Source organism: Poecilia latipinna, unplaced genomic scaffold (genome assembly GCF_001443285.1).
Source record: "Poecilia latipinna isolate Pla-1442-1.1 unplaced genomic scaffold, P_latipinna-1.0 Scaffold1325, whole genome shotgun sequence".
Lineage (NCBI taxonomy): Eukaryota > Metazoa > Chordata > Actinopteri > Cyprinodontiformes > Poeciliidae > Poecilia > Poecilia latipinna.
The window spans coordinates 1-142,405 of NW_015113941.1; the positions used below are offsets into that span (position 1 = coordinate 1).

Genomic DNA, 142,405 nt, shown 5'->3' on the forward strand with positions numbered 1-142,405 from the left:
AAGTCCTGGGGTAGAATCAAGTTCTTGTTGGCTTACTGAAGATTGCACAGGAATAAACAATATGCCTGATTGGAGACTATTGAAAAGCATGTCAGTTTACAGTCATACATGTGGTGCTTTTAGAATAAAAATGCACTATATAGTTACATTGAAAGGGCCAATGACAGCTGTGAATCATGTCTGAATCTAAAATATTATTTAATTTGACGCAAAGGCAAATCCATCTTTTAATGCATAATTGAAAAATACACTTTAGATTTAATCACATTTTGACAAAAATTAAAAGCTGCTGCTTCATAGTCATTTCCAAGGTTAGAAGTTAAACTCAAACCATGCTGCTCTGTAGGAAGTATCCTCAACGAAGCCCATATTTTGGAAGAGTTTATAGGACACCATGTTGTCTTCCTCTATGAAACAATAAACCTGGTAGCCATCTGCATGGAGCTTTTTGGCCATGGTGCTGATCAAAACTTTGGCATAACCTTTTTCTCTGTGCTCGGGAAGCGTGTACAACATTCCCAAAGCGCAGTATTCATACACCAGGATCCAGGCCACAGGTACACCATAAGTGTCCAATATGCAGCAGGTTGGAAAGTTGCTAATAATGTTTTTAAAGTGCCTGTAACCCTTCTCATCCCCACCAAACTTCCAGGTTTTATTCACCATGTCAATGTGGGAGAGGCTGAGAGATGAAATCCTTGATTCAAGTTGACTGTTTGGGAAAAAAGAGAAAACAAAGTTAAAGTTTTCTTATTTTATTATATTGAGCTGTGATGAACTGGCGACCTGTCCAGGGTGCACCCTTCCTCTCACCTGAAACGTTCACTAAAGATAGGCAACAGCACCCCTCCTGACCCCACTATGGATGAGGGTGTAAGAAAATGCATGGATGGATAATACTGAGTTAATTGTATTTTGAAGCATACCTGTCAACATCTGGTGCACGTAGATGGCTGATGTCTGGAAGATACATAAGATGCACCAAGGTGAAGCTCCTGTTGTTCACTCTTTTTTCTGAAGAAACTTCTTTGAGTGTGGGCACATGGGAAATATCAAATCCTAAGGGGAAAAAAAATCTTTAAATATTCTCTTCTTATCTTGCTGCTTCAGTTCAAAATAGCAAAAAAGCACAGAGAAAATGAATAAGAGCGGTTTGATAAGTTCCTTCTTTAGCTAGTAAAATTATGCTACTGAAGTTATGTATAGTATACTGAAAGTTCATCAAACTGTATGCTGCACTCTGCAGGATTTTATCTGAAATAATGACAACAGCTGTTGATTTTCAGCATAACTGACCTCCAATTAGGAAATAAGTGCTCCAGTCAACTTCTTCGCTCAACAGTTTCCTTAAAACTTCCTCATCTGTGCTAAAGAACGACACCCTCTTCATGAAGTCCTCGGATCGCTTGTTCTATTTTAACAACCAAAAGTGCAACATTCCATTAATAATAAATCATTTAAAAATATTTAGAAATATGTGATAAATATAATACAGTAAGACATGTACATTGAATGAATAAACAAATGTATCTATGATTATATGATATTTAGTGTTTTAATAAATTATACTTAAATAATAAAATGCAGAAATTAACATTTTAGCTTTAAATATTCATGTTGTAATAATAATAATAATAATAATAATAATAATAATAATAGGCAAATAGTAATAACACATAATTTCAGATTATTATGATTTTATTTACATTATTACATATATGAATATTTCTTTGTGGCTCTTTTGATCCACGATAATAATGTTAATGTAAAATTATGCAAATCAGTGATACCACTTTTTACAGCGTTTCCACATTCGCGCTGGCCGTGAACTCACCTTAGGATCCGGGCGCAAAAGGATCACTTTAAATTCTGGCCACGAATCAACAACAACTTCCGCAGTGCTCGTTTTGTTCCTATTACAAGTGTAGAGGGAACCGTAAACCTGAAAACAATCAAAACAGCGGTGATGTTTTTCTTTTTTTCTTTTTTTAAAGCAGAAAAGTACCACTAATAAAGGGTACCTTATAACTCCTCGGGAAATGTTTAAGCAAAACTCCCTCAGCGATCTGAAGCTCGTCTTTATTTAGCACCTTCATGTCTGGTTTACGTGTAGCTTGTTTTTCAATTTCTATGGCGAGTCTCAGGTTGAAAACCCTTGATGAACTCGATGCTTCAGCTTTTTATATGCGTATATAAACAAATGATTAACAACCGGTTCATGTTTTTTTCAAGTTGTGGAGTTTAAACAACTTCCTGTTTTAAGTTTTGTAAAATAAAAGCCTTTTGAATTTTTTTTTTGTTTTGTTTTGTTTGTTTGTTTAGCGTTAGTCTGGCATAAAATGCCTTCCTTCTTGCCACTTGCTCATAAATGTAGCATGCATGACTCATTTGTAGAGTGAATGAGTCATGCTACATTTGATCTGTTTTGAAGCCGTTTTGAGTACTAAACTCAAACGAGTTTAGTACTCTCTACCAGCAGAAAATAATGAGATTAACTGTTTGCCATGAACAATACAAGCCCAATCACAATGTATTACTCTCTGTTAGAAGTTTTCAAACACAAAAAGAAAATGTTCACGAATAGATATTTAACAGTATGTGTGCGATTGGGTTAATAAGATGCAAACTGTCAGAAGTAAAGGCTTATAACATATATATGAGTCAGCCATATTGGGTATAAAACTCGTGACTGCTGGCAAACTCTAGTTTTACCAAACAGAATTCCAACTTCAAGGAAATTGTTATGGTTTTTCCATCTGGTAACACTGAAAATGCACCATAAAAAGTGTCAGCCAGGCAGATTTTTGAGTCATGGATTTGTCCATATCTTAATTTTTCCACAACTTTATCTCTGACCTACCCAGAGCGTTTCTTGGTCTTCATGATACTGTTTGTTCAATCTCTTTCCTTCCACTTATCACACTGTCTAATTTGCTGGTCTATCACACGAAATCCAAATAAACACATTGGAGTTTATGGTTGTAATGTTACCAAATGTGAAAAGAAGTCTGATGAATACTTTCGTAAGACTGCGTACTGAATTGTTTACTCCCCAGGCAGTTTCACAATCATTTACACCACAAAAAACACCTTATGTATTTGTTTGTTAAGAATAACTGCACAGCAACCCAAATGACTCACAGAATGAACAGCTGGGTCAGAGGATCATGCGACCTTAATCATGCTATTAGTGAGATTGTTCTAAACAAATAACTCCCAGTGCATGATGAGAACTGAAGAAACATTTTGGATAAGAGGTCAAATGTCCTAAAAAAAAAAACCAAGAGTTCCAGGTGACTTTATACTTAGAACTTGACATCTACACAATGAATGGTTCTCTTTATAAAAATGTAACCTTACAAAGAAAGCCTTTTTATTAAAAAGATAGACACTAATCTACTGCACTAAAACTTAAGCTTGTGAAGAATTGTTTTCTCAGCAGTTGGCAAACAAACAAAAATGGTTCTGCTGTCCTTTTACAACATATTCAGCTTAGCTCTGGCAGATCAATAAAGTTAAAACCAAAAGCACTGTCCAATCGCCTCCGACTAATTGTACTAATGAAGTGCCTGGTAAGTGTATGCCTTTACTGGATTTTGTAAGTAACGGTAGACCACATTTTCCATTCTTAATAATTAACTGCAGCCCTTTTGCGATGACATTGCCATTTAACATGCAGAAAGTCTGACAGATACCTAATAATAAACTAATTTGTGAAGCAAAAGAGGAAGATGTATTTTCATGGAGACTTTCAAAAACAATCCAAGAGGAACTTTATTTCAAAAGAATTTGATGATGTTTTCCATGCCGCATTACTGTGCAACGTTATGTGTACAGTGCAAATAAAGAATATATTTATAATAATTACATTTAGACATTTATAAAAGTTCCAAAGCAACTTTATAACTGTGTGGGGTTTACAAGTTAATCAAACAATTTAATGCTTTATTTAATTCTTCATGTTGGTTCTATAGTAAGTTTTTTAAAAACAGAAATTCAATGAGGTGAGAAACAGAAAGTAATATAGGAAAGATTTCCTGCGATGGGTATGTTAATTAATCTAAAAGAAATGTGTTAGATGAAGTTTGCTCAACAAACAGTGCTGAGAAGTTTCCTTTCTAGCATTTCTCTTCCACCATCTCGATGTCATTGAGCCATGGGCGGCTCCACACGGTGAATTTGCACTGGTAAGTCTAAAAAAAACACACAAAAAAACAAAGCCCAGAATGAGAATGAGTAATACAATCATTTTAGCTTAGTGACATCATTTGTACACTTCCCAATGCAGACAAAGGGAGTGGCCTTGCAGGCTCATCAGCAAGATTTACCGGAGCATCAGCTGGCAGGCTTTTGACGTCGCACACTTGATTAAAAGTGTTCTTTCTGCAGGAGGTCTTTACCATCTTCACAGTTAGGATGTACTTCAAGCCTGCGACCACCTTAAAAGAGAAGTAAAAATAAAGTCGGCAGACAAAAAAACAAAGCTATATAGCTCAGACGCTTTACTACTGTTTTAGAGACCCAATTTTCAAGCAGTTAAAAGGCATTGTTTACGGGTGCTATGTTAGTGGTATCCTGTAATAATCTTCTTATCGGATTTGAATAAAATAAATACAAACATTTCAAAGTATTAAAAGATAACATACCTGAACCTGAGCCTTGACCACTTCAGCTGCTTGACGGAGGAACATGTCGTTGTTTCTTCTGTTGTGTTGGACAACAGCGAAGTTCAGCGCATTTTGGACACCGTCATTGTGGATGTCTATATCTGTCGCGCCACCAACCAAAGACCCCTCCACAGCTGCAAGAGCTGAAAGTAAAACAAAAGCAATCTTCCACATCGTTGTTATGCGTGCCGTGCGGTAGAAGGGAAATAGGAAAGCACTGGCGGAAAGTCTTTACTGTTATGTAAACAAGACCCGCCCTGAACATGAATTATAGGCAGAGGACGCAGCCAATCAACAGTCTCTCTGCGACACAAATCCCGCCTCCCTATCACATCCTGGTTATTACATTGTTTTGATTTTGCATTTTCCGCTTCCGCTTTCGCAGCGCTAAAGTGTATTAAACCATGATAAAAAATTAAAAAAAAACCCGACCAGAGTCGACTGAATCTGTATTACAAATAATAATAATAATAATAATAATAATAATAATAATAATAATAATAATAATAATGATAATAATAATTAAAATGCATACAATTATTATCAATATAATATAATAAACATATACAATATGATTTTTAATATTGTATGGTTCGTTCTTTGTTTTGTTTTGTTTTTTTCATTTCAAAATAAAATTGCAAAAACAAAACAAGCATGTGTTTTTTTTTTGTTTGTTTTTAAAACGAAATTAGAAAAACGGCAATTGCAAAAATAATAAAGAAAACAAGCTGTTAATTTCGATTTTCATTATTTCATTATTGACGAGCGGTCTGACCCGGAAGTTCTCTCTGTCCGGCTTACACAGGGGCCGTATCATCGCGTATCATAACGAAGCTGAAGTTGGTTTCCAATTCTAGCTTCCATCGTTAAAGGGCGATTTCACCTAATTTGTCACTACCTTCCACATCTTTAATCGACTCTAGTTTAAAAACTACTGCACCGAGACACTTGAAACTTGGACTGGATTATTCTCCTCTTCAAGCTGAATATTTAAAACCTTGTTTGGGATTTGTGAAACATTTTTCTGATTTGTGAAAACTCAATAAAGTTCGATTTTCACCATATTTTTGTATCTCTTTCATACCAGAACTGCTCTCATTAAAAAAATTACTACACACAGGCACTTCAAATCTGGACTAGATTATTCTCCTCTTCAAGAAGAATCTTTATAACCATGTTTGGGATTTGTGAAACCTTTTCCTGATTTGTGGAAACTTGATAAAGTTTGATTTTCACCATTTTTGTGCACCTGGATCACCATAGACCTGCTCCAATTAAAAAACTACAACTCCTAGACACTTCAAACCTGGACTAGATAATTCTCCTCTTCAAGAAATTCTGTGGTTTAACGCCTCACAATATCTTTTCACATTTTTATAAGTGACGCATGGCTGTCCAATTAGAAATGAAAATCTTTGTCCCCTTAATGAGACTATTTATCCATCCATCCATTTTCTTCCGCTTATCCGGGGTCGGGTAGCGTAGACAGCAGCTTCTGAAGGGAGGCCCAGACTTCCCTCTCCCCAGCCACTTGTTCCAGCTCCTCTGGGGGAAACCCAAGGCGTTCCCAGGCCAGCCGAGAAACATAGTCCCTCCAGCGTGTCCTATTTATTATAACTTATTAGAGTCAACTCATCAATAATGAAATAATGAAATGTTTAAAGTAATTTTGATCAATTTGATCAACATGTTTTTTGAATGGTAAGTAATTGAGAAGCGGAGATAATAATAATAACATTAAATCCATAAGTTGTTTAGATGTAATGTTTTACTGCAATTATGTGTAGTATTGTAAATTATATATTAAAACTGTTACAGTGAAGAAAACTCAAACAAATGTATCATGGACCCCGGAAGTAAAACATTTTTTGTTTGATTTTTCATAGTGAAAGCTCAGCCACAAGAGGTAGCAAAATGATCATGATAGTCGCGAAATTAACTAGATGTACTAAAGAAAGTTGTAAGCCCCTCTAACATATTCTAATGTCTGTGGTGAAACCTTTAAGCTTTTCCAACCTATGAAAAACAAAAACTGTTGTTCAGTTGTGGTTGAATATTTCACAGCTCTCTCTAATTGCCTGTTTAAAATTGCTAACTTTTAAGCTTATTCCACAAATTTAGAATAGTTGAGCTTTATCTTTGTCCATCTACTTTGTCTTAGATCACTTTCTGTTGAAACACCCAGCTGTGTCAAAACTTCAACTGTCGAGCTGTTTTATCCATAGTGCACTGTGCAAGTTTGAACATAAAACCAGTTTTAGGAGAAAATTTCAAGCAAGCTTGAATATGTTCTTTTTGGTGGGTTTGCATAGTCCATAGAAATGTAAAACTGGCTTACTGTGGAAAGCAGGATTCAAGGATTTCTTAAAAGTGTCTGTTTTTGTTACACTTTCCAGTTCATGGCTACAGAGTAAGATTACAGGACACTAAATAACAAAAAAACTAGAAAATTCCTTGAGAAATTTAACCGGGGCATGCCAAAGTGTGCCCGTCGGCTTGGACCCAGCGTTCTGATGCTAAAAATTAGCATTGATGCTAAAGAAAGCTGCAATGTAGTCAATAACCTGTGGAGAGGCAGAAGCATGTTGACAAAGCTGTACTTGTACCATTCATTATGTTAAAATGAATACATAATCTAAAATTAGCCAAAGTGCTAATATTAGCATGAAGGCTATCAGTATCATGTGGAGCATCACTAGCATGTTGTCTGTTATTGACTTACTTCATTCAGTATACTAAACTAATATGCTAATATGCTAATATGTTACTTTAGGTAAAAGGCTTTATATTTTAGGTAAAAGGATAATGCTAATGCCCTTGCATTAGTTAAGGGCAGTGAAATGCTAACGTTTGTGCTAATGTTAATGAACTGCCTTGCTGTTCACTATCCTGAGACAAAAAACGTAAAAAAAAGCCTAATATTTTTGCACCACCTATGGCGGTGCACTGATGTGAGAGGGATGTGCAGGTTTTTTTTTTTTTTTTCACTTTCAGTAAGATTCATTTTAATAACCACACTAATTCAATGTGTAACAGTGGTTTGTTTAAACCAGTCACATAGAGACCAAAGGAGCAATTACCTGATGTAAAAATTGTCAGGGCTTTTATTTTGAAATTTCAGTAAACTTCATTTTAAATGGCCACACTAATCCAATGTGTAACAGTTGTTTGGTTAATCCAGCTATATAATGCTCAAAACAGCAAGTAGTTCTAAATCCCAGCTCAGCCCTCCTCTGTAATAATTGAGTGTTCCACCATGTTGTAGTTCTGACCTTCTGCTCTGCCCTCTGTATTAAAGTGTTCCGCCATGTTTAGAACTACAGAGTCTTTGTAGTCCAAACCAGCCGTTCTGCCTTTCTCTGTATTCTGTTGCTATAGTGATTAAGCCTCTGCTAACTGTCGTGTGTGTGAGACAGAAAGGTGGAGAAGGATTTCTATCTTTATGAGACACCCAGTCAGTTTTGATGAAAAAAGCAGTCCGAACAACTGCTTCCCCTTCAGGATCCGTAAGGCCGATCCAAAAACAGTTTGAAGCATATGAGAGGGCTATTTGTTGTCTCCAATAGTCCCGCGATTCATATCTATGTGTCACTCACAGAAATAGCAGCAATGAGAGAAAAATGGTGTGCGCTGAGCTCAGAAATTTTTCAGAAAAGTCTGAAAATTAATGGCTGAGTGCCTGAGGTTACCCTGTCACATGATTTCACTCTGAAGCACCTTGACAGAAAACCGTAAGCCCTAGGGAAATTTTGAAAACATTTTACCGGAGCAGGCATTCGTATCAATGTCATGACCGACTTTCATACCAATAGAGCATTTTTTGTAGGCATGAGCGCGATTTCAAAATTGTTTTGGGGTCAAAAATCCACTAATTTTCTCACTCTAAAAAAGCGGCAGTTGGTGTCAGTTACAGTCTGCGTTTCGGCAGTTGGAAATTTAGCTCGTTTTTCGCTTTTTACGTCGCCATCGTAACTCCGATCCCCAATAAAAATAAAAGCCCGGATGCCGAGATTGAGGCGCACGTTTTGATACCTTTTTTTGTGGGTGGGCACGCAGCGGTACGAGCCGCATTAAAGGTGACGGAAGAATAATAAATAGACATTCTATTGGGCGTAGAACAATAGGTGCCTGCTATGCATTACATGGAAGGCAGTGACTGCCTTCAACTAACAGTGACTGCCTTCGCAAGGTAGTCACTGCTCTTCCCTATGTAATGCTAATGGTATGCCCCAATGAGACTTTTCACCCCTCATTCTGATTTCTTATTTTATTGCAGGTTTAATCATTTCAAATGTGTCAGTGTTAAATTGCACATTTAATAACAGGAGCATTTCACAGCCAAACTGTGCCCTTTAGAGGCTGAAAAGCATTTTATGCTCTGGCCTCACTGCTAACATTCTGGAACGTCCATTTATGAAAAGACTGACAGGTGACTTGGAATTTTCTGTGAGTGAATACTCTTTCTTACAACAGCAAAATAAGTGTGGACAGAGAAATGTGTCTTAAAACACTGCATCTATGAGGTGGAAAAGAGCTGTTAAAGACACAGTAAACAGTAATGTCTCCATCCTTTGCAGTGGACTAACATAGTTAGTTGTCCACATGGAGTTGTTTACTTTTGAGGTGAGCACATGGTCAGGTAATCACATGCATTATGGTTGTACGATTCCTGCACACTTTGTTATGCATTATGTAACTGTGATTATTTACCAAACTGTTTCCCGTAAGAGGTTTATCAAGTTCAAACAATGAACTGAGTTACACAAATAGCACAAAAGGGAAAACGTTAAATATTCGTTCAATTTGTGCAACCTCAAAGTAAACAGTGAAACATCAAAGGTTTCTAAAAAAAGTTGGTGAAATAGCAAAATTTGAAGTTTGAAGTTGTTCAGATATTCATCACTGTTGAGTGAGAGACATAACTACAAACTGAATTAAACATTTTAGGAGTAAGATGCCATCCTATGTCTCTATATATGCTGGATTACAGAAAAATGATTGATGAATAATCCCACATGCTTCTGGAATAAATTCACGGTGACTGCTTTCATTTGAAGTTCTCTCTTGCGAAAAAAAAAACGAAAACCAAACAAAACGTTTCAAAAGGTGTACATCTCAGGACGTGCTTCATTATTATATGCAACCTGGATCAGAAAGCTTTTCCTGCCTTGTCTCATTAGTTGTAAAATATTTTTTGACTTAGAGCTGCTCAATGGAATTATGTTTGAGGTCTCTACTTCAACAGTTCTTTCACTTAAAACTGCTGTTGAAGTAGAGATATTCAACTCAGAATTTGATATTCTGAGAATTTAATATTCTCAGAATATCAAATCAGAAACCGATAACACACATATAGCTATGACCAAATTTGTTTTACTTTGGCTGGTGGAGACATGTAAAATACTGGTCAGCAGTTATTAAATACTGTAATGCCAATAGAGATGTTTCATGTGCAAATAATTGCTGACATGTCCTCATTTAAAATAAAATGTATTTACAGTGTTTCTACAATCTATTGACTTAAAAATGCACAGCACACTTTCCAGATTTTCATTTCTGAAGAATCAGAAAATTATTTATTTTCTTTCCACTTCTGCACTATTTTGTCGATTGACCCAGACGGACTTGGCTGACGGACTTGGCCGAACTAGAGAGCTCTCAGACTGTTGGTGTGGACAGAGAAATGTATCTTAAAGCACTACATCTATGAGGTGGAAAAGAGCTGTTAAAGACACAGTAAACAGTAATGTCTTCATCCTTTGCAGTGGACTAACACACAGTAAGTTGTCCACATGGATGGAGTTGTTTACTTTTGAGGTGATCACATGGTCAGGTAATCACATGCACCTTACACTCTCTTTCCTTGGCTGCACGATTCCTGCACACTTTTTTTAATGCAATATTTATGTAACTGTGATTATTTACCAGCCTTTTTCCCGTAAGAGGTTTATCAAGTTTAAACACTGAGCTGGGTCACACAAATAGCACATTTTTTTGGGAAAAGGGAAAACTTTAGGTATATCAAAGGTTTTCAAGCAAGTTTTCAGCAAATTTTTGAAGTTTGAGGTCGTTCAGCTATTCAGCACTGTTGAGTGAGAGACATAATTACAATCTGAATAAAACCTTTTAGGAGGTAGAGTCCATCCTACATCTCTATGTATGGATTACAGAAAAATAATTCCACATGCTTCTGGAATAAATTCATGGTGACTGCTTTCATTTGAAGTTTTCTCTTGCAAAAAAAACAAACAAAACATTTCTAAAGGTGTACGTCTCAGGACGTGCTTCATTATTATGCAACCTGGATCAGAAAGATTTTCCTGCCTTGTCTTATTAGTTGTAAAATATTTTTTGACTTAGAGCTGCTCAATGGAATTATGTTTGAGGTCTCTACTTCAACAGTTCTTTCATTTAAAACTGCTGTTGCTCTCAGAGTATCAAATCAGAAACCGATATCACATGGTCAGGTAATCACATGAACCTTACATTCTCTTTCCTTGGCTGCACGATTCCTGCACACTTTTTTATGCATTATTTATGTAATTGTGATTATTTACCAGCATGCAGGCAGGTAGTCCTAAAACAATAACTCATACTGAAAAAAGTTTGGCTGTCATTTCCTATTAATCAGGAGGTGCCCAACTTTGTAATTTTAACCTGAAATACTCATTCTCTTAAAGACTGCCATGGCATTTATTAAATTAAATTGTCTTTTTAATACAAAGAAAGTCATTTCATTTTATCTTGCTGTTTATTTTCCTAGTGTACATTGGAAAGATCTATGTTGTTCAGTGGAGGAAGTGGAAAAATCTAGTATATTGAAGAAGTCAGGGAAATCTTTATGATCACCTCTAGTTGGTGTGTGCAAAATAAAGTACAACCACAGCCTAACACTATTCTAAATAATTTTGTATTTATTGTTTTTTTTTGTTGTTGTTAGTATTTTACAAGAGAGTAGGATGAAATGAAAGAAAATATTGCTTATTAACTGTGTACAATTGTTGTGATTCACGCTATCTCATAATCAGCCATTCCTCATAGGAATTGGTTGAAAAGCTGCTGCAGGTCTTTAACAGGAACACATTATCCCTGTCCTGGATTTCCTCCACTAGCTGCTTGGGTATTTAATGTTCCCTTTAAAGTTCTTTTGTTTATTTTTGCAATTCTAAACAGCCTCATCACACTTGTTTTCCATCAGAGCTTCTTCTCTATTACGCTCTCACTTCATTACTCTGGCCTGTCCAGTTTGTCCCAGTCCTAACCAGTCCTAAGCAGAAACGTAGGACACAAGGAGTCAATGTCCTTCAGCTTTACTTTGTTCAGCTGTTGGTTCTCATTTTATATGTGTGGTCCTTTACTAGGATTAGTATGAAATGATGATAATGAAGTTTTGAATATTTGTTTTATTCCTAAAGTGAAATGAATTAGAATCCACTACAGTACCTTCTCAGGAGCCTTATTGGATATACAATTATAATTCTTCCTCAAAAGTGTTAAATAACCAAAGGACCTCTCACTCCAAACATTGCTGTGTCATCGATTTGCTGGTGACCTCCCGAGGGGTCTGTGCTGATTTTTGGTTTGTGCAAATGAAACAAAGGTCTACAGTGTTTCATTATCCTCAAATATGTGTGTAATCCAATCCCTATCAGAACTTGGTGACACACTTACAGGAAAATGAGCCGATGAATAATCAGAAATATATGAACAGTGAATTAAAAAAGTACACAGGAGTGGATTTGATTACCTGATTATGCAAGCACAATAACAGTAACATGGTCTATATATGTGGTGTGTTAATGAAATGCCGTGTACTGAGACATTAACTTGGAGAAATGGCTTTTATTCAATCTGTTCCTATCTTACCCTACAGTGCTCTTTAACCTTTCCTTCCCTCTCTTGTTCTACATCTATTTACTTTTCATTGTTTTTTTTATTGCCATGTTTTATCCAAATCTGTGTCTCTTTCCAGGATGCCATTTTATTTATTTTCTTCTGTTAATGTTTGTGGTTTCTGTGTTTTGAGGATTTCATTAATTCATGATTTTAGAACGTGGGATAATTTATTTGCAAAAATCCCTATTTGTTCAAAGCTAGTGTGTGATATTTATTTTTATGAGGTCATATTAACCCCTAAAACTTAAATTGCACAGAAACATAGGAACTAAACAAACTGGTTACATCCATTGGTTGGATGAGCTACTTCAAAAACCCTCGTGCTTTTGGAGGTTCTCTCTGGGCACTCAAACTTTATAGAAACATGTACTTTTGTATTATCTTCACTGGTCACTCCAGATTGCCTCTGGATTTGTGTCTCTCTGTGTGTGGATGACTCTGAATACATAGTTGTGTGTGCGTGTTTGTGCTTCTCTGTGATGGACTGTTGACCTCTCCAAGGTGGATTTCCACTCTCGCTTGTTGACCGTTGGAGATAAGTACAAGCCCACTAGTTTGAGAGCTATTTGATTGTTGATTGGATGTCTGACAGGCGTGTCATACCTGTTAATCACTAAACAATAACACCATTTATGACCTAAAAGAGAACGCAGAGGGATTCAGAGGTTCATTCCTACTTCAACACTTTTGTAGTTTCACTTCTGAAGCAAAGATGTGGAAGGCAATTTTTCCTTTCCTGGCCACTCTTTTTGTCGGGTTCTTTTGTGTTCCTGGGGGCATAAATAAGATAGAAGATGCAGAAAACGATGCAATGTTTCAGACAGCGTTGAAGTTTGCTGTCGTCCAACACAACAACGGCACCAATGACACTGTCCTCTACCAGGTTGTCAAGGTGGTTTCGGCTGAGGTTCAGGTCAGTATGCTGCAGATATTTCTTTGTTCAGTGTTGAATCAAGACCTACTATTAGAAATAAATGTAAACATTTGACACATTTGGCCAGACGTCACATATTAAAAGATTTCATTCGAACCCAAGTCTTTGTGAATAACTATCTCGTCTGTCTCTCCTGAAAGGTGGTATCGGGGCTCAAACACATCATGACTGTGATTTTGGGAAGAACCAACTGTGAGAAGGAGGCACCAGCAGACAACTGTGGCATCCACAAAGAGCCAGGACTCGCTCGGGTAATTAGACCAGATCATGAAAACCTGATATTAAACTATGAGATTTAAAGATAGAAATCTCAAACATCAATTATAAGTTAACATTGTAAAATATGTCATTGTAGGCACTCGTTAAGAGCAGTAACAATTAACATTTGTCTGGATGAATGTACATGTTTTCTCTGTTTTATTTAAATTATGCACGCTTTCTTTTTCAGCATCACCGGTGCAAATTTGAAGTGTGGAGTCGCCCATGGCTTAATGATACCCAGCTAATAACAAATGAATGTGACAGTGTTGAACGTACTACAGAGTGAAAATCCCTTTCCTCTGGAATATTTGCAAATGGTTACTACCTTTACACCCTCTCAAGGTCACTTCTGTCAATGCTGCCAAACAACTGTCAAACATTTGAACCTCAACAAAGTTCTGTATTGTGCAATGCAAAATCTAAATTGTTTTCAATAAAGTAACATTTGAACTTCTTTGAATGGTTTTTTGTGGTTTATATATGTGTATAAACCACACACACACATATATATATGTGTGTGTGTGTGTATATATATGATTTTGAATAAAGTTTCATTTGTGTAACTTCTTTTATTCTTCCAATGTTGTCAATTCAGAAATTTTAAGTTGTGAGATACAGATTTGCGTGTTTTTGATTTGACAACCCCTGCTCGTTTTTAAGGTGGCACTCTGCTCAAACATAGCCAAAATCGGGGTACGATACTGGTGGGTCAAATGGAGTCAGACTAGTCTGAGCAAACCCGAGTGCAAATAGGCCCTAAAAGGAGGCAAAACGGGGAGGAGGATGTGCAGGATTCATTTTACTTCACAAATTATGTTTTGACATTTTGGAAATAGAATTTTATTTAGGCAAATCAGAGTAAAGAGGGGAGAATTATCAGTTTTGTTCTACAACATAAAATACTGATGATCAATTAAAGTTAGCCACAAAATGTAAAACTGGCCAGCAATATGAAAACTATTGCAAGGCACTGCAACCAATTAGAGATTTCACATTCTTTCATGAACAAAACTTGTTCAGTGCTGCATTGGTAACTCTTTCATTATCCAGTTAAAGAGCATTCAGATAAAACTCCACAACATATCTGGGAAGTTTAAAAGTTACTTTATTTGAAACAGTGTAGGTCTTTTGTTTCTTTCTTTCTTGAATACTTTCATGGTGATATTTTGGTTTTGAATTGCAGGATACAAATAGTTGTAGATGTTCTTGAAAATTTCAGTACAGTTAGAAAGTTGTGAAGTAGCTTTTACTGAAGTGACCTGAAGGCAGTGACACTGCAGACCTTCCAGGGGAAACTGTTTTTCACTCTGAAATATGTTCAATACTGCTGCTCTCCTCTTAGGTCAGCTGGTTGCCATTGGGCCACACTTCCAATTTGCACCATTTATCCAAACATGTTGTTTGGATAAATGAGTGTAAGCACACTCAGTCATTGGAGTGCTTACAATAACAAGTAGGCACTCCTTGCTATTGTATGCACTCATTAACAATGAAAAGCTACCTTTGTTGCTGTGAAAAGCTACATTGTCGGCTACAATGCCAGCTGTGGTTTGATGTAGTTGTGATTTCTCTTTAAATTACAAAGCTTTAATGTTTTCATGATTTAGCGAATTGACCTGAGCAAATCATTGAACTTTGCAGACAGCACCATTATAGTCTAGAGCTGAATAGCTAATTTCCCTTTTATGTGAATAAGGGACAGATATGTTTATACAGCCTTCTGCTCGTTTTTGTTCATGATTTCCTTTAGTTGTTTCATGAACTATTCATGTTTGAGTAAATGAAATAAAACTAAAACTAAATGTAAAAAAAAATAATGAAAGCTTAAAACATTGTATATAATATAGACAAAACACTTTCAGAGAAGTTAGAAAGTTCCTTTATTTAAAAGTTGTGCTTTTTTGTTTGTTAATGAATCCATAGTGAAACTTTGATTTTGCATTGCAGAATACAGATCTTTATTGAGGTTAATGACAAATTCAGTAAAGTTTGAAAGTTGCATTTACTGACATGACATTGATGGGGTGTAAAGGCATTAACCTTTGCAAATCTTCAAGAGGAAAAAGTTTTTCACTCTGAAGTACGCTCAACACTGTCACACTCTTCTTTGGTCAGCTGGGTATCATTGAGCCATGGGCGACTCCACACCTCAAATATGCACCGGCGAGGCTGAAAAAGAAAGCCCATAAAATATTTCAATATTTGGACAATCATTTAGACAAACATTAATTACCGGTGGTTCTAATTCAACATTACTCAATGTTAGCTTATGATAGTTGCAGTTTAAAGTGTTTGAGTTTTCTTGCTGTAAAGCCCAAAGTTTAATGTCAGGTTTTCATTATCTACTCTAATTACCCGAGCAAATCCTGGCAATTTTTGGACAGCACAGCCATCTGCTGGTGCCTCCTTCTCACAGTTGGTTCTTCGCAAAATCACAGTCATGGTGTATAAGGAGCCCTCTACCACCTTCAAGGAAAAGCAGTCATGACAAAGAAAATCCAGATTATTGTAACATAATAAAGATCTCTTTTCAGTAGTGAACAATCAAAAACTGATAAACAGCAGTTCAACAAAGTTCTCAAACTAGGGCTTGATGTAACAGTGAAAACATAAATATTTACAACATTACCAACCTGATGCTCAGCCGAGTCCACCTTGAGGACCTGGTAGAGGACCGTGTCATTGGTCCTGTTGTTGTGTTGGACAACAGCAAACTGCAAAGCTCTCTGGAAGCCCTCATCGTTATCTGCATCCTCTATCTTCTTTTTGCCTCCGACTATCACCTGACACAACCCAAAGGCTAAAAGAGCGGCAACAAAAGGAAAGATAACCTTCCACATATTTGTTCTGCAGGTGAAACTGCCTAAAACCTCTGAAGAAGAATTAAACCTTGGGTGCTTGCTGCCTGCTCTTTTAAAGAAGTTGTCCGACCATTTACACATTAACAGAGGAATCATCCAATCAAAAATCAATTAGCTGTCTAGCTGGGCGGGTGGAGTTTATCTCCAGCAGTCAATGGTCCATCTCTGAGACAAGTAAACATGCACACACACTCACAGGACTATCAGGCAGTCTGGACTTTGCAGTCGATTAACATACATGTTCGTATAACATAACTTAATGTCTCTGTTTTTGTTGCCTTTATGGATGTTCACCTCTCTCACCTTTCTAGTTGAGGACTGCAGAAAACACAGAAACATTGTACTAGGACTACTTTCATTGTAAAGCTAAAAGTAAATAGGTACTACCTTCTTTTGTGGAGCCAGTTGTAAAATTTGTAGGATGAAAATAAATAAACCGAATTTGAAACACCAAGCCAGAGAAAAGAAAAAAAAAGGGGGGAACACAAAGTTAATGACAGTAATAATGGGAGCTGGTTCCACAAGAGAGGAGCCTGATAACTAAACGATTTGCCTCCCATTCTACTTTTAGTAACTCTAAGAAGTGAACTACTCATAACCCTTAACTGTGAGAGCAAAATGTCCTGTTAGGAACAGCTGTAACAATTAGATTTCTGACGTATGATGAAGCTTGATTGTGCAGGGTTTCATGAGAATGAGAATTTCAATTCTAAATATTCCCCCTTTTAAATCAGTTGGAAAAAGCTGAGTTTTGGAAGAAACAATATATTTTAACTGCATTTTTAGACATCCTGTCAACAAAGAAATGGAATTATCTAGTTATGAAGCAACAAATGCGTGAAATGTTTTTCTGGATCTGCAACAAGATATTTCTAAATTAGGCATTATTGCAGATTTGAAAGGAGGAATTCTAATTGTGGGAATTAAAGGATATTTCCAACAATTTTTACTTTATTAGTCAATCAGGATTTACTCTCCCAATGATTGACTGAGAAGCCTCTTTTTTAATGCTCTGTTGTTTTAATGATAAAACAACAGATAATGCCATTTTTTAAAACATGTAGCATTAATGAATTAGCCTTAAACTGAGTGTCTGTGAGGTTTTTGGGGTTTGTTTTTGTATCTTTTGGTTCATGAACTCATCTGTCTTCTCTCAATTTTGTATGCAGAAAATTAGATATCACTCTGGCTTTTATTTCTTTTAGACATGCCTGTGATCTACATAATGTATTTGATTAATTGGAATTGATAAATGTAGCTAACCTGTTGCACGTTTTGCAAAATTTGACACCAGGGTAAAATTTCAACTTAAAAGACAAAGACCCTGAGCAACCAATAGATGCTACAGTGGAATGATTTAAGTCACACATATTCATTTGGCAGAGCAACCTAAATATAAGGAGGATAAATCAATAGATGACTACCGGTAAATATAGATGCATGCCCACTGTAGCTGCAGTGACTTAGAGCAGCTGAATCCATATGCATGCCACAATTAGCTGCTTTTTTGTGAAACCATTTGAGCAATGTGTGTTTTTACTTCAACTTTGCATTGTTGCAACAGTTTCCTTTGGTCTGTCACATAAAACACTGCTTTATATATGCTCACATGATCAGGTAAACAAATGATCGCTTGGATACTTTTTTATGCACTCTTTATGTAATTCTGATTGTTTATCAACCCCTTTCCTGTAACTGTTTTATCAAATTCTTAGGAGCTGGTGTACACAAATATCCAAATATCTGTGGAGAATGCAACACTTTAGACTTTTGTTTCATTTGCATGGATCTAAAGTCAACAGTGAACCCTCAAGAGGTCACCATAAATCAAATGAATCAGTGAATTTTGATGTTGCCTTTCATACTACAAAGTACTGACCAAAGAATTCAAAATTTTTTCTAAGGCGATCACACAAAATCCTATACTACAAGGCATGTTTCGGGACACAGAATACACAGAGCACATCTGCAGCAAAGTTTAAAATAAATATCAGACACACAAACATATTCAGGGGAGTTTAAAAGTTGCTTTATTTAAAGCTTTAGTGAAGTGATTTTGAGAGGGTGTCAAGATAGTATCACTTTGTAGAGCTTCAAAAGAAAAATGTTTTTCATTGTGACTCAGGTTCAATATTGCCACATTCCTCTTTGGTCAGCCGGGTATCATTGAGCCATGGGCGACTCCACACATTGAATTTGCACTGGTAAGGCTGAAAGAGAAAACCCACAAAATATGTCAATAAAACTGAGAATACATGTTCATTTATTCAAACATTACTTATTAGTAGTTTATGTGTGAGATTCTTTTTCTTAAATACTAAAGTCAGCTTTGTATTATCTAGTGAATTTACCCGAGCGAATCCTGGCTGCTTGTGGATAGCACAGCCATCTACTGGTGCCTCCTTCTCACAGTTGGTTCTTCCCAAAATCACAGTGATTACATAATTGGTCCCAGCTACCACCTTTAGAAGAGGCAGCCACGACAAAGAAAATCCAGATTATTGTGACACAGTGAAAAAAACTCTTATCAGAAGTGAAGCATCAAAGACAGACAAAAAAAACAGTGTTAACATATCTTTTTTTTATATTTGTTATTCACAAAAACTTTATGTAGTTAATGAGTTCAAATTAAATTAAATCTTTTAATATGTGACATCTGGCCCCCTAACTGTGTCAAGTATCTACGTTTGATGCTAACAGTAAGTCTTGTACCGTGGCCGACAGGTGCAAATGCGCAGCAACAGAGAAAACATGCAAACAAAAAAAGAGACGCAAACAAAAAAGAGATGCAAACAAAAAGCAAATAAAATTCAGCAAACATGCATTTTATTTGCTTTTTGTTTGCGTCATCTCTGCTTGTTTGTTGCATTTAATTTGTTTGCGTCTTTTTTTGTTTGCATGTTTTCTCTGTTGCTGCGCATTTGCACCTGTCGGCCACCGTAGTCTTGAGTGAATAGTGAACATTTAAATCTGTATAACATTACCGACCTGACGCTCAGCCGAGACCACCTTGAGGACCTGGTAGAGGACCGTGTCATTGGTCCCGTTGTTGTGTTGGACAACAGCAAACTGCAGAGCTCTCTGGAAGCCCTCATCGTTATCTGCATCTTCTATCTTGTGTAAGCCTCCAGCCATCATCTGACAAAAGCCAAAGGCTAAAAGAGCAGCAAAAAAAGGAACAATAACCTTCCACATCGTTGTTTCGTAGGTCAAACTGCCAAAAGGCTCAGAACAAGAAGCTTTGATGCTTTCTGCCTGCTCTCTGAAAGCAGAAGAGATGGAACTATTTATATTTTACCAGAGGACTCATCCGATCGATAATCAATCAGCTGTCGAGCACTGAGGCCAGAGCTTATCTCCAGAGGTCAAAAGTCTCTAAGGACTAACAGACAGTCTGGACTTTGTAATCAGCTAACATGTTTTTGAGATTTGAAAGTACGCAGAGAGAAGTCTCTGTCCTGCGTGTACCTGCTAACATTGTTGCTATTATATTTATATTGTCTCCATTTTAGTTCCCTTTATTCAAGTTACATTGGGCCTGGCAAAACTGTTACGGTTTCTTACCTTCCTGGAGGTGACCACAAATGGGAATGAATGCATTTTCTTCATGGAACGTTTAACTTTACTTTATTAGTCACTTACTCTGTTACGACTGGTTCACTGAGCATCTTGTCTTTTTTTTCTTAATGCTCTGGTCCAAAAATGACCACTCTTTTCTGAATGTAAAAACAGAAAATTAAATTTTATCCAGGGTTTTATTTCTTCAAGGCATGCCTGTAGGCTTGAATACAGTATTCATCAGAACTAAAGGGTTTCACAAGACTTGCGACCGGGTCCAGGTTTAAACTTATAGCAGGACAAATACCCTGATTTGATCAGGCAACCGTAGCTACATGGACTCACTTAAATCAAAGCATTTTCATTGATAGAGAGCCCCAAACACAAGGACATGAATTAATAGGAAATTTAGTAGAAGCACGCCACCTACTGACTTAGAGATGTAATTGCAGTTAAAGGTCGTTCTACAAAGAATGACTATGGGGCCTGAAATCATGCCACAATTATTATCATTAACATATTGAGCACCATGCAGTTTTACTTCAAATTATGATTAAATCAGTGTTGCCCAAGAGACATCTGTTCACTCAGAAAGTGCAAACTCTGTGCGGAAAGATCGCAGACCAGGATTTGAATGCAGAACCTTCTTGCTGCAAGGCAACAGTGCTCCAACAAGCATCCACACTTCAAAAAATTAAATAGGACACCTAGCTGGACCAATTACCACAACTTGCTTCATGCTGATGAATAATCAGCCAAAAATATGTTCTATATCTTGCTCACCTAACAGAGGGAGACAAAAAAAAAAGATTATTAATCACAAGGACAGATTCTGATAAGTCAAATTTACTTTATTGTTTTTTTTAATTTGTAGGTTTTACCAAGTAATTAAACAATTGATCAACTTTATTTTGCATTACAGCATTCATAGTTGTGAAAACAGTGGACTTCATCACACAGAGGATGGTAAGATGTTTACACTGTTAAAAGTAGCGTATATTTCAAGGTGAGTTGAGTTAAGGGTTCAAGCACTGCTTTTCCGTGACCTGAATGTCATTGAGCCACGGGCAGCTCCACACTATGAATGTGCACTGGTAAATCTGAAAAAGAAAGACCAGAAAACAATTACAATAGCATACCATTATATAATAATTTATGCAGACAAACCTGAGATGCTTTTGGTTCCAAAGAACCAAGCTGTGTTATTTTTTAACACAATCAAATGATAATCATGTCACAGTTTTACAGTACTTCATTGTATTTGTTATGTCTGAGAGGAAAATGGGAATATAATTAACATTTTCATCCCTAAAGTTTACAACATCTTTTTAATAATGTAATATAATTACCTGAGCCTTAGCTGGGTCCACGTAGACAGTACATTCTGTGTTTGCTTCGCCTTTCTTGCAGTTGGTCCGTCCCAGTTTCACAGTAATCTTGTAGTTAGCTCCTGCGACCACCTATTATGGAGAAGATGAACCATGGTGATCCAGTTTGTTAAAAACATATATATGGTTGCAGTCATACAGTACACATACATAATGTACTTGAAAAGCTAAATATTAAAGTTATCAAGAAATGTCCATTTCTTAAATCCTATTTCCATTTAATTCTAGCATAAAATTAACCATTGTGCACTTTTTATTGTCAGAAAATTATTTACATGGAGTGTGAATACAGGTCACCAAAATGCTTAAACCTAAAGTTACATTAAAATATTAAATAAATATATTAAAATATATTAAAATATGCTCTTTAGTCAGATTAGAACTAAAACGTGCACGCACACCAAGGGAGAATTTAGAGAGGCCAATTTACTTGACAGTCATGTTTTTGGTTTGGTTTCCCGGTGAGAACCTACGAATGCAAGGTCAATGCAGAGGGACCCCGGGCAGAGATTTGAACCCAGGACCTTCTTGCTCCAAGGTAACTGCTACCACCTGCGTCGCTGTGCAGCCCCACAAGTAACCATGTCAACAGAATGTTACAGTTTACGGCACTCACCTGAAACTGTGCGGAGACGATTTCAACCACCTTGTGGAGGAACATATCAGCTTCGTTGCCTCTGTTGTGTTGGGCGACGGCGTAATTCAGCGCATTTTGGAAATCCTCACCCTGGATGTCGGCGTTTTGCCATCCCCCTGGTATGCCACACTGCCCAACGGCGAAAATAGTCGCAAAAATTGGAACAACAATCTTCCACATCTTCCTTCTGTAAGTTTAAACTGCTTACTCGGAGGGAGAAAAGTCCAACTTGGACGCTGTTTGATTGTGTATAGCGGTCTGCTCTTTATAAAGCAAAAGTGACACTATCGCTCACAGATTAGTAGAGGAGTGACGCACCACGCTATCAATAAACAATCTCCGTAGGACCAACCCGCCTTGTGTTTTCTTCTTTCCTTCCAGGAGAAGTCTAACCGCATTTGGATAAACGGATAATCTCCCAAGGTTTGTTTTGGCTTTTTCTGACGTTAGAAGCGTGAACCCCATCTTCATCAGGAGGTGTAAAAAACGCGATAAATAAGGTTTTCCAAAGCAAGGTCTAAACTTTTAAAGCTGTTGCACTGGAAATCAAACTTTCTCGACCTTTATCCCATTAGCATAAAGCAACCTGTGCGAGTGGTCACGTTTTGAGCTACACAATGCAGAGACTTCAACTTTTGAAGTAAGCGCTCTAAAATCACAAATTGACAAAGTGTAAGTGTGCTTACTTTTACCTGCATTTCAACCATTTTTCTCTCAAACTTTGCAGGGACACGTTTTTTGGGCTGGATGTTGCACAACAGCAGCTTCTTATTGGGTGTGCTGTGGCAGCAGCTGCGGCAGGTGGAATCCTGACCTATGCAATGCAGAGAAGAAGCAAAATGAGAACTATCCCTGTTGGTGAGGGATGGTGGGGAGCAGGAGAAAAACCACTCTTAGAGGATCAAAAAATATACCCCTTTACAGTGGAAACGTCAGATGAAGAGATTGAGGTAGTTTGGCTCACACCAACTTTTAGAAAACGTGTAATACTTTCCTTCCTCACAATTTTACACTACTATCCATCACAAAATCCTAATAAAATGTGGCGATAAAATGAGAGGATGGGAGAAAGTTCATGGGGTGAGAACACTTTTGCAAGGCATTGTTTTGTGTAAAGGGCTTGGTTATGATTTTGTTTACCAGGATCTCTATGAACGCATTGACAAAACCCGGTTCACTGACCCTTTGGAGGACAGTGGCTTCCAGTATGGCTTCAATTCCACTTATCTTAAGAAGGTGGTTTCTTATTGGAGGAATACGTTTGACTGGAAAAAGCAAGTGGCCATGCTGAACAAGTATCCACACTTCAAAACCAAAATAGAAGGTACACACCTTCTATTTGAACAGCAGCTGGCTTAACTTTTTATCTGGTAAAACCTGTTTTATGTCTTTTGTTGCGGTGCAGGACTGGACGTGCACTTCATCCATGTGCGCCCACTACAGAATGGGGACCAGAGGGCTCTGCCGCTCATGCTTGTTCACGGCTGGCCTGGCTCCTTCTATGAGTTCTACAAGATTCTTCCACTTCTCACGCAGAACCAAAACAGAATTGCGTTTGAGGTTGTGATCCCCTCCATACCTGGCTACGGCTTCTCAGAAGCCCCTCATAAGAAAGGTAGATCATTTTAGGAAAAGCGCGTTTATTTGTGTTCCATCAGTCATGCACAGGCCAATTCAATTACTTTAGAAAAAGCAAAAAGAAAGCTACCACAAATGCAATCTATACAAATGAACTGCGAATTGCAATTTGGAATAAATAAATAGTGATAACATGCTATAGTAGAACTGCTTTAATATTACCAGTAGTTTTTGCACATTTCAGATTTTAAGGGCGTTTGTTCTGGTGCGGAGGAGCATAGAAACTAAATTTAGGATCTCTTTAGCTCTGGTCCCTTGAGTTTGCTGGTTTCTGGTGAGATAAGGGCTTTCGGCATTCCTGACGAGCAACTCTGAGACTAATTCAGGACTTTATACTCATATCAGGAGTAAGGAGATGTATTGTACTGGTGTTTGTCTGGTATCTGGTACCAGCGTTTTTCGACGAGCTGCAAAGCCAATTAGAATAATCTAGTCTAATAAAAATAAAGCATGCCCCAGTTTTTCGGTGCCCTATTTTATCCAGACTCCCAAACTACATTTGGCTAGTAGTGCCAACCGTAGTTGGACTCTTACAGATAGGGTGAGCATCTCCATCATCCAGGGGGAGCTGACAGTAGAGTCATTGTTCCTTCTAATCAAAATGAGTCAGTTTAGTTGGCTTAGTTGGAAGTATTTACTGTCTGCAATATGTTAGGTGTAACACAACTAAAATCCTTTATAAAAACCTGTGGGCCAACATTAAGGTTGTGGATTTCAGGTTATGAGTAGTTTCTGTCCGCTATATAATTCATGCTGTCTCAGCCTTCCCAAGTTTCAATTAATTGTAGAAAATGAAGATTGCGCTTAAGAGTAAAATTACTGGGTAAGAAGTATTTTTTCTTTCCTTTATTTACTAGGTTGACTTTGTCTTTTTACATGAAATGGCACTGAAGTGTAACATTAAATTGTGTTTATCTAGATATTCTTTCTCTTCTGGTAGTCATGACCTGAATCGAAGGGCATTCCTGTAAACTGGGCCTCAGCCGTTTCTCAGGACAGATAAAACTGACATCCTGGACTCAGAACACACCAGTTGAAGATATGAATGATTGAGGTATCCGAGTCCCTGTCTGAGAGCACAGGATGAGGACAGCTGTAAGGCCTTAGTGGATGTTTGTATGTCCTATGTAGTGGTGGAAACTGAGGTGCTGGGGTTTTCGGTTTAGTTGGATTTCTGGGTATTCGAGAGGGTGGGAATGGTGGATACTTGCAGGTAGTCAGTGATGTTTGGGGAAGCTAACCTCTTTGTCTCTTTGTGTTGTACTCAACTTTATCTTTAGTATGACTTTGTTTCCTGTTTTTGGATTCTGCCTTTGTTTTGGAGTTGTAGCTAACCTTATCTTCCTTTATATGGTTTATTTCCTGTCTTTGGATTCTTCTTGCCTTATGAACTCGACAGGAGTTTTTCTCTTTAGTTTTTAATAAATTAAAGACGAAAAGTTGTTTGAGCAACTGTTGCAGGTTTTGTTCCAATATTGCCTTATATTTAGTTCCATCCATCTGCCCTTTAACTTCAATAAGCTTGCCTGTTTTCTCTCCTCACAGCATAATGGTTTTCTTCTCACAGCGTTTTGAAACAAACAAACAAAAAACAAACAGTTTTTAGGTCTGACATGACAAAATGTGACGAACCTTAAAAGGTTGAATAATGTTGTGCTGTACTTGTTAAAGGTTTTAACAGTTTGGCTGCTGCTCGGATTTTCCTCACACTCATGGAGCGCCTGGGCTTCTCCCAGTTCTACCTACACGGAGGAGACTGGGGCTCGCTCATCACCACCAACATGGCTCAGATGAGGCCGGAGTAAGTGTGTGGTGGAAAATTACTACAAGTTAACATCTGCTGATCATGTTATATGAAATGCTTGTGAACTCTCACCAGAAGAACTATTTGGGTTACATGTACAAGGTTGGAAGTTGTTTTCTACAGCTGCACCAGAACCAGACTGTCTCGCCCCTTGTTTTGACTTCCTTATCCTTGTCATAAAACTCATGTGTTGTCTCTGCCTGGCAGAGCTTTTCACCCAGACCTGCTTCATTATTGATTGTCCTACAAGCTCTCTGTGTTGTGCACAATATATGAATAAACCCGATTGAGTGATTTCACCTGACGGTGCTTGGTAAAATAGTTTTGTTTTTTTTTCGCAACAAAGTGAAAAACAGTTTATCGGAAAAAGCACATCATCATTTTAGTGGAATTTCCAAAGCAGACATTGTATCATTATTAGGCTGTGAAATGAAGCTTGTCCTCTACACACAGATTTTTCCCAGGACGTTGGGGACAATAGGCATGATTGTTTTGAGGTGAACTAACTTGTATTTCTTTTTTCTGTTCCAGCTGTGTCAAAGGGCTCCACCTAAACATGTGCATGTCAAATAGGGGTTTCAAAGTGTTACTCTCCATAATCATTGGGCCTTACTTTCCCTTCCTGGTCGGCTTGAGCCAGGAAGACGTTCGCAGGATGTTCCCTTTCTTTCAGAAGAATGTGTGGGAGATACTGCAGGAATCTGGCTACCTTCACATTCAGGCAACTAAACCTGACACAGCCGGTGAGAACGTACAAAAAAAATCTAGCTTAATACTGTAAAGACAGGCTAAAGCTACTGGAGAGTGCAGCCTGCTGTAGTTTTTCCCCATTACCTCTTATTACAATCGTATGCTTGTGCAGGACGTGGACTGAATGACTCGCCTGTGGCCTTGGCGGCCTACATTCTGGAAAAGTTCTCCACCTGGACTCACCTAAAGAACAGAGATCTGGAGGACGGTGGGCTGGAGAGGTAAAACAGCGAAATGTGTTTTATTTTGAATGCCACTCATTCCTTGACTCCATTTTCCTTCGAGTTTACTAAAAAAAGTTACTGACGTTCCCAACCACTTCAATAAAATTATGGACCTCTGATAACTAAACGTGTAATGAGCTGGGTTTTTACTAAAGCTAATTTTTCCACAAATTAGCTTTTATTGACAGTGTGGCAAAAGGGTAATTGGTTCCATTTCAATAAGAGCAGTTTCAAAATCTAATACAGTCATATGTATTATTTGCTGATTTTTATTAAACTTTCTGTGCATTGCAATGCCTGGCAACAATATTCATACCCCATCAACGTTTGCCATGTTAGAATCATAAATTATAATAAAAATCTATTATAATTGTTTTTATAATAGACCAACACAAATCTATAATAAGCATTATCAAGCAGGCTGATTATACATGTATTTTTAAACCATTTAAAAATGACTAGTCAAAACCCAGAGCTAAAGGCATCTGAGAATCTGTGGTAAACTTTCTGTGCAGAGATGCTTTCAATCCAATCTGCCTGAACTTGAGCCATTTTCAAACAGAATGTGACAAAAGTGTCATTATAGAAGTGGTTTTACAGCATATTTAATAGGATGGAACTGATTGCATGTGTATTCCACACTTCAGATTTTTAATCCCCTGCATCATCTCAGTGTCTAGCTAATCAGAGTTTGTGGCTTTTGAACAGAAAATTCAGCCTGGATGATCTTTTGACGAACGTCATGATCTACTGGACCACAGGCTCAATCATCTCCTCCATGCGGTTCTACAAAGAGAACTTTAGCAGCAACCTCTATGACAGGATTGACACTAGGTAAGAGTGTAAGAGGTTTTTTTTTGTTGGTTTTTTTGCCATTATCCAAATGTGACCAGAATTATCTCCAATACGTGTGTTTATAATCTCATGTTTTAGGACGGGGATATTTGTGCCCACTGGAGTGGCTGCTTTCCCCCAGGAGCTCATGCATTGCCCCAAATCCTGGGCACAGATCCGGTACCAGCACATCGTCTCCTACACCTTCATGCCCCGAGGCGGACACTTCCCCGCCTTGGAGGAGCCCCGGCTCCTGGCCAACGACGTCATCCAGTTTGCCAAAACAGTAGAAAATCTCTGAAAGTCTTCTGACTAAAACAGTTGTATGGATTTTATTACAATCAACATATTAAGTTCCACAAATACAGAAAACTGATTTTTTTTTCTTCTTCCATGCAACATTTTGTTTTTTGTCATGAGTAAAATTAATGGTCCAGTACATGTAAACATGCTTGCACATTCAGATTTCCCTCAGAATGTAAAGAAAGCAATAAACCTTTCAAGTTATGTTCAGTAAAAGTATATTGCACTAATGAGTCGAGTGTGTCGCTGTGCTTAATGTGTATGAAAGAAAATGCTTTATAAATATAGACAATAATTCAGGTGCTCTCAAAACTGCAATAATGTCTCTTGATGAAATATTAACTAAATTAAAGACTTTACTTTAAAAAGATCCCTTTAGACTTTTGAGCAAGTCAAAACATTTAAATTCACATGTTTTAAAACAGAAAACTTTAAAATTTGTAAAATTCTAAATTTGGCGAATGACCTGGGTCAGTTGGTGAAGCCCTTGATGGCCGTGGGTGCCTGAAACCACACATAATCCTGCCAGTCTTCCCCCTCTGCTCCATGCCCCTCCGTAGACAGAGTAATGATTTTATTTTTCACTCGAGTCGGGACTTTAAACTGTAGTTTAGGTCGGAACCAACCGACGCCACATTCCCTGTGAGCCATCGCTAGGACCGTGGTGGGCATCAGGCGAACAGGATTGTTGTCGGACAACAGGTCGGCAACGAAGAGAGTGCGGAAGATCTGCCTCGAGCAGGAGGAGGCTCTGAGAGACTGATCCCCGGCAGCCAGGGCCAGGGCCTCCATGTTGACCTCATACATTTCTTTAGGTAGAATGAGTGAGCCGCCCATCAGCAGTAAAACTCTGGGTACTCTGCTCAAAGAAAACAGCATCTCCAGCTGCTGCAGAAGCTCCTCCAGCTCCTGAAGAGTCTGGTGACATTTGCGCAGATCCAGATCCGCAGAATGCAATGGCCTTCGAGTCACTGCGCCTCTTTCCTGAAAAGCAAAATGTTTCCAAGCAGCGGGTTACTTTAAAATCAACAACACTTTGAAAGGAAAATGGCTCCAAGACGGCTTCCTTCAAACCTGCTTTGAAGTTTGCAGCTTTTTCTGGGAGTAAACCAGCTGGTCGTACGTCATGGGCAGCTGCTGTCTCTGATAGAGGATGCACTTGAGGATCTCGCTGACGAAACGGTAGCAGCCGTCGTGGGTCACGGCGCCGGGGAAGACCACGTCCACGCAGCCTTCTTCCTGAGCTTTTCTCACCACCTCAGCGTCTTGTTCCTCAGTGTTGGTGTCCTTTCTGTCATCTGGACCAGAAGTCTCTTCTGTTTCTGTTTGGTCTGAGCAGAACCACAATCAGCATTTTTTTGTAACTTCACATTTTAAGCGTCTCTGCCTCGAAATATTAATGAGTTTCTGTCAGTTCTTGTTAGCCTATATCACAACACAAAAGTCCCCTTAGTGGTCACCACTCTTCAAAATGGGAAAGACAATGGAGAATGACATTCAAATAGTCCTACTGTATGTGTTGATCACTTAAGCTCATAAAATGGCTCCAGAGAAACCTCAACCTGCCCATAATATCTTCAGCCTTAAACAAATATACAGTAAGGTTGGGTATCTAGGACAATAAAGGGAATTTAACAGGCTATTTATATAACTGGCCTGAAGAATTTGCAAGCGAATTAAATATCAAAATGCCAGCCTGTGATATTGCAAAGAAATTATACTGCAATTCAACATATTGTGCAGCTTCACCATAAAAATACTGTATAAGCAGTGTAGAAACCCTAGAAGTAGGGGATGTTTAAGAAAAAAATAGTTTAGAATAGTTTGATCAACAAATTGATATAAATTAATTTCTGTTTCCTTACAGAAACAAATAGGCCTGCAGTGCTTAGTTATTTACTTTTCTAAATACTGAATCACCCTGTATTTAGCTGGTAACTGAAGAAAATTCTAAAATTAACAGAATGCAGGATAGACAGAGTTTAAAGGCATACCTTGAATAATATCTGAAGGCTCAGAAGAGTTTTCCTTTTCTTCTGTATTAGGCACACCCTTAACATCAGTGCCATTATTTGATTCTACATTTATTTTGATCGAGTCTGTTCGGCGTTCTTCATCTATTTCCGAATTTGAATCGTCGGACACACTCTGTAAGCTAAGTAGTGTACATGTCATACTGGGCTCCTCGGCGGTCTTGCTGTTCCTCTCTGAGGAACAGGAGAGTCTCCGCTTTATTCTGCCGTCTCCGCTGTGGACAATGGACGAACCTTCTGTCTCATCTGAGTTCGGTATTGGTTGTAAAGTGTCACACTGGTCTGCCATTATTTTTGAACGTCCGCGCCTGGTTTGTTCTTGCCGCTTGGAATCATGGGAAATCCACCGAATGTTGCGTTCACGTTAAGCGGAAACATTGGGAAAATAGCATTCTTCGCAATAATGCAATTTTTGAGATATTTTAAAAAAAATTCACATATTTTGTGGAATTGACTAGATTTAATAGTGTTCATTAAATCTACCTCATGTTTTGTTTAATTTAACTGAATAATTAATCTAATATATTCTGAAACATTTTGAAATTAGGTAATTTTACAGAAAAAAAATACAGATGTTCAAATTCTAGTGTTTTATAGACTAAAATAAAAATGTTCTGAAAAAGAAAATAGTACCAAAATAAATTCAGGCAGGAGAAACCCTTTTCTAAGTCTAACGTCAAACGTTTGAACATAATACTTGCTAATAGTGGGCTACCTTTTATTAGAACAGTACAAAGTACTTCCAAGTGAAAATATATTTTTACTGTACATCCACTTGACCTCGAAATGGCACAAGAACCTCAGCAGGTTAAAATAACGTTAAAACAACAAAGCTTGTGTAAAAACAGGAAGTCTCACTTCAACATAAACTTTCGGCGTGTCTCTGGTGCATTTTTGGGTAAACGCCTGTTTTTTTCAATCAGTAAAGTTACTGACTTTGTCGGACAACATGTCGGCAAGTACCGAAGTAAGCGTAGCGATACTTCATAAAAGTAAGGTGTAGTAAAACTCCTAAAAATGTGTATACTTTTTCTCTAGGAAAGGAAATTATGCCGTGGACATAAAAATTAGGACGTGCTTTGCCGCCCCCTCTAGTGGCTAATTTCTAGATCACATGGGGGAATAAAGAAAGCCCAGGTGTGAATAATTAGGAAAGACAAACGTTTTACCAAAGAAGAAAGGAAGACGAGGCATTTGTTTGGTTGATAATGTCTTCGGTGAGAGTAGCGGTCCGAGTCCGTCCTTTGAATAAAAGGTGGGTCCAATGGAATTTCTTCTTTTATTTTTATCTTAACTTTTTAAAATTGAACGTCACATAACTCCCATTTATTTTCGACAGAGAAAAGCGGTTATCTTCGAAGGTGATAATTCACATGAGGGGGAACACAACATCTATTCATAAGGTACGTTATTAAAAAAAAATGAGCGAGACTTAGAATGGGTTTAATTAAGTTATTACCTAAAGTGGACTATTCACTTTACATTCCAGCCTTCAGCTGTTCGAGGGGAGAAACTGAAGGACAGAGGGAAAATGTTTTCATACGACTACTGCTTTGACTCAGTCGATGTAGACAGTCCCACATTTTCATCGCAGGAGAAGGTGAATTTTATTATTAAAGTTATTATTTTGCGTTGTACAGAAGTGAAATATTTATTTATTTATTTATTTTAAATAAACTTTTCATCTCTCTCAGATTTTCAAGGACTTGGGGTCAGACGTTTTGAAAGCAGCATTTGACGGTTACAATGCTTGTGTGTTTGCATATGGCCAAACGGGCTCAGGGAAATCTTACACCATGATGGGAAATAAAGTAAGAATAATTTCTAAAAATATTTAGATCCCTTTTTAACTCTCGCATTGTATCACATTAAAACTTTAAATTTACATTATTTATTTTTTTGTAGATTGGAAGTTTGTATTGGGTTGACACCAGACAGCGCATTAATGTGAACTGGAAGGGAACAAAAGTATAGTTTTAGTCTTGGTTCTTTAAATATGCGTTTTTTTTTACTCTTATTTATATTGAGAGTAAAAAACAAAGAGTTGACCACTTTTCTTTGCAATTACTGTTGCAAATTTATCACCATCTGTCTGCCATCTTTGCACATCTAGTGTCATTTTTGTAAGTTTTTCATGATTATTCAAACTTGTTTTCTTGCAGGATTTCTCCTTATTTGAATGCATTCATCTGTCAATCTACTCCAGCCAGCTTCCTTTTCCCTACAGCATGATGTTGCCACCACCATGTTTCACAATGATAGTGTTGGAACTTTTTTTTCAAACAGAAAATGGCTTCTGTCCATAAAGATTATTTAGCTGGTGACAGTTGTCATGAGTTTTCACCATAACTGTGAAATGCTGCAGCTCATTCAGAGTTGCTAATAAAAGCTTTGCTCCTTAATTCTCTTTGTTCAGCTTTTCAGTTTTGGTAAATGGCCATCCCTTGATAGATTTGTAGTTGTACCATTTTTTTATTTTCCTTTTCTGTGACAGTTTTAGTGTTTTACACTGATGCGTTTAAACTGGAGTTATTGTTTTGTAGCCTATCCCTAATTTGTCCACAATGTTATCCTTGAACTGTCAGTCGTTTCATGATGCGGTTTGTTCACTAAAGTGGTCTAACCAACGTCTGAAGTGTTCACAGAACACCAGTTCTTATACCGAGATCAAATTAAACACAAGTAACATTTATTACGTTTTGAAAGCAATGCATTGCTCTGGATTTAATTTAGAGAATTTGCAATAAAGAAGCTTAAATGCTAGTGCATTATGAACGTTTCAAACTTTTACTTGTAAGAAAAAAAAGAGAAAATGAATACTGTGTAAAAGTTTCCCAGAGCTATGCACTACTTTGTTGCTCTCACATAAAGTCCCTCATTTGATTTCAGTCCAATTTATAGGGCCAATTCACAACATGTTCAAGGCACTTCACAAAAAAAGTACTCTGAAGAGTTAAAAGCACTGCTGGCTGAAAGATAGTTGTCATATGTTCATTCAGATATCACAGCTGGTTGTGTTGGCACCAACTTCCAATAAAAGTGAATTAATTTGGCACTAGTTTATAGCTACAATTCTTAGTCACACAGGAGGCCAGGAAAATGCATCTTTAAATACAGCAGCTTAACGCAGCTGGGTTTGCATGCATTGACCTCTTGCCTGCCAAACTGACAGTCTGCAGCCTCATTATACTGACTTCTCACTTTGCACTAATCAGAAAATGTGATGAGTGTAGTAAAACCTCCATTCCTTTTACCACAATGAGATTCTTGCATTATGATGGAGGATTCTACTCGCCTGCTGAAGGGACTCGTGCAAGGTCATCAGCAGAGTTGCTGTCAACGTCAGATAATTATATATGGCTCTTGATGCCTACTGTCTGTTACTTTGTAATTAAAAACAAGAGGGCAAGCAGCTCAGACTGAAATTGCTTTTATGCATCAATGACTCCATATCAGATGCGGTGATTGTGTTGTTCAGCAGTCTTTGCATGTGCCGAGTTGTGGTTGCAGCAAAGTGTAAACATTTGGATTATGTCATAGGATCAAGATGTAGCTAATTTTAATGTGAGATTAAAATTGGTGTTTTGATTCTGTCAACATTTTCTCAATTAAAGGTGGATAAAGGTTTAATCCCACGGATCTGCGAGGGATTGTTCTTGGAGATATCCAACAGAAGCGGGAGCAATGGCATGTCATTTCATATGGAGGTCAGGTAAGCATCTATACAGTTGAACTTCTTGTTAAATGCAACGAGTCTTCGTGGACACTGCTGCTTACAGTTCCAGGCAGATGTCGACATATGAGTTATGAACATCATTAATTTTGTCTTTAATTTATTTAAAGTTTTTCCCTGGATAAAATAATCATGCAACATGCTACTTCAGTCTGAGTGTCACTGTCCTTCAATTTTTGGATGCATCACTCTTTTAACACACTGAATTAAATGAATTTGCAATGACCAGGGCTTTGCAAAATTTACCAACATGCCGATGAGTTAATACATACAGTAGAAACTGTCTTGGCACTACCACAAAAGCTAATATCCACAGTCTGATCTCTGCTGTCGGGGGTACAGCCAATCAGCAGCAAGGAAAATGGATTGGCTTCTCTGCAAACACAGGCCAACGGTAACATAAAAAGCTAAAATACCTTTAGCTTTATGAAATATTTTTTAAAACACTTTAAAAAATACATTTCATTGAATAAATCTGAATGGTGAACAATTTGGTGAACGGCATGTTTTGTGGAATGTTACCTAATTGGTAAATCCTCAGAGTGATTTGCAGGGAAGGGCTCATTGTAGTCTGATTTGCAGGTAAATGATTTATTTTGACTGAAATTTGCAATACAATTTTTTAGCACTTCTGTCGGTCTGCCCCTAAAGGACAGTTTGTTCTGTAAATGTTAAATCAGTTATTTGACTTCAACCAAATTAAAAACTAAGTTCTGTGGCAGAAAACAAATTAAATGAGCTTCTGGCAATGAAAGCAGTCAAATATCTAACTAGAATTATCCCATAAGTCATATGATGGTTACAAAAGAGCTGGAGGTGACTAACCTTTAACCAAATATTGATGTCTATGCATGTTGACCTTGTATGTAATGGAGAAAAAGCCTGGATTCTTACTTAAAAATAAAGTTGTATAACTTCACTGCAAAAATAAAAAAACAAAAATGAACCTGACCTTTAAACTTCTTACCACAACAGTTTACAAACTAGAATTGATTTGTAACCTGATCTTGGAACAAAATTTATTTAAAATCCTTCAATATTTTGCATGTAGGGAAGAGACTCCCCAATTGTTTCTCATATTGAAGGAAGCAGAAAATTGATAACTAGGCATTTTTACTGAGCAATGACAGAACTTGATAAGAGCCCAGAAAATATTAAATAATCATGGTTTATTGGATAAGGCCTATTATATGAATGAACTGATTAAAACTGGATGTAAAGGGGGGAAATGAATAACGGCTTCTTAGCAATTAACATGCCAAGAATGTTTGGAACAAGGACTCTCCAGGGGTCTGCATGTTGAGAATCCATTTAGACTGAAATGATTGCAGTGGACTCAAATACAAACGGTCTAATTTTATAATGTTTAATTCATCCTGTGCTGCATTGGATGGTGGTTAAATATTTAGCCTGTGAAAAGATGTAAAATCAGCAAAGAGAGGGTGATAATTTTACACTTTTAACTTGAGTGTAGCTTGAGCTAATTTCTTTTCCTGGTTTGTAAAAATATGTAAACTCATCTGGTGGGAGATTTTCATGCTGATCATTGCTTCATTCTGTTGTACACAAAGAATCGCCATTTCCTTTGTCTTGTAAATGTAATTTTATTTATATAGCACATTTTCAGCAGCAAGGCATTACAAAGTGCTTTACAGGAATTAAAGGGAAATGCAAACAAAATAACAAACCGAAGGAAAGACCAAAAGAAGAAAAAGCTAATGTTGATCCAAAGTAAATAAACTAGATACTCATATTTGGGGTTGGTAGATGAGTTTAAGTAAGTATCCTCTGGTCTAATTCATTTTCTGGTTTGGAAGAATAGGAATTTAAGAAGTAGTTTTTCTGGGTTCCAAATTCTAATCCCTGTTCTGGGTTGCTAAATAAGTGTGGACCTCTGGGATGCTAGGTAAGTATAAGCATCCTCTGGACTTTCTAAGTGTGCTCTAAATTTGTAAAAGTAATGAGTACTCCACAGTTTCTAAGTAATAAACAAATAAATGTTCCTGTTTTTCTGGATTCTATGTTTGTTTTAATTCCTTTTCTGGGTTGCAATAATAGGAGTCTCTCTGCATCTAAATAGTGAGTACTCTACAGTTTCTAAAATATAAGCTAAAGAGTGACTAAACTAACTAGAGTCTCTGGATTCCAAGTTTGTTCTAATTCCTTTTCTGGGGTAAAAGTGAGTACTCCGCAGTTTCTAATAAAATAAAGAGGAAAGGACACATTAGGACAAATGGCAACATTCAGACAAAACAAAGACTTGAGTGACATCACAGGGCCATGAAACCATGTTGCTCAGCCTTCCCTGAGAAGTCCGATAAAGGTGTTATCGAGAAATGTCCTTGGGAATGCTCAGCTCCACAGCTGCATGGATAACAGAAAAGGGTGAGGTGGGAGGAGTGTTATGTTTTTTCTTTTTTTTTTCCTCACCAGTTATCTTGAGATTTACAATGAGCGTGTACAGGACCTCCTAAAGAAGAGGCTGCCATACTCAGAAGGAGGGGCCTTGAAAGTGAGGGAACACCCTACGGATGGACCTTATGTTGAGAGTAATGCACAATTTTATTGTTAATCTGAGTGTTATTGATGGTGTCTCAAATGTCATTCAGAATTTCCATCTCTCTAATACCTGTGTAGATCTATCAAAGCATGTGGTGCTCAGTCAGAGTAACGTGGAGAGCCTCATCACGCTTGGGAATGCCACCCGCACCATCGCCAGCACCGGCATGAATGACTTCAGCAGCCGTTCACACACAATCTTCACCATCATCTTTACCCAGGTGTGACATGTGAGCAAGGGCCATGATTTCTAGAAACATTTATTTGAAAACTGTTTAAAGTCATACTTCAACCCATATCACTGCTTATTAAACACTTATTACATCTTTACTTTTTTTCCCTAAAATTCTAAAGCAATATTTTTGTTCATTTTAAAGTGTATGCATAGCTGTATGAAATGCTCTTTGATCCTCATTTTTCAGGGATGGTTTGATGGCGAGTTGCCCCATGAGAGGCACAGTAAGATCCAACTGGTGGACCTGGCTGCCAGTGAGAGAGCTGATGGCACGCAGGCCGTGGGCACCAGGTTGAAGGAAAGTGCAAACGTCAACAAATCCCTGGTCACCTTGAACAGTGTGATCTCAGCTCTCGGTAAATTCAGCTTGACTAATAAATTAGCTTTATCTTGTGCTGGTTAGCAATACATTATTATTATTGGTTCATTTTGAACAAAGTTAAGTATTTTAGCATGCAATAATACTGCATGCAATTCTTTGCTGTTCTTTTGTTTTATAATGTAAGGTAATTGTATTTATATAGCACATTTTCAGCAACAAGACGATTCAAAGTGCTTTACATGAGTTAATGTAACCCTCTAAACATCTCCACAACTTTCTCTTGTCTGGCCTTCAGAGAACTGAATTTTTACTGACAAGATTATTTACAGATGATTTGATGATGACTGTGCAATTGAGTTTAGGGGTGTAGGAATGAAGCAGGGTGAATAAAAATGCTAGACTTATTTTATTTATGTGCTACATGGTGGTTGCCACACAATCTTCTGTGAAAAACATTGAAGTTTGTGGTTGTAGCATGACAAATTGTAGATGGTTTTAATGTTATGGATACAATTGAAAAGCAGTGATGGTATTTTATTTTTATTGTAAATGACCAAAAGCAGAACAAAACTTTGACCAGACTGGTCAATAGAAAAATTAATTGCTAACGACCTTTTGGTTCCTAAAATTGATCTCTAGAGCCAAAAGATGAAACTTTTCTTGCCTTTGCGTCTTTGTATAATTTTTTTTCCTCCAATTTGACCTGTAGCTGACCTTGCAGTGAATGGACAGTCAGCAAAAAAGAAGCAGATCTTCATTCCTTACAGAAACTCTGTGCTGACATGGCTACTGAAAGACAGTCTTGGTGGAAACACCAGAACTACAATTATAGCAAGTATGTGTTATGAAGACATTTCCCCTGTATTTATTTTTATCCTTTTTTTAAAAAAAAAAAAATCTTATTGGAAATGCAGTAATCTTTATTCACCACCTTTAATCTGACTGACTAATCGTCATTCTTACATGGTGACCTCTCTTGGCAGCCATTTCTCCTGCTGATGTAAACTACGAGGAGACCTTAACCACTCTGCGCTTCGCCAGGCGGGCTAAAAACATAATTAACACCCCAACAGTGAATGAAGACGGCAGCACCAAGGTGGTCAGAGAGCTGAAGGCAGAGGTCACTAGGCTTCGATCACTTCTAGCTGAAGCCGCTCAGGTTCTGCAATCTGTCAGGAATACAAAACGCCATCCAAAATGCCAAAAGTGTGCTGATTCTTTTGATTTCCTCCAACTTTGCAGGTTTTTGATGTGCATTGGGCTACTTCTGTGAAGCAAAAGGAGAAGTTGCAATACAATCAAGAGAAGGTGAGTCAAATATTAGAGACGCACTCAAGATTTCTTTTTAGATATCATGCAGATTATTTTTGCTTTTTCCATCAGGTCAAAACACTTGCCAAACAGTGGATCACTAAGTGGAGGGGTGCTCAGAGCATTCTGGAGGTACAAAGATTACTTGATTCTTGTTTTAAATTTGTCCATTTGGTTGCAATATTTATAAGGTGCAATTTTGACCTTGCCTTGATTAAATTTGGATGGAATTTAACAGAGAAGAGGGTCTCTTTAAGTCAAATGTTATAAAAGATGTCAAACAGGCATTCAAATGTAAGACCAGGATGAAATGCTCCAAAATAAAGAACAGAAGAAAAATTGCATTACTTTTTTTTTTTAAAAAATTGAAACAAAACGTACACAAAATATTGTGTAAGCATCTCTGTATGTTTTGTATGAATGTTCTTAGACTTTTGCATTCTTGAGCCATCCTCAGACCTACAGGGGACTGCTGATACAACGGTGCAGCTCATTTTAACAGCAGAAAAAAATAACATCCATAAAAATAAAGCATAGAATCATATCCATCTTGTATCCAAACTAACTAGATTAATAAAATGACTAATTAGAAATTAAAAGAAAGTTAAAACATTTTGAAAACAAGGATACATATAAAATGGGTGAAATATTTTGAATTTTGTCATGCCAAGTTAAAGATTTGTATTTTGGTTCTGGAAACGGCTCTACTCTGCTTCCCTCAGCTGTTCGGGAAGGATCTGAAATGCATAAATGATGCCTCAGATCCCTCTTTCTGCTTTAATATTGATGCTTGTAGTAACCAGCTCCTGCCAGCTGGTGTCACTGTGAGCCTTGTGAATATCTTCCTTTATAGAGGGGTCAGCTGAGCATCCAGCCTGATTTTTCTAACTATCTGGATTTAAACGGCATCCAAAAGCAAACTTTTTGAGTCGGTTGTTGGAGATGGTGTGTTTGGGAAGCTTGTATGAAGATTTTTAAGCAAACTGCATGTCTTTTCTTGAGGCAGGGACAGAATGGTATCGTCCTCAAAACAGCACAAGGTTTCAACAGAGCCACTGCTGCCAGCCCTGAGTTTACACTGAACTTCCCCTTTCTTCAGCTAAATTTGTGCCCAACTCTTGAACTAACACAAACTGTCACTTTTTGGAACTTGCTGTATTCAGCCGTGTTGCCTCTTGAATTATTTATCGAATTAAGTGTGCCAGTAACTCTGTGAAAAATGTAGAGGGATTTTCCATCATACATGCTTCACTGTAAATTCTTTATCAGATTTCAAACTATTGTGAAAGTCCTGTAGCTAAAGTTGAAATTGTCTTTGAAAAGTGTTCAGCAACAGATTTTAGAGCCCTGCTACTTTTTAGGATCACTTTTGGGGGTTGAAAGGGGAATATTTTGTGTGCCAAGGTCTGCACGTGGATGTTGGATAATTAGCAGGTGACTTTTAGTAGCTTGACAGGCCTGGACTCATTAGCTGCTGTCACTGCACCTAATTAAGAGATCTTGAATATTGACACATGGCACTTTGGTCACTGAATGTCTTGCATATAAATTAAAGCTCTGTAAATGTCTTTGCGTGATCTTGCAGTTTCTTTTTGCTCAGAGGGAAGGCTGGTCCATTTCGACTCAGAGCTTGACAGATGTGTTGTATTTGAATCTATCCATTCATGCATCTGCATCTTTTGTTATACATGATTCAATTTAACATCCAGGCGAAAATGCCACTGTGCTGATGACTGGTGAGCCCACTGATGTTGCAGGATCTCTAAGTGTTTAATGAATGACTTTATGGATTTGACATTTGTCTTCAGGTGGATTTGCATTCTGCCAAGGAGAAAATGAATAAATGGCATTGCTGACGTAGAATCCTTCTACAGAGATGCATACAAGCTTAAAACGTGCTATTGAAATGACTACTTTTAAGTGTTATGTGGACATTGGCTGATATTTTTTTACTCTACGTTAGCCATGAGTAAAAGTGCCACTGTTTTATGGCATTCCTTGGGAAGAAAGCAGGTCTGGAGTAGGTGTCTTAATAGACGTGGTGTTTGTCAAATTTTACTGGGACTTTTATTTGAATTGTTTTGGTCTGAGAATTGGATCAAGTTTTTTAGTAAAAAGATCTCCAGATGTTTTTGGTGTGAAAAACGTAAATGTATGGAAAAGCATTTTGTTTCTAATCTTAATTTTGGATACGAGATGCTGGCGGATCTGTGATGCTCTGTGCCCCTTTCTTCCAAAAGTCCAGGGGTCTTTAGAGTGCATAGCATTTTAGGTCACAACCTGTGACTTGGGTTTTGCAGCATTGGATCCAAAGCTTAAGGCCAGGTCAACACAAACTTTTATCCACTAAAAGAATCCTCTTGCTTCCACAGAGCAGCATGCGTCGGTTCAGTTTTCTATTTTTGTGATCTGATGTATTTAGAGTTTTTCCACTGCCAATTGGTCTCTCTGGGCAGACAGGGTTCCCAAATGTTACTTCATAATAGTGTGACAAACTTGATTCACTAGCAAGTCGCTTGTTGTGTTCCCCCCGAACTGGTTTGTGCCAGTAGCTCAACTCTTCTTGTACCATTGTCCTGTGGACGTATAACTGAAGGGGATCCAGGTATGGTGCAGTAAAGGTTGGTTGTATGGTCCGATTTTACAGTGTAAACACAAAATGGCATACCTAAATATTGCAATCCATACCACACCGCTCTGTGGAAACAAGGTGCAAATCCTGCTAAAAATTTACAGGGGGTGCTGAAGAGAAGAGCATAAATGAGGACCAGGACTCTGGACAATCTAGAGGGATTGAGTTAAAAAAAGCCAAAGTTCTTGGTTTTCAGCAACATTTTACAAGGTTAGAACACAAAGTAGCATCTTCTTAGCTAAAATGGACTGTACTGCGATTAAATTTTTTTTGAGGCTTTTTATATACCTTTACCTGGAGCTCTTGTCTAAACTCAAAGATGGCCTTTGATACGTTTTAAAATATTCCAGTCCAGCCTGCATGTTTGTCTTATCTTATGCAAAGTTTATGTTCTCCATATGACATGTACATCCTAGTTTCTAGCTATTTCGTGTTTAATTCAGGTGATACTCTTGGCAAAAGCAAAATGAAAATTTCTGAGCACTTGCACAAGAAAAGTTGACCGAGAGCGTTGTAAACTGGGTTTTAGATTCTATATTCAAAGCAGATTTAGAATGCAAAGTTATGCAGTGCTAGCTTCCAAAGATTGGTTACAGGGCATGTGGCAAAGAGAAAGTAATTAATATGAGAGATTTCAGAGCAGCCTCTTACAAGTCAGAGGCAGTAACAGATTGGGAGAATAAAAAAGGAACAGGATAAAGTGAAATCATGTTCTACTGCAGGCTTATATATTTGTAATATAGAGATACACATTCCTACACTGAGGCAGTTTTATGTTGAGTGGAGTTGCATCCAGTTCTCCAAGCGATACTTTCAGGTCCCCTTGCGACGCAGTGTGGGAGGATTCTCCATTTCTGTGAGATAAATGAACCAAAACCTTTCTTTGATCCTGATGTTCGTTGCATTTTCAAAACATGCTATAATCAGCACGACTTAAACTGTGCATGCTCTGAGCCTTGCTCTGGTTTGTCAGTTTGAACCACATAGTCAGCAAATTTACGTCATGGTCTTTATAGCATTTTATAACCTTTGCATATTCTCACATTTTATAAAGACTAGTGTTTCCTCTTTATGGGAGGTTAGTCTAGCCAAAAATTGAATCAGCTCTTTTAATTAGATCAAAGAGAATTGGTTGCCTATAAAACATATTAAGCACTTGAAATATAATGTTGCTGGACCTCAAAGTTCAACAAAACTTTGCATTTCAGTCATTCTTTAAATTATTGAACAGTTTTAATATTGAAACTGTTAGAATTTCATTTGATACTATCCATGTATACTGACAACTATAACATTATACACGAAACTGCAATATTGAGGAAATGAAGGATCTGAAAAATGATCAGATGGAAAATCTACATGTTGAACTCTTCTGCCCATCTTCCCATTAATTGGGAGATACAAAAATGTTTAACTTGCTTAAAATAAATCTTTTGATTATGCAGTTTGACAGGCTGTCAAAATTCCCACTTGTAATTCAAAAGGTACATGTAATGGCTAGCTTTATATCTTAAATTTTGTTTTATCTGATCAGCTTACAGATTGTATAAAACTGAAGTGTAATCTATTCTCCAGCTGCTAAAATCTCAGTGCTTTGTAAAAGGCAGTTTGCTAAACTGAATTTACAAGTACAAAATGATTTGTGCCAATAATGTTGGCCGTGCAGCAGAAAGATTTGGGCCAACCAAAATAATCCCAGAAATGTGCTCCTAGATTTAGTCCAAGTTTAATTGCATTCTGGTGGCTGGAATGAATTTTCAGGCTAATTTGACGACAGTTTATTTTACTATCAAATGGGTTTCTGGTTAAAATTCTGCTCTTGCATGTAACAAACTAATGAAAAGAAGCATGAAAAAGGAATGGCTGTTAACAAGGTGACAGTTCTTTAACAGAAGTATATAATCAATCACTCCAAGCAAAAGGCCGAGTCACTTTGAAAGCTGGTCACGTAATTGCTCTCCCCTTTATGTAGAAGCTGTTTTAACTTCTTTAAAGACAAGCAATCTGGGATATTAATGCAATTCGTTTAGGGAAATTTACCATTTAATGTGGCACAGCAATTTAAGCATGAAGGTGTTTCCATTGTTCTGAATTCTTTATTATTCTGTTCTCTTGGCAGATTGTTCTACTTGACAAAGTTGATAGTCGGGAGATTTAGCCAGCTTAGTGCAGTGCCGTTTTGAAATGCATGCTGCAGCTCCAAAAGGTTAAAAAAGAAATTAATTAAAATTCTAGCCAACTACAAAATGATGGCTTTTAATGGAAGCCTAAGCACTTCCTGAGCTTGGCTGCTGGTCTAGGCCACATTTAATTACAGTATGCTCACCAGCTGCTTCAGTCTGAAAGCAAACATTTTTTTTTGCCTGTTTTTGATAATACTGTGTTTGCTATATTGGGTAAACTTTTATAGCATTTGGGAATGAATATAAGTAGATCTCATCTGTTGCTAGGGTCTAAAGGAAAGTGACATACTGCATTAAACTGCCTGGCTGCTCCTCACCTCTAATGAAGTTGGTGAAAAATCCCTTTTAATTAAGTACAGGGGGCTCTGGTCGATGCCTTTCCCTCTTCATTAGAAAAAAGGATTTCTCCCATCTCGCAACTGCCAATGAATGAGGTGCTAGTGGTGGACACGTCTCTCTTTACAGTCCAATCTATATAACAGAGCTGGTGGAAGGGTTAAAAGCAGGGGCAATCAGTTTATGCAAAACATATTTTCTGTATTCACCATGAGATTTTTCTGCTGTTGAAGTGCCTCTTTAAAATCCATATTGATGCGAGGCATTACTCCATCAGCTTAACGGAGGGATACGTCTGGTAGCAGCACATTGCAAGACTTTCGATTATTGAACAGCAGCAGCACATATTTTGTGTAAAGGTTATCAGTGCCTAAACACTTGCTTGGAGACTTCTCATGGTTTATATTGTTTGAACCTGCAGGTCACCTCTGGGTTATGTATTTTGTCTTAATTCCAAATTAGCAATCAAAAATGTTTCAGTGTGGAGCCCATTTGGTCTTTTGATTATTACAAATGTATTTAAACATGATTTGAAAATTAATGCTGTCCTTTCTCAACCACATGCTTTGTGACTTATGCCATCAGATTTCCACAGCAACCATTGCTAGAGGGAGTGAAATGGTCTAAGAAGCAGATCAGTCGTTTTAAATATGGCTTTCCAGTTCTTTACAAAAGACTTTCAGGGATTAAATCAGTCTATGCCATCACTTCTGTCTGGTGTGGGAATGTAACACCATCAAATACAAGTTTAGAAGGGATTTCAAGCAAATATGGGTCTATTTCAACTAATTTTCAAGTTGCTTTGCTACAAAATTGATGAGAATTTTCAAATATTTCAATGCTTCCCCCAGAAAACTTGCTAAGCCCGGTGGTTGCCCACCATGTTTTTGAGTTAAATGTTTAAAGTTGACAGGAAATTTTAAAATATCACTTGATGATTATGCGTTATTGGAAGATTATCTGAACACCAACTATAAAGTATTAAAAAATGCAAACATAAAAAAAAAAAAATCTTAAATCTTAAGCAATGTTAAGCCTCGCGGCCTGTCAGGCTTATAATGCACTGTATTTGTACCCTGTATGTTACAAATACTTTGTATTTGTAACATTTTGAATGTCTAATGTTCAATTTACAGGCTTTAGAATACATTTCTGCCATGAAGGTACAAATAAAAGCCCAACAATAAGACTATGAATTTTGCATAAAATTTGTTCAATGATGTCTACTTGCTTTTAAATCCATGTGAAGTCTCAAATTTTGTTTAAACTAATGTACTCTTGTACCAAATCAGATTCCAGAATGCACAGTAGGCTCAAATGACAGTGGATTTATCTGGAAAAAGCTAATATAATTACAACTTTTATTTAATTAATATGACTAATGGTTGTACTTGTAACTTTCTGCTGGGCTTTTTATTCCTTTCTTTTTTCTTTTTTTTTTGTTACAGCAATGGGTGTTTGTAAAAAAAAAAAAAAATCCATTTCCTTTTTATTTATTTTTGATTTACACTTGTAAATGATTTTAAGTAGTCTCCTGTTTTGTATATTTTTGTACAATTACAAATGTAGTTGAACTAACATTGCATGTCCCTCAAGGCTCTATTCTTGGCATACTTTAAATTCTGCCTTCCCTCCATCTTTGATTCTAGTGTTGCAGCATCTCACCAATTAAGCTATGTTGGCAATCCAGTAATCAAACTTTTCCTATAATTATACTTGTTCTGCATGTTTCCATTGGTAGTTTGATCTTTAGTGAAGAGCCCAAAGTCTTTGGAATTGTAAGGGCTCTTTGCCATCTCTCTATTCTTTGCCTCCTTGTATGGATTTTTCTATCAAATGTAAGTCAGGATTCTGGCTGGACCACTCCAAAACACTGTTTGTTGAAATTGAAAGACAAAATCTGCCTGAGGGAATTGAATACTTTCAGGCTGAATTGTAAATTTATTTTTTTATATACCAGTACAACCATTTGAAATACTTTGGGTGATGGATGCTGCACAGGTAAACATGCCTCATTTGGCATTGAAAGTGGGATCATTTAAAATATATTTGGCTTTCCGTCTCACTTACTAGAACATAAATTCTATTCACTTTGACCTTCAATATGACGCTCTTCACTGCATAACTAATGAATCTAAAGTTTGCTGTAGTTTGCATGTTATTAAAATACCATGGTTTCAAAAGTAAGTCAACTTCAATATACCAATAAAGGCAATGGTGCATGGTGTGTGAGAACAGTCGGTGGAAATGCGTCGGTCTCACTCACTGAACACAAATTACAGTTTGACTTTCGCCACCATAATCTGAATGATTTATGTTGTCTCTTTTGCCGTTGGCCTCTCTGCTGTTTCATGGTGACACATGGCTGGAACCATGATATTCTTTGTGGCCTTCAGGCATCCAAGAGCTGTCATAAAGAATTTTGTTTTCTGCTAGCTGCCTTTAAATGTCTGTCAGTATTTTTATTGTGCATCATTCAGCTAAAGGCTCCTAAATGAATTTGTTTTTCTTTGGGTGTGTTCCCACAGGAAGAAAGTGTTGCTCTGAGAAAGGAGGGGAGTAGGGTCATCTTGGACTGCCAGTTACCTCATCTGATAGGCCTCAGTGAAGACTGCCTCACAACAGGAATCCTCCTGTATTATTTGAAAGTACATGGATTAATTTATGTTCTCAAATTGTTTCATGATTTTTCTTTTATATAAACTGAGTTCAGGCTTGTAGCTTATGATGGTCATATTAATTTTTGTGTTGGAGTGGATAAATATGTAAACCATAAATTGGATAGACAAGCAAGAAGTCAAAACTTCCTGTTAAGTGACTTTATGCACAAAACACATTGGTCACCTGGGGGGAAAAAGCAGCAACAGCATCTTTCTGTTTGAGGCATGACTCCACCATAGGCTTTTGTTTGAAAAGTTTCAGAATTGCTGTATTTGAAAGAGCCAAATTGGATTTGTTCTACTTTTTAAGGACATTAGGTTTTATGGCACTAAAAACAATATGCACCCTTTATTCTATGTGCTTTTGGAAACGTAGGCTTTAATTTTTTTCCCCTTCACCATAGGAGGGCAAAACCTGGATTCAAAATGAAGCCTCATGTTGTCAGGAAACTGGTGAGGAAAAGTCACTACACTTAAATCTTCATGTCACATCTTCTGCTGCTGGGGTATCAAAGCTTTCTAAACTGTCTTCTAGTGCTTTCTGGGCCTGAACTACCCCGTGAACATTGTCTGCTTGAGAACTGTGCGGGGATCGTTACACTCTTCCCTCAGGATGGCGCGCTGTGTTCAGTTAACGGCTCTGCGGTTACACATCCCTGCCAGCTGACTCAGGGTAAGCATTTCAGCTAAATCTAATTTTCCTCCTGATATTCTTGCATAAATATGGGGAAAGGATGGTGCAAGACATGACTATAATAATGATTTCTCTCCTAGATTCACAATTATTTGGCTTGTTGAAGTCGATAACCCTTTTATCCATTTTGAGTGAGGTGAAATGACATCACTGGATCTCATCTGCAAATGAAATCCACTTTTGTTGCTGGCTTCCCCATGGAAACGCACTTAAGGCATGAGTGGATTGTGAACGCTGCTCTTCACAGGGCAGATGCCATTTCTCTTACTAAACATTTTTAAGGGTGAGGGGCCCTGGACAAAGCTCTAGACAAAGCTTGAAGCCCTCAGTTTAATTGGCAGATGGAGTTGATAGGGGCAACAGGTTTTGAAGTGGGCCAGAGCATTAACCTTTCAAAGGATAGAAGAGAGTCTAGTTGAAACTCTGGCCCCCTGAGCGGCCCCTGTTTGTTGAGCCTGGGAGCTTGAAGTACTTTCTGACTCCTCATCCATATTGCTTTGGTTTTCAAGAGATAAAAGCTGCACACAGAACCAGCCAGAGTGCAGCCTGTCTATAGTAGTCGTTATTTTTGTAAGGTTTTCAATTTATCCAGTATTCCTGTCAAACGGCTGCATCTGAAGCTTTATTCTTTTTTTGCACAAATGATAGTAATTTTCAGTCCAACAGCAAGTAGAATCTATCACAGGTTGTTCTCTGGTGCTTTGTCACTCGTCAGAAGTCATTAGTAGTTGCAGGATGAGTATTTGCTGTGGAGGAGGAAGAGAAAAGGCTAGCGAAAATCTGTGGATACGGTTGTATGAATCCAGGTCTGATATATAAACCCCTATATCACCGAAATTTTTCAGCTTTACAAGACTTGGAAGCTTCCTTGGACCATTTCCTCTGACAACTGATCCTCCTGGTCAAGGCCACTGTCAATCACATTGGAGGGATTATGTTCCTCATGACAACTGATTCATTTTCTTCAGCAGTGAATTCACTCAAGGAAAAACTCAACAAATGTCAAGCGAGTTCTCAAAGTTTGGTGTGTAGATGATAAGTTACTGTATCAGTCATGGAAAGCTTTCCATGCTTCCCCTGGGCCGCATCTTCTGTTTCTATGCATTATAGATACTAGAGATGGAACTCCTTTTCTCCAATTTAGGAAAATCATATTAGCGATGCTTATTTCAGCATTTAGAGCTGCATTTATAATGAATTACAAGCTTTAAGATCGTAAGTCTGCGCTGTGAGGGATTCCTGCTGCTTTTCGACTATCATTTCTTCTGACTTTTCACGCTTTACTTATTTGGTTCCCTTCAGGTGCAATTATACAGCTAGGAGGAGGACCCATACTGCGGTTTAACCACCCAGCTAAAGCTTCACAACTGAAAGAGAAACAGCAGGTACAGTCAGTACCCAAAACGTCCAGAAACATTGCTGCATTGTCTAATAATTTCTACAAAGCAAGTCGGCATCCTGTGCTCTATTGCCATGACTAAAAGCTGGAAGCCTGCAACCTGCAGTGAATATTGTTGACACTGTAAACTCTGAGCTACAGTGTCATCAGTATAGCTTTGTCATCTTATTTTCTTGTAGTGATTTGTTTTAATCATCACTGTTTAACATCGCAATTGCAAAATCACACTATTGTGGAACCAATTTTGCATGTTATAAAAAAGCACAGATGTTTTCTATAAAAAGACCCAGGGGCAGAAGACTCAAAAGCTGTTTTTGCTCCTCCTTGTTGTATCTGGTTTTCAGTTGTTTATATAGAGGTGTTGTAGGATTGAATTGGTGCAGCAGAATTAAACGGTTTAATATAGTTTCCTCACCTCCAGCTTTTTATCTAACACAGAACAGTACATTTTTAAGAAACCTTGAAAGTATTTATTTCTCAGCGTTCATTTCCACAAAACAGAGGAGTTTGACTTTGTAAGAAAGGAAAAAGAAATTGCTTGAAATGAATCGCTACAAAGCATGGGTCGATATGAGGTTTGCAGAGTATAATGGCTTAGAGTAAAAAGGCAACAGTTTCACTGTATTGATGCAATGATTTAAAAGCAAAGGCATATAGCATAATATGACTGCTTTCATACAAAACAGTAATTATATTGCTATTGCTCCTAAAATGATTGACACAAAATATTGAATTTATGCATTTTTTTATACATATACCTTTGTACATTGCAGTAGCTTTCAAGTGCTAAAAGCTATAGTATATTACTTAAAAAAATAAAATAAAAAATTAAAATTTCCTGTCATGATGGTATGAAACGAATGATTTGAAGAAAAAAATTTAAGCCCTTTGCCTCCACTACCCTACCAGCTGAAGCAGAGCGAGAAGGGAATGAGCAGTGAATACACAGGCATGATTGTGCTAGTAGGATCTTTATTTTGCTTTTCGTGGTTCCAGTTGTTGGTATTTAAAATTTGCTCTAAATGGGATATCTGCAAGAGTTCTATAATTACTCTTTAAGATTATCTTAAACACTCAAGCTGTCATATTTTAGTAATGTTTTTCATAACCAAAGGTTTTTCTGCATTTTGACCAACTCTAAACTTGTTGCTGTCTAAATACGGGAAAGGCACAAGACCAAAAAAAGATTTTATATTAACATGTGTAGAGGGGCTTAAACTACATTTTTTGACATTTTTCTAAATGTTCGATATTTCAGCTACATTCTTCTGTGAAACTGTCAGGAATACTGATAATATACAGTATATACCAAAAGCAAGGCATTGTATAATTTAAATCCACCATAGACAGTTGTCAGTCATTTCAAACTCCGAGACAGGTTTTTATTCTAGTTGTTTCTCCCTCTTTTATCTGCAGAGCGGGCTGCTGTCTTCCTCTTCCCAGGCTTTGACTGACTTGTCCAAATCTGCAGAGAATCTATCCGAAGTGAAGCTGCAAAACTCTGGGTAAAACATGAAGTATTCTGGCATCTTGTAAAACTCTCCTCACTCTTTCCTCCTCGGTCTGCATAATACCTACTCACAGAGCACCATTCATCAGGTATGTGGATCAAATCAAAGCCATAAATCAAGGCATTATTATTGTAAGAGGGAGCATGCAAAAAGTATTTGTTCAGCGCTTCATGCTGAGTGGGAATCAACCAAGTTCCAATCTTTCTTCTGTTTTTCTTTTTTTTGTAAGTGAACAGCCAAATGTGACCTTTCCAGAATCACCTCTTCATTCAAATCTCTGAGAAGGTCCCAGGATACAGTATTTATACTTTTGACTATTATAAAATCTCGCTAGTAGTTGGCAGGACCTTCAGTAAAATAGTTAACCAACAACTGACCTACCAAAATGCCTTTGAGATATTCCTTTCTTCACCATTAATAAAGTATTTAACAATTTTACTCTGAACTTTTTGTAGATAGAACAGATTTATGGGTTGCTGCTGGTGAGGCTCACCATGTAAACTGTTCTGTAAAGGAGCAGTACTTAAAAAAAAACAAAACAAAAAAAAAACTACTTGGCAAGAGCTGAAACAAGTCCTCTGTCTGGAGAGGACTTTGGATGGTAGGAACAGTCTGATCTGAGCCAGTTTTTTTTTTTTTTTTTTTTTTTAACATAAGCTGCTAACTCTCTAGGATTGCTCGGTAAGGATGGGATTGACTGATTCATTGGCAGAAACCCAAAATCGGATCATAAATTAGCATGGTTTTCATTGGTGGGCATGCTAACTAGCCTTTGCTTTCGTAGCAGGCTCCATTGCAGAGAGCAAGGAGAAGAATGGATAAGTTGAATAAAAACGTTTATAAATGTTTCGTACTGCAGCTTTGAAGGTGAAATTACTTCTGTCAAGTCATCGTTTATAGCAGAGACCACAAGTTTTAAGACATTTTGTTCTTCAACTTGACCTTTAATTTAATTTGCATAGTAAATTAAAGTGAAATATCAAATCGTTTGTAAAACCAGAAGAAGTGCCTGAAGTTTATCAAGCATACTTATTTACAGTTTAGATCTTAATATTTCAAGACTAATGCAAATCATCCTGGATGCTGGATATTGGTTCATCCCGTCTTCTCCAGGTGTCTGAAATGGTCAAGTGGGGACCGTTTGGGACCCCACTTGACCCCACTCATTTTTTTTTCTGAGTGGTGTCTTGAGAAAAAATCTCAGGCCTCTGTTGTCCAATTCTTGTACTTTGTGCAGAAAGTGATTTAGTTTTTTATGCTTTTCTAGGACAGATGTGGTTTTCTGTCCTCCTTTACACCAGACATGCATTCTAAGACCTCTGTCCTACAATGACTTAAGAAATCTCTTGTAAACCTGCTACCATCTTCAAGCAAGCTCTGCAGTGGTGGCAACCCATTTGTTCATTTCCTTTGGAATTATTGAAGTTGTTGATGTGAAATTGTTGATTTGGATATGCTTTGAAAGAAGTGGTCTTTCTTGGATTTACTTTGTGGTAACAATAGTTGACTGAGGAAAGCTTTCAAGGACTTGTTCCTTTAAAAGCAGTCATTCTGTTTGCAGATTTTCATGAATTTTTATTGTCATTACATTAAGTGTGTTATCGTCGCATTTTGTCTGACTCTTAATGGCATCTTAGACCCAGAACAAATTGACAAACTTCACTGCTCTAGTTTTATGGTGGCAACAATGACATTCAGCACTTTAAATCTTTTGATCACCTTGGATTGTAGTTAATGATTAAAGGTTTGTTTGTTCTCGCATCTCCCGTTTATATGCTTGATGATAAAATAATAAATCAAAAATAAAATGACTGAGACAGATAAAAGCGCTGTAAAAATGTGACCCAAACCTTTTTAATGTGTGATTAATTTGTCACACCATGGCAGTTGTGAAATGGCGTGTCAAAGTTCAAATACCCGGAGATGCGAATTTGGTGTGTGTGTGTTTTTTTCATAAATGTTTATATATATATCTTTTTTTTTTTTTTTTTTGCTGTAAAAGGTCATCTTTGTACATAATTAGTTCTTAGCTTGAAAAATATCAGAATAATTGAGCTTCCAGACTGATAAAATGTGTTTTTGACAGGTTTTACAAAAGCTTAAGGGACAGAGTTTTAGTTGACTGTTATTTCTACACACTATACCAGACACAAGTCTGAGGCATTCTGTGACATCTTTATGCCCTGCCACGGCCTTGGCATTGTGTGACAGTTCATTGATCTGTCACTGTCTCAGTGTTCGCTGAATTAGTGTCCACAATCCAATTCTCCCGTCAGTGATTCACCACTGCCCGAGGTAGTGAGCAATTTGAGACACCTCCCCTTGTCTCTCTTGATCTGCTCGCCCTGATGTTTTACAGCATGTGGGGAAGTTTGATGTGTAATTTTCTTCACACTGCAGCAACCCTCCAAAAAAGTTAACCTTCTGCTGGTGTGATTAATATAGCTTTCACTTTGACACCTGCAGCTCTGAGATCTACTGCTCTTTCATTTTGATGTGAAATGGTTAATTTGCACATGGTTACTTCAAGGCTGTTGCAGTGCCATCCAAATGTATTCGTACCTCTTGAACTGCTTTTATTATTGCATTTTATTTGGATTTTATACATTGGACCAGTACAAAGTGCTGCATGTTGTTGAAGTGAGGTGGGAAGGAGAAATCTCGATGCATTTCTGTTTATACCGAAGAGTAATTACTTTATAGAACCACCTTTCCGTGCTGTTACAGCTGCAAGAATCTACTGGCATTGCAATTCTAGTGATTGAAAGCCCTTCATTTTATTTCAGGGCGTCGGAGGAAAGGTAGCTGAAAACCAATAATTTTTTTACATTAAATTGTAATGTGTTGAACCTGTTGTTCCTCCAGTTTCACAATTAGGCTGTACTTTGTGCAAGTCTCGTATCAAATCCCAATGTGTTGATGGTAATGTCTGGGGAAAAATTTCAATGAGTGTGAAAACCATTTATATTGATGAAGGAAGTCAACCCATTTGAAGCAGATTGAGGATGTTTAACAGCTCAGCATCAGCACTTTTAGCTCAGCTTTTCAGTTTAAAAAATATGATATAATCTGAAAGACGGGAGTTTTCCAGTGGTGGTGTCAGTTTGTACTGAGGATGCAACATTCAATTTTAAACTATTGCACTTATTTACTTTTCCTTCTCTAGCCTCCAACATCTACTTAGGCTCTCAAGATGAGCCGGGAGCTCAGATATATATTCTATTCTTGTTCCACTTCTTGCCTCACTTGGCATAAACTCCCTTGCAGCAAGGGCAGAATTGATCTCAATAATCTTGGAAATGACCCTCAGCAGTAAGAGCAAATTTGAATTCAAACGCCGGCTGTGGATGTGTTGCACTCTGGGAGCGACACGAGATATCAATGAACTGACCCGCAGATGCTCAAGGAAAGTGCTCCTTTGCAACAAAAGCAGCCTGACGAGTATTGACCACATCACTTGAATTGCTGATATCCCTGAGTTGAAAGTTAAGATTAAGAAGGTAACTCTGTTAAAGTCCAGCCTGCTGTGAACCAATAGTGATGTTTCACTTTAAGTGAATATCCAGATGTGGTTTACTTTGGTAAGCAGAAATTCAGCAGACTTACACGCCTTATTAAGCTTTTAGGGGTGACGGACATAATTTGGTCAAAAATCTTTAACACCTTAAGCAGCTTTACAAAAAAATATTCATTTTTAATTCATATAATTTAATTCCTTTTGTCATTTTATAGCAAAATTCTGTTTAGTAAAGTAATGGTTTTGCTTTTGTAATGAATTGGTAAAATTGCCAGACAGGCATTGACATCCTGTTGGCGAATACCCAATATTGGACCAAATGTTGCAAATGACCCAAATTTAAATTGTCTACATGCTTGGGAGAAGTTACATTTATCGCAAAAAAATTATTTAAATCAACTAGTTATACCGGTGGGTTGCTTGGTAGGAGGAGGAAAAAACTTTTGTCCAATTTAGAGTAAAGTGTTTCAACAGATGAGTTTTTAGACTAGAAGAAACGGCTTACTTGCCAGATTTATGGAGAAATCTTGCAGTATAATAGTAGACTCTTGGAGATTTCACAATATGTTCAGGAATGTTTACAGTAGGAGTTTTAAACTCTAGGGTCTGCGATTTTTTTTTATTTTTTTATTTTTTTTTTTTTTATCTGTCCCATGGACAAACCTGAATCAAAGGACAGATTGTGTGTGAAGAGGTCATTCAGAGTCCTGCTAATATGATTCAGGTTTGGCTTGTACTGTTGACATTAAAGCTTTACATTCACCTTCACCTTTTTTGGGTTGGCTGTAAGCTCATCTTCCTGAATCAGCTATTATGGAAATGTATTAAATGAGACAGAGAGGCATTCACTATAGATACATTAACATTTTCAACCCCACTGAATTTTGAAAGGGAGCTTCTGATAAAGTTGAGAGGAATATCTGCTTAACCAGATGCAACTGTAGCATCCAGATAAGTGAAGCCAGCTGGGAAAAAATGTTCTGTGATGCTGTCCGGGAATGAGTAGTTGTTGCACTGTTGGACCTGAAGGACAACACTGCAAACCTTTGCATCCAATCCTCATAATTTGGACATTTAAACAAAAACAAAAAAACACCACTTCCTTTTTCTGTGAGATGACGAGCATCGATGCGTACAGGACATCCTCCGAGCTGATCCTTAGGATTTGCAAAAATCCTTTAATCGTTACTAGAACGTGAACTGTGTCCCTCTTGTTGATGCTGCCAATGCTTTACTTCTGCTGCTTTCACACTTTGGCAATCTGCTGATACACGCACAAAGCCCTGCTAAAGCTGTGGTTTACTGTCAAAAATCATTCTGGGCTATATACTTGGTTCCTGCCCCCTCCCTCTGGAGTTTTGCACATTGTATGTAAATCCTCAAATCATCATGCACAGATTCTATTTAATTTCATAGCTAGTAGAGTGTCTCTAATCTCATCCAGTCATTTGGGGTGTTTGCTTTTCAAATCTAATATTTTTTTGTGTGTGTGGTGTTGATGAGGGTTATTGGTGCTTTCTTTTGCCATCTGTTCTGGGTCTCTGGTGTCAACACCACATCAAATAATTAAATTTGCTTAAACAAAAACTGTAGCAACATAATAATGGGACTTCAGAAGTATAATGCCCTCATCAGAATACAGTTTTTAGTCCTATGAAAGAATGTAAAATGTGTTCCTCATTTGTATCTTGACTGCAGTCAGGTGGATGTGCTGGGTCTCGAAAGCAAGTCCAAAGACCTGAGAATTTGTCTTAGATCTACGCCGACAGACATCCAAATTACAGTATGTATTTTTTTTTTCTTGCGCATTAAACAAACTGCACTCTAAGTAAAGTTAATGTAAGGAATGGACTTATCAAAGTATAGCAAAGTTTTAAATGGTTTTCAAAACTAGTAAATTTTAAATTGACCTGAAAATCCACTCTTTTTATTTTTAAGTGAAGATGTTTGTTTAGAGACTTGTCATGAAATAAGTAGTGACTAGTTGTGGCCTGGTTACCAGTTTCAGGTTATAGCGAGGTATGAAAAAGTCACCGTTTAAAACCGCAAAAATTTGCAGAGATTCATAATTAGTTCTGCAAGTGCATTTTCTATACACTTGTTTATATTTGATTGAGTGAGCCGTTTGTGTGCAATTTTATCTTTCGTAATAAAAACCCCATGATAAATTATATTAGACATTCATGCAGTATAACCTAATTTGTGTTGTGTCCCCTTATGCTTAATGGGGTGAATAACAGACCTTTTGAAATTTTTAAAATACAGCTGGTAATTTCTTTTTAATGTTGAACTGAATTTTTTTAGAAAGCTAATTTGGCCCAATAGTAATGACTTGAATTCACAACCTTCAGCAATGGTCCTTAGACTAGACTGCTGATGAATTAATTTCAGTTACTAGATATTTAGATGGTTAAATCAGCCTAGCCAGCTTAATATAAGTTTTGTCTACTTGTGTTGGCCTATATAAATTGCCTACCGATCTGTGTATAAATGCGTGCGCGTTTGTGTGCAAATGGGTGAATATGACTCTAGTGTAAAGCACTTTGAGAGTGGTCAAAATGACTGGAAAAGCGCTATACACGTTCAGTCCATTTATAAAGGGTAGACTAGCAAAATTGTATTGAACAACTGAGACCGTAGAAACGACAACAAAACTTTTAATTCTAATGGCTATAGAAAATAACCAGAAATTTCAGTTAAATGAGTAAAAGTAAATGGTTTACTCATTCATTGTACATTGAGGATCTTGTACTGCCAATGCCTAGTTATTAAAGGTATAAGAATTGGCTCTAAAAGTGAATCTCCATTACTGGTGTTTTAGTTTCATTTGTCTTGGCAGAACTGAGTTTCAAAGGCTTGCCCATCTCCACCGAGGTCCAATACAGATTTATGAGCCATGAAGCACTTTCTCCCATTGCTTGTTATGCACATATTCAGACCCTTCTACATGTTCCTGTAGGGCTTTAAAGGAAATTGCCTTGTGAAGGCACAGTGCAGTGAGTGCACACAAGTGTTTCTGTTTTTATAAATGTACCGTGTAATTCCTCACTTCATTTCCCCTCATTTTGTCTTTGTGCATCCAAATGTAATTGAATGCATAAATAAAAGTTGGCTTCCAAAGTGAACTGAATTAAATTGGTTCCTTCTCAGCAGGGCCAGAAATTTGTAATCATTTACATAAATCAGAGTTTTTGTTTTTGGTATCTTTGAGAGTTTAATTTCCTTTTAATTTCTCTTCTCTACCCTCACTACATAAACTAGGCCAGTCCTGAAAGAGACGCTGTCCCTCGAACAGTTTTCCAGTTGGGCAGAGATGCACTTCAGGGTCAAGGAAGCATCTGGGATGTCCAGGAGCAGGAGAGGGACTCGTGTCATAAATCAGGGCCAGGGCTCGTGTCTGAGAGCCCGCAGAGGACGTCTCGGAGTGGAGCCGGTGTTGCAAGTTGTGAGACGGAGGAAGTTTCATCAGGGGATGGCAGCCTCCAACAGACATGTGTCCTGGGCCCTGGTGATGGATGTGGCATGACGCCAAAAGGGAATGCTAATGAGATCCAAGGTGTCGACGCAGACTGCTATAAGGGGAGACCCAGCTCTGGTGGGAACTCATTAGGCAGCATGTCCCACCTGCAGAGTAGTGGAGGAAGTGGCTCCTTTTCAGTCCTCCCACAGACCAGTGCTTATTCTCAGTTCAACAGAAAACCATTTAGCAAGCAGGTGGCCTGCTGTCCACTCAAAGATGTTGCTTTCCAGGACCAGCACAGTTGTGGTGAGATGGAGGAAACGGGAATTTTGGAGGAGATCAAAGGAGTTGCGGAAAACCCAGTTAGAAAATTAGGGCTGGGCTCTTTGTTTAGCAAAGTATCCTGTATTGCCCGCAATGCACACAGTCTACTTTGGAGGTCTCCTGCACTTTTGCACCAGCTGACAACTGTAAAATTACAACCTGTTGGCCCCTGCTTGTCTAGCCATGTTCTGTCTATAGTGAAGGAGAGCCATATCTTCATTGCTTTTTCGCTTATCAGTAAGAGTCCCATTTTCTCTGTTGTGAAAGCTCTGCCCCTCATACGGCACATCCAAATGAATACATCTCATCCCCTTCAGCCCAAAGAGACAGTTCTTATGATTCAGGACTTCAATAATTCCAACAACACACAACTTTCAACCTTGACACCAAGACAAAGCGTGACAAAACAATTGGTAGGTGATGTGCTGGAAGTGTCTAGGGATTTCTGCAAGAGAGATTTGCAGTCACCAGAAAAGCAAGATGGGAATAATTTTCAAATAAAACAAGATGAAGTCATTTCAGAGCCTTTGATGCCAAAACAAAGAAGCCCTTTGTCTTACAGCAATGGTTGCAAGATGGATGTTATCCAAGCAACTGAAGATGTAGATCAGGCAGAAACTGTTCACGTTTGCATTCAGACATTGATAAAATTTCCTAATCCACTTCTGAAGCTACAGACTCTGCCATTGGGAGATCTGATGGGTGTTGTACAGTCGGTCTCTTGTTCAGTGCCTTCCTCCCAGAGGATCGTAGCACTTCATTGGTTGAACATAGCCAAATGTAGCCAACCTGATCCCCAGCCTGGCCTCTTGATTGTGACAAAAACAGATCTCTACACACTGACTGCCAACTCTGGGGCTCTGGTCTTGTTCCATCATCTCCCTTTGTTGCAGCTGAGGGATGTACTGATAGGCTTTGCTGGCCAAAGTTTACGTTTAATAGGCAATACAGAGGAAAGACTCCTGGGTGTTTATACCCACAACCAGAAGCAAACCAAAGAGCTGTGCTGGGCCATACTAAATGCTGTCTGTTCTGGGGACAGCAGGCTTCATCAGTGCCAATTGCTGCATGACAACTTGATGGAGTTGTCTCTAGACTGTAAGGTCTATGTACCTGACATGCAGCTGGACTCTGGCTTAAGGCTTTACTGTCGATTTCAGAACAGTCTCATTGATCTGCTTTATCATATTCATTGTAATATCGATCAAGCGACAGTCGCTCTTGGAGAGTTGCAGCTATTGATGTACACCAGTGTGGCCGTGGAACTGAGTTGCCACATTCATAGTGAACAAATGGCCCAGTTCTTTCTCACAGATACCCATTTTGGTCTGGCAAGGGAGGATGTTGTGTTTCCAAAAGCAATATTTTCTCAGTTTGATGTCTTGGCTCTTTGTCATTGCTCAGATGTGCGCTGTGTACTGATGCATGATGAAGACGGCAGCGGATCTGTCATGGTGGATGTAATCATTGCAAAAGCAAGGGCTAAAGGCTACCCTGAAAGCATGACGAAGCCAGATACCCCGTCTGAACATCCTTTCAATTCATCTCCGCACACAGAAGTGTGGAAATTAACTTTCAGTTGCTCCACAGAGGCCACCTGCCTGATTAATCACTTGTCAAATGTCTGATCAAGGACCAAAGAGTCTGTAATAAACAGCCCAGCTTAAAAACTCTCACTGGGAACGGTGGCAAAAAATGCACTTTAACCAGACAGTGAAGGGTGACTTCTCTATTAAATGACGGCGCTTTAATTTTTGTCATATTGTCACATGCCTTTTCCTCTGAATTTTGTCTTTAAAACACCCACATTTCTTTGTTATAATCTTCACTGCTCTATTTGGTTTAGTTATGCTTTAGATAATTAATGTTTCATATTTTGGTATTGAGAATTAAGTGTAACAGGTTTTGTAATTTATATATATATTTTTACTAAAATGGAAATTGATGTTCTGCTACTACATTGTCTAAATTAAAGTTTTGAATATTTGAAATAAAGGTTAAACCCATTTCTGTTCTATTTTGTCTACTTTTGTATCAGAAATAAGCTCTTCAAGTTTTAACTTGGAAAAAGAAAATTGAGTCAGTTTTCTCAGATGTCTGTCAGACTTTGCCTCTACATCTGGCACATTATCAGAAGCAGGTAGTCGAAGCTTTTTAATTAAAGCTTCCTCTCTAGTCTCTTATCATAAATCTGTTATCTACTCCTGATACAGAACCCATCTCTGTTGGTACAGTAGATGGTCTTTGCATTTTGGCTGACTATACAGTTATGTCAGATGTGCACAAACACCCATTTAATATTTGGTTAACTTTATTTTGGCAAGTTATTTTTGTAGTATTCAAGCTACAAAATGACTGAACTTTAATCAGAAATTAATTTCTGTTCTGACATGTGCCTAATTGAATTAATTTGCAGTGGAAGTCCTATCTTGGCATCAGCAAAAAGGGCATCAATCTGAATTTTTTACTGAATGTCTACTTGTCAGTGACAACACCCAGGTGCTTGTAACATGCAGTAGACCCAGTTTATTCTGCTCATTTCCTTGACTTGCTGACCCCCTTAAACGTTGTAAATTGCAGGAGCAATGCAGTGCAATCAGCCCTCTTGTCTGCTGCTCAAGCATGAAGGATGCAGATCTGGCCTTGAATCAGAAAAATATCTCGCATTGCTGCAGTACAATCTGAGAAGGAATGGGGGGGGAAAAAAAGACGTGGAATCATTTCTCAATTTCCCTTGGACATTATGTAAGCATTCTTGCCATCTGTGTGTAAAATGTGTGAACACCAAGAAGATAAGCAACTTTTATAAATTGTACGATTAGGAGGAAAAAATTAGTTTATGGATAACATTTGGAGTAGCATGATTGTCTGATGTGCCTGCATGGCGTCAGCTCAGTTCTGCTAGTTCACATCAGATTTTAATGATTCATTTTTTTGTATAACAGAAGTGCTTATACAACCACTTGTAGTAATGGATGTAAAATCAGGTATTATATTTAATGTTTTTGCTGTTTTTTTTTTGTTTTTTTTAGATGGTTGAATTCAGAAACTTGATTCGTGTGTTACTAAAATGGAAAGGAGCTTTTGTTGGACCCAGTTTTGTTAAAGTTCTTGCTCCAGATAATGAAGTATCACCACTGTCCAGTCTTCAATCTTTAAATCACTACTGTGTGACCTCCCACTGAGTTTCCAGCTCTAATGCACTTCGTCATTGACGGCACATAACGGGGATAATTTGTTTACCTCCTGCTTCAGAAGCATCTGAACGTGAGCTGGTCACATGAGTCGTTGCTTAACTTCTGATGGGGTAAATCTTTAAACTGACTGGGATCATTCTGCCGCTTTGTGGTACAGCTTCAGTTAATTGTTCACTTATGTTTTCTCGATGTTCTGAAATTAGGCTTAGAGCTTACTTTGGTGAATAAATTGGTCCAGAGCTTGGTTGTAATCCATTTGAAAATTGGTTTCTTATTGATAAACGAAACCCTACCATGTTTTCTATGGTTTCATTTGCTTGAAGAACCATCTGAGTGGTTTCAAATTAAACGGTGAAAATTTACAAATCTTTCAGAAGTGCTGGAGTACTATGAAAAAAAAGTAAGGACATTGCATTCAGATGCAATAAATGTTTGAACATTTTCTTGTAAAACAGCACATTTCGTTGCTACTCTAAAAGATTGTTTCTGGAGTTTCGTGTTTAACGATTGCATCAGTCATGTTAAACTAGACAGTTGGAAGGCAATTGTTTGCCGTCTCCGTTTATGGCTTTCGGCGCATTGCCGTTTAGATTGACGATGCACGAAAACATACAAGCAGTTGAAATGAGAACTAAAAGGATCATATCGCCACAAAAATTTGAAGCACAATGGATAAATCAAAGATCAACTGCAATGTAAAATGCCTTTGTGTTACATTTACAAGTTCTACAAATTGTTTTACAGTGTGCTTGTTATAAATGCATATAAATGTATTTCTAATATAGCAAAAATCATAAACTTTGGTTAAAAGCATGGTTTTTGAATTGTTTTGTTTCCTTTCTCTGAACATTGAACGGCCCGACACTGGAGAAGCCTGTTTGGACGTCTCCTGCTTGGAAGATGGGGGACTCTTTCCTTTCATCCATCCTTTGGGCTCTTTGGGGAAAACTAATGACTGATGGCTGAATTTGGAGCACAATTTTGAGGAGCATCAGGCTGCATTCACGCGGCAGGTCTTGATGCTCGATCCAATATTTTTATTTATTTTTTGTCTTGGCATGGTCACTCACTAATGCAACCTCAATCTGACTTCGGTGTGAGTGGTTTACGACAGAAACTCTTCAATGGCTCCATTTAAAGTTCATGGTACACACTGAATCACTGCTGTGCTGATTAACTATTTGTATCTTGGAGGAATTGGATGATTATATTTTTCCACTCAATGCAAAAAAACAAACTTCTAATCGTTTGAATATGACCTTATAACACATCTCAGATTGATTATACACAATCAAAATCAAAAGCTCTTCAAAGTTATTGCTGATGTCTTCCCACCCTAACATTGTTGTTCAGACCTGAAGATCAGAGGCAATCATCACCCAGCTATTTGCTGCTTCGCATCAAGTGTCTGGTTTTCCCTTCATCTCTGTATAAAAGATGATGGATGTGTATCTATTGTTCATGTTACATTTGAGGTTTGTTTTCAATCATTTTAAAACTTCATAAATACATTTTTATGTCCTGATATCTCAGAATGTGCTTGAATGTGAAAGCACATTCCGTTTTCCTAGGACTGCATACATTTTTAGATATTCTTTTATCTTGCAGGATGAACTCATAGCATTTAGATGAGTCGAGCATCAAAGACAGTCTTGCAAGGTCTAGGGTTAAGTGAACCTTTTAGCTCCTACATTTCAAATAAAATGTCTGTAAATATATAGCTTTATAGTTGTGGGTTTGCTCTGCTTCACATTTTTACTAAAGTTGTTTCAATTCCAGCTTAGTAAATCTCTTTATTGCATCCATTTCTACTATTCCTGACATTGTCACTTTATCAGCTCATTTTACCTTTAAAGAAGCTACTAGCAGGATTTTTTTTTTTTTTTTCAACATGTTGCTAATGTGTTTTCTGTGCAATTTTAACAGGTTTTTGTTTGGCTTTTTTGCATAACTTCTGTAATGTTGCTTCAATTATCTGCATAACGCTAGAAGCCAGCAGTGCCATGTATTAATAATTGTTTATTATGCCACGTAACTTTTCATAGAGATTATCTGCTCAAAACCATTAGTAACTAACAGGCATGAATAAACATATGAAGCACCTGTGGACGTACTCTGCATATGAAGTGCTTCATCTTGAATTGGATGGACCTATGCAATCGGATAAACTAATTTTCTTTTCTTTTATCTATTATTTTGCTTTCAAAATGGCAAAATAGAAGATTAAAAGTTGAGGATCGAGGCAGGTTTTTATCATAAGTTGAAAATGCAAGCTTAAGCAAATTTATTTGCACCCTGGCACAGATGTATAAAAAAACACAAATGTTTGTCGGAGCAAAATTTTGCACTAACAATTAAACCCAACCTTTAATTTGAGAACCTTTTATTTCGTAGGGCACAATTTCCTGTAAAAAAAAGTAACTGTCAGAAGAGAGCATAGAAAACTCAGGAATTTGCATCAACTATGTGCAACTTAATACATTTTTATTTTTGTTTCTCAGTGTGAGATTATTGTACTGCAATTAAAATTAATAATATAAAAATGTGTTTTTCAAAACATCTTTATCAGGGGTGCCCATTCCGACCTTTTGGTGGTAATGTAGAAAGTTTTTTGGATTGTTTTTTTTCTTCCACAAAGGTCATAACCCCTTGATTAGTAGGACAATCCCCAGGACTTGCCAGCTTGCTAAATCTTTCTGAAAATCTTTCTCAGTCAGCTGCTACTTTAATTAGTTTTTCCAGCAATTCTACAGGCAATTCTATCCAAAACTACTTCTTGGTGTTCTAAAGCTGAGCTTCCAATGGTATTATTAGCTGGTGTTTCTTAATCAGCCTGAATTACAAACCGAGGAAATGGATACCTAAAAACCCTATCTTCTTTTAGCCTCATCCTTCTTTGAGGGCATCAGTAATTTTAGTTTCAGCCGGCACCGATGGGCTTTAGGAGGAGCCTGTTGCCACTGATTGTTTGAAGAGTCTGAGCATTATAGACTTGAAGCACCTTGCCTTCCCTAATGAAGTCTGTGAACAGGCCAAAGCTCTGTAAGCTAATTAAGGAGGAAGACCTTGCTAAAAGTTGCTTCTGAGCTTCTCAAGTTTTTTGGTTCCGTTAATTAAATGCATTCTTTTAAAGAGCCATGGAAATGTTTGATTTTCATACTCTACTTTTTCACTGAAACTAACACTGACCAGATTGTGTATGGGAAAATGGTGCATTATATAGAACGTTATGTGACGGACCAACAACACACCATTGGTTATTGTAAAGTTGAAAGAGGATTATGGTTTAAATTTCTTTATTATATTAAAATAGAAACAACACAAACCCTGAGTGCAACTTCCTTTCCAAGGAAATGAAACAAAAATTACGCAGTATGTGATTTTTTTACAATTATACGCCATCTCTTATTTTTGGCAAAAGACTACGAGCCATTTCTCTCTCCTCCGTTTTGGTTGTTTACCAAGAATGCCTTGTGCTGGAGTCCACTTCCTGCTTTTGGAGCAGTCGCCGGTCCTCTTGGCATTCAAGTCTGCATTCAAACTGCACCAGAGTTCACTTAAACTGAACCGAGACCGAGGTTTTTAGGTGGACCAAAGTTCGCTTTTCTGGTCCGCAGTATAGCTTGATTGGGCTTTCACACCTCCCCAAACTCCCCAGTTTTATTAAAGTGGACTAAGCTGGGCTGGTGTGAACGCACGCTCCAAAGATGTGGTTTATTCACCAGTGTTCTCTGACAAACCTCTGAGGCCTTCAAAAAAACAGCAGTGAATAATCTCCTGCAAGGCTGTAGTGTCGGCATCTGTCAGTACATTCAGGTCTTTTTTTTTATTTTTTTTTATTACTTGTTAAATAAAATAAAGCCTCATCATTACTCCCCTCTTAATGCTTTCAAAGCCACTTTTGAAGTTCAATTCCGACTGAGTGGAGGTCATTAAGTTGTCCAATATGAGCACCCCTACGTGTTTAAATTCATTTTGCTCAATAGCACGACAACATAATTAACATCATCCACATACTCTGGTCTAATGAGAGCCAACGTTTGCCAGCAATGGCAGGTGTTATCCAGGCCTGTGATGGAATGTGTTTGGTTTTTTTTGGGGGGGGGCGTGACTCTCAGAGGGGACAGACACAATGGCAGTCTGAATGTCACTGGTTTCTTCTTTACTCATGTGTGAGATTTTGTCTGCAGGCCAGGGAAAAAAAAAATCTCTTTGCCCCCCACAGGAGGAAGAGATTGTCAGTGTCAGTTTTAAATTGGACTCCATTGTCGCCCTGCTCAATTCTGGACCTCACATGAGCTCCATTAGCATTTGCAGGAACTGCGAGACATTTACCACCATGGATTGTGACAGATTTCACAAGCTCAGTTTTAGTGTTGCCTTGGGGGGCGGTAGGGTGGGCAGTACTTGCCATCTGTTGATTGTGACTGTACCCAACACTTTCATAAGTAGCTGGCTTTCTGCAGTAACCGATAGTCCATTATCGGAGGTGGTGTATGCAAAAGTTTAATTTGCAAGTTAAATACACTGGTCATTGAGAAATGGAGATGTCTGGGGGAGGAGGGGTTGGCAATGTTGTGACTTTTCTTCATGAAGTTAAGTTTTAAGCTTTTATTGGCAGAGTAATTAGTTTTAATTTTGGGCAATGTATTAAGTTTTTACTCATTGTATAGTTCTGATTGGAATTTTGTGTCCACTAATGGTTACTGAACTAATAGCACTTTGGGTTTTTTGTGATGATGCTTTTAGCCTACTTTGAAATGAATAGGTACTTTCAACGTGTAGCTTTTCGTAGCTGGATGCAAAAGTTTTGCATTTTGACTTTTCTCTAATCAACACAGGATAGAGATTACATATTGACCTAAATATATGGATAGTCTTAATACTTGGATAAATGTCTCTTAACCAGTTTCAGTTTTACCACACTTTTTTTTTATTTTTTAAGAGACATCAACAAGCTTCTTATATATTTTCTCAAGTAGTTCATTTTAAAAGGCTGAACTGTTGTCGCAGATCTGACATTTTGGCTTAGTCCATACAGTTATTGCAATCATTTTTCCACTTTATCAATCTAGGCTTTAATTTGAAGTAAAATTGAAGAACTTGTAGATGTTGATCTGTCTTTGTTGCTCTGCACACGAACCCTCAGCATTAATCTATCATTGCACTTAAGCATTGGTGTAATGTTCTGATAGTTAAGCCTGTTGCAATAAGCAATAAATCAATTAATTGCATGATAAATTAAAATGAGCTCCATAATTTCCATTTGCATGCTTGCTTGTTTTCCTCCTGTCTCTTGTTTATCACACTGGATGACAAAAGGCTTTACGTTTTGTATCACTCTTGTCGGACCCCTCCCCTTCTCGTTTCCTTAGCTGAAGGAGGACTGAACTCTGCCGTCAAGTACTTGAACTCTGATGTCAGGTACTTGGCAGGCACAAAACTTTCTCCTACAGTGTTAGCAGGAGAGTCCTGCTAGAAGTAGCAAATCACATACTGAGTGTTTCTCTGGCATTAGGATTGCATGTTTTTATGTTCATTTGCACTTTTTGTTTATAAAGTCCGAAATGGCAGTTTTGCCTTTTGTTTAAGACACTTCATAATCAATTTTATTCATTGTTTTGGTTGTGCATAGCTTTTATATTAATTTAATTAGTTGTTCTTTGGTTGTTTTGTTGAATTCATTTTGGATATTTAAAGTCTTCCAGTTTCAGTGTCGAGTATTCATTAGAAATCAGTTTTATTGGTCTTTGAGAGGATGTACTTACATTATTATGCCATAATCATTATGTTAGTTGAAAATGGTCTCAAAATGACTATCACAATTGTTTCTGAAACAATTTATCATCAAGCATAAATTAATATGACAGGCTAGCTTATGGTCTTCATTGTTTCTTCTGAACATCCTCGTTTCAGAGCAGAGGCTTGGGTCCTAATTGGTGCACTCCGTCCATGTTGAACTAGCTTCACTGTGGACAAAGCACATTTCTGAAGGGCCAAGAAACCAACAGAAACATCTTAGCTAAAAAATTTAACATAATTTATCTACAACTTGCTAAGAGACCAAATAATCTTTGATAATAAGATGAATTCTTGATTTGTGCACATTACGCTATCATATTTTTAATCACTATTTCATATATTAGACATTTTTGTGTGTAATTATTGTGTTTTCAATTTTAGTGTTTTGATTGATGTATGTGAGCAGGTTCTGTATCATTTCGATCCTGTGGATTGGATAAAATCCACAATGACTTAAAATGAGCAATTCACAAATCCCTGAAGTTGTATGTTGCACAGTCATTCCACACTAGGTGAAAAACACAAGTATTAATAAAACCACAATGTAACAAAACTATTATTTTAAGATAATTTAAATACACATAAAGATGACAATTAAGGATTAGAATAAAAGACACAAAACAGATTATTTAACACATGAATTTTGACTTGGTGAATATTAAATTCTCTATTGCTCAAGACTTCTAGTTTGTTGCTATAAAAACTAACAGCAACAGATTGTTTTGGTGACACTCTGCTAATTATGTTTCAGCTTAATTTCCCTTCATGGCTTGTTTTTATGTAGCTCCTTTAATCACAAAATTAAATTAGAAATGTGGCAACTACCACCTTGACAAAGCAGGACTTTTTATTCAAGCTAGTGCCATTGAAGTCTAAGGGTTAAAATATTTCTGATTATGCTTGGATACAAAGGGGGAAGTACTGTGGAGCCCGTCGAGAGTGATCATGATCGGTTAAATTTAATAAATAAAAGTGCTGGAATTTTTAAGATTTTTCATTAGGGCTAGACAGAAAAGCTTTTCTCTTATTCCACCAAAGCATGTAATGGAGTCGAGACTTCTTTTTCTGCGAGAAACATGCTTTGATTCAGTTATCTAAATGAACATGTCCTTGGCAGCTCCACATAAACCAACTGAGAGATTAGTGAGTGATAAGAATGCTTGACGGTCCGAAAGCATTGCTGTTTTCATATGCGCCCCATGTTGATATCTTCCATTTAGGAAGATTGCACATGACTCTTTGAGCAGCAGCTGGGTTTCAGCGTCTCGCTTCATTATGAATCAAATGATCACACCGTTGCCGTGTTAATGCTGATTCAGTTGGGACTGAAGTCACTGTAGCGCTGTTGAGTTAGATCAGTAAATTGTCCAGAAGAATACTCCGAATTATCCCTTCTTTTCACTTTCATCTGAAGCCTCATTTTTTCCAGTTCACATCTAATGGCATCAAATGTGAAGACACGACCGCACTGTGTGTGCAGTCAGGTGAACATGCAGCAGATGGACAGACTTTAATGGCTTCTAATCGTTTATCACTTAGAGGATGGGTTATTTGAGCCCCATATCGGTTTTATAGTTTCCAAATAATCGTTGATGAATATGATGACATCTAAAAACAAGCTAAGATGCAGCTATACAGAACATGGCATGAGTGAACAATCACAACAGTGTTGGATATCATCAAAGGAGAAGCATGCCATCTCACATTAGCTGGATTGCTGGTGTAAATTTCGGTTAGTGTTTTTGGTTTGCTCTTTTTCTGTGTCGGACCAAAATTCAATTCAGAATCTGTGGAAAGAATTAAAAAAATAGCTGTATACTCTTCATGCAGCCTGAATGGGCACAACAAATCAATTTGATAAAGGGCTAGATACAAATACATGCCACACTTTTTCAAAACACTTTATAGGTTTTGTTTTCATCCATCACATAAAATCCTAATGAAATACAGTGAAGTTTGTTGTTGTAATCTCACAAAACACGAATAAGTCCAAGAGATATGAAGGTTACACTATAAATTAGAAGCTTATGTATTTGTTTTGATGATAGTTTAGAAATGAGGCAATGTGTATTAATGAACCATATTAATTACCATGTAAACGCATGAGATTGCAGCCAAGTGGCTAATTTTCTATCTGGTCCCTCATGATTAGTTAATAATTGTACAATTATTAACTAAAGACTTACAAATGGCTTGAATGCACTGTGCCTCAGCTTCCTGTTTTGGTGGGATAAAAACAAAGCATTACTGATCTGTGGGGAAGAAAAGAGGGTCATCAAATAATCAGTCGGCTAATGGCAACAGCATTGATAAATCACTGCCCATAAAGGCCTGTAATTGAAACAAATGATAACGGCACATGTTAACAATGGAGATGAGTAAGCTACTTACAGTGCCAAGAGAAATGGGTTGAGGATGAGGGAGGGGTACTGAATCACAAAAGCTGATCCTCTGCTTTTCATGCAGAACCTTCCCTCCAGGTGAATTATTAGAAATTGTGTACCCAAACAATCTCCAGTTATAATTGACGGTAATGGTATTGATCATTTACCCTATCAGAACCGTGCTGGTTTGATTCAGCGTTGTCATTCATTGAAGCTTCAGACCATCACCTTGCACTGCAACGAATTATCGCTATCTGAAACAATCATTTGCACTCGGTGTAGCTGGCACCGGCAGATGAGGTGCTATGGCGATGATGAGTGCTATCACCACAGCTTTCTCCTCTGGGGCTCGACGAACACGATATTTACGACAAGTCCCACTCCCTGACAAACCGGACAAGGCTGTTTTCCAAACCTGCCGCATTTTAGTTTTATGGGGAGTCGGGAGAGTGGGTGACAGAAGGAGTCGATCCAGAGTGCTGATGCTGGCAATGTGAGTCTCCTTCCCCACACCTACTATTTCTGGGCTCCCAGCTTCCAGCACGGTGCCATTAATCAAGCTCCAGAAGTTAAGTGTTACTGGAGGCATTGCTGTGTTATAAATTGCATGGGAAATGCATAATTACTTAGCAACAAATCTATTTTACAGTCATGCAGTAGTCAGTTGGGGATGCATTTCGTTCCAAATGTTTTTCTGCAGGGATAATGATCACTCCTTTGGATCAGAAGTATTGTTGGCTCACCTGATGCAATTCAAATTTAGGGATCCTTGGGAGAACAACAATGGTTTTCCACACAGGCAGACATCCTTTGCAGATCTATATTTTGTGTAAAACAGGAGGCATGTTTGCACCCAGCGACTCCCTCTTGGCAGGACGCAGTAGAGATGCATTTTCCTTTCTCTCTGCAGTGTCACAATGCCAGATTTAACTGACATACAGTTGGGGAAATTGCTTTTTGTTGCCTAAGATACACAGGCAATTTTTTCCCAATAAGTTCCTGATTTCTTTGACAACTTGACAAGGTATGTCCACTTCTGCAAAGTTTTCATATTTCACAGGATCATTAAGATCCGTGTTCCACTTTTCATATGTGCTCTGAGAAGTCTGTTTGGCTTAAAGTGAAAAGAAGAAAACGGAAAAGCATTCGCTCATTATTCCCTGCCGTCTCGAGCCCCTCACTGGAACCTTAACCCAGCCGCTGACGGTTTTCATGTAATTGGCGCGGGTGTTGCTCCTGCTGCCATTTTTGTGTTTTTGATACAGCACGGCCATCTGAACAGAAGGAATAGGGTGCAAAGTGTCCCGCACTGCAGGCGGCAAATTACTTCTTAGAACTCCACTAACACCCCAGCGCAGCGCGGAGCTGCTGTAAAGGCAAAACAATTTGTCCAACATGAATAGGTTCCCTGGAGACTGTCTTAAGTGTTAAATGACCTGAGTGAACTCAATACTAATCCACGGCTGGGAAGATATTCAGGCACAGACGGCTAACACTTACACCCTCTGTGCAGCCGTTTGAAGACTGTTTATGCAAATTCAAGGTGATCTGATTTTTCTCGTGGTTTAGTTTACTGTCTCTTTCAGCCCCCCCAGAGACTCCCTGCAGTCACTTCTATTCTTCTTCCTCCTCTCCTAACCAAACATGTCAGTGGGAGTGGGCATGAATATAATATGATAAAGCTGCTTCATACTTAATTAAGCAGCTTGAGTCATAGTTTGGAAATTTCGTAAGATTTATTTGACAGCATAACTATATGGAAACCCATTTGTGCCACTCTGACGGCAATAAAAGAATGAGTAACACCAAGATAACTAAATCAACATTTTGAGAAATATCTTCTACCTATGACTTGGGTATCTTATAATTTTGGAATAAATATAGCTATAAGGTTAAAATCTCTATTCTTTAAAGAATAGTAAATATATCTGAGTCAATTGAGATGACTTTATACAAACCAGTATTTTTTATTTTTTTTTATATATTTCATAACCTGGAAAGCTTCTCCTATTGTGCCCTCCAGCCACCACTACCTCATCCCTGCAATATTGTTGCAAATAAACCACCTTTGGCATGGAATTAATTTAATTATAACTTTTCATGTATCAATTAAGAACTAAGAAAAGATTGATCTCCTTAATTTACTGTTTAATAGGAATATTTTTGATGGTGTAAGCTAATTTAAAGTACATAATTAGGTTGACAATTCATATTTCACATCAAAACAAGAATGCCTCATTCAGTTTTTTTCAGTTTTTAGATGCATAGCACAGCTTGAATGTGAATAAACCAGAGGGATGCGTAGTAGATTGAATCAATAAAACTGAAAGATTTGCATTATGAGTTCTGTTTATTTTAATTGGAAATGTCTCAAAGCATTTTACAGTAACGCTAATCAAAACAACATACATCATCTTGTCTGGTGAAAACACAACAATCTGAATGCTCATTGCAATAAAGCTAAGCATGTAACAGCCCTGTAACTATAGTTTCAACACATTTGAACAAAACATTATCAAATTACACACACTAATCGTGAAACTATGTTTTTGTGTTGTTAAATCCCTACTAGAGTTTAGAATAAAGAAAAGAAAAACATATTTATTTATTTGAGCCACCCCATGGTGGAGTGGCACCAAAGACAGTCCAGAAGCAAAAAACTAATGGGTCTAGATTAAAAGGCCGCAGACTACAATACATCCTGTTCTCTGTGATAAAATATTTTTGGCAATTTTATACACAAAGAAAGCAAACCTGAAGTCTTAACCTCTCTAAAAAGTATTTAAATGGTTGTGTTTTTTGTCAGTCTTTCAGCTTCTTGGATTTATATAGGCTTTGTTGTTACAGTAGGGGGCAGCAGTGAGCTGTACTGTAGATCAGGTTTGACTTGCTTCCTTTCCTATTCTTTTGCCTCTCCTCTTGTAAACAGGATTGTGCTCTGCCCTCCAGACATCTGGTAGGTTGTAAAGGGAACAAATAAATAAAAACAAAGGGTTATGAATGACGCTCCAAGAATTTATGTTTGCCGCAATTGCATAAATGTATTATGTTTCAATAATATAATCCTTATTGGTACATGGCCTGTTTGTGTCAGCGCTTATGTTTAAGTGTGCATCCTGTTTTTGTGGTTGTCTTTGTAAAATGAACACAGGGATGCGAGTAGAGATGGAGTGAAGTTTGACAGGAACCATAGCTTGACAAGCAGTCGCTTTACAATACAGAGAACAGATCATTAATTAATGTTGCCGACGGTGTGAAGTGAATCGATTCACCCCCTGAGCACGACATGCACTAGCACCCCTGAATAACAGGGGTGCAGGGGTAGAGGAGTGGTATGGGTAGAGTGGGGGTAGCTTGGGGAATCCACACTCCCCTTGTCAGCTCACCTTCGTTTTAATCACTTCTGATTGTTTCCAATGGCACGCAGTAAATATCCAGTGGGAGCACTGCAGCTCATTCAACCCCCTCGGTTCTCCTAGTCAAGCCCCCTTTCTGTCTTTCATGTTCTGGCCCAATCATTCACTCCCTTACTGAGTGCTTTGATTAAAGCGGTTGTTTCCAAAGTGTTTTGTCATGCTTCTGTTTTGTGTTCTCACTGAGCCCGAGTTATCAGTGCACACGGTGGACTGCCTTTGCTGCTGTCAAGGGGTGACAGCTGGCTCCCCCGCCCCAGACACAAAGAGGCTGCGACGACTGGTGTGTGACCAGAATCTCGCCCGCCTACCTAACCTCCCATCCACGCAGCCCGTCCTGCCCTGATACTTTGCTTGTGGCCCTCTCTGTCTCTTTAGAAGCCGCATCGCATATGGGTCTGGCCAGCCATGGAAACCTGCTCAGGCCAATTAGAGGCAGCCACCAGCTGGGCTTCTCCTCCGCACTGCCACCCCTCTACTATGGCCCTGCCTCGTCCCCTCTCTGGTCCTCTCCAGTGGCTTCGTGCTCAGGCTTCCCAAAATCAGAGCTTCTGTCATGCTCTTAATCACTCTAAGCTGATGGGCATCTTGTCCTCGGCGCGTGGGTGGAAGCAACGATTTGTGACACATCTCTTCTCTTTTGGACCCCAAAAGCACGCACTTCCACGCCGTTCCATAGTAAGTCGGGCAGATGCATGCAGCAGCAAGAGGTCTGCAGTCTCCCCTGCCAGATGCTGTGTTTTTGTCTCTAGCCACACCAGCTGCTTTGAATCAAAGGGTTGGAGAAAATAAAGCAGTGTGCCGTTTAGTTTGTAACTCAGTGGCTGGACTCTTGTGAGGACAACCTCTGCTGGACTCTGACACAAGCTTCCTGTCCCTTATTATATATAGTAAATAATTACTCTGTAAAATCACTACAAAATATGCAGATTTACTCTGTAAATCAAGATTTTTTTTTTTTTTTTTTGTTTGCATTTATAATCACTTGCTTGACATTACGTCTCATGGGATTATCTTTTTGGGAGAAAAACAATTTTAATACATGGTGACACCCTAAAGTCATTTTGAGTCTTCCAGCAGAACATAATTAGTGATTTCAAGTTATTTTCTCATACTAATAGCTTTCAGTTAACTCCTGTTGCCTCACCTGCAGCTCAGAAAGAGACATGACAGGTTTCATATTGCGTAAAACAAAAAAAGAAGTTGCTTTCTGACAAATAAAATGACAGACCCTGCTAACATGTTTGACAATATGTGTCATTATCACTCGCACAAGAAACAATTGTCACAAAAACAAAATCTGTTCTGGGTTCGGCATGAAAATAGATGGATTGTAGCAATGTTCTCATCAAACATCTCTCGTTGAATAATAGCAACATTGTTGGTGGATGGAAATAGATTTAAAAAAATTTTTTTTTACAAATATGCATTCAGCCCATCTGCTTTAATATTGTAATGTGTACTGCAGCTGGAGCGCCAAGAATTGTGGGGTATGTCTCTATCAGCTTTGCACATCTCAAGACTGAAAGTTTCCCCTTTTTTTCCTTTCCTTTTCTTTTTTTTTTTTTTTTTGCAAAAATAGCTTTAGCCCAGTCAAGTCAGAGGAGAGTATCTGTGAGCATCAGTGTTTACATTTTGCCACAGGTTTTCTTTTTGATTAATTTTTTTCTTCCTCTAGTATAAATATTTTCTAAATTATACCGATGCATTTTAGGTCTGGCTGTATGCTCAGTGTTGATGTCCTGCTGGAATGTGAACTACTGCCCCATTCTCAAGTTTTCCAAGATTGCTCTGTATTTCTCCCTCTGTCCTGTCCTGCCCTGGCAGCTTAGGTGAACAGCCTGGTGAATGTGGTTGCCTTGAAGTGTCAGAGGTGGATTTGATGAGCCAGACACTCATAAAAAGTTACAAGGAAAGAACACAAGGAGTTTGGGGGGGGGGGAGGAAATAACAACAACCATGACAAAACAAAAATAAAATGGGATTACCTCATAATGCAAGCAATAGTGATGGTAGAAAAAATAAATACTAAAATGGTAGCAGGCAGATTAACCAAATCTAATTTCTTCCCCAAAATCCTTACAAGTTGGAAATATTGAAGATTTCTGCTTTATGCTTCTTGTGTGTGCACTTAACTTGCTGTTGGTATCTGCCTTTGTGCCTTTGTGCATTTGTGGTGTTTCCCTGTTTGCAAGTTTACACAGAAGTAGGAGATGTGTGGAGAGGCTGGATGTACCACCATACCACTTTTCCATGATGTCTAAAACTTGTCCCTGCTTAAGCTGCTGCCATCACCAAGCTATTCTAGGGATGATATGTTGGAAGCAATGTAGATTGTTGGTTTTCCACCACACTATGTTGTTTAGGTTAGCCAAAAAGTTAACTTCTTTTTTTCTTTTCTGACCAGAAAGCCTTCTTTCACATGCTGGTCCTCTACACGGCTGGTGGCAAATTGCAAACGTAACATTTTCTCTGCAGTCACTGTTTTTTTTTAGGCTGGATTTGTTAATTCCAGACAAATTGTTGTCCTGTGGACAGATTCTCCAACCTGAGTTGTGGATCTGTGTAGCTCCTAATTGGTTTTCATGGGTCTCTTGGTTGGTTTTCTAATGCTATCCTAGACTGGGCTGCCGGTTAGATGGATTGCCATGACTTGGTAGGATTGAGCTCATGGGATATCTCATTGTCAGATAATACGTTCCTGTGAGTTGTTCAAATCTTAGCTCTGATGTTTGATCAATTAAGTTTAACTTTTACTCTGAGATGTTTACAGAACAGCTATATTTCCACTAAGATTAAATTGCAAACACATGATCTCTATAGGTAACTTCTTAAAGAAAGTAGTTATAGTTGACTTCATTTAGGGGCATCCGAGTAATGGCACTGGATTTAAAGGCAAACTACATTGTATTTTTATTATTTGTAAAGTATATAACCCTAACCCTTTCTGAATTTATTATTTATTCTCTTTGTTTTGGTCTCTCACTTAAAAACCCAAGAAAATATGTTGAATTTTAAGGATGTTATGTCAAAATCTAAAACTTGTTCTATATACTATATAAGTTTTTATTTAGCTTCTTGCTGTAAAATTCTGTTGTATTTGTTAACTCAGTCTGGTTTCACCAAACTGTCTCTGCTGTTTCTCTGCTGTCTTGCCTCATGTTTCACTTTTGGTCATCAATCACAGATCTTGGTCTGATTGCCCATGAAGTGGCCCATTCTGAGGTGTGACAGGAGCCTATTTTGCACTGCAGGCATTGATGGCTATGTGTCAGAGCTTGTGACAGGATGCTCTCTGCCCTGTCTCTTGAGGGTTTTGGTTTGAGGGGCCACCAGCCCCCTTTTTGTCCTCCTTTTTGTAGATGCTCCTCGACACGGCTTGTTTTAGGCAGAGGCGAAGGCGGTAATTGATTTCTCTCTCATCTCTGATGCTGCCCCGGGCTCTCGGGCGCCGGCTGCATCTCTCCTCCAAGAAACAGATGAATAAAAAGACGGAGCGTGAAGTTTATAGCCAGCAGCCTCGGCGCTGACAGATGGTCAAACCTCACGTTATCAGGGCCTGATAGAAGTCCGGAATGTGGTGGTTAGCTTTTGAATTGGCTTCTGAAAGGATCGGTCATATATATTAGAGTGGGGTGTATTGAGCCGTGAAGAGCTGGGGAGATGGGAGATATAGAGGAGCGCAGATGCTGAAAGTTTGAGGGACCTGAGCTTATATTTGACAGGCTGCATTAATAGATTGGTGAGCTGCTAGATGCACAATGGAGTTAACGACTTCTACCCCAGAATCAGGTTCATCTCAGTAAATTAGAAAAGTGTCAAAAAAGTGAAATTCAGATTTATTAGAGTGACAAATAAAAGTGTTTTCTTTTTGTTAACTTTAATTCTTTACTTAAGTACATAACCTAGGATTTAAACATGAACGTACATGGAAGAAATGAAACAAATACATGAAGCCGGACGTGCTCTAAAATTTCCTGGTATGCAGGTGCACTGACTTTGAACTTGATAAAACACAGTAGACACAGTAGATTACCAGAATACATTTTCATTTTCTGTGGAAATTTCACAACTGATCTTCACCAGGTTGGATTATGTGCCTCTGAAATCTTGGACCCTGATTCATAACTGAAAAGTAAAGTTTACTTTTATCTGTAAAGATGATATTGGTCCACTTTTTCCTTCCAACCAACTTTCCATTTCTGTGCTTGGAGACAGCGGTCTGTGAGCAACCAGTTTCTTTAGCTAAATGATCTTTTTTTTCCACTTGCCCTCCATGTGAAGGTTGTCAGTGACTGTCTGCATGTCTTTTTTTGGTCTTACGTTCCAGGTAGCTGCAAGTAAGTCATCAAAAATAATGTGTGAATCGATGAAGTAACTAATCCACGCAGTTTGAAATGCAGCAGTGTATTCCTTTGGAGGAGTCAAGCAGGAAAAATTTGTCAGCATGTTTGGAATTCATCAAAGCAAATCTTCTAAAAGATTGATTTCTCCCAATATGTATGTGAATATGCTACATTAATGCATGTTGACTGCCATTTAATAAGAGGACGTTCAAGAAACGCTCTCCAGAGTCTCTACGTATTATCAAAGGAATCAGTGGAGCATTCATCATAATTGTGACCTTGTGTCTTCTTGTCAGCTAGACTGACTTAATCAATCGCAAAAGTTGTCAGCAGTGACAAGAGGTGTTTAGCTCCGTGACAAGAGAGACGGGTGGCGTGGACTGTCTGCAGACACTCCGGCTTCCCTCCATTAATGTCAACGCCTGATTCATTCCAGGCAGCTCCTTCTTGCGGACGTGCTCCACAACTTTGTTGCCCAAGTTTGTTTAATCCACTGCTTTTTTCTTTCTTTCTTTTTTTTTTTTTATTTCTCTCCACGCACAAGAATAAATCAGCCAATTAACAGTGAATGAGAAAATCTCCCCTCATGCTGCAGCGCGAGGTGTTTGTGGGTCGGATCTTGCAGAGAAACCGTGGCTTTGTGTGACAAGAAAAGCCTAAAAAGTGACTTTGTTTGTCACGTTAATCAGCTTGTTTGAACCGTTAGCACCTTTGCAGCAGGCTGAGCAATTTGACAGTGATGCTAAATGAATCATATTTATTAATGAAGTTCATAGCTCTGGATTGGGAGAATAAATCAACACCACAGTTTAGCACTCTGGATTGTTTTCCCCTACTGACAAAGAGAATAAGTAGTTTTTCAGCGCAAGAGGAATATAAGGTGCTAAAAGGGACAACACATAGGAGTGATGTGTGCTAAAAAGCAAGCCGATGCAAACAAATCCTCTCACTTTGTTTTCCTTACCCACCACCCACCCTGCAGCACCTTTGAGAGATGACGAGAATGCCTGTCTGCAACCATCCGCACTTCAGTGCTGAATGATTGGTGGCAAAATGGCACATTTAAATTGCATGCTGTGCTCAAGTGATTTTTCTGCCTACCTTGATGCCTATTTTGTTATGGAAATTCAGGATACATTAACATAACCAGCAGGAGTTCGGAACAGAAAATAATGAATCCTGGTGGGAAGGAACAGTGGTATCCACCCTTAGCTGTGAATCAATAAATACACATACAGTGCGCGCTAGAGCATGGGTCACACTATCTATGCATATTGCAGTTTCTTATTGTTACTTTTCTTGAGGAATGAATGCAAAGTCAATAGTATAATACAGAGGAGGAAAAAGGGAGGCTTAACAGCTCAAGACCGAATAGTTTTTTCTGTCACGAACAAGTTGTGAAATAATTCTCTTCAATAGAAACGTTTACTAATAAAAACCCCTTAATTCACATTTCTTAATTGAGTTGGACATATTACAAAGGATGTTTGTATTCAATAGGTCTTATGGTTGGGCTAAAACCAATCTTACAGGGACAAGAAATGAAAATTAATCCCATTTGTGTAACAGAAACTCTTCAAAATGTGTGGAGAAAAAAAAAGTACACCCTGCAATTTATAAGGTTATAAACAATTTTTATTTTTCAAATTTAGTTAATTCATAAAGCAATTTGCAACAAATAGCACTGTTACTGTACAAGTTAAAAAGGACAAATTAATTACTTTAGACACAAGTTTTGGCAATCACATTGGGATTTAATTTTTTTAACTTGAAAATGGTTGAAATTTTGTCCCATACCAAAAGTATATTTTTCAATGTATTTTTTTCTTGATATTTACTGTGAAAACTTGACACTATCCAGTTATATAGTAACAAGTTCAGTCCAGAATAATTAAATTCACTCCAAATAACACAGTAAACATAGTTGATCTGATAATGCCATGTGATAAAAAGGTTTTTATGTAAGATGTCCCAACTGATTGCATGCAGTCATGAATTACAATCCATCATCCTGGCCAAGCATATGGCGACAGTGGAAAAGAATGACTAACTTTTAACTGGAGAACCCTTTGTCGCAACCAGGCTCAGAATGAGCGGCCATTTGCCACGGCCAGAGAAAAACACATCAGCTCTGGGCCATTAGTACTTTCAATGGGAACAAATGTCAAAGCATACACAGTTAATCTCACAAACAGCTCTGCTGAAACACAGCTAAACACTAATGCAGTGGTACAGGCATAGTTTCTATGGTACCAAAATATCTGAGCATATATAGAGGGAACAGCAACACGGCTGAATGGAGACACTGGGTGCAGCTACATTTTTACATTAGTGCTTAAGTGATTTCTAATCTAAATGTAAGCGGTGTGAATACTGCACACCCACATCTTGACCTTTTTGAGAAGTTTGTTCAGAAATGGAGATAAGCTAGATCCAAGTGCTTTTTATTGTTGTTTGGCTAAACTCCATTCACCTGTCTTTGAGTACGCACTGGACTGACTTGCTTTCTACAACCTGTTGCTACAGCAACAATTCTCTGAAGCACTGAAGAACCCTAAAGACTCAGACAGGGCTGACAGGCAAGATACTGAAATGCAAAAGCAATCAAGCTCATCAGTTCTCTGTAAGTTACAAGAGAATAAACAGGTAAATAATTCATGACAGCATTGCCAGCTATCAACACCAGCTCAGTGATCCAACAGATTTTATATGATATGAAAGAATCTGTGTTGAATTTTTAAAAACTCATAGCAGGTTTGTTTTTTGTGTGTTGGTTTCTCTTCTTTTTTTTTCTTTCTTCTTTTTTTTTGGACATAGTGACTTGCACCAGAAGCCAAGGAGTTGCTTAAAGTGGTTAGGGTAATCACACAAGCAGAAGCTACTGCCAGGATTCATTTGAATGGCTTTCAAGACAGTGACTCATTTTAGCTAATTAGTGTTGTAAGTTGGCCTCTCCGCAGCAAAGAAATCTTCTGTTGCACACAATTACTGAATGGCAATGCTAATTTCTGTCTTTTAGGCAAACAGTTCCAGCCACACTGATGAAAACTGTGCATGACAAATTATGCAGCGAATGCGTTCGGCAAAATCCAGACTGATGATTAACTTTAAATGACACGGTCAATAAAGAACGTGACCATAACAAAGCAAGTAAACTGCCATGTAAAACACCTTAACAATAGATATAAGGTGTGTTCTTGGATAGCTTAGAGAAAATTGTTTATCCATTTTTTTGTTGTTGTTTTGATGTCTGAGTAGAAACCAGAACAAGAAAGTAGAAATGTGTGCTTTTCACACATCAGGATGTGACTGCATAAAGACGGTAATCAGGCTCTTTTATGGCATGTTCAGTTACTTGTGTTCACTGAAAAACACTAAAGAGGGAGAGGTGTTAAATATTAAATAAAATTATATATTCACTGTCTGTGTGTGATCACAAGTAAAGCACTTATTTAATGTTCTGGTGGATGCCGATTGATTGGTGCTGCTGTGGTAGATGCAGCGTGTTGTTGAAATATTAATAGCGCCTCAACTCTTTTTAACATTTTCTCCTGTTACAACCACATACTCATTTGGGAGTTTTATGGCTAAAAACAAAGTACAGCATAATTATGAATTAGAAAATGAGACGTGGCTTTCAACATGTTTTCCAAGATAAAACGTGTTAAACGAATTCAGATGCAGCTTTCTTTCTAATTGCAGTACAAGTTCTTGTCTTTCACAGGGCATCAACTTATTAAATTGAATCAACCTGCTTATTTTAACCTCTGAATAAAAACAGCACTTCGGTGCAGGTGGAAGAGGCTTATGGTAACTCTGGAGGAGTATGTAATATACTACATAAAAGCATATCCGTGTGTTGGTATGGCCTAATCAAAGTCCCCATAATAAATTCAATTGTATGTCTGTGACGAGGCTTTAAATTTGAGTTTTCAGCAAAAAGGAATTGTCAAACATTTCAGTCTTGAAATGTGCAAAGCGGGGAGAGAATTATTGGCCCAAAATACTTGCATCTGTAATTGCAGCAAAATTGACTGAATATAAATGCATGCCACATTTTACAAGTCTTCATTAAAAAAAAAATCTAATTATTTAACCCTTTTCCTTCCTTTTAGCTATGTGCTTTTTTTGTGCTGATTTAAATCCAATAATAGAAAAATCCCCACAAAACTTTGTGGTTATGAAGTGTCAAAATGTGGAAAATTTCAAAGGGTAAAAATACTTTTACAAGGCACTGTGCAGAGATGCATATATTACAGTGTAAAGATCACAGATTAATAGTCTGGAGTTCTCTATATGGGATATGAAGGTTTGTTTAAATGTCGTGTATAGCAAGCAAATATCCTGCCATGTTCCAACACAGGCACTCCGAAATTAAACACATTTTCAGCATGTACAGAAGAGACATGCAAAGGGAGACATTAAAGATGCTTTTCTTCTTTTAATAATTAATGAACTTTTCTCAAGTAACAGCGTACGTAAATTGCTGGCATCTCCTTCAGCATTATATAAACGCTTTGAGAGAGGGAGCCAGAAATAACCGCAGCAAATGGCAATGGAAAGATGTGCTTTCCAATGTTTGAGATGCAACACACAATCAAGCCTCATTCAGCAGATGATAGAGATTCGGTTAAAGCCACAAACGGCACAATACGAATGAAAAGATTCAGAGCTTGCACATTAAGTAAAGAGAGATGCTAAATAGAACCAGGTGGAAACAAGTTAGTTGGCATGCAAATCACTGTTTTAAGTTGGATAATTTTTGTGATTTCACTATTGGAACATTGTGTTCTGCTGCCCCAATTATTTTGTGCTAACTCAAATAAAAACCCATCAGTTTAGAGATTCTTCATGGTCCCTGAACCTCAAAAGATGTTTTTTTTAATGCCCCTTAATGGAACAGCTAAAGTACCGTAGTTTTTATTTGAGAATAATTTTGCAACTGAATTCTCCAATTTTAAGTTAAAGTAATTATTAGAAATAAAACTTAAGTTCATTTTAAAAACAAGAGATTTGAATGCACAAGTTGAAACAGACTGATTTCATTTTAATCCGCAAAGGGTTAGAAATATATGCATGGGCTGATGATGTTCATTCAAACTGATTGGTTTCGGGGGTGCTGTGGTGGCACAGGGGCAAAGCACAACCCATGTATTGAGGCCTTAGCTCTCATGCCGGTGGTTTGATTCCCGGCCTGGTGACATTTGCTGTATTTCTCCCTCCTCTCTCATAACCCTCTTTCCTGTCAAACTACTTTCTAGTAAAGGCCACTAGAGCCAACAAAACCTAAAAAAAAAACTGGTTTCCAGTCTCGGCTCTGCTTTTAGGTAAAATTGGATTGTTTCCACAGGGTTAAGTTTGGCTGCAGAAGCATAACATTAACCAGCTTTATCCATTCAAAAACACAGCTTAGGTGTGTGTTTGCTGACATTCTCTAATTGAAACAACTACTTATCTTGAGTTTTCCAAATTGTTAACAGATGAAGGGAAATTGGTTGGGATTTTCAACAACAGTGGAGACACCAACTCTCGAGTTTATCATAAACTGCCAGATTACCAGTTGCTACTTTCCACATAGAAACTAGAAACATGCTGTGGGTCTGTTTTGCTGCTATTGGGGCTTTGCACAATAGTTTGTTGGAGTTCCGGTCCATTCCGGTCCATTCCTCCTGACAGGATTGGCGTAACTCAGTCGGGTTTGTAGGCTGCTTCACTCACACACACATTTTCACATCTACTCACAACTTCTTCATTGGACTGAAATCAGGGCTCTGTGATGGCCACACCAAAATATAAATTTTGTTGTCTTTAAGCCACTTTGGTAATCACTTTGGTTGTATCTTTAGGGTTTTTGGAAGATCAATCTGTGCCTAAGCTTTAATGTTTTAGCTGCTATCTTTAGATGCTGCTTCAGTATTTCCACATAATGTTCTTTCTTCATGATGCCATCTATTTTATGAAGTGGACCAGTTCCCCCTGCAGCAAAACAGCCCCACAACGAGATGCTGCCACCCAGACATGAAGGGTGCAATGATTTTTCCTGGTCTGTTACTTGGAGTGTGTGATCTTGGTTTTGGTCTCAGAAGGACAGGCCTTGACACCATGCATAATATGACAAATCCTTATTACTCTTTTACTATTTTCTTATATTTTAATATATCTCTTAATTATTTAATTCAGTTTAGAGATTATGTGTCAATGTGTGGTTGCATTTTATAACTGAAATATTTATAATTACTAGTAGAAGCAGTTTTGGTCGAGTAATTACCTGTCTTTCCATTAATTTTTGTATTTGTGGTGTACAAGTAAAAACAATGTCCTGAAATAGTCAAAATCTAAACATTTGGTCTTGGCCTTTGAGGGTGCATGCTTGGTTTTGGAAGAACGGGCCCTAACGGGCCCGAGTTGGGATGGTGATCTTTGGCTTTCGATCTTTGATCATTATGATCAGTTTCATCAGACCTCAAGACATGTCCCCAGAAATGAAGGTCTTTGTTGCTGTGTGCATTTGAAAATAGACAGGACAGTTTCACTGAGAGGCAACAGATGGAGGATTTAAATTAAAAGACTCAGTGAAAATATAAAGACTCTGTCTTACCAGCTTCAGCAGCATCTTTACAAGATCTCTGTCTTTTGTTTTGGAGTTTGCCTCCACATTTTGGACCAAAATACGTTCATCTCTGGGACACAGAGCCTGCATCCTTCCTGGACGGTAAAGAGCTGGACATTCCCATCTTGTCTATACTTGCATATAATTGTTTGATGAATGCGACACCTTCAAGCATTGGTAAATTGTTCCCAAGAATGAACCAGACTTGTGCAGCTCCACAATTCTCTTCCGTATAACTTGGATGGTTTCTATTGACTTTCCCATCGTGTCAAACATCCATCCATAATTGACTGTAATCTATTAGAGGATTCCAACACCTTGACATCTTCTGGGTTTCCCCTCGTTATTTAGAGATGGTAATCACTCTGCATGGAAACAGCTGGTTTTGAAGATACTCATAAATAAATCTCAGATAAAATACGTATTTTGCAAATCATTGTGATGTCCAGTCATGCTGCCCCAGCTTTTAGAGCTTGGAAATCTACTCTTCAAATCTACAAATTATTCCCCACTAATTTTCCAAGCTTATCTCTGCTCAGTTTTTGCAGTTAAATGCTTTCCTATTACATGGCTGGAGTGGAAGCAGCAGGGCCCCACCAGACACCCTGCTCCTCTCTGTGTGCAAGTCGTTCATCTTTAAATGCATTGCTGACTCATTTCCTGAATCACAGGAAGCCCAAGATCCAGGTGACATTTAGCTTTAATGAGAAAGAACATTGGCATTACCAAACTACTCACAAAGTTACAGCTAAATAAGTCTAATGCATTTATTAATGTCCAAATTAATTAGAGCGTTTTAGAGCCGTTGCTTTTCATTTTCTTTCATTAGACTTCCTGGGTGTTTCTCTCCTGTTGAAAGCGACAGGCACAGAAACATTTTAATGACTTCTGAAGTAAATTTGTTAACAAGGGCAGAAGCATTCTTCATGCCTCCCCCAATTGCACTCTGTCAGAGCTCCAAAAAGAAATGTTATCGCTTAAATCTTGTTTCGATTTACCTCTTCCTGAAAGGACATTTTGCACACACAGAAATTGCATGCATTTGTTGTCTAAATAGAAGGTTGTTTCCCTGCATAAGAGCTTTAACCTATTGGATAATGAGAACAGTCTGAAACTAATGGTGCCAAATTAACGAAAGTTTATCACCAGATGGCATTAAATGCAAGACTTTATACGGCTCCGGGTAGCTTTTTAGCAGCAGTAAAGCAGCTAAAAAAATATTTGTTGCTGCATTTCTGTAGCACACAAATTAGTTTCATAACTTAGTGAAACTTAATATTTTACCCCGAAGCAAGCAATGTTTTGTTTTGAAAAGAGAAGCCAAATGAATTCAGGTGTGAATAGCACTCTAGCGAATTATCACCATGTCATTACACTGAGAGAGAAATTTTCATTTTCATCTGAATCTGATGCCTGTTGCGAAGCAAAAAATGGTGCTTAGCAAAACTATTCACACCCTCTTGAACTTTCTCACATTACGACGAATTTCTATGTATGTTATTGTGGTTTTATGTTGTGTTTAAACAAAGCAGGGCATAACTGTAAAATGGGAGTATTTTGTATTCACTGTAAAATACATTATGCTCAGTTAGACTGAATGGAGTGGTTCTGAGATCTAGTAAAGATACATTTTCATCACAGATTAGATTTAGGTCTGAGTCAATCTAAACATGAATATGCTTTGAGCCTCTGTACTATGAGTCTCAATCACATAGGCTCACAAACAGACACGATGACACCTGGCAGGGTAGGAAACGGGAATCAAACCCACAACTTTGAGACTACAAGACCACTTTGAGCCACAGCTTCCCCAGTAGTGGTGTTGTTCTGTTGGCCCTTCTACAAATTGAGCTGTGGCTCTCTGTAGCTCCTCAAGAGTAGCCATGAGAATCTGTTTCTGATTATTATTAGCTGGTGGTAGGTTTTCAGATGACTTTTTAATTTTTGAATCGTGGATTTAGCAGTGTTGCACCAGATATCCCCAGCTTCTGTTTTATAAGGCAATCTTATTTACATGTCACCAAAACTGTATTGCTGGCCCGCTTGGTGTTTGCTTACTTATTTTCAACAATAAATCTGATGGATCTTTAAAGAAAAGCTGTCAATATACTGAGATGAAATTGGTCTCTATTCCCTAATTATGTGACTCTATAGGGTAGCTATTGCTCCCCTAGATTTTAAAAGTGCATTTTATTAAATGGTCTTCTAAAAATATCTAGAAACAAATTTATTTTTAAAATATTTTTAAAAATATAATTTTCCTCCACTCCATGATTATATTCTACTTTTCAATTGTAACATCACAAAACGTGAAAGAATATGAATACGTTTGCAACGGACTCAGGAATAGATATTTAAACTGTTGCTTTTTACACTCAGCTTCGACTGTAACTACAGTAAGAGATAATGTTTCCTTCTCACTTGACTCAACTTAATTGGAGCAAAAACAGAGAACAACACTTATAATTAGTCAATTAGTTTTTTTGTATGGTTATGAGACAAGCATTTTTTTTTTCAGCCAGATTGTGAACATCATTCCCATATACGTCTGGCGCTGGCAAAGTTTTATCGACACATTCTTAGTTGTTCAAAGCGAACCCGAAAAGCTGCAAGTCAATTTCCTTTCAACATTTCAGTGGCCCTAGTCGGCTTTGAATAAAAAAAACAAAAAAAAACAGGCATCCATAATGAATGCCGTCAATTTTCATCCCAATTAGAGTGTTTATCTCGACTTAGTGCACCTATACTGATGCCTTCTCTTGAGGGGGCGATGAATTTTCATGAAGGACAAACACTGTACTTCAAAAAAAAAAAAAAGAAAAAAAAGAAGGCTTTTCTGGGGTTGGGATTTAAAGCTTTAGCTGGAATTACTTTTCTCCAATTTGTTCTTGCTGTGTTAACAGCCAGAGCAGCACGGGGTTGCTGTACTGAGGTGGGAGACAGTGGGTGGGGTTAGCAGTGAATAAGTAGAGGAAAAAGTTAAATGATGGGAAGAGAACAAGGTAATGTGTGTTTATGTAAGAAGAGCCGTCACTAAGCTTTCATTTGGAAGAAGGAAATAAATAGAGCACATCACATCAACCCGCTGCTGCTTGACAAGCCTTGTCAGAGACTGACAAAAACATATCTCACATGTCAATCACCGCTTCTTGCCACGTATAAATACCCTAACACGTATTTATGGTTCACTTTAATGTGAGGACAGACACAACGCCTGTGATGTGCTGCTTTTAAGGATGTGAGTCAACAATTTGAGCCTCGCAACTCCGATATAAACCAGAAAATCCAACAGCATCAGATATAAACTGGGACATGGGACTGTTTTTTGTGTAGAAGAATAGGTTTGTTATTTTAGCATTGAAATCCTTTGCATGCCAAGGAGTTGGTTTCTTAAAACCAAGCTTGTTTCCCCCTGACACCACCTACTGCTCAGGTTAAGGGAAATTACTGCGCTGACATGCAACATTTAAATGAACTCATTAAAATTTAAACAGTCACCAGTCCAGGGACAATCACTGCAGACCTCTGCTTGTCAGGCGACAAGATAATGCAATGCAAACAGCTGGTACGGTGGAGTAAAACTTGTTTTTCTTTGACTTTTCACATCGACAAAAACCCCTGTTGCTGATGCTTGTTTTTCCAGCTGTAGCACAAAAGGAATGAAACAAAGGAAGGTTTTCAGCAAGGCAAAATGAGTTTGATTTAAATTCTGCATCCGGCTTCAGTGTCGGACAGTGGTGAGTAGTTAGTGTACCGCTGCTCAGAGCAGTGAAAATTGTGTTTAAAAAAGTGAGAAAAAGCTTAAAATTCCTTTTATTTTATTCCTTTTATTGACATACATGGCGCAGCATTGATAGCGCTGCAAATTCAAGGTCAAAATAGGAAGATGTACAAAATTTAAGTCTCTTTAGAAAGTGATGATTTTTTTCCCCTGTAAAAACTGATGTACTGTGTAAAATGTAATATGCTTGAAGATTTATCTTCCCTGTGAATTACTGTGACATGTCATTGCACATCTGTGTAGCATGGAGTCGTCCAAATCGTCCAAATCTGGCGTCTGCTAACAGGTATTCACACCTAGTTTGATTGGAACATAGTTAATTCCTCTCCATTTCTTAGTTTTTTTTAAGAAAAAGACAGTTTCTCATCCTGCAGGTTTTCTCTTATATTACAGTCTGGGCAGTGGGCCAGCAACTCCAGAACCAAGATGCTGCTGCCTTTCTGGCGTGTTTGGCATTTTGTCCTGTTCAAATGCCTTTTTAAAGAACAATTCATTTTTGGCACAAGGGAGTATGACCTTTTCATGTATTATGATGTATTCAAACGGAGCCATGACACCTGCTATGCGATAATTAGTCCCAACACTGTAGCAAGATAAGCATCCTCATCCACCATGCTTCAGTGTGCTGTGGGTTGGAGTCGGTGCTTGGGGGTCATCTGCAGTTTCTTGATCCCTCCTCCAAAAAAATCCTCTACTTTCATCCATAAAATATTGCTTCATTTTCCTTCAGGCTAGTCGATATGTCCTTTGGCAAATTGCAACCTGGGAATTTGCTGGGCTTCACAGAGGCATTATCTTTCTGTTACAGTGCTAAGAGGAAACAGTAGACCTTTTTAGTTTCCATTTAAAAACCATTTGAGATCAATTCAGCTGAGCAGCCTGTCATTTTCTGCACTTCTTTATACAGTTGAAACCAGATATGTACACACTATAAGAAAGACACCTTCTTTCAATTTCATTTTCTCACATTAAATTATATTAAACCTTTTTCAGTTCGGTCAGCTAGAATTACCAATAATGTTTCCATTATAAATGCCAGAGTGATTTCTTTTTTAATACTTTCTTCAAAATTGAGAAGCGTATGTATGCTGAGACTGCTATATCTGTACACGATTTGGTAAAGCCCAGATGATGATGATTGCTTTGAAATCTGAAAGATATCTCATCATGTGAGTTATTTAGAGGCACACATATGGATGTATTTTAAAACATCTTGCAGTGTGGTGATTGTGAAGGGGTAAAGCAGGTGATCCGTATCAAAAGTTTGAGTTTCGGCCTGTTGACCTTTGCCACATCTCTTCCCTCAATCTGCTTTCCTGTCAGACCACTCTCGAATAAATGCCACTAGAACCAATTAAGAAAAAAATATTCTAATAATGTTCCTTCTGTTACATCATGGAAAAATCAAAAAACATCCAAGATAGATGACGTTGTGATCGACGGTGAGTAGAGGAAAAAGTGTGTAAATAAAAGGGACACAGGTGGAACGGGGATGTATATGTTATATGTGTAGAAGGATGCTGAGGTTGAAACCACTGGGCAGAAGGCAGAAAGCAAGACCAAAAAGGAGATTTATGGTTGTCTGCTTTTCCCTCGGAGGGAAAAGCAGACAACGATGGACTTCCGTACTTATGGTTAAGCCGTGGGTAAAATTTCCAGATGCCTGAAGGTGCTACACATTTATCTGTTCAAAAAAGGGGAAAGACTCTATATCCCACAGATGGATTAGTTTTGGTGCAAACTGTACCCATCAACTCCAGAATAAAAGCTAAAAAATCTTGTAAAAATGCTCAGTAAAGCTGGGAAGAGTATTGTCTACATTGAAATGAGTCCTGTACCAATATAAGTTCAATGAGGAGGAATAAAGTATTAGTCTAAAGGCTACATAGAATGCCAGATTAGATTTTTCCAAACCACTCAAGGGCAAAAAACATATTTTTTTTGGAGAGCTGTCCTGTGGTCACACTTAAACCAAAATTTAAGTGTGCCATTAGAACTATTGCTGCTTTTAAAGGAAAGATAGAGAAGCCTGCTAACAGAGTTGGCAGCATCATTTAGTGGGGGAGATTTGCTGCAGGGCAAACTGGCAGCAAATCTACAAAATAGATGGTGTGATGAGGAAAAAACATTAGGTAATACTGAAGCAACATCTGAAGACGTCAGCCAGGAAGTTAACGCTTGGTCACAAATGGATCTTCTAAATGGGAAATGACCTTAAGCATGCAGCCAAATTAGTTACAGAGTGGCCCAAGAATAAAACAGTCGGTGTCTTGGAGTGGCTGCCACAAAGTAAGAATTTCTAGCTAGAAATAAAAAGGTCTGTGTAAGCAACCTGACCCAGTTCCACCTGTTCTGAGAGGGAGGAATGGAACATGATTAGAGCAAACTGTTGTGAGAATCTTGAAGGAAATCCAGATGCAAATGGGTAGACTTAATGTGAGGGAAATAAGATTGCCATTTTATACACTGTATCTAAATGCCTGGAGGACAGATGTCGGCTATGACTTTCCGTCTCTAACTGAGCTTGAACAGCCTTTACTTCTGTATTTTGTTTTGTATTAGATATACATGTAGCAGTCTCATTTGTTTTACCCAGTCTATTACCCTTCAAAGCAATTTTTGTAGCTTACAGACTAAACTTGGTTGATATGCTCCAAATATCAGACTTTTTTACTGATTAAAAATTATGGAGCTAAACCACATCATGAGTCTGTGGCTTATTGCCACTTACTGTAGAGTGTCCTGCATAAAGCATTTAGCAGCTTTCTGTTGTTTTGGTTGTCATCTTGGGCTGAACTTGATCTTATCATGTACTTGTTGGTGTAAACCTGTGAGAAAGTTGGTTAGTGCAATAAAGGACTCTTCCTCTTGAGTACCGACACCTAAAACAGCAGGAGTTCTGCATGTTGTAGCAAACAAATGTTAAAGGGAAAAGTGTATTGTGAGACATTTTTGTGCATGGGTATAAAGATTTTTTAGAAATAATGAACCCAACTAGTTGAAAACTTTATGCTAATAGCTGACAAAGGGATGTCTTTTTTTTTAAAGAGAAGCTTTCATGCCGAAACAGAGCGTCAGTCGTCGCCTTGCTTCACTTTGAAGTTTTCTGCCTTCTGGCTGTCAGTCTGTTGCCTTTGGCGCTCAAACCACCATCTCATCCGGATCTTGTATCCGGGATCGTTTTTATTAATTCAGTAACTTTCAAACATATTAACAAAGTAAATACCTCTACCAGGAACATGCACTTCAACTCTGGTTGTCCCCATTGATGAATGCAAAGAGAAAAACAAAATAGGATTTTTGAAAACTTTTGTCTTTTATCGATCAATAAGACACTGCAGGAAGCCATTTTTTCCCCCATGAATTACTCTAACCCAGTGGTTCCCAAGCTTTTTCTGGTTAGTTTGGGGGAAAAACTGTGAAAAGTTCTTTGCGTTTTGCTGGTTTGCTGCCATGATTCTAACACAAACCTGCGCAGCTCTGCACAGCAGCAGCAGGTCTCCTTCACTGCCGCACAGGTGTAAACCCAGCACGAGCGTAGTAGCGCTCATTTTGCATTTAAAGGCGGCTTGGAAAAAAAGGGTACGACATGTTAAAAACGGATTAAACAGTTTTAACTGCTGATAAAATTGACATAGAAATAACAGAGAGTTGACCATTCTAAGGTAAAAACCCAACGCATACAGCGTTCATGTTTTTTTTTTTTTATCCAGACGGCGCCCTAGGGAGCGTGCCCCACAGTTTGGGAACCTCTGCTCTAACCAGTGATTGACAGATCAAAACTAAATAAAACCCAAAGTTTCAGATTCAATTGAGCAAATTATAATTTTTCTGCTAGTGAACACTTGTGGAGAGATTAGTCATTAGGAAACTCAAAAATTAATGCCTGGATATTGATTTCCTGCTGATTAACTTCTGGTTGTATTTTTCAAAATACTTCCCTCCTTACTAAGAATTTCCTGGTCTAAAACGCACAGCAGGTCATGACGAAACCAAAATGACACAATGAGCATTATAAGCTGACACAGGGCTTTGAATTTAAACTTTATTAGTTGTTTCTGTTATAGTTTAGCAAAGCAAACATCAAAGTATGAAGGCATCATCATTTCATAGAACTGTAATTCATCTGTTCTTTAGCATGGCACCACCCAAAATAATTAGCTAATGATTAAAAGAAAGTAAAACCATTTTAAATTCAACCCAATAAAACAAGAAATGTTTAACAACAGGCAATAGCCATTGTGATGTAATTAAAAATACAAATCATCTGCAAGCAAAACACAAGCATAAAATCATACTTGGCCCTCCTCCTTAAGTCTGATACCATTATTTTTTGTCTGATATGAAATAAGGCAGATTCCTTCCCGTACAATTATAAACAATCTGGAAAGAAGACGAGCAAAAGTGAAGAAGGGCTAGTTCTTTGTTTTTTTATGACAGTGAAATTCAAAGCAATTTTCTGGCATGCACTGGAAAAGGCGAAGAAAACAGGGGGAGGAAAAAAAAAAGGGCTAATCAATTTGTCAAGAGACGGCCGCATCCTGGTTTGTGTGATCTGGGATGTTAACGCATGAGTTGCCAGGGAATGGCACGTTGCCTTGCAGTTATTGGCTAATTTGACTTGGCGCTGCACCAACGGTGCAATCTAAAAGCCCCATAAATGCAGAACATGAACCTGTATATTGCCAAGTTGGAATTGTAGGAACAAAAAGGTTGATGTTAAGCCTCATCCAGTCAGGAGTGTCAACATGTAGGAGCTGCGGCTGCTGCCCTCTGACAGCTTGACCGAGCTCTCACAGTGGCTTTTAGCAAATAAACACTTGAACCTGGTTCGTCTCTTTGCACCCTGCTGGCAAAATGATGGATGACTAACACACAGTGAGGTATGGCTCTTCTTTTCTGGTTGATATGTTCAAGTCCTATAGCAAGGTTTTGTACATACATACATTTACATACAGTACATACATACTTCAGGGAAGAATTAAAAGGTGGAGAGCTAATTAAAGTTGGGGTTGTGAGCATCATGTGAAGTTTCTGGTTGTCCTGGGCCAGTGTCAGAGCCCATTCTGACATGGACCCGTCTGACACCAGTGGGGTTGGCCTTTGCACAGTTTACTGGCTGTCAGATGAGGTTGATTGTTCTCCTCTCAGTAGGTCATTCTTTGTTCTCAGCAGATTCTGGACAGAAAATTAAAATGGGACGTGAAAATACCGTCAAATACCGTGCTTAAGTTTTAATTTCCATTCTTAAAAAATTAACATTTTAAAAACATATACTTAATAAAAATAAAAAAAAATTGTAACTGATTACATTTATTTTGTGCCTTACATGTGTGTGCCAAAAATATGTTTATTTGTTGTTTACTTTGTCCTTAGGTCATGACTATTTGCCAGTGTCATTACGTTTTTGTTGCTATACAAACTTATTGGCAATTTCATATTTATTGTGTGCTTGATATAAAAACTTTCATCACACTACTTCAGATACCCGAAAACAGTTATTTCAAAATGAGTCTCCTCGACACACATCCTAGTCTTGCCCCCTTTTTCCTGCCACTCAGAATTTTATACTACAAGGCCACTAAAATGTATACAAAATGAGTATAAATATCAAACTTCTTACTGTTTGATATTTAACATCCTAACCTGTTATGATGCTGAAATAAACAGGGGAAAAAGGTCAATCATGCTTTCATACATTTACTCAGTTTTAAGTCATACTGCTCAGCTTTCTCAAGTTTGCAATATGTTTTTTTTTATTTAAAATGATTAAATACCAGAATAGGAAAAGATCAGAGTGGCTGCAAAAATGAGGCAAAACTGGCCTATGTGTCGAGGGCTAACCCTAATCTTTTTTTTTAATAACTGATATCATGTTCATAGTTTTATACTGACTTCTGCAGTAATTCATAGACAGTTTCCACTATGCTAAATGATGAATTTTAGGATATATTTGGTGTCTGACCTATTAAATGTGAAGATATAAGCATTTTTAGTTATTTAATAGGAATAGATAAATAGTCAAACATATATAGAGATATCCCCCCATCCTCTCCCACTGTGGGCCTTAGTTTGGGGCTGCATTGGAGTGCCGAATTAAAACATACTTATCAAATTACAGGTATAGCCGAGTCAACGTGGTTCAGATCAAAATATTCTGCATCAAAACCCAAAATTTAGGCAAAATTCAATCTGAAATTGAGAGGCCGTTCCATTTCTCTATCTTATTAACCTTTAGTGAAGCTGAAATAATCCATTACCTGGACTCAGAAAAGAGGACAGCCTGTTGTGATTCTCCTAAGTTGTACTCTAGCTGATTAAAAAGAACAGTCTATGCTGACCAGATTCATAATAAAGCATCCCACCGTGATCTTTACGCTTGTTAGACAACAACCTTTTTCTTCCCTGACGCTTTGTCTGGCATTGTTAAAGCTTTCCCTTTCTACACCACCACGTGTCTCTCTGCCAACTTATTTCATATGCTGCTACTCTGTCCTATTTATTCAAACCCAACAATCTGTTCATAGCAGATCCTCGTTTCTTTGTTTTCCCCCCTCTACCTGGAAACTCCTCTTTGCAATACCCAAGTCCCTATTTCTGGCTTAACAATTCTCCTGAATGGAAAAGAAAAAAACAAAAAAAAAACAAAATACATTTCCAGTGATAGAAATGTAAATGTGTCAATATACAAATGCAATGCAATTGGACCAAAACTTTGATAGAAATCTGAGAATAACAGTGGCACAGTACCCTTATCAAACATGATTTATTGGGATGATTACTACCACTGCGGTCACTGCATGTTAAAATAATATACATTTTACAGTTGATTTATTAAACGTCCGATGGTCGGGTTTTCAGGTAATTTATCACACTCAATCTCCAAAGACGTGCCGACACTTGTGTGTCGAGATATCAGGGTTAACACTGCAGACCTGAAATGGGTTGAGTGGAGTTACAAATGCATTTGGCCCTGGAGGAGCACGTACAAATGGCCTGCACTCCCCTACAGAGACGGGAAGATGGAGACAGACGGGGAGGAAAACTGATGCAGGGGGATGAACCCAGGCAACAATTTCCTGCACATAGCTCAGGATTCTCTGAATAAACTGAATTTTAATTCAGTGGCTGTGGCCACTAATAGGAACCCTCTTAAAAATAGAGATGTGCATGAGCCCGTGAGAGGTTGTTAATGTTTCCTCCGTGCCCTTACCTTTGGGCTTTGGGTCTTCAGGTTTTGTCAAAGAAGATTTTTCTGGATTCTCAACAGGTTTTATATCCTCTAAGAGAACAGAAAATGGGGGGGGAAAGGGTTATAAGCAAAGAAAACCTGCAACATACCTCAACAGCATATGCTCACCAAAGCTTCAGAATCAACCTGAGCAAATTTATAGTTCTCATGCATCTGTCTAAGGCTCAAGATTAAAGGTAGTGTTCCTCCTTCACAAAACTACATTCTTTATCATAAAAACAGTTTCAGCAGCTTCCACATATACTGAATGCTAATATGTACTATGATGTGGTGTGAATTAGTAAATAGAAAGGGAAGTTGCAAGAAGAAACCGAGTGGCTGTCGGTAGTAGACGATCCCTCTTAGCTTCTTCACTTTTACCAAAACATTAAATGTATTTTATCTGGATTTTATGCGACAGACCAACAGAAAGTAAGATGTAGTCATGGAAGGGAAGAAAATGATACATAGTTATACTTATTATTACAAAAAAAACCTGGAAAATATGGCATACGTTTTAATTGAACCTCTTTACTCTGATGCTGGTAAATGAAATCAGGTGCAACCAAGTTAGCTTTAGAAGTCACCTCATTAGATGCCAAGTCTGTAACTTTCCTAGAAATAGCTACTGAGCTTTTCTAAAGAAACCCTAAAGAAAATTAGCTCCTAGTTCATCTGCTTAGCTGCATTTCTCTTCTAGATGAAGCCATTGTAGGAGTCACTATTCTGCCTTTAAATGTCCACTTTTCTTTAACATAGAAAGTACACTTTGATCTTCTGTTTGTTTCTGTGTATTTGCTCTGTCTAAAGGTCGCTGCAGACGGTCGCTAGAGGGAGTTTTTTTCTTTTCTACTGCCGCCACAGACCTGTTCAGGGGGAATGAATGCTTCAAGTCAATGACTCAATGCAATCTGCATGGTTTCCTTCAACAGAAAACTAACAACAAAATTAAATTGAGTTTGAATTAGTTTATATGATTGGACTGAAATTTATGTCCACTCTTCTTTGCAAAATAGTTCAGGATCGAAGGAAAGTGTATGTGAGTAATACCTTTCAAGGCTTGCCTCAGACTTTATTGGCCTTATACTAGGGCTTTGATATGAACCTTTTTTGCATACTTGGGCTGTTTAATGTTATTGTCATACTGGAAGGTGAACCTCAATCACTTTCTCTTAAAAAAAAGCACCTCACAGCAAATTTAAAGTTATAGGGGATAGTGTATTCAGGATGATGAGTTGAACATGCTATTTACGGTAGCGTAAATTGAACTAAAAACAGGCCAAACTTTTCAGATTTCAACTTGTGAATGATTTTTGAACACTGCATATCCTTTTTCTTCCTCCTCTCCTTTTGTGTTGGGCTGATTACACAAAGTGTTTAGCATCACTACTCACCGCCGTTGCTGGTGCCAGCGTTGGGTTCAGAGGAATCTGTAATGCAGAGCAGATATTGATGTAGACATTGCCTTTACTCAGGTATTAACGTTAATCATTGTCTGAAATCATTCTGCTTGCAAGCTGCTGTTCCAATTTATTTTTAGTCCAAGGACTTTACGGCAGCTTCACACTTCTGACCCAATGCTTTCTCTCATCCCTGAAAACTCACTGCCTTCCTAAAGAGTTATATTTCACAAAAAAAGAACAAAACAAACACACAATGGGAGAAAGACTCATGCAAAATTAATTACAGGCTGCCATCCCTGTAAGGCAGCTAGAGACCCTCCTCCCCTTCCCCTACAAACATCCTTTCCCCCTCTTCTCTATCCTACTTGTTACCTTTGTAGTCACAAAACTCCTTTATCGTCGCTCCCTGAGCAAACCTCCGCATTTCCTTCTTTGGAACAACAATCATTCCAACAAAGCACGCCACAAAAATAACCCGCTCTCCCCAGGCAGGCTTGTGATAATGTAAACAAATACAACTGCTTAAACACAACAGAAGAATGTGCAGGATCCAAAGCAAGTCGTCATTCTGTATGTCTGCAGTCAAGGTCATTTACCGAGTTGTTAAAAAAATGGAGGTTCCTGGTGATCATTACAGCTTTGGATTTAAATACCATGCCACCTTTAAAAAAAAGCACATGTAAGCAACATTAGTCTTTGTTTCCGTGGCTGCTCTGAAGACGTCCATAAAAAGAAGAAAACACACTCTTTTTTGTATTTAATCTGTTGTAATATTTCAGCATAAACTTTTCCTTTTGTAGACACCAGAGGGACAGAAGTACTGCTGAGAAGCAGGAAGGATGAAGCAACAACAGTCTGAGCCTTTGTATAGCTTTTTGCCTTTTAATCTGAGACATTGAACTGCCCACGAGGCAAAATATCATCCTTAAACAGAGAGTAAAAAGGAATATTTTCGATGTTTACATGTTTGTTCTTTTAGTTTAGACTATGCATACTTGTTTGTGCTTACTTTTCTTTTTCACTGAGCCCTTTTTCCTACAAAAATTCTGCTTGGTCTTTGGTTTTGACTTTTAATGACTAATTCATACTCTGAATATCAGACATAACCAGGCATCCCTAAATAAAACCCTGGGTAACCAATTTATAGCCTTCAGAGATGCAGAACCTTTGCATAAGTCATCAACATGAAAATCAAGGAAGAAGTTATTAAACCTGCAACCATGAAATCCATGGTCTCTCTGGAGAAGTTTCAGAGACGGAGCCCAGGAGGGAGAATCTGTTGACGGGACTGAAGTTACTTATGCAAGGCACAAATCTGTCCATTATGGGGAGGAAGAAAACCTCTGACATAAAAACTCAACATATTGATGAAGGCACTTTAAACTTTTGGCTCAATTTGTAAAACATAATATTTGACCGACTTATTTATGCCAGCTTTTAGACAAAAGGTACACAAACACAAAAGACAGAATACATTTTTGACTATTAAATTGTAGATCTTTTTTGAAAACCATGGATATCATTTTGTACTTCACAATTATGATTTACAGATAATTAAAACTCAACATGTGGTGTCAGAAATTTTGAAAATTGCAAAACGGTTACATATAACCGTAATCATAATGTGACTTATGATGTCACATTAATCGATGGTGATTAACTCAATACACTGAGTTTACTCAGCCTCTAATTAGTCTCTTGGTCTGGGTCAGTTGGACACAATCATGCAGCCAACTGTTGATTGGACAGATGTCCAGAAGACAGTCATTGACACGCTTTATAAAAAAGGTAAGACAAGGAGATTGCTAAAGAAGCTGGTTGCTTTCCTACACATGGGCTACAGGTGTCTTACGTGGGCTGAGGAGAAAAAGAACCGGGCTGTTGCTCAATGGTCTAATTTTCTCTTTTCACATGAAAGTAAAGTTTACGTCTCATTTGGAAATCAAAGTCTAAGACTCTAGAGGACCAGTATTATGTGCATAGAAATGAACAAAATTTTTATTTACCTTATGTAATACTCTAATTCTCTAACTCACCAAATGGGTTGGGTTTACATCATCTTTAAACCATAATCATCAAAATTAAAGTAAGGAGGTTTGAAATACTTCACTCTGTGTAACAGATTTACTTGGGTTCCACAAAATATCTCTTTTTTTTATTATATTCAGGTAAATAGCTTCATCTTTAGAAAACTGGAAGTGGGACGTGTGAAGTTGCTTGATGTAAGAACAAAGCCTGCAACACAAAAGCAGGGAGCTCAAGGAAGGAGCTCACTAAAGCACTCGCTTCATTCCACACACTTCTAACATCTTCCCTCCAAGGTAATAACAGTACAGTCTTGGTGCTAAGGTAGCATCCTGCTCCTCTAATATCCGACAGTAATCAAAACAAAACAAAAAAAAAAGCTCCACAGTTTCAGCTGATTGTGGCCCCAGCCTCCCACTGCCTGCCTGAAGCTTGGAACGTAGTTCTGTCTCACTCTCTAATTTGGCTCCTGTGAGCTGAGAGTGGAGAGGCTATCATTTAGAAAAAAGATCTGGGAGTTTGCTGTGGCAAACACATAAACAAGATGGGGGGAGAAAGAAAAAACTGGCCTCCGTCAAGATTATGGTGAAGGAGAGGCACAGTGTTGAGAGGGCAAGGGAAGATGAGAAAAACAGCACGCTGAAGTAAGTTCGTCTGCAGGAGGCCGAGGAGACATTACATCAATGTTTCTGAAAACTCACACATCCTGTTTCTGCTTCATAGCTGCTGAAACAAAAATGTTTACACGATTATTTGATCTGATTCCATATATCTGACAGTGCCACTGTGATACGGAGTTCAAAACCTAGACCGAATAAACATTCTTACCTCTGGTAATGTTAACATTTGGTCAATCACACTGATTCTGATTCCCTTAAATAAAGATCAGACCAACCAGTTAAGCATACGCATAGCTATGAGGACTCGCATAAATAGTAATAAATTCACAAAACCTAACCCAGGATTTACACGCATGCATCTTTTCTGCACACATTAAAGCCTTTAGCATTAAAGCCACATTTTGTGTGTATGCATCGCCCTAAATGATACATGCCAACAGCATATCTGTATAAATATACCCATATGTTCATTACTATAGCTAGTATTTCAAGTAAATGTAGTTTGTCTTAGTGAATTATTTTGAAAATACAGCTGCTGTGCTGATAGATTTTCCTGTTGGAATGGTATGATCTTTGTAGACGGACTCCATATGTGCTCCAGCATCCTGCAAAAAATAGGACTTCTAGGTTATAATTGTGATGGATGACAATGCAGAGGTGCTGTGCACGGCGCCACCATGCACAGCCTTGCAGAGGCAATGTAAGCTCTCTGACCATAATGGGTGTGCATTTTGCTAGAGTTACAATGACATGTATTTGATCCAAACTTATCCATGTGACAAGATGGAGCATACTTGATAATCTGACACTTCAAGGCTGTTGGGGACATTCAAAAACACTTGGGAAGCAAAAGGTGGTTTATTCACCCCGGGGGGCTGAATAAAACGGCATGCCACGCTTTTCAAATTTCTATTTCAAAAAATATTAAAAACAATGTATCCTATTCCTTCCACTTCTCAATCATGCACTACTTTCTGTTGGTTTAACACTTAAGTGTCAAACTGCAGTCCATGAAGTCTAATGTCCTGCAATGTCTGGATGCATCACTGCATTAAGAGACCTGACTCAACTAAGTGGGTCATTAGCAGGACTTCATGCTGAAGAGGTAATTCAGCCATTTGATTAAGGTATGTTGGACATATTGACTCTTGAGGACGGGAGGCGGACACACCTGGTCTAACACACAAAATCCCAATAGAACACATTGGAGTTTCTACCAGCAAAACAAAGATTCAGAGATATTTAAGGGGTATTAAGATTTATTAAATCCACTGTAGGTCACAGAGTTGAAAACAAAAACTCTAGAATGATTAGGAAACCTTTACTATCTTTAGCACTTCATATCAGTTCCAGCCTTCAGGAGGAGAGGAAATGTGCATGTGCTCACATTTCCACACAGAAGAGGAGGACAGGAAGGAAGAGAGTTGGGCATAAGTCACCCTCATCTGCAGACAAGCAGAAAATTACATCCCCTTGCCCTCCATTCATTTATTAGACAAGGGGTAGTTAGCGTTTTGTTGGTCAGCGTTAGTGTTCTGCACAACAACAATGTGTTACAGTAGAAAATCTCTTTAGATCTAAAATAAATAGACAGAAGCAAGTAAAAGTTTTGTATGAAAAACAGATATTTGAATAGTGGCCGCCTTTGTTTGGCAAAATCCCCGTTTATTTCTCATCATAATCAAATCTCATCTGTCACACCACCGTTAAACTGGAAGCCTACTTTGCTTAATGTTCCAGATGGGACCCTTTGGGTAGAAGAGGATGTTCTCTTTGTCCTACAGCCACACGACACCTCAGTGACATTTATTCAACTATCCTTCTTTAACAGTAAAAGAATAGGGTTGGAAAAATAATCAATGGAGGTGTGGGGAGATCTGTACCTTGCAGAGTCAGTTCCCCAGGATAATTTTTTTTTCCCCTTCATTTAATCCCAGAGCCATGGTTTTGACATGCCGTGCGAACCGGTCTGGAAGATTTGATCTCCAGAAGATCACGCAGGTGAACAAGTTCGCAGTCAAACAATGAACATGACCTATCACAGTCTCAGCTCAGGAAGGAGCTAAAAACCATTCACTGCTGACTTCTTACACTGAGCAATGGATATCATCTGATAGGTCCATTTACAGATTAAATCTCCTTCAGTGAATACAAAGTATTTCTATCTCACCAGAGTAAGCTCTGTTTTGTGGGTTTTATTAGGCACCTGAGGGCGTTCTGAGAAATAAATAAAGAAACTATCAAGGCCGGCAGCACTACCTGTCGAAGCTTTATTTCCACAAAATGAAGATAACTTTTTCAGAAGAAAGGATTGCTACAAATTCAGTTGTCTGAGCTTCCATAGACTGAATAATGTTTTACCAACTGACAGTAAATGTTAAACAAAATTTCACTGCTTCATATTGTAATTTGGATTGGACTGGGTTAGAACATACTTTATTATGGAATGAATGAATATACTTTGTTGCTATGGACTGGCGACCTGGAGATAGGAACCGGCATCCCTCGCAACCTCTGTGAGATAAGCATGTATCATAATGGATGGATGGATGAATATACTTTAATAACCTCCACAGGGAAAATTCAGAGTACAGTGAAGAACAAAAAACAAACAACAATCTGAATTTTACTTCGTTGCATTCCCAGTGCATAGGATTAAATTTGTACTAAATTATTGTACCAGACTGCTCAGTTTGATAAACCAGTTTTTCATTATGCTAAATACTGATCTCCTTCATGTTTTCATAACAGTTTTTATAGTTTTAAAACTGCTATTAAAGTACAGATGCAAAAGTTCACTTGTGGTTTTCGCAGACTCTGCTCAAATGTTGAATATAGAACCAGCAAACACCACTGACTATAAATAAGATGGAGGATTGACAGATGTGTGATACGTTTTTTTATAATTACTTCACACACATTCTGACCTGGTGAATACTAAAATTCAATCCCACAGTTTTGCTAATTTTTTAAAGACTGTACAAACCTAGTAAACAGACTGAATTAAATGAGAGCAAGAATAGTTTCAGCACGTAAACCGGGTGGTCTTTAGAGCCTCTGGTCTGCTCCGTATTGAACCATGTGTATTAAAGAAGTATCAAAGCATCTCTCATTGAACTTTACATGGACTAACAGCTTTGGGCCTGGCAAGCCTACTACAAAAATAATCAAAGACATCCCTACTGAAGCAAAACAGCAGACCTCAAGTGCCCAACCAAAAGAACTAATGAGCTGGTAAATGTGGAAAGCAGCCTATTTTCATATGTTAATGTTAAATTTGTAGTGCAGGCTTGTGGAAAGAGCTTAACTGCATGAGCTGATTCTCCCAAAACAGGATGGGAGGGGGAGGAAAAATAGGATATTTGTGAGAAAGGGAGGTGTGTCAGTATTGGATAGCTGGAGTTTTCTCTTCTTTGAGGTAGAACACTGTCTGACAATCTAAGCCAATTAAAGAGCACTGAGCTGTGACCTGCGGGCCGTGGAGATGAAAACAAGTCTGTTCAGTAAACACTGTGACTGCCCCCTCTCCACTGTTATCCTCCTGAAAAAGCCAAGAGTCTTCATTAATATTCCGGCTTTCTTCTCCTTAAGAAAAGGCCAAGGGTTTGTAGACACTAAGTAGCATTGTGCACCCCTGTGGGTTTGGGTAACCTTGCAGTGGTGGTGGTTGTGGTGGGGTGGCTCCAAGTTGGGTCAGGGTCCTCTAAACACGCTGAAAAGACCCAAGCTTATTACACAACCCTGAGCCATGCTTGACAAGATGAGAAAACAAAAAGCACTTTGAATAAGGAGAAAAAGAGAACAGGACACCATCTGCTTTGGGGTTAAGCTCCCACTCAGAGGAAAGCAAAGATGATTAGAGGGCAGCAAGCGGTGGAAGGAAGGAAAATATGCTGCAGCTAACAATAAAAGAAAATTAGAAGAAAATGACCAATGGCATGACTTTAATAACACACCAACTGCCCTGCGTAGAAAAAAACTAAACAAAAAAAAAGCTGGAAAAATGTTCTAGTTGGCAGTGTCTGTCAATTCCTTTTTTAATTTTTTTTAAAAATCTTTATTATTCCCCACTTCATCCAAAGTAGCGTGAGACAGCCACCACGGTGTGTAAGGAGACAACTGAAGAGATTAAAACAGGAGTCGGAGCACCGAGATACCAGGAGATGAAAGGAATAAGTGAGGAGCTGATTAAGTGAAGGAGTGAACGGAGAAGACAACACAAAAATAGACATGGAAGGGAATAATGCAAAAGAGGCCTCCCTGTGTGTGACCTACATACCTGCTAAACCTGCTGTCAGTGGTGGCCTGCTCTGCTCTCATCACTCACTGAAATACTTTACATAATCTTTAGACTCCCCCCGCGCTGCTAGAGGGCCCGCTGCAAGGCAGCTGCCCGCTGCTGTTTTCAATACCTTTTGTGGTTTCTTACATGAAGGCAGAGACCGTCTTGCTGGGGAACAGTGAATCTGGCACTGCACGACGTGGCGAACCACGGTGATAGATTAAAATGGGACGCACCACTGCTGGGGGACCATGACGAGCAAGCATGTTTGCTGGTTTTAGGTGTTGTGTCTATTTTTTTTATTTTTTTGTAAAGACACCTCAAGGTGTCTAAATTAGATCATAGATTGGACTGGTCAATATAATCAAAACACAAGTCTACACTGTAGAGAAAACAAAAAGCATCTGTCTGTCAGTGAAAGGTCAGCGAGAAAACGGGCTGACGGATCGACCCGACAAAAGCACCGAGTGAATATGTCTCTAGTGGAGTTTGAAACGGAGACAGGCAGCTTTCTTTGGATAATTAAGACGTCTCATGGAAATTATCTTAAACCAGTATCTGTTTTTAACAATATGAATTTGATGACCAACCATAACTTTCCAATATATATAATATACCACACAGAACTTAACACCATATGCTCTTGACATGATGGGGATTGGGGTTTTTTTGCAGGCTAGTGTTTATGTAAGAACAAACTACTTCTCTCCTTTTACATTTTCACAATTTACCTGAAACTACAAAACAGTGGAAAATACATTAAAAAAATGGCAAAAACCAGGTTACATGAACTAATACAGTTCAATCTAAATCAAAAGTTTGCAGAGAGATTACAAAGGATCTTTTTCTTATTTTTTTTTGTTTACAGAATATCGTTGAACACAAGGATAAAAAAAAATCAACATATGGCATAATGAACATAATGAACTGGAGAAAAAAATATTTATATTTCTGAAAGAAACTGTAGTTCATTACCAAAACTAATTAGTTTCATTGCTAAAAGAGCTGCTGTTGCCAGATGCAACTTTTCTCAGTGAAATGTCAATGCTGCTGAGATGGATATTATAAATTTCATTACTTCCAGGAACCAGATAGAGTTCTCACTATAGGTAGAAAGACATCATCACTGTTGACTATTGCATATTACATGTTTTCCTCATATTATGCAACTCCAATATTAACGCCTTGAGGTGGCATTTATTGTAAAGTGGGTGTACAGTATATAAATAACTAGAATTAAAATCAGTAATTGTTAGAAAGATGAAGACTGATTTCATTTTTTGCATCTCAATGAATCCAAGCAAATACATAAATCACCAAGTGAATTTCTCCACTGTAGGAAAATAAACATTTGTTGATTTCCTGACCTAGAATTCAGAGCTAATACAATAGACAGAAAATGTAAATTATTTCTTTTCTCACTAACTGACTGATTGAAACTTTTGTAACACAGCGTTCACATGTTACCAGGTCAAGATTTGTAGTAAAACATTAAAATAATCAAAAGATGTTTCAGGAAAATGCTCCTTTTAGAGTGTGAGGACTTAAGAAGCAAGGTGCAAGTATGCATGGGATGTACAGAAAGTTCAAGTGGTTTATATGACCAAATCATAGACCTGAGCATGAGACCTAGCACACCAGGTAAGATCCCAGAGGAAGTGGAAAAGGCGTCAGAAACAATCCAGCATCTCACAGCAGGTTAACATAGAACACTGGGTAACACTTTATTTGAAGAGGGGTGAATAACACTGTCATGACACTGTCATAAACATAATGCCTGTCATGAACATGAATAAGCCTTCATGAATATTTATGACTGTTGTCATGAAGCGTCATTCGGTAAATTATGACACTTTTAATACAAAGTTGACATTATTCAAAATGTCTTTGTTATGACAACTTGACATTAACCAATAAATCATTACTGTTTAAACTTTACCTTTAATAACATAAAGTTACCTAATTTTTAAAGTGCAGTCAGTAATAATTTTACAACAAATTTATATCAGTAATGATTTCTTGGTTAATGTCAAGTTGTCATAACAAAGACATTTTGAATAATGTCGGCTTTGTATTAAAAGTGTCATAATTTACTGAATGACGCTTTATGACAACAGTCATAAATATTCATGAAGGCTTATTCATGTTCATGACAGGCATTATGTCATGTTTATGAAAGTGACATGACAATTCACCCCCCTTCAAATAAAGTGTTACCGAACACTGTAACGTTATGACAGTGACGCTTAAGAGCAACTTAAGGCTCCTTTATCTGCCACAGTGAAGCAGTAAACCCTCCAGTCGACATAAGCTAACAATATCTGTTTAAATATTAGCTTCACAGCAATAGCCAGCCCAATGATGGTGATGAGACAACCCTAGTTTACACACTAACTTACCACACTACACATTTAGAGGAAACTGGGGAAATACAATAAATTGTTGTATATCTGAAGTATGGCAATTCAAGAGGGTAAGGATTAAAAAAATCCAGCCTCCCATGTCTGGGTCTCATAGAAGTGTTGTATCTCAACTTTAGCTCTAGTGGCTCAGGCATTAAATTGTCCTCAGGCTAGCCAAACAGAGATCACGCATCACTCAAATAAATGTTTTATTCATTTGGGTTTGGTTTGTTAGGAAGTCCGTGTACCTTGTTAAAATCTATCCTGGTGTAGTAACTTCTCTGGTCTGAAATTTAAATCCTTTCTGGGGGATATTTCTGGTACCAAGGTAAGGTTTAGGCCTAAAGTTTATATTAGGCTCCATAAAATAACCAAAAATAAATGGACCGCTCTAATAAGGATATCTGTGCAGGCGTGTGTCTGTGTAAGATATTCCAGACCTTTCAGAAGCCCATTTGTTACTAGCTGGCAAATTCTGCCTGTGCATAGAATTGATTCATTTGTAAATCAAACAGTGGGTAGAGACAGTGGAAGAGAGCTGATCAAAAGAGGAGCTTCAAAGCAGAACAGAAAACTGTGTCCCTTGCAGCCTGTTAGATGCAGCCCCGTCTCTTTGAAGCCAGATTCTGGGCCAGAGGTGACCGGCGTAATGGACGGCAAATGCATTGTTGGTCTAGTCTTAGCAGTAAAGAGAACCAGAGTCCAGTGTTTCTCATCAAAAGAGCCACATTACAAGATGGGGATGGAGAGTGCCGTCTGTAATAATACATGAATTGCATAGCAAACAAACAAATTAAGTAACAAACAAAACAGCCTAAATTTTAGCCTAACATCACTGTCAGTCACTGCTGCCAGTTACTGAATAGTCACCATAGCAACAAAAAGCCTGCCACATGCATATTTATGACCAGTTTTCCGAAATAAGTGGCTGTGCTCCTTGGAGTTTTCCTTTGCAATTTGTACTATAGTATGCTGAACTGTCATTAATTCAGTACAAGAGCCTTGTCCTCATCCAATGCAGATATATCATAGTAATGTATCTGTGCAGTTCTACAGCTGGAGTTGCAGATGACACAATTTGAAATACGCAATTTTTCATTGAAAATAGATTCTTAAAAATTATTAATTAACATTTGCATCAGTGATTACATCATACATGCATGTGGATTTATTACACATTATACATATATTTTAAGCGTTTCTTCTTGCTGATGTTGTTGTTTCCCCAAACAGAATCTGTGGTATTTAGACCAGGTGTGTCTGCTCCTGCTGCCATAGTCTTTAAACCAGGTATTGGTGCTTTTAGCAATGTGGACAAGTTCCCAGTACTGCTAAAAAATCCAATCAGCATCCCTATAAAACCTGTCAGCAGAGGGAAGCATGAATTGCTGTAAAATTTCCTGATAAATGGCTGTGCTGACTTTAGACTTGATAAAACACTGGGCCGACAGTAGAAATGACGTCTCTCCTGATCATCGCCGACTGTGAAAACTTCACCTTGAAAAACTTGGTTTTTGTGTCTCTAAAGAGGACTTTAGACCACTGAACAACAGTCAAGTTCTTTTCATATCTTTAGCCAAGGTAAGGCAGTGGCAGTTGTAGCCTGTAGCACCCTGAATATGTCAGACTGTGGTGATTCTTGAAGATCTGACTCTAGCTGCAGTCCACACTGCAGCTTAATCTTCAAAAAACTCTTGAATGGGTCTTACTTTACAATCGCATCAAGGATGCAGTTATATTTTTTCTATGTGCTACTTTCCGTATCTCACTTTTTCCATGACAAAAATCCTGTCTATAAAATTGATATGTAAAAAAAACAACAACAAACATCCTCGGGTGTTGAACAATAAACATCAAATTAATAAACTCTCTCTTGTAATATTTCGCTCTGTTTATGAATTTGTGTTTCATCTTTTCCACTGAATCCCAGTAAAAAACCAAATCCATTTTTATAATCAATCTAAATCAAGATTTTATCACGAAAAATGTGTTTCTTTTCCTGACACTACCCCAGAATAATTGCGCCACGATCCATTATTTCAGTTTTTGAGTTTTCAAAAGCCAAAATGAAATGTTCGTTTTATGCATTATTTATGACTACAGAATTTGAAATTTATAAAACTCTCTTGGATGAAGAAGCTCCATCTACTATTATGTACCTCCACAGAATCAACTGTGAAAAATGTCCATCATTTATTCATCACAGAACCAACAGGAGACAGGATCAGTTTGGTTCGCCGTGATCTGAAATTACCAACATAGCTTAAAAGAAGTCACTAAATGGAGTTTAAGACAGAGGGGAAAGGCCAAATGCAATTCAGCGATAAAAGCTGCTTAATAGGGATAATGATAAGACTGTGGGTATCCACTCATGGCACTCAGGCACAGAGCTTCAGCTAAGCTGTGACTGCTACAGCTACCATTACTTAACTCTCAGTGCCTGTTTAAAAAGCAAAGGCCAACGTCCTTTTAGCCAGTGGCAGACGGCTCCCTCAAGAGTCACATAGTGTTACAGTATGAAGTTTTATGCCAAAAGTTAATTGTGTGCTGACAAGTCACTACAGGAAAGTGTTAATTTCCCCTCAGAATCAGATTTACATCACCAACACCCTGTCGTTCACAAAGTGCTCAGACAAAAGGCCACAAAACAACCAATTAAGTAAATGCTGAAATCCTTTTTGCTTCTGCAGATGAGGAAACATAAATGTTTAGTGCATTTCAGCATCAAATTCTGGGGAAACCATACCACTGGGTTCTGAAGGAATAATTATTCATGCTGGTAAAAAAAAAAAGAGGAGGAGGAAAGAAACTTCAACTGGATATACAATGGATTTCTTAGAAATTTCACTTTGTTCCTGGTGCTTTAGCAGCAAAGAGGAAACACAAAGTGTCATTATGTCATCATAGTTTGTTCAAACTGCCTGTGGCAATCCAGGCTGAGGAAGAGCTCACTGTGCTCTCACTCTTAAACTGGTCCTCTGGGGATGTCGAATACCTAAAATCAATAATACAATACAAGTAAAAAAGAATGGAACCAATTCCCAGGAACGTTATTAAAAGGAAATTCTCGCACCTCCACTAAAACGTACTTCTGCTTGTGGATCTTAGAGGGTAAAGAGATTTGTGTGCCCATGGGAGTGCCCCCTGCAGCACTAGTGGAGGCAGTTGGACTTTCTGCTTGAATCTTCTCTTACACTGCAAAAACAGATGGTAGGGACCAGCTCAGAGCATTTCCAAATGTTTGGTACCGGATTCCCTGACTAAACTCGATTCCCAAACAGTTGGGCATCTAGAGATTATGAAGAAGACTTGCTAAAGAGATAGGATTTAACGGAGTTGGACGGGTGTTGGTGCCAGAAGGGTTGGTCTGAGTATTTCAGCACCTGACACAACCATCGGGTTTGCAGAGAATGTTTCAGAAAATGAGAAAATTCCAGTTGGTAGCAACTGTAAGAACAAGAGAGGTGTTGTTGATGCAGGACTGTTTGGCAAAAGTAGCTCAAATATCCACTTGTTACAACCAAGGCATGCAGAATGTCATCTTTAAGCACACATCAGCCTTGAAGAAAGACGGGCAACAGCAGTAGCATGTCAAACAGGGTGACAATCTCATCAGCTAAGAACTGAAAACTGGGGCTAAGTTTCACACAGCCTCAGCCAATCTGGACAAAAACGATTTGGAAAAAGACATTGACTCGTCTGATGAGTCTTGATTTCAGTTGCAAGATTCAGATCGAGTTAAGAATTCAGTATAAACAACGTGAAAACGTGGGAGATTAATGTTTATACCGTAGATTTTAGAGAATGAGTTAAATGGTAATGTATACTGTGTAGAGAGACGAAAAACTTATAGGACATTAATGTGCAACATTGATTACCAGAATAAGGGCAAAGTGTATTTAATGTACAGCTCTGGAAAAAATGAAGAGCCGACTGCACTGAACCCCTTTGAAAACCTCATGGTTATTCCACCAAATATTAATTTCTGAACTCTTCCTGAATTAAAACATTAATATTGTTGTTTCGAAATGAATACAAACTTGTTTTCGTTGCATTATTTGTGGTCTGAAAGTGCTGCATCTTATTTGTTATTTTGACACATGTCAGTAGTTAATAGAATAAAAGAACAAAGTTCATTTTACTGAAACATAGATCTATAAAAAATAAAATCAGAGATACTGATCATTTTAAGAGGTCTCTTAATTTTTTCCAGAGCTAGTATATGTGTGTAGTTCAATGTGAAGATGACAAGAATAAATAAATAGGAACTCTAAACACAGTGATAATAAAGTTACTCTTTTAAAAAAATCTTGTCATGTTTGTCCAATGTCTGGTATTCCAGTAATTTTGAAGTTTTGATTCCAGTGACAAGGACAGAAAAAAAATCTATATTGTTCACAAGGTGACTTTGGATTGTTTGTTATGATGGTGGATATTGAAAATCTGACAGCAATTCTGTCATTTAATAAATATAGCGGCTTTTGTATAGTGTGGTTTTTGTCTTTATGTGCTGTTCTAATGATTACGAGCCTGGCTTGCGCCTGACCGCCATTCTACAACAAATGTTCTCTTGGCAGCATTAAAGGATCCGCTTTTATCTCACAGAGAACCTGCTCCGGGGAGCAGCTTGATCAAAGGTAGGAGGAACAGGGAGTGCTCAGATCTCCAAGATAAGAGGACAAATTTTGGAAAAAAATAAAAAATAAATTCTCTGCAACATCCCTGCTGTTCTTGTCAGCTTTACTATAGGTTGTCTAGCTACATAATAAATGACCAGCAGTCTACTATACTATCGACAAGCAATCATGCAGATGTAAATGCTTTGCATTTGAAACCTACACCAAAGGTGTTTTTTTTTTATGGGAAAAGACCATGAAATATACAGATATGATTATACAGAATCAAATTTGTGTGCAGCCATTGAGTCTTACCTTTGAAACCAAGACAAATGCTATTGATTCTCCCAAGAGAATCTCACTGCATGAAGGAAAAAACAATATCTGCTCACTGCTCAGATTTATTTATTCCTAGCTTTAGGCGGTCTCATTTTAATTTATGGGTGTTGCACTGAGCTCAGTGAAGCGGCTGCCCACTCTTGCAAACCGCCAGAATGAGGCAAACACAATAACAGTGTAGCTCCCATTTTCATTTTAAAGTATGCCATGAATATTCATACATATAGGCTGTCTGGATTCTGATTCAATTTAGGGAGCCTTTTATAATATCCCAACTATCAAGTATAGAATCTCACAGCATTTGCAGAGTGATATTTTATTCACATGGTGCAAATAGTTGAGAACCCAGCATGGCTCAAAATATCAAAAGTCCCCTCCTCCTCCTCTTCACATATCTTTATTTTTCAGTCATTCTAGTTAAAAAAAAAAAAGGAATTTATTTAATACAAATAATTTGCGATCTTGTTTTTGCCGCATGCAGAATTAAAACACTGGGTTGAGTAAATGCTTGGAATTAACTGCATATTTATTTGATGAAAAACCTGCTAAGTAAACAACAGATGGCATTGGTTTGGTAATAAGATCTGATGAAACATCAGCAAATGACCTAAACACAATCCTACACGTTTTGTTTTTTTTTTTTAATATGAGGGAGTGTGTGCAGAATGAGCAGATTATTACATTAACACATTATACTGATAATAGCAGTGAAAATGAATAAAACATAGATGTGTCTTATTTAGCGTGACTGAGTTGGGGCCGAGATATTTAGCTGTGATACACACTGAGCTGCGTGGAAAAAAAAAGCAGAGTGTCAGCAGACAATGCTGACGACGGTGGACAGAAATGTGCAAAATCAAAAAGTGAGGAAGGTACTTTAGAAGCCATATATATATATATATATATATATATATATATATATATATATATATATATATATATATATATATATATATATAAAGATCTATGAGCATGTTAATCTGAAGATGAAAGGAAAGTACATGTGCTTGTCAACTAGGCCATAAACATGATCTAATAATCAGTAGGTTTTAAATCTAGGGATACAGAAGTTTAATTGACTGATAAAAAACAATCTCTCAAAAAAAACAACTAAAAACAAAACTTCTGAAACAATTTCACTGGTTTCACAGGAATTAAGTTTGAAATTAGCTCCAAGAAGCTGCTAATCAAAGAACTTAATTAAACGGATGATGAGCAAGAGTGCAGACCTTGTTAAAAGGTTCATGTCTGGGCGGTTGGCTGCGCCACCGCATCCAGGTTTGTTTCAGCACACAGCCAGAAAAGGTTGATATTAATGAGTTCAGAGAAACGTGTTGCTCTCTATCAGTCTAAGAAAGATTATTTTACAGAGAAGAAATCTGTTTGTCCCCCCAACATCTGCTGAATTTCCCCAAACTGAAGGTTTCTGAAGGTTTAACTTGAGGTCAAGCTGTGCAATCCTCCAGAAAAATTACAAAACAACCCTTACATCCACATCTAACTCTACAGGACTCTATTCCCAAGTTATGTTTTAAAGGTTCATGACTACTATTATGAGAAGGCTTGAATAGCTTGTTTGGAAAGACTGCCTGGAGGAGGCATCTTGCCTCTACTTACTTTTAAGCATCAAATGTACAGGACAAAGACACGGGAAACTCAGTTTTCAAGATGAAGTAATAATGAAGTCTATAAAATGCCACAATGTGCCCACACAGCCTGTCAAACGTAACAAAAAGACATTTAAGAAATGTAATCGCCTCATAGCTCCATGTGACATGACTCAGATTTTCACGCACCAGTGATTACATACCCCTTCTTCATGCTTTGTCAAACCATAACTTTATACATTTTTGAGTTGGCTGAATGTAAATGAATCCTCAATACAAGGCTCAAGGTCTGCTGTTGAACTGCATATTTTCTTATCGGATCTGTCGTGTTTTCAACCAACTCTTCCTCTAAATTCAATTTGGTCCTGCACCTCAGGGCTTGGGTTTTTGCTACCAACTAATCTGGACTTATGCTACCTGTACACATTCAAGAGAATTATCTAAAGCAGGTAGGATGTTCACTGCTTACACCTTTTTAACAGAACTTCACATAAAAAATCTTGAACTGCCCCTTTTATTTTAAGGAAATTGTTTAGGATGGAGGGGGAAAGTTGTGAGGGTTTTCTGAACATCTACGCCCAGTACTTCAATCTCCACGGCCCGGGGCAAATTTATCCTTCATCCAGAATCATTTTGTTGGCACAAAAGTATAACTAATTAATATTAAGTCCTTAATAATTATCATTGATAACGTGAACGATCTCAGTAATGTCACAATCTGTTTGATTTACTATTAATCCCTCCCGTCACTGTGAGGCATTTTATTACTGCTTTCAATAAGGCAGATTTAACTTCCACCGTCATGTGTAGGCAGCCTGATTACAGTTATTATTTTTAATAAAAGGTATTGGCTCTGGGATCAGTTGGTCTTGTCTTGTGAATAGCTGGTTGCGCACGGCTAAGCTGTTCTCCACTGGCCTGCAAGAGATTTAATATCTTTTGCAACTGGAACAGTTTAGGCAGAAGTCTGGCCGAGGCCCCTACTTTTCTATACAAAATGCAATCTGCCTCCAATCAGAACTGACACTACTGTTTACTGCCTGACAGTCCTGCCAAACAGTACACAGCCCATGGTACGCAAGACAGTGACAGATAGTGGCAGGCTTAGCCGAGACAGTCAACAGGCTGGAGTGAAGCTTTTCAGGGAAGGAAAGTCTGTAGTGTGGGTAGGATATATTCTGCTGGCTTTTCACAGAGGATGGAGAAGGCTATCTCATCTCCATCAGGAGCACTCACTCTCTCTCCACAAATTAATTGAATGTCAGTCAAAGGGAAAGTGAAACGGAGGTGAGAAAGTGACTCAAACCTTTGTGTTCGAGCAAAAATGGAAGACGGGCAGCCGGGGTTTAAAATTCAAACCTTTAATGCTCAGGAGAATGCGCTCAAGAAGTGAGGGGCCACCAAAAATTGGAGGCAAATAAAGACGGATGTGTGGTCAGAAACGTAAACGTCCACTAAAAAGAGATGCTCATATACCAAAAGCAGACGTTCAAGAGTCCGGATAAATAAACACCAGCTGCAAAGAAACCTTGCCAGAGGAGAGATTCATTAAAAGCCCCTTGCTGATCCAAATTACATGCTGTTTTTTAAAATCTTTCTCAATAATTTCACCTTTCGACTTTGTTGGATCCAGTCCTGAATAAAATCATTGGTAATATTCCACAGTAATGGCATAAAATTGCTACCTGAAACAACTTTAATGCTCACCGTTTGAGTTTGTGGCAAAGACAAGTAACCTCTATCAAATGTGGCTACACCCACAATACTTTTCAGGGGTCTCGTTGTCAGAAGACATTAAATATGATTCAGCTTTTTTTTTTTTTTATAAAAAAAAAAATATATATATATATATATTAGCCCAGGTTACACTTCATGCTGCTGTGCTGCATTAATATTGTGCATGCAAAATCAATAATATCCATGGACTTAATATGCTAAATCAAGTAGGCAGAGTTTCCCCCATATAAGTAACATCATCAATTCAAATATTCTTTCTTTAATAGCGGCAAAAAAATAAAAATTAAAAAATAAAAAGGAAAATCCCACTTTGACAGAGTGAAAAAATATTTGCCACCTTTTATTTATTTTTTTGTGTTTTATATTTTCTTACATTCATGATTTTCAATGACATTTCATAACCTGCCTGAATAAATGTAAAGCAGTCTTCCAATGATCATCTCACTTATTATGGAAGAAAAGTTATCCAAACAACCTGACCCTATGTGCCACTTAGAAAAAAAACTATATGTGAAATTATTCTACTTAACTAAAAGATGAACTTATTTGAAGTTCTTTTACACATCTTTAGAGATCGCTGTGAAATGCACTGTTTAATAGTTCAGATTATTAGTGCAGCTTGTTGATTTGCTGCTTCCAGCATCTCCACCAAGGCTGTTTCCTGAAATTTGTTTTGCCACCTCAGGCTCCTGTTTTGGGTTGGTGAAATAGATCCAGACTGATTTCAAAGGAAAAATAGTGCAACTTACAATCTTAAAACAAATCCACCAACCGTTGTTATATGATACTCTAGAGATCAAAAAGATCAGCTTAGAAAAGACAAATCACCTAAATAAAGACTCATTGAAACTATCAATTAGTTTATATAAGATCAAATCAACTGAAAAAAAAACTTGGATCTTACCTTCCATCTCCATGCTGGGATCTGGTGGGTCGTTATCTTTCCTTGGGACAAGTTGTTCTTGATCTGATGGAAACAAAGGAAATATGTTGTTTAATTTGACACAAGCCTTCACAGGACAGTTTAACCATCTGTTTGAGTCAGTAGAGAAGATAAATTAAAGGAAATGGTCAGCTGTACCAAAGCTTCTGTTAGAAATATACCTTTGTTATCCTCCTTTTCTTTGCTGGTGTCCTGTTTATTGTCATCTTCCTCGATGTTAGTGACCATTTTGCTCTCCTCTTCTTCTTTTTCTTCACACTTTTCATGTTCGTCATTCTGTTGCTGTTCCGACTCCATTTTGTTTGAATTTTCATCCTCATCTTTAAATAGTTAGAAAACAAATAATAGGAAGAGAGTGTTGAATGATTAACTGGGGCATTTGAGTGTCACATGACGGTTTTTAATATGTGGCAGAAACATAACCTCATACTCCATTACTGCTGATAGAAATCTCTGAAACATTTATACAGTAACACTTTGGTCTCTCTTTTTGCTGAAATGGAGTTTGACAGATGACAGGAAAAGACATTCAGACTAAAAGAAAGACAAAATCTGGGGAAATATTGGCTGCTGAATAAGATATTTCAAAAGTTAATATTCGTACATTTATTCTTGTAATATAGGTGACAGTGTAAAAATTAAGCTCAAAGTATTATAGCAAAAGCTAATTATGTCTACACACACAATACGTGCACACATCAAACTTTTCCGATTTGTATTAGTTCGCAATAATATAACACTTACTTTTGATCTATCCCATAAAATGAAAAAAATAAATAAATGGGTGGCAATGAGACAAAAAAGTTGAACAAGTTCAAGGGGTGCCATTACCTTTGTAAAGCACTGTACTGTGTGGAGCAATTTCTGTTAAATTATCCTGCTGGTCTCTTTTGCTCTTAACTCCCTGTTTGTGTCTCATGAGAAGGTAATTACACATCCAAGATATTGGATAGCATCCCAGGGCAGCATTTGCTAGAACTTGCTCACAGAATGCCTCCAAAATTCATGCAGAGAGAGGCTCTATCTGTCAAATCACTGTCAATGGCATGGGATTTGAATAAAACAAAACCAGAAGAGAGATGAGGCGCCGCTCGCTGCCAGTATGCAAATGCCGAATCTTAATTATATACCAGCAGCACAGAGGATATTCGAAAAAGAGAAACGGTTCTGGCTCAAAGTTAATGGCTGCCAATGTGCCAAAAGAAAATGCACAGATACACGTATATACCCTCTACCCGCACAGCTCAAGAAATAACATCTGAGCTTTGGGATGCTCCACGCTGATGTATATTTGGAGATTTGCATTAGAATCGCTCTGCTTATAGCTCTACTTTAAGCAAAATGTCCATGCAATACTTTTACACTTTAAGCTTAGAAAGAAAAACCAAAGCTGAATTTCAGTTTCCGACAGAGACGGGAAGCAGGTCAACATGCTACTTTAGGATGTGGTGGTTAGTGAGGTGGAAATCTACACTTAAGATGATCACATCTAATCAAAGCCAGTGTTTGTCCTGGAAGATTGGACTCCAAACTAAACCATACCTTGGGGTTGACTCGGCATGTCTTCATCTTCCAGTTCTGAAAAACAGAGAAGGAATTCAAATAAGGGGAAAAACATTCAGGTTCAGCACTGAAACAGAGTGTCGAAATGATTCGACTTTCCATATCGCCTCAAAAAGCATTTTTTTTTATTCCAACTCTTTGTACAGCTTTGTCTTTGTACTGCAGTATGAGAGCAATGGAACCACAAAGACATGCATAAATTAAGAGACAAAAAAAAAGAAAAGAAAAGAGAAAGAATGTCACTTCTAAAGCCATACATAATTGAGGGATTTCTTTGTTCCAAGCAAGTGATAAGAGAAGTTTTTTCTTGTATGTCGAAAAGGAAGGAAAGGCTGAGCAGAGATGAATAAAAATTTTATTTTTTTGATGACAAATGGCATCAAGAAGCATTGGTGAAGCAGAGAGACTGAGAACATGTTTTAATGGTGCGTGGAGCTGCTTTACCATCGTTCTTCTCCTCTTCGTCATGAGCTTCCTCTTTACCTAGAAAAGAAGGGGAAGGAGCTGTCATACAAGTACAAGCATGAATGTGAAAAATGCCAGCTATTCATATCAGGAAAACAAAGCAACGAGTCACACTAATCATCAGTGTTCATCTTCTCTCTGCAAAGGACTCATTTCAGTAGAGCTGACATCACGTTTTGCAAAGTGCTTCACAAAGAAAGTTTGTTTTATCAGTCCAGGGCACTTTATCTACGCTTTAGGGTGAACTACACCTGCAGGGCAGGGTAATAAAAATTATGGAAATTGTTCAATCTGGAAGCTTTTTATGGGAATTTAAGGTACTAAATCAGAATTTAAAGCATTGAGGGTTGGCGCTTACCAGGGATTTTAAATGAAGTTTGGGATATATTTTAGCAAAGCCTTGATTAGAACGAGCAGATTTCAAGTAGTGTCAAGTGCAAAGAGGTTGCTTAACCAGAAGCTCCAAGAGGCCAATGACATGTTCAGAGGAGCTCAGGTGAGAAAATCTTTTGACAAGATAACTTGGCTTTTACATCTAGAAATCTGGTCTTGGTGGGAAATGGGCAGCAGAAAAATCATTTTCAGGGGACAAATTAAATTTGTGGAAAAAAGTTGGTCTGGTCAGATGACACTAAAACACACCATCTCTGCTGTGACATTTGATGATGGCAGCATCATGCTGTGGGGATGCTCTTGTTCGGTATAAACAGTAACAAGAATTTGGCTTGTGTTACACAAAGAGTAATTTTGAAAGAAAACCTGTCAGAGGCAGCAAGATTTAAATGTTGGGGCGGAAGTTCATTTTCAAGCAGACCAACAGCTCTAAACACACAACCAGGGCGTAGTTAAAGTCCAGTCAGATATGCTCTGTATCCAATTTGACTGAGCTTGAGATATTTAGAGACATAAACCAAGACTAGAAACTTGAAATTACCCCAAATGTTGGTTTCTATAAAGTATTGACTCAAAAGAGCTAAATAAATATACACAACACACTTATTTCCTTATTGTTGAGAGTAAAACAGTTTAACTCATCATATATAGTTTAAATAAAATGCATTGAAGTCTTTGGATGTAATGTGACAAAATGTGAAAAAGTTGAAGGGATATGAATACTTTGGCATGGCACTGCATGCTTTCAGTGTAGAGCAGTTATAGTAACGATGATGATGATGATGATGGGTCTCCACTCTTGGAAAAATAAAATAAAGCTGTATATTTAATGGATCATGTTACAAGTTTTATGGCTCACCATATACCACTTGATTTAGATTTAGCTGCATAGTTTACATGCATATCATCACCACTCTTAAAGTCAGCAGACGCATCGCCATCTCCCTATGTTAAACAGCTTCTAATAATATGCCAGCATAAAAGGCAAAATATGCGTATATATTTTTATAAGACATTAATCTGCCATCATATATGCCGCTCTCATCCTCCGTGTCCCTCTTTGCTTCCTCCCGCACTTTCCCATTTATGCACACACATAAACCAATGACATTTTGGACAAATTGAGTAAATGAAAGCCATGACACCAATAAGAGAACATGCTTCACAATGGCTATTGTGCAGCTTCTATAATTGCTTTTTTAACAAGCTGCAGCAAGAGGCCATTTTTTCATATCTATGCAATTTTGTGATGCACTCAGAACAATAAAACTGCCAACCTCTATTAAATGGGGGAAAAGGCCAGTCCTACCACTGCCACATGTTTGTCCCAAGTACCTCTGTCCATCACACAGAATGCCAGTGACACACAGATGGCAGCGCTTTGTATTAATCATGACTGGCATTTTGAGAAGAAGCCACAGACAGGGGGGCTGAAAAGAGTACTTCACCAGGAAGAACTGTGTCAGAATAATACTTCCCAAGCCTCGAAAACATCCTAAACCTGTTCTCTGTGGAAAAAAAAAAAGGTATTCATGGCTTTTTAAAGTGATCTTTATTAACCATATATCAGATATGACAAAGTACCAAAAGTAATTTCCTCCATGTTATTTGATCATTTGTGTTTGGCTTATTGAATGGAACAGTATTCTATTTGGGATAGAGGATGCAAAGGGACAGATTGTGGATACACACACACACACACGCACACTCACTCGCATACAACTCCTAACAGAGTAGATTCTGGGTTGATGTGATTTATAATGGCTCCAAGTTGGGATCAATTAGACTGCTGTCTCTCCTCACAAAATGAAACCCCAGACCCGAACGCCCCGAACAGCAGGTGGCAGCATTGTCACAGCTTTCTTTACCAGAGCGCACCATATGATACTGTCACAGCTGCGAATCAGTTTCTGACATACTTCACAGAGGAGGCTTCAGCAAACACCACAACATTTCCAGTGTCAATACGTCCATGAAACCCGCTTTGAGAAATGTAGGAACAAAAAAGCAATTTCAGCCACTCTGCTGCACTTTTGTACACAAAACAAGAAGGCTGGAGTGTATTTCTGAAAAAAAAAAAAGACAAATCTTACTCACTCTGAATGATTTATTTATGTTAACATAAAAGCCAGCAGGATTACAAGGACGTTAATAATTTAGGTCTTAACATGCAGCATACCTCGTGTGTCCTACTTGCGTGACCACTGAGTAAACCAAAAGTGATGATGATACTGTCGAGGAAGTTGAAGTGGTGTTTATATTCAGCAAATAACAGTAAATATTAAATCCCCATAAACACCTACAGTGCTGTAAAAAAGTATTTCCCCTTACAGACTTCTCCTGATTGCTTATCTATCTCATGTTTTGGAGGAAAAGAACCAAGTAGCAAATGAAAACAAATCAAATGATAATTTCATTTACAAGGGTTACAAAAAAAGGAATTGCCTCATAACGTGGTAATTTGTTGCGGCAATGTTACTAGCAAGAAAAGTTTGCAATAATCAGCAATGAACCTTTTACATCGCTGTGAAGGAATTGGTTCCCATTTCTCTTTGAAGAATTGCTTAGTTTCAGTCAAACTGGACTGGTTTGGTGTGTGGTCGCTGATTTTCTAAAGCCCTCCAGCCCTCTGGAGGTGGAGTTGCTGGCGGGGCTTTGGATAATTGCTCTGCTGCATAACAAAAGTGTGCTTCAGTTTAAGGTGAAGAGCTGGTGGGTTTCTCAGTCCAAAGCATATTTTCCTAAAGTCTTGCTGATCATCAACATGTTTTGTGTTGTTTTTGGTGAGCAGTGGTTTTTGCCTAAGAACTCTCCATGTTCTTTTACTTTTTCCAAAATACTGACTGAGGCAGTTGGCTCTGCAATGCCAATGTAGATGCTGTTCTACATTCTTTCATTACCTCCTGAATGATTTGTTAATGTGCTTTTGATCTAAATATGGTAGCCTGCCAAAGGTTCACCGCTGTTCCATGTTTTCTCTACTGGCAGATAATGGCCTTCACTGTGGCTCAACAAAAAGCCTTAGAAATGACTTTTGAATCCGAGCCATGAAATCTGATGAACACAGAGTAACGCATTATATTTTTTCAATCTTTTAACCCACTTCAAGCTGACAAAGAAGTTTCATTGAAGCGACTTTTAATTTTCGGTGGGTTTGCAGAGCTTTTTATTTATTTCAAATTACATTTTGTATTTACTCAGGGAAAAACATCTTTTGGAAATCTTTTATCCTACTTCACGTTGTTAAAACAGATACTTTTTTAGATTATTTTTTTTTTAAATCATAGGTGCAATTGCATTGCCTTTTCTAGCCTTGATAAATGCAATCATTTAAAAACTGCCTTTTTTCAATGTTTTTTTATTGTAATTTATTTATTATTTTTTGCATTTAGTGTGGACCAAAATATCTTTCGGCAATGATACCTGTCTATCAACATGAAGCAGATCAAAAGATCTTTTGGAAATCTTTCAGCCTGCTTCATGTAAGTTAGACAGGTACTATATTTGTTTTTTTTTTGTTTTTAATAGTTTTTTACTTAATAAAATTAATTATTAGAAAAATGCATTTATTTATCCTTATACAATATAAAAATATATTTTATAACCCGACAGAATAATAAAAAACTGTAAGTAGGCTAATACTTTCCCACAGCACTTTGCACATACTCATCAGATAGGCTCAGATAGGCCCACAGCCTTGTCTGTTGTTTCTTTGATTAAATCCACTGAAGCAAAAGACAAAAAGAAGAGAGACCTTAAAAAATTCATGAGACATGTAAAGTGGGGAAAAAAAGCTCAGGGATGACCCACAGCGATCATTCTGAGACCTTCAGCATGTGAAATCTGTGTGTGCAAGCAAAGTGCAAGTTCGTTTGTGAGCCACGTTTGACAGGCAGCCACAGCGTAAAAGATGGCATCCCATGGAGAGGCTGGCTGTCAGTCCACACAGTGTTATTAATCTACATATCTGTCCACACCCGCGCAGAGATGCGCCATCTTTCACCATCATCCCCCTCGCTCCCCCTCAGGTTATTCTCAGTATGCATCCAATGCCAGGCATTGATTTCTGGCTCAGTTTTCACATTTTACTGTGGCTTGCCCTGTGACATCAACTAATCTCACTAATTCCAACCTGATATCAGATAATAGACACTGTGAGGTGTTCTCAAAGAGCTTATATTTCACCTTAGACCTCTGTGCCAGCACTTGGATCAGCGGGTGGCCCACCCTTTCCTTCCCCCCACTTTTATTTATGTAACTTGCAGCGTGTGCATGCTGTGCTTCTGTTTCATGTGGATTATCACAGCACAGCTCGTCCCCACACACACTGTTGATCCGAGACACTATTTCTCAAATTCCTCTGATTGCTTGAGGTTTCATTTATTAGCTACTTACACTCATCAGCCACTCATTAACATAAACCTCATGATTTATGCCCTTAAAATGAATTAAACCGTTTCCTTAATATGTTGACATGATCGCGACCCGACCCCAGATCATCAGAAGATAATGGAAAGAAGGATAATATAATATAATATAATATAATATAATATAATATAATATAATATAACTCAGATTTAGATTTACATAGATTGTCGCCAAAAATGTTTACAAATATGAATCTGACATGTGGCTTGATTTTCTGTTACATTTATTTAATCTGATATCTCTAAATAAAATCCAATACAAATCCAGTAAAATCCTGGTTCAAAAAGTGGCAACAGAGTCTGTGTGGAATTAACACACAGTATAAAGTCAAAGTCCAAATTAATCCCACAGCAGATTTATATCTAAAGTCTTTTTTCCCGTTGAGTCACAGCTTTGCTTTCTGAAAGGAAATGAAGAATCTCTCAAAACAGTCTAAAATTTTGAAATTAGCCTACCTTTTGATAAAAAAAAAAAAAAAAGATTATGTTTCATAAAAAAAATATGTCATGTTAAATTGTTTTTATGCTCTTCTCAATAATAAATAGAACAATATTTTTTGGAGTTACAACAAATCAAACCATTCTTCAAATTGCTTTCCAGCTTTTTGCATGCGTCCACTTGTAATTTGGTGATTTATCTTTTGTGATGACCTCCAAGTCTTTTAGGTTGGAAGGCCTCATTGCCATCACCCTAATCTTCATCTCCCTCCACAGATGTTCTATCAGATTCAAGGGACTTTGACTGGACAGCTTTAGTTGAATTTCAGAATATGCTGGGTTTTCATTATTTCCATTTTCTTCCTTTAGCCCATAGGGGCCCAGAGGGCTTTTGCTTGTAAGGTGAAAAAGTAATTACTTGTATGTGTTGTGTATGAAACAGAGGGAGAAGGGAAGCCCTACAATAACCTGCAGTCCTCCAACAGTGAATTATTCTTAGAGGAGTAGTGAAGAACACCTCTGTACCTTAATGGGGGACCCAGTAAAACGTATGCATTTACCCCCTGAGGAGCATAATGGATGTGATGGATCCACTAACATCTACTGACAGGTACCAGTTTCGGTAAAATAAAAAAATAAAAAATAATAAAAACCCAAAATAAAATCCCCCCCAGATCGATGACACCTCATCAGAACCCCAGTACAGACAGGATACAGTGAAATACAGTTGTGTGTTTTCAAAGGAGGAAGCTCCTTCTCTATTGTTCTGAAGCATCTTAGGGTGCCCGTCTCACACAGCTGACAGTGTGCTTTTCCAGCTCACCGTTCCTCTGCTCTGTGGTATCTTGACATCTGAGCGTTTGCTATGATTAATCCCTCCTATGTGCTACATTGAACCACACCTAACCTTTACAGTGCAGGCAGAACAAAATCATTTCATTCCCTTCCTCTGAAAGAGGTTGTCTCAAGGACTGACTGTTCCCAAGCCGGGAAGCTGCGTCAAGGCCTTTTGTGAATGGATTAGTTACTATTAAGCTGCGGGGTCTGATAAATTAGGATTTCTAAAGATTATTACAAAATGCTTATGCCCTTCTAATGCTGGTGATTGAATTTTTAGAATCATCCTGAATTACGGTTGTGGATTAGAGAGGAGGTAACTTGCAGAGGAAGATGACTTGTTATGCTTTGTTTTACAGCGTAAATTGTATTGTCGCCCTTCAAGTGACTGCGATGTCCAGAGGATCGCGAGGAGCAGATTCTCCAAAGAAAACAAGCATGACTGTTATCTTCAAAACCTTCCTACAATCTTAAGGCTTCAAGACAAATGGATGGTGTACAATTTTAATTGCCTACCAACGCCCTCCAGTGTAAGAATCTCATTATCTTTGGTCCATCGTATTGTAGAAGCCTATAATTGTTTCAACATTACACATCCAAAGGGGCTGAAGCTGCAGAATAGCCAGATAATGGCTTCCTAAACAGGTTTGCCCGAAAGAAAACATTCTTTTAAAAAAGGACCAAGCTTCATCCTCTATTCATTTCCCCAAAGAGGAGAGCGAGGCATTAGAGAGCAAGAGATTACCCAGCAAAAACACATTCCATTAGTTTAGACATGCTGGAAAATTTTTCTGTAAACACATATCAGTGTAAGAGGCTCCCACTACCAGTAACGCTGCCTGGCATGCTCAACATTAAAAAGAATTGGAGTAGAAGACAAACAGACAACAGGCAGACATATAGATTTAGTAACACGCTCACCCTTTTCGCCATCCTCTGCCTCTTCCTTTGTTGTAGATTTTGTTGATGGAGGTGTGCTGTCTGTAAATAAACAATGAGAGTTGGTGCTTCACTCATGCGGTACTGATGCGTCTCTATCCACAAAAAGCAACAAGATGCAACTCTTTTGTCAGGTCTTGTCGATATAAATTGTCAGGTGGGTTGGCATGAGTAAATAAAACTTATCCTACAACCTCTATGTCTGAAATGCTAAAATAAACACATTTCTTAGCTCAACCCAAAGCATTTTACCATTTTGTTTTGTGTTCTCCGTAGACGCCGATATTCAAAATGTTATCTCCTTAAGCTGTTTAAGATGTATCTGCAAAGCTGGATAAAAGTATCAAAGGTAAAACTCGTCTTTGTTGTCGAGCTGGAAAAGTTGAGTATGGAAATCCTTAGAAGGTCGTCCAAAATCGATCCCGTTTTAATTTCTATGGGAATGTCAGAATAAATACACTGCAAAGGCAGTTTTGTTTGTAAGAAAACAAGCAAGTGCCTAGTTTTTAGTTTCAAGCTGGCAGAATGATGTAAAATAGACTTTTTTGAGTGTTATGTCATGTTACAATGTTATTCTCTCATCAAAAACATACCAGGAGTGTTGCTCTGATTTATTCATGATTTGGGGAAAATCCTTGAATCTCCAATATACTCAGAGCTCCTTCTAGGAAAAGGCTCCCCAGCCAAGACCGCACCCAACAGAGCAACGCAACCCAGCACTCTGCCCCACTCAGCTCCTCCAGACTAGCAGCAGCAATTAGCAAACATCTGGTGGAACTGCGCATCTGTGGAGTTTATCATGCAAGCCAATTCTCAGTGCAACGCTCCTAAGAATGATTGTTAACACCATAGTGATGGCGAGCATTATTGAGATGACATGCTAAAGGAGTGTCAGAAATAGCAGGAGCTTCTTAAAGAGACAGCGGCCCAATTTAAAAGTCACATTCTATTAAGTTCTGTTTGATATATAGAGTGTTTTCATAACAAGCGAAGGTAACATAGTTACTTGATTGGGCTATAAATCAAGTATTTTATTAGAAAATACATAATATTGTCCTTTTAACAAGTGAGACGACTATTTGAAGAATGGTTGTACATTTACTCAACCAGGTTATGAAATGTGAATAAAGTAAATATAAAATATAAAAAAGCTGCAACGTGGCAAATACTTCTTCACTGTATATTAAAGGGGGTATTTTATTACAACTGAAGGTAACATAGTTACTTGATTGTGCTATAAAATGGCACTAGGGGCCTGGCAAACACATAATACTGCCTATTTAATGACATGCAGTCTAATCAAAGTCCAAATGTAATATAATGCAATCTAATTCATCCTGTAATGCCAACTGACCAAGTTATATGCATAAGGAAGTGCAACCAACTGCACAATTGATTTTGGAGTAATCTCTCATAATGTGCAAGCATGTGAGGGTTTAATGCAAAGCCATTAATTTAATACATTATAGTTAAATGCATCAATCATTTACTATTTTGAATAATTTGTAAATCAATGCATGAGGGCTCAATTTAGATTTAAAAAAAAAAAAAAAAAAAAAAAAAAATGACATCCTAAAACAACACTCAGTCTTGGCTGCCTAAGTTCGGCATGCCTCTGAGGAGACCATACAACTCTCTTCTGTGGCTTTGTTACCTGCCTGAAAAAACAACAACATAAAAAGGAAATCTCCAGAGGGAGAGGAGGGAATAATGTGAGGCTTTGAGACCATCTCCAGACCACTGTGTGAGCCAAAAGCACCATTCCACGTTAGCATAAAAATCATTTGACGCTTTGAGTTGGTTCCAAAGCTGACTGATTCAAACTCTGGCTGATGGAGTGGAATAAAAGACCAGTTCTTGGCACCCACAAAGAGGGAAATCAAACAAGGCCAAACTGGACGAGGACAGGAATGGTATGATAAAACAAGAGAGCTAGGAATTATCAGGAATTGTTTCAGCTGGCGTTTTATGGTCTGATGGTATGTTATTATAGAGTCTGTAATGTAAAACAGCTAGTGAGGAGCTCTATAGAAATAGTGTAGGCTGTCTGGGCTAAAAATGCATTTGGTCTGAGCCAAATCTTTATGATGCAGCCATTACGTCCACACAGTTTCACTTTGAAATATCACATTTTACAGTGCACGTATAAAATAGCTCTTTTATGTTTGCCCCAAAATGGACTCCCTTTGAAAACACAGATGCGTGTAATTGGCAAATCATGGGAGTGACTTTGGGAGGAAAAACATTTTGATAGCACCCAGAGCTCTCCATTTACTCTAATGTGGCCACTTTCTCCAACAGACAGTAAAACTAATGGTGTTCTCTGCTTAGTTGGGTTCACGTGTGCTATGAGATTTTTTTTTTTTTTTTAAAAGCATCAGCAGCAGAAAAATTTGGATCTTCTCTTTTATAAGGGAAAACGTCATCAGGTGCAACGTTCCCTAGAGAGCAAACTGCTGCAGGCAGGAAAATGCTTTTCACAGAAATAAATCTCTTCAGCAGCGACAACAAAGCTAAACTATGCTGCATCTATTGTTTAACAACACACACAATCACAATTCCATGAGGTACTTTGTTTATGCCGCTGCTTATTCAGGACATCAGTGCATGGATGAATGTCAATAGTTTATCCCGATAAGCAACATCTGGGAGTTTTGGGCTGCGTGCCACATGATGTGGTGGAGATAAAAGCATCATGCGCCGACAGTCATGTTTGTGCTATCATCTGGCTTATGCTGTGGAGGAATGCCAATCTGTAGTCTCTTTGTCACCGCTCTAGGTGGTCTAAAGGCATTGTGGCCATAAGCCGGATGAACGGAATGTTGTCGGGGGAATTAGCTCTTGTAGTGTAACGCACCTGACATGAAGTATTTTTATACTAAGATGAGTTAGGCCAGGGATTCGGCTTGTCAGCAGATGCATAAACATTCAATTTCGTCTGCCGCATAAAACCCAGCAAATCACTGTCACAAGCCAGCGCTACGGCGCTCACTCACCCTCTGTCTGCTTTAATGGAGGTGTTAAGGTGAAAAGGCAACCATGAAATATTCTGTCACTCACCTCCCTTCAGCTGCTCCTCCGTAACCTCGATGTCATTGTCTGGAAGGAGGAGGGAAATGAGTGTGTTAAAGCAGGCAGCTTTATAAAGTACAATACAACCTGTCATCATAAACTGATTACACTTTTTAGAACACAGTATTTCAACACTGTGTGTCTATTTCACGTCTTCCAAACAATAAGGTTCTCTCCCCAGGCTCGGAGAGAATATGCAAACTCCTGTCTTGGAAAATAAAACTTTCGCTTATTTACTGGGAAGAATGAACTGATAATGAAGGTTTCTGAGCAGGTGTTATACTTATGGAACTGATAACTGAGGTTTCAGTGAAGATGTTTTTCTTCTCTTTCCAACCAAAACTCCTTTGAACCAGATTTGATTTAGGGACAGAGGTACCAATTAACCAGAGATGGGAGAAACTGAGAGAAACGCCCTACAGGAGAGAGACAGGTGGAAGGCACCGTGATATAAAACTGCTGATATAAAAGGAGAATTGTATGTGTTAAGTTTCACTTCTTGCTTTTCTTTTCTCAGATGCTGATATTTACTCTGATTTTCTAAATAAAATATCTAAAGACAAATGCGCATTTCTCTGATTGATTCAGTGTTTCTCTCTCTCCCAAAACGAAAAAGATTTTTCCTAAACACTCCATGCAGAAAGACCCCGATCCGGAAATCGAACCCAGAACCTTCTTGCTGCAAGGCAACAGTGCTACCAACTCTGCCACTGTGCAGCCTTAAGTTTAAGTTCAAGTATACTTTTCAAAACTGAACAGTTAGTATTAATGAATATTTAAATGTAACACATGAGATCATAGCCAGGTGGTTAATTTCCATAACTAGTCCAATTTGTGTGTTGATATTAAAGCACAATAATAAATGCATAAAACCACCTGAAAATCTATATATTTTTTGATAACACTCAATGTAGACATTGCTGGCTTTTGAAGAACCAGTCTTTAAGATGTTTTTTTAAATTAGACCCAGTAATAACCCATCTCCATTTCACATCAGTCTCTTATTATTATGACAAAGCTCTGAGTATGTGAGTATGCTGTTTAAGAATGTCATATTCTTCAGAGATTTGTTTTCAATTAATTAAGTTCATTCTGCAAGACTTGGCATGAGTGACATAAAACCTTATATGTCCTGAAATTACAAGAACTGCAGACCGGTCTTGACAATTGTACCTTTTCCCTTTGAGTCCCTCTATCCCTGCTGTGAGAGAGACTTTAAGGTGAGTTACAGGTGTCTCTGGATGGATAAGTTGAGTTGCACTGCATGAGATGAGAAACAGGCTTTGGGATCTGCTTCTGGAGGAACTGTTGAGTGAGAGTTTGAGCTCCTGGTTCTTTTCTCAAATGCATTCCTACACTCAGATCTTATGCAGCACAGCATGCTCAGGGTGTGTTGTGTCATGCCACAACAGTTGGCATGCTTGTTTTTTGTTTTTTGTTGTTTTTTTTCCGAAGTACAGTTCATATGAGTGAAGTATGCACATTTTGTGATTATATATGTATATACGGCTTGGTTTGACTCGGGGAAAATGATTGCATTGCGGTTTAACAAGCAAAAGAGTGTGTTCGCTTTGATGAAAGGCTGTTGTCATCTGTTCTGTAGAAGTGCAACCATCAGAGCTCCCTGCGGATCCTGCGACAGGCTTTTCTTTTGTATAACACTGAATAAAAGGGTACAGTGCATTAATCTAACCCTGCTCGGGGAAACAAAGAAAGGCCCACTGATACAGTAACAACAGTGCAAGAATGGAAACAGAAGCTGCTTCAACTACTGCCAAATATTATAGCGCGGTTTCACCAGCCAAGCACTCGTCCAGGCAGGAAATGTGCGCGCCGTGGTCATGAATAACTGTATGTGACGCATTTGCTTTTGTCCCCGTTTTCTTCCTGTTTCTCCATCAATCATTCCAGCAAAGTTACTTTTAGAGCCATGCACAAAGATGTCGAGACTGACAGGAACAAAACTGCGTCAGTGTTGGTAGATCTTTTTATGGTAAATTAAAGCTGAATATTAAAAATGTGATCATTTTCGAAGCGTTTTGATTGAGAAATCCATTGGAATGTTTCAATCTGCAAGTGGGTGAATTTTGTCTCCAGCAGAGCCTCAAGAGAAGAAAAATTACCCTACACAGTGCTTGAAACCATCCACAAATTTTGTTTAAACGCTTAGCTTAAATATTCTTTTGGTATCTCATCATAAAATACACACGAGTAAGTGACTGGGATTTGTATGCATGTTTAATTATTTGTCCTTTTCTAGTTTTGTTCTGGTTTTATTTGTCAAGGGTGCTTGTGATGTAATACTTTTCCACTAGTGGTGTCTTTACAGTCAACAACATTTTGCACAGATATGTGCCCATTTGCAGTGGGAGGTTTGGTAGCCCACTTTGACAAGAGATGGTTTAAAAGATTTTTCTATGTTCTACTGATAGGTACTTCTTTTATACAGCACCCAACAGCAGGAGGTCACCCAGGGTGATTATGCTTTGATTCAAGTGTCAAAATATGTCAAGGTTTATCAGAAGCGTACTCAACAGGAATAGTGTGGCATAAAGCTGTGAAATTTTTATCTTTCCTCTCACGACATGTATACAAGATGGATTTTTAAAAGTGAAATGGAAGTAGGGCCAGACAAAATGGCAATGTCTAGATACAAAGTGTGGGCATGAATTGATGGAAAGAACTGGCCAGTCCTTCATTGGTCAATGTTGTAGTTTCCCTGCATAATGCTGCCATTATGATTGCAGGGTTTGTACATTTTTCTCTTTCATTGAGATGCTTTATATTTTCAACTTAGCAGCAGAAGTCAATATAAAAGAAATCTGATCTCACACTGCAAGGCGACCAGAACTGCCAAATGTTTGCCAAAGCTGACGTGACAGGACACAAAAACAAGAATATTGTTGGAATAATGTGACCGAAAGTTGAAAAGTCAAAGGTTGTGAATGCTTTCGGAGGAGACTTAAATTGTTGATTTTTTCAAGGCAAAATTTAGCACAACTGCCGGCAAAGTTCATACCCGTCTATTTTAAGAGTTCCCCTTAAAATTTTCCATTTGAAAGGCTCTCCTCATTCACCCTTCCGCGGAAAGAAAAAAAAAAACACAAACACAGATTTAAAGCTTATTCTAAGATACTAGAAAGGCTTAATATTCTATCAGGATTTAAAACTTTAATGACATGGCAAAAATATATCATAGACTTACAAAGATTATCATATTATATACACACTTTTATATTAAACATCAAATAAATCTTGCCTAAAAAAGAATTCACTATAAAAGAAGATTTTCTTTGGTAATGTTTGAACTCAGATTGAACAGCCTTAAAAGCAGCAGTTCAAACTGTTTAATGTTAAAACTGGGACTGTACTAAAACCAGGCCTATTCAGTAAGTAACCATGTCAACACAACAGTGAAATGTTGATAAGCAAATATGCAGGGCTTGTTCACTACATGTCTGATTTATGCACAAACATGACCCTTTTTCACTGATAGCGAGCTGAAACTGAATCCTCGTGCTGCCAAAGCTGAGCCTGTGCTTTCTCACAATCACATCACTAATACACCATGGTTTCCTCATTTCCCAAACCTGAGGAACAGCTTTGTGGAACCGACACAGACTTCATTTTCACCCCTCACAGGGTTCCCTTAGCCTTTCATACCCTCCCTCAACAAATTACATGTGCGCGATAAAAGCGCGCGCATGCCACAGCGCTACTTCTTCCGAAGGAGTAGGAGAGCCATGGTATTTTTTTTTTTAGGTGAGTGTGTGTGTGTAGAAATGCTAAGGATATAGAGTGTATTAAGAACCATGTAAATAAATGTCAATTGGGAAGTCGGTGAAACAGTTGGAGAGAATGCAGCAGTCTCTGCAGATCTGTGGGTTGTGTTAATATTGTCAGCACCGTGGCTGATTGAGGAGAAGAGGAGATGGAACCCAGCTTGTGGGCAGCCACCCGGATCATATTAGGAGAGGAGTGTACCCAGAATCAATTTCTACATGCTTTTTACTCTCTACAACCACAGCTGCCTGGCTGCTTCCATTCTCGCAAATAACACGAGCCGAGACAAGCATGTGGTCAGACACGACAATCAGAATCAGAGTATAATCACATGATTAAATAAATTAACTGAAGTGTGTGTGTGTGTGTATGCGTATGCGTGTGTGTGTGTGTACAGCAAAGTCCAAGTGTCCACACACCTCTCAGGATTTTTTTTTTTTTTTGGTTTGCATTTTGTGAAATCACAACCAAAAACAAAAACAGTGATTTTATGTGACAGCAAAAGAAAAACAACGTAGTAAATATTACTGAAGTGTAACACAAACTGTATGCAGTGGATACAGTGGCAAACATGGAAGCTGAAATACCTTCTCAGTGCAGTCTGACTGAGCATTTTCCATTTTGTGTCGATGAACAAGCCGATTTTTAACATGAAAGACTGTGGAGACATATCTTAAAAGACAGTGGAAATTGCAGAGATGGATGGTTCTGCATGAGCAAGGAATTCAAGTCTACGTCACACTTTTCAAAGGTTTATTTGCCAAAAAAAAAAAAAGTAAAAAACTTTCAGAAGCATATCTCATTTTCCTTTGATGTCACAACGCTGCCGTTTTTATGTTCTCCAAATAAAATGCCAAGAAATTACAGTCAGGTATGATGACAAACTGGAGGATAATTTTCAAGACACAGTAAATCCAGTCAAGGTATTATTTTCTTTGTTTAAAAAACACAAACGCAGCAACTGTTGTGGTTCTGATTACATTTCTTCAAGCAGGACAAACACTGGTGGTTCTTTTAACAAGGCAAGAATAGGTGGCGTAATTATCAGATCCTTATATCAATGCGTACAAACCCTGATACTGAGCTATGTAATGGATAATGATTGGTCCAATGCAGGTAAAAGATAGCGGTGGTGTGCACAAGCCTTTTTGTCTATTTGCATATATCAGTCTTTGTGTGCTTCAGAGGTTCCACGACTCTGAATGCATGAAGTGCTCCTTGAGCTGGTGATACATAAAAGACCTTTGTCTGCTTGTATCAGTACTCATTAAATGAGCCTGCTTGAACACAAATAACATACCAGTGCAAAGCAGAATGTGCAGTCATTCGTAAGCATGTCAAAAGTGGGAAATTCAATACTCTACATGGTTTAACTACCTGTTTCCAGTGTGCGCCATGGCTGGTATGCACGATTATTATTGTCAGCAGAGGCTATTTTTCAGTTTCCTCCTTCTGCAGACAAGTAACCATATTTTGGCTCCCTCTCACTGACAGCTTGTGGAGATTCACATTGTAATAAAGCAATTTCCTGTATGCAAATGTCCTGTTTACACATTCTTGCTCCAGTCATTGTCACTTGACAGATTGCTTGAATACGAGGAGAGCGGCTATACAATGAAAAACGGGAGTAGCGAGACTTCAAAATAAAAATCTATTCTGTCTGCCCTTAGCTCAAGCATTCCTGAAACCGATGAGACGGGGGAAGATCTGGACTTCTAACATGACCCCCCACCCTCCCTTACACACATATACAAATACTAAAAAGAGCACAAAGCAGTACCAATCACCGCAGCTCTGCAGCAGCTTGCTGATAGAAGAGGCAATGGAGAAGCCCCTCCTTAATGCAATAGGAAGGAATGATAGAAAGTAGGAGAATAAGGTAATGGGCAAGTGAACGAGGAGAGGCGTAAGTGAGAGCAAGTAAGGAGAGGAAGAGGAAAAAAAACCGGCTGGTCGATATAACGGAGGGTTATTGAAAGCGAGCGTGCTGCAGGAGACAGAATGATCTTAAGCCTCAGTGTGTGGCATCGGTGTGGATCCACACCACTGTCTTCCCCTGGCAGTGAGGATGATGAGATGTTCTGAAAGTGTTCGAGCACACCTGCAGAGCTAATTCGCAGCGTCTGATTCACTACCACCATTCTGCACAGGCTAAATGCAAGTCTTTTCACACTACGGGGTTATGCATTAGTGACATGTCGCAATCATACCAATCAGCATTTCTTTCTTTACAGCAAACCTTTCCACGACCTCCGAAATACATTTTGCTGGATCAGCCATATGAATCCACTCCCCCTTCCATCAGGATGTAGTCGACATTCAGGGGATTCTTAATTTCACGTCTCTGTTCTTCCTGACTGAACGTGTTGAAAGAGCTTCATTTTTCACTGAGGATGTGGTAAATGCTTTGATCTTTGATCATGAGCTGAAAGATTAGAACAGGTGTAGGTGAGAGTGGAGTAAAAATGTCTGGCTCACCGCTGACATTGATCCAGAGTGGAAAAGTCACACTCACTTATTCTCTCCTGCCCACACATGTTAGCAGAGCAGACATGAGCGCGGCCCTGAACCTCAGGGGTCAAAGAGCAGATGACGGGTGAGGAATGTCATGGTATCTGCTGCAGATATTAATTAAATTTCTGACTCCTGCTTTCAAAATTTACAAGCTATACAAAAGTTTTCATAGTTTTTAAACCTTTTCACATTTTGCCATACTAAAGCCTCAATCTTCATTGTTTTCCTGTAATCTGACACCCCAAAATAAAACCCAGTGCAACCAGTTCCCCGCAGCAGTCAATTCTACTTACAAATTAGATATCGTCTGAAAGCACTTGATTGTAATTGACTGTACCACTGACAGTCTAGTACGGCTCCATTGGAAACCCAAATTGAAACATTTGTTACCTCTTCAGCTGGTGCAGTTCGCTTTTACACAACAAAAAAAAGCCTTTGCAAAATCTGCTCCCCCCACCTCGCCTGTGGCGGCACTGCATCAAGAACCACTGAATGAAGTTACACAAAAACCTCTGAAGAAGGTTCTTTACGAGTTGTATACAAAATGGAACGGCAACAAATTTTAGAAATGATAACATTTCTTTTTGGACTTAGCTAAAAGACCACAATCCATTTCTTTACGCTAGCCTAGACTCTCACATTTGCATTGGATATATTTTCCCAGAATGCCCTATAATACCGTTCGCTTATTGCTTTCGGGGCGGTTTTTGGCCCTCTTTGCAACCACGTATGCATTCAAACAGCACCGGAGTTCACTTCAAACAAACCCAAATTACGCATTAGCACCTCCACAAACAAAACTGACTTTCTAGAAAATTAACCAGAGTTTGATTTAGGGGGACTAAACAGGGCTGGTGTGAATGCAGCCTTAGGGTATCGAATTTAAGGCAGATGAAAACAACCGCCCTGTGAGGAGAACAAACAGCATTATTAAGACTAAGGAACACCCCAGACAGCTCAGAGCCAGATTTACAGAATAGCTACAAAGCCACCAAGACCTGAACATCAACATAAATAGAGATTTCAATCAAGAAAAACTAGTGTACTGACTCTGGAGGAGCTACAGAGATCCTCAGTTCAGAATCTGTAAACTATTTAAGTATTAGCTGTGCACGCCATGAATCTGGCCATTAGTGTGGCAAAAAGAACAACATTGCTAAAATATAGCTCTAAGAATATATCATGAAGGCAAAACATAAGAAATATTGAAAAATCCAATGTGACTAAAATAACTTTTTAGCCTAACGGCAAAACATCAGAGCATAAATATGTGTCAGCATGGCCAAGTGAAAGTCCAGATCTAATTCTAGTCAAGAATCAGCGGAAAAACTCGATCCATTCTGACTGACCTTAAGCTATTTTGCAAAGAACAAGTAAAAATTGTATATTCTAGAAAGAGCTTGCACTGAAAGCTGGCCTCACAAAGTTGTGGCACAGGGGGCTTAAACAGAAAATCATCCCAATTATTCTTTACTCAAGAAAGAAAAAAAAAGTTTGAAAACCATTTAGGTCTTTACTTTGCCTTCATAGTTATGCACTGGATCCCAAAATACAATGACATTTTAGGTTGTAAGGTGACAAAGTGCCAGAAAGTTTAAGCAGCATGAATACTTTCCACAGGGCATGGTAATTGCTCGCTTCGATGGCTTTACCAGACTATAAGTAAATATCTTTGGATTGCTCTTTGTGCCACACACACTTGGCGGCTGTCATTTTATTTTAGCCCTGCTCCCTGTTTCAGAGAGATGTGGAGCATTTATCCCCTGACTACACTTTTAAATGGCGAGAGAGATAACTGGAGAACAACAGCTCCAGATTCTCATCTCAAAACACTAATATGATGAGACGGGTGCTGGGTGCAGGAGGGCAGGCAGGCATAATTAAGGTCTCTCCTCAGAATGTAATCTTTCAGGCAAGAGCCTGGGCGGAGGGGCGGGGGAGATGACGGGAGAGCAGGGAGAACAAAACACTCTCCATCTGGGAACAGCCAGATGAAGGCCTGAGAGCTGGTATTCCGCTGGGGAGGTGAAGAGGGAAAAGTGAGGTAAATGGGAGGTAATGCTAGGCTGGTGAAGCCAGCCAGCCTCTTTCAGCTCCCCGGCTATTCAGCTCAGTCCTCTGTGGAGCCCCCATCAGAGCTGGTGACTGCTCCCTGTCCCCGTAAAAAGATGATGGCATGAAAAGGGGCGAGTGAATCGAGAGAGGGGCAGAAAAGAGAGTGGGAGTAGGAGATAATGGATGTTTGTTTATTCCACACGTAGAGCTGTGGAGCAGTAACCAGGGATGATATGTTGCTATGCATACGCACCCCTGAATGTTTTCAGCTCTTGCAGGAGAAATCCAAGTCATTATTACACTGAAATGAATCTGCCATTTACATCCCACTAAGATATTTAAAACTGTAGAACAGATCAGTCTGCAGATAAACTGAAAAAGACGTCAACTATTCTAATCGCATTAAAGCAACGCGTGGCGAACTTGGCATTTGATTTGACAACTTTCCGCACTGATTTTCTCGGCATTTCATGCTTTCACGTTTAAAGATGTCACTCAAGTCTGACAGGTCTTTAAACCATTTTCTCCAGGGAATAAACAACATAGATCGCAAATTCTCTTTATCGCTATAGTGACTAACAGCGAGAGATATCCCATACTTTCTAAATAGTATGCTGCCATGGTAACAAGTAATCATTTCCTTAATTTGTTTTGCTCAAAGACAAACCCCCCCACCAAAAAACAGGTAAAATTAGCAAAACAATGCAAAATGCTGTCCTTGGGAAGTAAACATCCTTACCTTGAAAGATGATGGCCATTTTCTTCTTGTAAATGGCAAAATCAGTCTCGAGGAAGACACAAAAAATGACTCGTGTGATCTGCAAAGAATAAGAACAGGAAGACGAATGTGTGATTACTGAAAACAGACTAAAACATATTTTTCTTGTTAATTATACAGCAGAAGACTGTATAAACCCAGACAAGATAAAAGCATGTAGTCTTTAAGAGCATAATAAAAACATCTCTCATAAGACACCAAAACAGTTCACTAACAAGTAATGAATCTGAATTGGAGTCTTAAATTAATAACGATTATAAAGCCATAATTTAAATGTTGAAAATTGAATTAGATTTAACAGACTATTTTTCATCATTCTATTTTTTTTTCTTTTATTAAAAATGGCTTAGGAAAGCTGTGTAAATTGAAGATTGAAATTTATCAAAGCAGTAGGGACTTTGAACAAAGCTAAATAACAATACTGCAACTTTTATAAAATGACCAGGCTTTCAAGTATAGTCTGCAAATTTCTTATCTGGGTCTGGGCTTTTAGAAGGTACTGTAAGAAGCTTCAAGTTACTGTTTTATCCATTTCCAAGCCAGTTTTGAAGTGCTTTTGGGATCAAAACACTTAAATGCCTCTGAGTTTTAGCCATTTAGATGTTGACTTAAATACAATGTTTTTTTATTTCTTCACTTTGTGCAGTGCACCAGAAAAACTAACCTTCCCAGTATGATGACAGCACCACCATGCTTGAAACTTAGTACAGCATTCTTACCTTACCTACAAACACTTGTCTCCTCACTGTATTCAAATGGCTCAATCTTTATCTCTTTTTCTCCACAATAGATTTTGCCCATTCATGAGGGCAGCTTAAATTGAAAGTGGGTTTTCACAATTCACCTGTAGCATCTAGAAGCCTAAGAAATGATCTTAAATGTTTCTTTAAATATAGATAATTTGCATACCATGTTACTGAAGACACAAATCACATAAACCTGGCCTCATCACACACCAGTGCTGTGGGGGCATTAGGAAAAAGGGTTTTGTTTGCTCACTAAATAGATAGAACAACAGTGCAGCACTTCTAAACTGCTTACTGAAGACATCTTATAGGTAGATTTGATATTAGGCAAAGACTTTATAATTACAAATTAAAATATAATAACATCGAGCAATTGTACTTGTTTAATGATTTTAAATTTGGTTACCGTTTCCTTTTCTACCCCTTGGGAAATAAAAACTCCTAAGCTAAATTGAAAAAGTTGAATTGTTTTAATCAGAGGCCTCATCTACATGGGCATACGGAAGAAAATCAAACACGTAAATCAAGTTTAAAAAAGTAACAAATTCAGCAAAAAAAAAAAAAAAAAAATTGCAAATTTGCAGTTTGTAAAAATGAATTAATAAAATGCTACTACAGTACAAAGATTTTGAGGAGCCAGGTACCCCCACCACACACACACGCACACAGTGACAATGGGGCTAAAAGCAGACACACAGGCAGCTCTTTAGACTGCAGAGAAAGAGGTCACCTCTTTCACTTTCACCCGTCTCCGCTGCATGTGCAGGCATCAGTCAGACAGAAGCATTAAACACCAGGCATCTCATCATTGCTTTCCTGAATAATGGTGATTTTACACAACAGCCACAGTATCTGCACACCATCGTCCTCCACACAGCGCAATGATATGTCGAGGAAAAAAAACGGAACTAAAAGCCTCATTCCCAACACTGCTTGACACTTGGGGCAACATCAAAGAGGCCCCCGACTGGTGCTTATACACATATACAGTACACCCATTAATACTTTATGATGGGGATTTTGAGTAAATGTTAGAAATTGTATTCAGGACATTTTTATTTTTTCTGGTTGTCTTGATGGCGGTTTGCTTGCAGTCTGTAGACTTACTCTGCCCATCTTTCAACCTTAATAGGAAATGAAAGGAAGCTTCAAGCCTTCTTTTAAAGGAATGGACTCGCTGACGAAAAGAAAAAAAACCCAAAACAAAACTATAATGCGCCGAGACAGGGCACACCACTGGGTGCTAGGATGCCAAACAACGGCAGCTCCCTGGGAATTTCTATCATAGTTATATGGCACTCTGTTCGAAAAACGGCCACCAGCTGTGATACGGGATGAAGCATGGCTTGATGTTTTGCATCAGACAGAAAGATCAGTGTGTGGGGATATGCGTACACACAGGCTGATGTCAGTTATCTTTACGCTATGGTGTTTTTAATGCTGTTAATACACCGAGCTGAGTGAGATCTTACTCATCCATGTCGTATATTTTCCCAGATTCCTGTATTCCCCATGTCCCTGAAGCAGCATGTGAAATTGCATTGTATTCTGCACAAGACTCAGGCAAGTTCTTTTATTCCACCGATCAGGAACACATTGAATGGACTTTGACATACATCAACCAGACCAAAACAGACACAAAAAAAAGAGAGCAGAAATGTGGGCGTAGAACACTGACATTCTGTTTGCATCCAAACAAATATTGTTGGCTGAGAATTCGTAGGAGTCCAAAATGAATCAGGCAGAACAGAGAGGTGATTCTCTCTCTTTTTTCTTCAAAGTGTACACTGTGCCAGCATGAACTTACCTTTTCCCCTGGAGTGCAAAAAAGTGTTGTGTAGTCAAATAAAAAAAAGTCTAAAAGACATATAAGGGACATTTTTGATCTTACACACTTTGAAATGCTCAATTCACATTGTATCGATTCACAGTCACTCGATTCATCTTGTATTCCTGAGGTGTTTTAATAATGGTTTGCAAAAGTAAAAAAAAAATAAAAATAGTGGAGAAATATAACACACTTTTAACTTAGTCTGTTATCATATTATAATTGCAGACCTAGATGCATTTTACATGGACTTTAAGTGTAAAATGGACAAACATGAAGCAGCATGTAGCTGTCAAGTCAAGTGAAGTCGATGAAGAAAGTTTTCAAAAGTGTAAGAAATCGCTATTGCAGCCTGCCAAAAGATATGTAACATGAAGCAGCAAGTAGCATGTAGCAGCAAGTTAATGGAATCAGCAAGCATGCAGAAAAACTGCTTTGTTCAGAGAAGATCAAAATTGAACTTTTTGGTCGACATGAAAAACATGATTAATCCCACCCGTTTCACAGTGTCTCCCTGTCCGGACACGCAAGCTGGTCAAAGTTGATGGAGGTACTGTAAATCCAGCACAATCCCAGGAGCTCCAAAAGAATTGAGATTGAGAGAGAAGTTTGTCTTCCAGGAGGAACGTTTAGGACCCACAGCGTACATTCAGAGCTACGACGGATTGATTTGAATAAAAACGTATTCCTGTGTTAGAGAAGCCCAGTCAAATGATGTCTATAGAGTAGAAAGTGCACGCAACAACCTTTATCTCAGGTCTTTGACTTTACAGTAGAGGTCCGATATTTGGTCTGGAGCTGCAAAGTGTGTGCATGTTGACTGCGCACCCTGCAGTTTCCAAGGTTGAACAAGTTAATTGAAGACTAATTAGAAAGCTGGGATCACTGCATGCCAACCTATCCAGTCATTAGTCACTCCTGATTGGAAGGGTTTTGTCAAAGGGGAAGCACAAATGATTGGATCCCTTGGTGTCACCAAAGGAGAGACGGTTGAATTGACAAAAAACATGCTCTGTACTATTCTCAGTGTGAAAATAGTTCTGACCAGTCATTTTATGAGAAAGTACTGAAAATTCAGCCAAATCAGAAAAAATAAAGCAAGTAATAGATATTCCATGTTCTCTGTTTTGCGGAAGGTTGTGTTTTTATTTAAAAAAAAAAAAAAAGTTTAATTTCCTTGTCATTGTGCACAAGGTTATGGTAGTAATATACACAAGAAGGCACGCATACCAAAAAAAAAAAAAAAAGACAAAAACATTTAAACTATTAATTTCCCACTAATGTGTGGAAACAGACAAATTCCAGTTATTAAATATTTTACTTGCACATTTTACATTTAGGTATGCTAATTTGTTGTGCAGACATTAGTGTTGCTGCTCTGTTGAAAGCTGTTTAATAACGGGGAGTTAAAGATCTGATCTGAATTGTTTCATCTACTATAATTAATTTAAAGCATACGGCTCATGCTTGAGCTGCAAATATATGACATGATGAGGCTAATTAAGATGATAACAACATTGGTTCAACCTGTGCATCTCAGCTAATTTGCAAGTAAGTGATATAAAATAAGTGATAACTCTCAGTTTGTGTTAATAATCAGCAAACAACTACACGCATGTGCCAATACTCCTTTTTCTTGTTTCATTTAAAAATATGCATATATTTAGGAATTTGTGTGTTTGTGGCTCATCATTCTTGCGCGTGGCTCACCAGGTGCTGTATGCTCCTGCTGGCTGGATAACAGATGAGCTGTCATTGCTGGCCACCCATGCCCATAATTACAATGGGGACACTCAAAGAAGAACCCAAAGCACAAGCTTAGCACATGCATTTGCTTTCTTTTTTTCTTCTACTTCCATGTCCTTCTTGACTCTGTCACAAACAATAATAGGAACATGTTGGACTAGCAGGGCTGTTCCAGCTGGAGCCCAAACCCACGGGAGATCCCTATCTGTGCTGCGCCGCCTTGTTACTGAGGCGCAGCTGATGCAGGGACCTACACAGCATGGCTGCATCCAGATGGACAGCAGCATCAGGATACTAATATAAAATAGCAGGCTGTCACTGGCAAAAAGCATTTCTGCTTTTGTTTCATTCACTTGCATTCTCTACTCTGGGGAGTGAACGCCAACAGAAACTATATGGCAACCTAGTACACTGAATATATCTTAATGGCTCAGCAAACATAAAATTATGTAAAAATATTTTTTTTTTCCTAACTAGTTATGTATCTATAACATATGTGATTGCTGTGTCAGACATTACGCACTGAAGAGCAAATTCCATCTTATATGCATGTACTGAGTGTGAACCTAAGGTGGTGCAACCTTCACTGCCTTGGAAGTGAATGCAAAGTCAGGTCAGTAAAATAAATTGGCTTCATGGAGGAAATCTTTCTTCACTGAGACACTTTAATAAGGAAAGTGCAAACATTGTACTGTTTTTTGTTAAAAAGGAAGAATTAAATCAATAACTTTTGTGATAAGAAATAATAAACAAACCCCAAAGTCTTACATTGTGATTGTTACTGTTTGCACTATTTGTTATCCCATTGTCATCGGTGAACATCAATATATTTTAAATAAAAATAATGATGGACTGGTGACCGTTCCAGGTTATACCTCTCTCTCCCATTCATTGCTGGAGATAGGCACCAGGCCCCTGCAAGAATAAACATGTTAGATAATGGATGGATTTATATTTTAAAATATAATCACACGCAAATATTATGGGCTGCTTAAAAGTACAATGGAAGTTCTCATGGTATCTAGTAGTGGTATAACAGGACATCAAAAATCATGGTTTGGTTCATATATTGGTTATAAAGTTTTGGGCTAGTATGTTTTTTATGTGCCTTATTAAAAAAAAAAAGAAACACTTTTTTTTTACCTGTGTCAGCAGAAAAAACAAAAAAAAAGAAACAAAGATCTTTTTCTTTTTCTGAAATTAATTTGATGATATTACATTTTAAAACTTAAAAAAGTGGATGGTATAAAAGTGACTGAAGACTTTTTTCAATGAATAAGGCAGTACACTAACAGTTGAAAATGATCAATGTCAATATTTAAAAGTAAATGAGGTTATGTCCATGTCGGGCTCCTATTTAGAAAATCTCCTGTCATCAACAAAGACTGATGAGAACCTGCATCTTAAACAATTTAGCAGTTTAGACTTACTGGATGCTGCAAGTAGCCATTTGTTTGTGTCCATGTTTTTAGTGCATACTAAACTGGAAATTCAGTGCAGCAATAAAGCAAATAGTAGAGGTAAAACAGCTGCAAAAAAAAAAACTATTTATAGCTCTGCTTTGTGAATATGATATATTTCATTACTTAAGATGGATTAGACGATTCTGGGAAATTTGTCTTGAGCTGGGGATATTTTCTCATAAAGCGCAGCCTCCTAGCTTCATCGTCAAGGCTATTACCAGTGAGGACTCATCTTTGTTGTCAGAAGCACTAGATTGGATAGAGGGTTCATTGTGTGGCAGGTGGACCGAATCCAGGCTTTATTACTGATGTAATTACACACAGCTGCGCCCCTTTAACCGGTCTACAGGCACAGAACTTGTAGCTTGGAAAAGAAAAAACTCAGCTTGGGTCTGGTATACAAAGTCAAAGCTGTGAAAACACTCCAGCACACTGATATCCTCAGATCATTTATGACCATAAGAGCACAGCTTCTTGGTTTGCGATCTGCTGCTTCAAATATACTTGTCACAGTGACATCCCCCGTGTCCTCTCCTTTTACCAAAAGTAGAGATTAGGCCAGCAGCAGAGCTGACAGCAGCAGCAGCAGCAGCCAGGAACTGGCACCCAGTACTGAGGTGAACCTGTGAGCAGCCGCTTCATTTGACTTTGATTGACCTCTCTGCTGAGAGAGCTGCAGTTCCACCTGCAGCAAGCTGGAGAATTATCATTTCAAAGAAGTGCCCAGAAAAGGTTATCCCTTTGAACAAAACGCCTCCATACATACATCAAAGGACAAGCTTGACACTGCTCTTTGCGAAGGCTTGGTTACGACCAAAAGCCCGAGGGAAAGAGCTGAGCTAAAGTTCTTACCTCTCAGAGCCAAAAACCGGTCAGCTTTAGAGGCACTCCCTTTTACGATAGGAGCAAGAGTATAATCAATGGATGCAGTTTAATTTTGCAAAACAAATTATGGTAAATGCTTATGAGCACAATCCTGCATGAGTGCTTGGCATTTTGTGACAAAATAAAAGTGATAAAACTCTGGCGAGCCGCCTGGCTATTTCATCATAGTGTGAAAAAAATAAAGACGTTTCGTCAGGAAAATGTTGTATTGCTCGATATGGAAAAGTCCATAAGATAATGTCTGAGCAATTTGTATGTTAATTCAACAGATCCTGCACGAGCTTCAATATACTACACATTAGAGCTGAACAAATAGATCCAACTGTATTATTCGGGTTTTGCTGCTGCATGGGACTGGAAAATTGGAGTGCAGCATGCTTGAGGCATCTAGTGTTTTAGCTCACATTTTCAAAAATTGTTCTCTCAAACTGAAAGAGACAGCATTTGACTTTTACAGGCTTTGAGCCATTCCTGCCAACTCCCTCTGCAAGCAACAGAAGTGCTTTGTTATTGGCTATAAAAAGAAAAAGAGGTTTTCAGAGGAACAATCTCACAAATTCTACCATGCATTTATTCTTATGTATAATGACCTTCATTTATTATTTTTCATAAAAAGGAGGTCAGTTTTGACATTTTGAATTTAGGTTTTTCAGAATTAAAAAAAGTACAGAAGACATTTGCTTAGACAAATTAGTCGATGAAAACTACAGTTACATTTTTTTTTTTACAATATATCCCTCCAAAAACATGTTCAATAAATACTAGAGATAGTCAGAGATATTGCTGGCAATTAACCTAGCCAATTTTACACTCATCTGAGTGATTTCTCAGCTGGAAACTAAAAGTCCAATCTTTTTCCATCCAGTGAATGCACCACACACAAGTACTGCTAGGCATTGTGAATAACGACATATTCTCTGCAGCAAGTTATTTTAGTCGTGTCTTCTTCTTATACACATATCTGTGCCATAGACTGAAAGGTGTTACTTTTCTGGTACATTTTCAGTGATACTGGTTGAATCATTACAGTGACAGAATTGCTGCATACTGCCCAAAGCAAACAGTCCAAAT

The 142,405-nt window shown here is 38.1% G+C and overlaps 9 protein-coding genes across 15 annotated transcripts; 3 read left to right on the forward strand and 6 right to left on the reverse strand.

Moving 5' to 3' along the window:
* Positions 1 to 181: 181 nt before the first annotated feature.
* Positions 182 to 3,653, reverse strand: LOC106961698 (glycine N-acyltransferase-like protein 3). The gene is made up of 5 exons (XM_015055597.1): positions 2,022 to 3,653; positions 1,835 to 1,942; positions 1,297 to 1,411; positions 927 to 1,059; positions 182 to 712 (listed from the first exon to the last, which is right to left on the reverse strand). The coding sequence occupies exons 1-5, from the start codon at positions 2,094 to 2,096 to the stop codon at positions 313 to 315; spliced, it is 831 nt and encodes a 276-aa protein (XP_014911083.1). The 5' UTR covers positions 2,097 to 3,653; the 3' UTR covers positions 182 to 312.
* Positions 3,654 to 3,756: 103 nt separating this feature from the next.
* Positions 3,757 to 4,908, reverse strand: LOC106961703 (cystatin-like). The gene is made up of 3 exons (XM_015055601.1): positions 4,647 to 4,908; positions 4,329 to 4,439; positions 3,757 to 4,193 (listed from the first exon to the last, which is right to left on the reverse strand). The coding sequence occupies exons 1-3, from the start codon at positions 4,839 to 4,841 to the stop codon at positions 4,119 to 4,121; spliced, it is 381 nt and encodes a 126-aa protein (XP_014911087.1). The 5' UTR covers positions 4,842 to 4,908; the 3' UTR covers positions 3,757 to 4,118.
* An 8,296-nt stretch (positions 4,909 to 13,204) lies between these two features.
* Positions 13,205 to 14,128, forward strand: LOC106961702 (cystatin-like). Its single transcript, XM_015055600.1, has 3 exons — positions 13,205 to 13,476; positions 13,638 to 13,748; positions 13,946 to 14,128. Exons 1-3 carry the CDS (start codon positions 13,276 to 13,278, stop codon positions 14,042 to 14,044), a joined length of 411 nt encoding a protein of 136 aa, XP_014911086.1. The 5' UTR covers positions 13,205 to 13,275; the 3' UTR covers positions 14,045 to 14,128.
* A 1,521-nt stretch (positions 14,129 to 15,649) lies between these two features.
* LOC106961700 (cystatin-like) lies at positions 15,650 to 16,663 on the reverse strand. Its single transcript, XM_015055599.1, has 3 exons — positions 16,392 to 16,663; positions 16,114 to 16,224; positions 15,650 to 15,927 (listed from the first exon to the last, which is right to left on the reverse strand). Exons 1-3 carry the CDS (start codon positions 16,596 to 16,598, stop codon positions 15,829 to 15,831), a joined length of 417 nt encoding a protein of 138 aa, XP_014911085.1. The 5' UTR covers positions 16,599 to 16,663; the 3' UTR covers positions 15,650 to 15,828.
* A 2,016-nt stretch (positions 16,664 to 18,679) lies between these two features.
* LOC106961699 (cystatin-like) lies at positions 18,680 to 19,910 on the reverse strand. The gene is made up of 3 exons (XM_015055598.1): positions 19,608 to 19,910; positions 18,971 to 19,081; positions 18,680 to 18,829 (listed from the first exon to the last, which is right to left on the reverse strand). The coding sequence occupies exons 1-3, from the start codon at positions 19,812 to 19,814 to the stop codon at positions 18,731 to 18,733; spliced, it is 417 nt and encodes a 138-aa protein (XP_014911084.1). The 5' UTR covers positions 19,815 to 19,910; the 3' UTR covers positions 18,680 to 18,730.
* Positions 19,911 to 22,182: 2,272 nt separating this feature from the next.
* On the reverse strand, positions 22,183 to 30,136 carry mad2l1bp (MAD2L1 binding protein). 2 transcript variants are annotated; one of them, XM_015055596.1, is made up of 4 exons: positions 29,750 to 30,096; positions 28,830 to 29,086; positions 28,520 to 28,739; positions 22,183 to 22,440 (listed from the first exon to the last, which is right to left on the reverse strand). In XM_015055596.1, the coding sequence occupies exons 1-4, from the start codon at positions 30,075 to 30,077 to the stop codon at positions 22,268 to 22,270; spliced, it is 978 nt and encodes a 325-aa protein (XP_014911082.1). In that variant the 5' UTR covers positions 30,078 to 30,096; the 3' UTR covers positions 22,183 to 22,267. The 2 variants fall into 2 exon arrangements, with proteins under 2 accessions (XP_014911082.1, XP_014911081.1); XM_015055595.1 differs by lacking the exon at positions 22,183 to 22,440 and having other exon boundaries at positions 27,769 to 28,739; positions 29,750 to 30,136.
* Positions 22,518 to 27,818, forward strand: ephx5 (epoxide hydrolase 5). Of its 3 annotated transcripts, none has more exons than XM_015055592.1 (10): positions 22,518 to 22,625; positions 22,778 to 22,842; positions 22,930 to 23,152; positions 23,346 to 23,526; positions 23,608 to 23,817; positions 25,512 to 25,641; positions 26,176 to 26,387; positions 26,507 to 26,615; positions 27,327 to 27,452; positions 27,552 to 27,757. In XM_015055592.1, the coding sequence occupies exons 2-10, from the start codon at positions 22,820 to 22,822 to the stop codon at positions 27,751 to 27,753; spliced, it is 1,416 nt and encodes a 471-aa protein (XP_014911078.1). In that variant the 5' UTR covers positions 22,518 to 22,625; positions 22,778 to 22,819; the 3' UTR covers positions 27,754 to 27,757. The 3 variants fall into 3 exon arrangements, with proteins under 3 accessions (XP_014911078.1, XP_014911079.1, XP_014911080.1); XM_015055593.1 differs by having other exon boundaries at positions 27,327 to 27,447; positions 27,547 to 27,757; XM_015055594.1 differs by lacking the exon at positions 22,518 to 22,625 and adding an exon at positions 22,626 to 22,702 and having other exon boundaries at positions 27,552 to 27,818.
* Positions 30,137 to 30,910: 774 nt separating the features above from the next.
* On the forward strand, positions 30,911 to 58,679 carry kif16bb (kinesin family member 16Bb). 4 transcript variants are annotated; one of them, XM_015055604.1, is made up of 19 exons: positions 30,911 to 31,043; positions 31,128 to 31,191; positions 31,278 to 31,388; positions 31,483 to 31,599; positions 33,403 to 33,500; positions 35,955 to 36,070; positions 36,159 to 36,301; positions 36,503 to 36,671; positions 37,347 to 37,472; positions 37,621 to 37,796; positions 37,880 to 37,945; positions 38,021 to 38,080; positions 45,628 to 45,747; positions 46,164 to 46,212; positions 46,295 to 46,432; positions 47,756 to 47,838; positions 49,269 to 49,357; positions 54,579 to 54,663; positions 56,142 to 58,679. In XM_015055604.1, exons 1-19 carry the CDS (start codon positions 30,997 to 30,999, stop codon positions 58,290 to 58,292), a joined length of 4,008 nt encoding a protein of 1,335 aa, XP_014911090.1. In that variant the 5' UTR covers positions 30,911 to 30,996; the 3' UTR covers positions 58,293 to 58,679. The 4 variants fall into 4 exon arrangements, with proteins under 4 accessions (XP_014911090.1, XP_014911091.1, XP_014911092.1 ...); XM_015055606.1 differs by having other exon boundaries at positions 30,912 to 31,043; positions 58,069 to 58,184; XM_015055605.1 differs by lacking the exon at positions 54,579 to 54,663 and having other exon boundaries at positions 56,142 to 56,479.
* A 31,547-nt stretch (positions 58,680 to 90,226) lies between these two features.
* On the reverse strand, positions 90,227 to 134,708 carry LOC106961704 (glutamic acid-rich protein-like). The gene is made up of 10 exons (XM_015055602.1): positions 134,628 to 134,708; positions 125,525 to 125,563; positions 122,447 to 122,506; positions 115,410 to 115,448; positions 114,945 to 114,980; positions 113,564 to 113,722; positions 113,364 to 113,426; positions 94,823 to 94,858; positions 93,411 to 93,479; positions 90,227 to 91,375 (listed from the first exon to the last, which is right to left on the reverse strand). The coding sequence occupies exons 1-10, from the start codon at positions 134,644 to 134,646 to the stop codon at positions 91,353 to 91,355; spliced, it is 543 nt and encodes a 180-aa protein (XP_014911088.1). The 5' UTR covers positions 134,647 to 134,708; the 3' UTR covers positions 90,227 to 91,352.
* Positions 134,709 to 142,405: the final 7,697 nt, after the last annotated feature.

Excerpts from the sequence above, each read along its gene's own strand:
- LOC106961699 (XM_015055598.1), bottom strand. The coding sequence starts at position 19,814 with ATGTGGAAGGTTATTGTTCCTTTTTTTGCTGCTCTTTTAGCCTTTGGC. Across the intron at positions 19,082-19,607 it reads TGGTCTCGGCTGAGCGTCAG|GTGGTAGCTGGGACCAATTA; the intron begins GTCGGTAATGTT and ends CCTCTTCTAAAG. Across the intron at positions 18,830-18,970 it reads AGCAGCCAGGATTCGCTCGG|CCTTACCAGTGCAAATTCAA; the intron begins GTAAATTCACTA and ends TTTCTCTTTCAG.
- ephx5 (XM_015055592.1), top strand. The coding sequence starts at position 22,820 with ATGCAGAGACTTCAACTTTTGAA. Across the intron at positions 22,843-22,929 it reads CAGAGACTTCAACTTTTGAA|GGACACGTTTTTTGGGCTGG; the intron begins GTAAGCGCTCTA and ends CAAACTTTGCAG. Across the intron at positions 23,527-23,607 it reads CTTCAAAACCAAAATAGAAG|GACTGGACGTGCACTTCATC; the intron begins GTACACACCTTC and ends GTTGCGGTGCAG.
- LOC106961704 (XM_015055602.1), bottom strand. Across the intron at positions 122,507-125,524 it reads GGAGGAGCAGCTGAAGGGAG|ACAGCACACCTCCATCAACA; the intron begins GTGAGTGACAGA and ends GTTTATTTACAG. Across the intron at positions 91,376-93,410 it reads TGAAGACCCAAAGCCCAAAG|AATCTGCTGAGAACAAAGAA; the intron begins GTAAGGGCACGG and ends TTTTCTGTCCAG.
- LOC106961698 (XM_015055597.1), bottom strand. The coding sequence starts at position 2,096 with ATGAAGGTGCTAAATAAAGACGAGCTTCAGATCGCTGAGGGAGTTTTG. Across the intron at positions 1,943-2,021 it reads ATTTCCCGAGGAGTTATAAG|GTTTACGGTTCCCTCTACAC; the intron begins GTACCCTTTATT and ends GATTGTTTTCAG. Across the intron at positions 713-926 it reads CGTGCACCAGATGTTGACAG|TCAACTTGAATCAAGGATTT; the intron begins GTATGCTTCAAA and ends TTTCCCAAACAG.
- kif16bb (XM_015055604.1), top strand. The coding sequence starts at position 30,997 with ATGTCTTCGGTGAGAGTAGCGGTCCGAGTCCGTCCTTTGAATAAAAG. Across the intron at positions 31,389-31,482 it reads CATTTTCATCGCAGGAGAAG|ATTTTCAAGGACTTGGGGTC; the intron begins GTGAATTTTATT and ends CATCTCTCTCAG. Across the intron at positions 31,600-33,402 it reads ACACCATGATGGGAAATAAA|GTGGATAAAGGTTTAATCCC; the intron begins GTAAGAATAATT and ends TCTCAATTAAAG.
- LOC106961703 (XM_015055601.1), bottom strand. The coding sequence starts at position 4,841 with ATGTGGAAGATTGCTTTTGTTTTACTTTCAGCTCTTGCAGCTGTGGAG. Across the intron at positions 4,440-4,646 it reads TGGTCAAGGCTCAGGTTCAG|GTGGTCGCAGGCTTGAAGTA; the intron begins GTATGTTATCTT and ends TTCTCTTTTAAG. Across the intron at positions 4,194-4,328 it reads GCCTGCCAGCTGATGCTCCG|ACTTACCAGTGCAAATTCAC; the intron begins GTAAATCTTGCT and ends TGTTTTTTTTAG.
- LOC106961700 (XM_015055599.1), bottom strand. The coding sequence starts at position 16,598 with ATGTGGAAGGTTATCTTTCCTTTTGTTGCCGCTCTTTTAGCCTTTGGG. Across the intron at positions 16,225-16,391 it reads TGGACTCGGCTGAGCATCAG|GTGGTAGAGGGCTCCTTATA; the intron begins GTTGGTAATGTT and ends TTTTCCTTGAAG. Across the intron at positions 15,928-16,113 it reads AATTGCCAGGATTTGCTCGG|CCTCGCCGGTGCATATTTGA; the intron begins GTAATTAGAGTA and ends TTTCTTTTTCAG.
- mad2l1bp (XM_015055595.1), bottom strand. The coding sequence starts at position 30,077 with ATGGCAGACCAGTGTGACACTTTACAACCAATACCGAACTCAGATGAG. Across the intron at positions 29,087-29,749 it reads GCCTTCAGATATTATTCAAG|ACCAAACAGAAACAGAAGAG; the intron begins GTATGCCTTTAA and ends GGTTCTGCTCAG. Across the intron at positions 28,740-28,829 it reads AGCTGCAAACTTCAAAGCAG|GAAAGAGGCGCAGTGACTCG; the intron begins GTTTGAAGGAAG and ends TTTGCTTTTCAG.
- LOC106961702 (XM_015055600.1), top strand. The coding sequence starts at position 13,276 with ATGTGGAAGGCAATTTTTCCTTTCCTGGCCACTCTTTTTGTCGGGTTC. Across the intron at positions 13,477-13,637 it reads TGGTTTCGGCTGAGGTTCAG|GTGGTATCGGGGCTCAAACA; the intron begins GTCAGTATGCTG and ends CTCTCCTGAAAG. Across the intron at positions 13,749-13,945 it reads AAGAGCCAGGACTCGCTCGG|CATCACCGGTGCAAATTTGA; the intron begins GTAATTAGACCA and ends TTTCTTTTTCAG.